This window comes from Oreochromis aureus, linkage group 5, assembly GCF_013358895.1.
Source record: "Oreochromis aureus strain Israel breed Guangdong linkage group 5, ZZ_aureus, whole genome shotgun sequence".
Taxonomy (NCBI): Eukaryota; Metazoa; Chordata; class Actinopteri; order Cichliformes; family Cichlidae; genus Oreochromis; species Oreochromis aureus.
This window is the reverse complement of record NC_052946.1, coordinates 254,975-385,581: the sequence shown is the minus strand read 5'-3', so window position 1 is coordinate 385,581 and position 130,607 is coordinate 254,975. Positions and strand designations below refer to the sequence as shown.

Sequence of the window (130,607 nt, the reverse complement as noted above, 5' to 3'; positions counted from 1 at the left end):
CAAGATGTTTCTGTGTGTGTGTGTGTGTGTGTGTGTGCGTGTGTGTCTGTGTGTGTGTACAAAGGTAACAACGCCATTCAGAGCAGTGGGTTTTTCCCCTTCTCTACATTTGCATGTTCTTGTAAAAGAGCTGAGGTTTTCACTTCTCTATATCTAAATGTTCTCTCTGAAGACAGGAAGCGGTTAGTAGCTGCATAGGTTCATCACACAAGTTACTAGGTGAAAAGTCACATAGACATGTGCTTAAATGATAAAATAAAAGATACATTTCATATAGCTGATCACATTGTACAATATTCTCTTTTGACATACACCCAGCTCTATCTGTCCATGAAGCCAGATAACACACACCAATTAGTTAAACTGCAGGAATGTCTTAAAGACATAAAGACCTGAATGGCTGCTAACTTTCTGCTTCTTAATTCAGATCAAACTGAGGTTATTGTAGTCGGCCCTTTTAGAAATATGGTATCTAACCAGATACTTGGCTGGATGGCATCCAGAGATTAATAATTATTAATGATTCAATGCAGAGAAGTGTATAAACACATCGTGAGTAAGAAACGTGGCTGATCTTACTGACATTTATATATTAACTTTATTCAATTCAATTCAGTTCGGTTTTATTTATATAGCACCAAATCACAACAGAAGTCTCCTCAAAGGCGCTTTATATTGGACAGTAGATCGTACAACAATACATACAGAAAAACCCAACAATCATATGACCCCTATGAGCAAGCACTTTGGTGACAGCGGAAGGAAAACTCCCTTTTAACAGGAAGAAACCTCCGGCAGAACCAGGCTCAGGGAGGGGCAGGGCCAGAGGAAAGAAGACAGGATAAAGACATGCTGTGGAAGAGAGACAGAGATTAATAACAGGTACATTTAATGCAGAGGTCTATTAACACATAGTGAGTGAGAAAGGTGACTGGAAAGGAAAAACTCAATGCATCATGGGAATCCCCAGCAGCCTACGTCTATTGCAGCATAACTAAGGGAGGATTCAGGGTCACCTGGTCCAGCCCTAACTATAAGCTTTAGGAAAAAGGAAAGTTTGAAGCCTAATCTTAAAAGTAGAGATAGTGTCTGTCTCCTGAATCCAAACTGGAAGCTGGTTCCACAGAAGAGGGGCCTGAAAACTAAAAGCTTGCCTCCCATTCTACTTTTAAATACTTTAGAGCAGGGGTTCGTTTTTATCTTGGGGCCCAATGTTTCCACTACAAAGTGGTCTGGGGCCCCCTTCAGATATTAACACTCTATTGAATAAAATGATGTTGCTTTTGGTTTGATTTATATTTAAAAGTGCTAAAATGAAGATGTTAACTCACATTAAGCCGTCATCACTATTAACGCACTAAAAATTTTTAATGCAATTACGCATCTGGAGTGCAGCATGACTCAAAATCCTGAAATGTCTCTGTCAGCGCATTTCCGACAGTTTGTCTAAGTAGCATTACCTTCACACATGCGTAAGCGGGCAGTAGATCTGGTAGTGACGGGCAGCTGAACCAATCAACTCAATATGGAAGATGATAAAGCATATTGGCCTTCTCGATGGGAAATTTGATTATTAAAAAAAATAACAAAGACGGAGCAGTCGACTGACATAAAGTATTATGCACATTGTGCAAGAAGGAATTTTCTTTTCAATGAAGCACTTCCAGCTTAAAATATCACATTGACACGAAGCAAGCGTTAGCGGGGATGCTGCTAGCACTTTGGCTAACGCGTCACCCAACTGCGAAAAACTACTCGCGGAGCATCAGGGACACAGTAAGTCTACCTCAGACATATTGACTGACACAATTGTCAAGTGGATGGCAACAAACTGCAGACCTATTAATATTGTTGAGAACTCGCACTTTACATAGCTTTGGTTCCTTGTTTCAAGGACTTGAAGTGCCTCGCCAAGAGTGACAGAGAGAGTTTTTTGTTAACGTGAATGTTCAAGATGTTCAATAAACATGTTAAGTGCGTATATATTCCCTTTTTTCTCGAGTCTGTTTGCTCATGCAAACTGAAATGTGATTAATATAGAATAAAAATGAATATTTAATTGTGATTAATCAAAATTAATCCACAGTAATCCTGTGATGAATCTGATTAAACAGCTTAATTGACAGCACTAATATATATTTTATTAGTTGTTCATACGGTCCCCTCTCTGCCCCCCGCCTAAGAAGCGCTACAGGAAGCGGGGCAAGCGGAGTGGGTTTGGGTTAAGCAAGGCTTACCTTAAAGTATCAGCTGCTGCTAATTCCCTCACTACCGCGGGATTATCGACTTCCATCCGCTCGGGATCCAACACCCTTCAGGCTGCTCAACCATCGCTGGATCTGTCCGGTCGGTAAACAAGCCTGTCTGGTTTCTCCGGTAGTCTCTTTGCCTGTTCGTGTTTGGATTGGGTCCCCTAGTGATGGTGTACGGCACAGGCATCTAAGCCAGCTAAGGCGTATTTCCAGCAGAGATAAGATGCCGATCTCTCGGATGGCTTTATTAAGCGTAAGATCGCTGGTGAATAAAACCTTCATCTTAAATGACCTCTTCCTCACCTCTCGACTTGATGCTCTGCTATTGCCTGAAACTTGGATTCGTCCTGGTGAGTCCTTTTCCTTTGCAGAGCTACTACCTCCGGACTGTGTATTCTTCAGTTCACGAGGCCCTCGGGAAGAGGTGGAGGCGTGGCCTCTGTTTTAAAATAAACTTAAAGTTCGGCAGCTGCCCTCTCCTACCTACTCTAGTTTCGAGGTCCAACTATTGGAGCTTGCCCGGACCGCCAGCGACTTTATGTGCTGTGATTTATCGACCACCTAAATATAATAGGTCTTTTATTTGTGAATTTGCTGACTTCTTAGGTTCATTTTATTAAGTTATGACCAAGCTCTTATCACTGGTGATTTTTTTTTTTTTTTTTTTTTTTTAATTTGTTCATTTCAGGCACAACAATAAAGTTGAACATAAAGTGCACAAAAACAAAACAAACAACAAAATGTACCTGAAAAGGAGTGGGATGAAGAAAACTTATTAAATCCCACCCCTATATTCACTTATCAACAAAAACAATAAACTTCCCGCAGCTACGCCCAAGCAAAACAAATAGAACCTTCATAACTGAATACAGAATATATTAATTATAAATTGCGTTACCACAGGTAACAGGCAATAATAATTACAAGTAACAAACACACATACATATACATACATACATATATATCTACACACACATGTACATATATATACATACATACACTTTTTTTTTTTTTTTTTTTTTTTTTTTCCCCTTGGAATCCATGCCAGCAATGGTAAGAGAACAGACATTTCAGAGCACACTAACACCATCATTGATTATACTGTGACCAGACCAACTGTTTGTAGAGAAATTTAAATCTATGAATATTTTTGCATTGTTTCAGTTGTAAACTCAGACTGTTCCAGATTTTCACACCACATACAGACACACAAAAACCTTTACGGGTTGTTCGAGTTCTGGGTAATTTGAATTGTCCAAAGCCTCTCACATTATAAGCCCTTTCTCGAATTTCAAATATAGATTGTAAATTTGCATACATATTTGTTGTGCTGATGACCCCCTAGCCAAGGATTTTCTTGCCCTAATTGATTCTTTTAATCTTACACAGTGGGTCAGGGAACCAACTCATCTTAAAGGCCATACTTTGGATTTGGTCCTTTCATATGCGCTGGATATTTCTACTATGGACATTGATAATGCTGGTATTTCTGACCATTTTTGGTCATGTTTGATGTTGAGCTACGTGCAATTGATTTAAATTCTAAAGGCTGTCATCGCCCTGTACGTATCATTAAGTCTGAGACTGTGGCTAACTTCATTACGACCTTCTTAAACTTTGCCTTTTCTGATCCAGACTTCACTGACATAAACTGTTACACACCTCCATTGGTTGATGATTTTGCCAACGCTATGCTATCCACCAGTTGTTCCATCTTAGATACTGTGGCCCCTATAAAGATGAAACGTCCCAGAACTTCTCATCAACCATGGCTAAATGACACTATCACGAGCCTTACGTCGTGTCTGCCGTCAATCCGAAAGGAGGTGGAAAAAGATAGGCTTCAAATATCCTATGACATTCTTTGTAGGAGCCGCTTTCTCTACCAGAACTCCGTAAAGGCAGCTAAAGCAGCCTTTCTATCAGACATTATTGAGACTAATAGCCACAACCCCCGAATGTTATTCAAAATTTTTAATTCAGTGATAAATCCCTGTCCGGACTCTTTGAGTTCGGCCTCTCAAACTCTCTGTGAACAATTTCTTAATCATTTTAGTGGGAAAGTTTTATTACTGAAGGCTTCACACTCTCACTCTCTTGTGCTGAATCCGCTTGGTTTTAGGATGCATGTCCACCTTTTCTCACTTTGAGCTGTTATCACTCCCCACTCTTAAGGGAATAATTGAACAACTGAGAAACTCAAACTCTGTGCATGATATCCTTCCATCCCGAATTATCAAGGAAGGTTTTGAGGAAATTGGGCCTTGCATTTTATTCTTAATGAATTTATCATTGTTTGTGGGCTGTATCCCGACTGCTTTTAAACATGCGGTAGTGCACCCGTTCTTAAAAAAAGTAATCTTGATCAGAAAGACCCTGCAAATTATAGGCCAATCTCGAAGCTTCCGTTTTATCAAAAATTTTAGAAAGCCGTCTTTCTCCAAATACAGGCTTATTTAGTTGCAAATAATATCACTGACAAATACCAGTCTGGCTTTAAGCCTCACCATAGCACTGAAACAGCCCTGCTAAGAGTCTATAATGATCTTCTTGTATTTGCTGACTCTGGTCGCCCTGCCGTTTTAGTTTTACTGGATCTGTCTTCAGCCTTTGACATGGTTGATCATAATATACTCTTGATGAGGCTAGAGCATGTTGTAGGCATCAAGGGTTCTGCCCTTAATTGGTTTAATTCTTACCTCACTGACAGATCCTACTCTGTTGTGATGGGAGGATACTCTTCCTCTGTTGCCCCTCTCTGCTGTGGTGTGCCCCAGGGGTCTGTCTTGGGCCCTTTATTATTCTCTTTGTATATGCTACCCCTGGGCTCCATATTTGAAAAATACAATATTTCCTATCACTTTTACGCTGATGACATCCAAATCTACTGTCAACTGACTGATGATTTGTCAGCATCACTGAACTCCCTGTATGATTGCCTGAGTGAGGTTAAAGATTGGCTGTCAGAAAATTCTCTCGTTTTAAATGAGAAAAAAAAACTGAAGTTATGTTGTTCGACAGCCATATTCCTCGACACCAGCTTGTTGCCCTGCTGGGGCCCCTAGCTAACTCTCTCTCTGACTCTATGCGTAACCTGGGTGTTTATTTGGATAGCTCCTTTAAGCTCGATAAGCAAGTATCATCTGTGGTTAAATCTGGTTTTTTTCAACTGCGCCAGATTTCTAAAGCTAAGCATTATATACCACATAGGGACCTGGAAAAACTTATCCACGCTTTCGTGACCTCCAGGTTAGATTATTGTAATTCCCTCTACTGTGGTCTCCAAGCCTTCTCTCTTGAAGGCTGCAACTCGTTCAGAATGCTGCGGCTCGTCTTCTTACTGGAGCTAGAAAATTTGACCCTATTACTCCGGCTCTTGTTGATCTACACTGGTTACCAATCAAATATCGTATTGAGTTTAAAATCTTGTTACTCACTTTTAAAATCCTGAACAACATTGCACCCAGCTACCTCACTGATCTCCTTAATTTGTACTAGAGATGGCACGATACCACTTTTTATGTCCGATACCGATACCGATATCATAAATTTGGATATCTGCCGATACCGATATGAATCCGATATTGTGTTTTTAATCAATAAAACTGTTTTTTTATATCTTGCTGCATTTTGTATAAGTTCATACTCAAGTTTAAATAAACAACAACACTAAAAATACACTGCACCCAAAATATTTCATAGTTCAGCAACACTGATCAATCTAATAAACTTAAACCTACTCCATCCTTCCTATTCTGGTATTTTAAAGAGTACTTAGCAGAAATATTAACCAACCTAACTAATAGGGTTGCAAACTCCCAAAAAAAAAAAAAAAAATAGAGGAACCACCCACCCTCCACCTCATGATGCTTAATCGATGTAATCAACTTTAATTTGATGCAGGGTGGAAAAAATGCACAGAAACAAATTATTTTCAAGAATAATTAAATAGATTCAACTTCTTTCTTCAACAGAATTGCAGAATTCACAGAGCGGTACCTTCCCAAAGGAAAAAGTACTATAGCTTACTAGGGTATATAGACTTAAGAGTTACTATATATAGTAATGTACTTCTATACATTTTACATCAGATTAAAACTTTGGGTGTAAGATTCAGATAATTATTTATTAAAAGCTACATATTTTAAATGAGAATAAGAAAGAAAAGTATGTCTTTGTGCCCCTTTTCCCTGTTCATTCCCTATCGGCCCCCTAGCTGCACTTTGCTAGATCCGCCCCTGCACAGTTACCAGCCGTCAGCTACGTAGAAAAGGATCCTGGTCTACAAAGTAATATTAAATAAATTCTAACAACAGCTTATCAAGCTTAAAGGTGCTGCTGTTGTTCGCCGCTGGTTTCCTCTTTCTGGTGCAAAGTGGGCCAAAAACAAAGAAGAGAGACGGACTTGCAACAGAAAAGCCGATCAGCTGATCGTTAAGCAGTTTCACGATTGAAGTAGCAGCAGGAAGGTGAGGGAGAGGCAGTCGCTCCATATATCGGTTGTTAAGCTTAACATGGGGCGCTTTACAAACATTCAGAGATGAACTTACACACTTGCTTTACTTCTCTCTGGGATAACTTCCTCGGAGATGAAATGCTGGTTTGGTAGCGAGGCTACAAATACACACAGCGTCTCTATCACATGAGGCATACTGCTCCAACGTGCTACGGTTATGAGCGAGTTCGCCGTGTTGCAAGTTTTGTGAGATGCTTTTTGATACTTAATGGATCGGATTACATTTTTATTTTTCGCCGATATCCGATCCAGTAATTTAGGTCAATATCGGACCGATACCGATATGTAATATCGGATCGGTGTGCTTTAAGATCATCAGATCAATTACTTTTGGCCCAACCTAAGTTTAGACTGAAGACCAGAGGCGATCGTGCCTTTGCTTCAGCTGCACCCAACCTTTGGAATAGCCTCCTGCTTCTATTCGAGCCTTGGATTCTGTCCAATCCTTTAAATCAAGATTAAAAGCATATCTATTTGACTTGGCTTTCCCGACCAGTTAACACCCTTTTAAATCTTTTAAATTTTAAACTTTTAAGTCTTTTATTAGATTTTATTAAATTTATTATTATTTCTTATTAATTTTACTGCTGTTTTGTCTTAGCAGATTTTGTATTTACCTAACTCTCCTGGTCTGTTAGTGCCTCTATCCTGTCTGTGCTAGTGCCTGATTTGATTTGTACTCTGTTATTGATTTATGTTGACTCTCTATATTACTGTGAAGCACTTTGGTGTGCCTTCGGGTTTTAAATGTGCTATATAAATAAAATTGTATTGTATTGTATTGTATATATTATATATTAGTGTATACTTACTTACTTAGACTTAATTCCTCCCATGCTTTATGTGGCATATCAGGCGGCAAACAAGCGCCACCAGGCTCGATTTTGTGCCCAGGCTTCAGCTTCTTCAAGTAGAATTCCAGCCACGTTGTCCAAAACTTCTGCTTTCGTTTGTCGTTTCTGTAGCGGTAGGGTTTTTACAGGGACAGGTTGCTATTAGCGCCCAACCCTCCTCCTTTCTCATCCGGGCTTGGGACCCGGCCATGGCGGAGTTAGTGTATACTTACCTATTAGTATATAATTTTTTTTTAAAAGTTGTATTTCACAGGAGAGAACCTGTGCTAAAGGTTGAAGAAAACTATTCAAATTCTCTTTGAATTTAAGCATTTAACATTCTTTGTGCTTATTCTGCATTTACTTTATTATATTGCATAAATGTCAGTTACAAGCGTAAATACAAAGTTGAAAAAAATGTAATTGCAGCCAGGCTATTGATCAAGTAGTTCCGATTAATCACGATTAATTAAAGAAAATTGTGCGACTAATTATTTGATTTTTTTAATCTATTGACAGCACTAATATGTAATAACTAAATCAAATCTACTTCATTTTAACAGCTAAAACCTTGTCAAATAAACATGATGATGACATGATGCAATTGTAACACTTCTGGAGTCGTTACAGTACCCTAGGACCAGTTAGGTTCGACTACTAGAGTAGTAATGAGTGTAGTGTGTAATAAAGACCACAGACCAGAAAATAAGTTTAAATTGCTGGCTTATCATTTTGTAAAAACAGAGAATAGACAGTTGACACACATTACATAAAACATTCAACACCACATATGAGGAAACAAGATATTTTCTTTCCCTTTGTAGTTCAGTAATTTCTGTTAATTTATCCTATTTATCTCAAAACCTTTTATTTGGCTTTAAAAGGATGTTATATGTTATTTTCAACCTAGGTTATTGTTTCATTTATTTCAAGTTCTAAGTTTGAGTTTATCCTTTAATGTATTTGAGTTAACACTGTTATTTTAAATCAAGTTTAGTTCTTTAGGCCCAAGATTTAATTTAATCTGGGTCTTCTTCACCTTTACATTTCAACCATTTCTTATTTTGTTTTAACCCAACAAAATTATTTACATTTCCATTAACACCATTACAGCATTAAAATGTAAGGATGACCAAAAAATAAATTACAAAAAACAAAAATTGTAAAAACTGAAAACAATTCAGCAAAAGGCTGAATAACCCCTTAAACAAGCAAACAAACAAAAGAAAGTTGTCTCTGTGTCCTTTAACTATTAATCTCGGAATTACTCTGAATTGTTATCCACTGCTTTGAAAGTCCACTGTTCTTTTGCAGATGTGTATGGATAAATCCTACCAGTTTTTTTTTCAGCGAAAGAGCGCAACGTCCAGCAGGGGGCGTTTTTTTCCTTTTCCTGCTCGGCACAGTTCAATGGGTCCGTTGGTGGCTCGCCATCTTGTTTCTTGCTCAGAGAATCAAACTCCGATTCTAGCTCGGCATTTCCCGATCCAAACCTTAATAGCCTACCATAACAACAAAACAATATGCATAAACATTTGAAAATAACACACGGGTAGCCCTTAGATAACAGTAAAAGTCCGTTTTCAGCTTATTTAGTCCTAAATGAGGTGCGCCAATATGGTGGCGCCGAAAACAATGTCAAAGGCCTTTGAACTACAGCCTGTGTGTCGGTTAAGCACCAATCCACCGTTTAAATCCACCCTTTTTAACATAAAACAACATAAATCTGCTACCTTGGCTTTCCATTTGCATGAAATGAAGGCTTTTGAACACCATAGGTCTTAGGCTTTCAGGAAGAACCAGCTGGTACTGGGTCTCTTCACCTACCTACTTGCCTTTTTCTGTAGAAAACCCTGTTCTGCAACTCAAGTTTGTTTAGCTCACGAAGAAGGATGCTAAGTTGTGGGATTTCGTTGCATACAGTAGGAGGAGATGTTTCACCTGTTTCAAGCTGGTGTATGATCTCACTGATAGCAGGATCGTTGGTTTGACTTTGTCTTAACTCTTCTTCTGACAAGCTTGGAATGACAGGAAAAACATCACACTGGTCGAAACTGTCGGGAACAGCATCAACGGACATAGACAGGGATGTTACGAGTGGGCAGGCGAGCATGGTCTGTGTCAAGAGACTGGAGGACTAGGTGGCTTTCACAGATTGCACTGACAGCTTGAGTGGGAGCGTGAGTGAAAGGATCGGTGCCAGGCAAGTGGTGTTGCACAAACTGACGGATCCGCTCCTGTTCCTTCAGGGAGACAAGGTCATTTAATGGCTCGAGATGCGGACGACGAGATAGGCCATCTGCATCCATGTTTTGCCTGCTCTGTACCTAAGATGGAACTCGAAAGAGGACAGGGCGGACAACCAGCGATAGCTTGTCGCGTCTAACTTAGCGGTAGTCAAAATGTAAGTTAGAGGGTTACTGTCAGTTATTACTGCGAAAGGACTGCCATATAAGTAATCATAAAACTTTTCCATTACAGCCCATTTGAGGGCAAGAAACTTAAGCTTAGGAGCAGGATAACGGCTTTTCGCTCTTTGATAGTCCTCTACTTGCATATGCAATCACTGCAACTCTCCTCCTGCTCTTGATAAAGAGCTGCCCCTAACACGGTTGTGCTTGCATGTGTGTGTGTGTCGTAAAGGCAACTTGGGGTCGGCAAAGCCTAAAATTGTGGCAGAAGTCAGTTTGTCTATAATTGCCTCAAACGCTTTCTGACAACTCTCTGTCCATCTCTCCCTGAAAGGAGCTTTTGGCTGAAAGTATTGGATGTAGTTGGACTTAGAGCTATTGCTTTTCCGCAGTGGGGGTATCTGGCAGTTAGGTTGGTAAGGGTTTTACAATTTTAGAAAAGTCCTTAAAAAACCGCCTATAATACCCTGCAAACCCTAAGAAGGAGCGGAGTTCTTTCAAGTTTTGGGACTTGGCCATGTTTTTAACGCTGCTACTTTTTGGGGTCTGTTTCTCCACCATTTAGGGAGACAATGTGCCCTAAATACTGAACTGACGTCTGAAAAAACATACATTTTTCAGGCAATAGCTTCAGACCGTATTCTTTGAGACGATTAAGCACGTGGAGAAGGTGGGTCTCGTGTTGTTCGAGGGTTTCGGAGTAAACTATAAGGTCGTCTAGATAGACCAGGACTTCCTTAAGGTTGATGTCGCCCATACATTTCTCCATCAGCCTTTGAAATGTGCTGGGGCGTTTGTTATGCCTTGGGGCATCCGGTTGAACTCAAAGAACCCCATCGGACATACGAAGGCTGTTTTGTGCTTATCTGCCTCATCAACCTCGATCTGGTAGTACCGAGAACCACTTTGATTCTGTTAAGGCGAGAGCGCGCTTCTTCCAAATTAGGAAGCGCATAGGCGTCTTTGATGGTGTTCAGATTCAACTTACGGTAATCTACACAGAGTCTTACGTCTCCGTTTTCTTCCTTACCACTACTATCGGTGAGGAAAATGGCGACTCGAGTCATGAATAACACCTACATCACTTAGTTCCTGCAAATGCCTCCGTACAGCGTCAAGATCTTGTGGTCATACGGGACAGGGTCTGTGTTTAAAGGGGTTTCATCGCTCAGTTTGATTTGGTGTTTTACTTTGTTAGTGCAACCAAAGTCCGTATCATGTAGTGCGAAAACCTCCGACATAGCACTTAACTTTTGTGTGATTTGTTCTTTCCATTCAGCAGGGACTGGAGAATCAGCAAAGTTAAGATTAAGCTCAGCAGGGTTCGAGCTGGGAGTCTGTTTGGACTGCTCTGTGATCTGACTGTTTGGTATGATCTCTTGGATAGCATGCATTTCAGCAATGACACTTTTGCAGGGATAACTTTGTCATGCTTACTTTCATTTCATGGGACCACTGGAAGCTTTTGTGAGGGTTCAGTTTTTGCGTGGACTAAACCCTCTAAGACAAGACTTTGGCCTGCAGGAATGACTTCAGGCTCTTTCCCTGACAGAGTGACAAGACCAAGGCTGCTGTCCTCTTTTTGCTTGTCTTTGTTGTAACACGCTCAGCACTACTCTATAACCATAAGGCAGGATACTGAGGTCTGTATCAGACAAGGAGAGGCTTTCAAAGACAAGGTCAAGAGTGTTAGTGCCAATTAAGAGAAGACTGAACACTAGGCGTGTGTCAGGAACAATTAATGCAAGAGAAGACACGGCAAGTTCAGTACCAAAACAGTTCTTTGGAAAAGGTAATGTCGACACCAATATAGTCTGAATATGGAACATTCTGACCATTTGCAGCTTCGACTTCTAGCAGGTCCTGTATTGGATTTCAAGGTCTGCAAGATTGTTTTCATAGAACGACCGGGACACTGTGGTCACTTGCAATCTGGTATCAAGAAGGCAGTTGCAAGCTTGATCATTGATTTTTACTTGAGCAGTGTACTTAGCTGCTCAAGTAAAAACCACTACCACTACCACTGTGGAACTTTGGGTAGTTCCACAGTGGCTGATATATTGTTTGAGAATCGTTTTTGGGTTTATGCGAAGGTTCGGTGGGACTGGTTTTATCCGTAGCACCCATTTGTCCCGCAATGAGGGCTTCCTTTAGTTTAAAGGCTGTGTTTGATTGTTTTGTCTATCCCACAGTAACTGTTTTTCTTTCAACTGTTTCCTTTTGTCAGTGACTAAAGACGGGTTTGGGTCATTTGGGCACACAGAGGCAATATGGCCGTCTTCGCCGCATTGAAACAGTATCCAGGCTTGGGCCTACCCTTCGCAGCTTGGGGTGTCAAGGGGTTCGTTCTGGTACTTAAGAGTTGGTCTTAGCATTAGCTTTTGGAGGGTTAGACTTTTTCCTAGGAGGGTTCGGGGTTAATGTTGCAAGATGGCTTTGAAGCTGACTGATTTGTGCTTTTAGATCTGTGACCAGATCCGTTTGAGCATCTACTGGTGGGTCTACTTTCTGGGGTTTCAATCTTGTCACTTGACTTTGCAGCGCTGTTATTTGTGTTTGCATTTCAGTGAGATCGTTTTGCATGGTGAGCGCAGGGAAGTCAGCATTTGCAGCAATAGAGTGAGAGGCTACTTTTGGTCTGGTGGCAGCAAAATGTTTTTTCATTCGGCTTTCTTTTGCAGTATGCTTGTCCTCTTCTACTCTCAACTGTAGCAGCAGCTCGATGAATGAGGGGGGGTTTATCTTTTTTCCTTTCGAGCTGAAGATCTGTTAACAAGGCATTATCCCAACCCTCCCGACAGAATTGACGCAAAAGGTGTCGGTCTGCTTCACCAGCTACGACACCACCTCTTTTCAGAGCTTGTGAGAGAGCTGTTTGCAAGCGATGGAGGTAGTGTGAAGGCTTTTCACCTGCATCTTTGGCGAAAGGCTTGTCGCCATCCTCCACAGTGCCAAAAAGCTGAATGGAGCAGTTCAAGATAAGCTGAAGGGAAGGCTTCAGGGCCCAGAGGTTTCACTACGTTGGCAGCAGGCGATACAAGACTGTCTAAGATTTTCCGCGAGCGTTGCAAGTCACACAGATTGGGATCTTGAAGTATGAGCTCTACACTGTGGCGCCATGTATCAAAGTCTACCTCATGACTAGGACAGGGTAGTTTGCCTGAAAAATTTCTGAGGCGGAATGAGGCACTCACTGGTGAGACAAGGGCTTCACTTCGCACAATGTGCTCTACTACAACCTTTTGCACTTCAGGGTGTGTTATAAAGCTCTGCGGAATGGTAGTTTGTAGATCTGGTTGTGTTTGGTTGACTGACTCAGAATCGCTGATGCGTATGTTAGCTTTGATCGGTTCTGCAGTTTCACTTTGGATAGGTTGATCATTTGCTCGTGCACTTGGGTTGTTGGTTCACTTTGTGCGTCTGGGGTAGGAGTTTCTATGCTGTGTGTGACTGACTGAGCACATTGGGAAAGGTGTTCATGCAGAACAGCTTCAAAGGATTTGCCACTAAGTCTAGCAATGTTTTGCAGTTCACTGAAAAAACTGTTGGTGGCGATGTTAGTAACAGCTGCGATGTACTCAGGTGACAGGGCTCTTATCTGATAAGTGACTTCATTCGGAGATTCAAGTGTGTAGGGTAGTAAGGGTTCAAGTGTTGACAGAGCAGCTCCACTCTCATACTCCACAATAGCATTTTTGTGGTAAGAAGACTTGGGATCATCTATTTTAAGGGTTCTCGCTGTTCGACCATATCTGTTTAAAAAGTCTTTTAAAGCTTCATCAGCATCAGTGCCTGTAATCCCACTAACAATAACCGAGTTTGGGATTTTAACATTCTCTCTGTCAACTATTTCCATTTTGCTGGACTTGGCCTATTTTTGAGGTCTGGGTCAGGAAAACAAGCTTGGGGGATCAATTACTACTCCTGGCTGGCTCGCCAGAGTTTTTTTTTAACCATTTTGATCTATTTATTGACTATTTATTGACTACTTATCACCTGTAACATATTTCTTATGACTATTTTTACTAACAAGCTTTTGTTTATTGACAGCTATGTTAACCAGGGTTACACAATGTCATAGACATTTATTAATTATGTGTATGTGAACCTGCACATAAGAGAAAATGCCAAAAAATCATGGAACAAATCAAACTGCAAGTAGAAATTGAAAGGCTTGAGTCAGGCTTCACAATAATAATAATAATACCGTATTTTCACGACCATAAGGCGGACATAAAAGTCTTAGATTTTCTTCAAAAAGTGCGGCGTGCCCTATAGTGCAGTGCGCCCTGTGTGTGTTGTAAGGAGGACGTAGTAGAGAACACCATGAGAACACTAAAGGGTGAAGTGTGGGCGTTGACTGTACCGGTATATACAATCGCACATACCTGTATAAAAGAACAGGTATGTGCGTTATGCAGAACATCGTTGTTTTAACAACCCTGAAAATGGCAAAGAGACACGCTTATGAAGCACAGTTTAAACTGAAGGCCATCAGCTACGCGGAGGAACATGGAAATCGAGCAGCCGCGAGAGAATTTAAGATTAATGAATCGATGGTTCGCAAGTGGAGGAAGCTGGAAAACAAGCTCCGGCAGGTCAAGAAAACGCAGCTGAGTTTCCGCGGACATAAGGCGAGGTGGCCCAAGTTGGAGGAAAGACTCAAGCGGTGGATCATCGAGCAAAGAACGAGTGGGAGAAGCGTTTCGATGGTCACCATTCGGCTAAAAGCAGTTTCGCTAGCAGAAGAAATGAAAATTGAACATTTCCAAGGAGGTCCGTCTTGGTGCTTTCGTTTCATGAAACGGTGCCATTTTTTCATCTGGACCAGGACTACGATAGCGCAGCAACTTCCAGCGGATTATAATGAAAAGCTGGCCATCTTCCGCTCCTACTGCAGCAAACACATCGCCGACAAACACATCCAGCCCAGCCACGCGTCACAAACATGGACGAGGTGCCGCTCACTTCGACATCCCGGTGAGTCACACTGTGGAGAAGAAGGGGACCAGCACGGTAGCGATCGCACAACAGGGCACGAAAAGTCTTCTTTTACTGTTGTGCTTGGCTGTCATGCTAATGGACAGAAACTGCCGCCTATGGTGATTTTTAAGAGAAAGACTTTGCCTAAAGAGAAGTTTCCAGCAGGAGTCATCATTAAGGCAAATGAAAAGGGCTGGATGGATGAGGAAATGATGAAAGAGTGGCTGAGGGAGGTGTATGTAAGGAGACCAGGTGGTTTTTTCCACGCATCACCATCGCTGTTGATCTGTGACTCTATGCGTGCCCATCTCACAGCCGATGTGAAAAAACAAGTGAAGCAAATGAACTGTGAGCTTGCTGTCATTCCAGGAGGCCTGACAAAGGAACTCCAACCGCTGGACATCGGTGTGAACCGCCGTTCAAAGTAAGGCTGCGGCGGCGTGGGGCGATGGATGACCGATGGAGACCACAGTTTCACTAAGAGTGGAAGGCAGCGCTGGGCGAGTTACGCCACAATTTGCGAATGGATTGTAGATGCTTGGGCTAACATGTCTGCTGGCACTGTTGTTCGAGCTTTCGCAAAAGCCGGCATCATTTCCGAGGAGCCGCATGGCACGGAAAGTGACTCTGACAGTGAAGAAAGTGAACCTGGCATGTTTGATGGAGATTTAGCGCAGCTGTTCAATTCAGAAACAGAGGATGAGGACTTCGATGGGTTTGATTGATGATGATTACCGGTAATAAAAATGTGAATACCAAACTCAGTTTTGCTCCTGTTTTATTTTTAAATACGCACACTTGTATGCTTGTGTGTTGTTGATGATGATGATTACCGGTAATAAAAATGTGAGTACCAAACTCAGTTTTGCTCCTGCTTTATTTTTAAATACGCACACTTGTATGCTTGTGTGTTGTTGATGATGATGATTACCGGTAATAAAAATGTGAGTACCAAACTCAGTTTTGCTCCCGCTTTATTTTTAAATACGCATACTTGTATGCGCCCTATAATCAGGTGCACCTTATGTGTGTGTGTTAAATACAGTAATCGCACACATAACTGAGACTGCGCCTTTTAGTACGGTGCGTCTTATGGTCGTGAAAATACGGTAATAATAATAATACATTTTATTCATAGGCGGCTTTAACCCTCTGGGGTCGACGGATGTGCCGGCGCGTCAAAATCACATGACCAATTTAAGACGACAGAGCATCAAGATGCAGTGACCCAGAGTGTTCATTTCAACTTGGGTCGAAAGACAGCAAGTTCTCATATGTGAGACATTAGTGACGTTTAGTGTGTTTGGAGACTATAGTTAGTGTGTACTGTAGTCATTGTTTTATTTTGTGTGAGAGTTCTACTAGTGAATGTCACAGTTGCTCCAAAAAAAAAGCCACCAAAGGCAGATTCCAGTGTAACGCAGTCTCCACATGTAAAACAGGGTTGATACACCTCTGTTGTCAGACCTGCAGGGTTTAGGCCTGTGGTATTCTCCTCTGTTTTAAAGTGGAAGAAAGAAACTGTTTTTTGGAGTGGCACAAATAATTTGTGTGCCTTCTTATTTGATGCAGAACACCTGATTATTCTGTAAATAGTTTTAAAGGGTTATATAAAAAACGCCCGAGGCCTTGGCTGCATTTTTAGGTAAATAGTACCATATAACTTTGCTGTTTGTAAAACTTGGCCCGGCTGGGCCCCTTTGGGGGGGTGGGGAGCCCTCAGGCCTCTGGCCTCTGGGCCTGGGGCTCGGTCCTCTCTGGCACAGCAGAACAGCTAAAGGCTCTGAGACCTAGGGTAGTCAGGTGAGCTAGTGGAACAAGCAGATGGCAAGCTGAAGAAGCGAGAAGTGTACGAGGGAGTGAGTATGTATGGAGGAGCGAGGTTATGAAGCGCTTTGAAAGTAAGAAGCAGGATCTTGAAATTGACATGGAGGTGAACTGGAAGCCAATGGAGCTGTTTACGAACGTTATTTGTTCAGTGGATCTAATTCTGGGTAATAACACAGAAATAATTAATAACTCAATTTTACTACAGCAAAAGAGAAGAAAAAAAGGGAAAAATAGAAATTGGAGGAATAATGAGGTGATAAAATAAATGCATTCAAAAAAATCTTCTAATTAAATGAATGAATGAATAAATAAATAAACTGTTATAAAATGTAAATAAAGGGCAAATGAACATATAGCCTTATAATCTGTGAGTGAATCTGAAATTTGCTTCAGCAATAAACCTTTTTTCATTGGCAGAACCAGAAGTTACTTTTTATATTTGAGACAACAAACTGTCACAACAGGTAACTCCCTTAGTCTGGGTAGAAATGTGTCTAAATTTAGAGATGTTGCACAAATGGAAGAAAGCAGTCCAATAATCTCAGTCTGATCTGAAATAAGAAGCAGAAAGTTAGAGGCCATCCAGGTCTTTATGTCTTCAAGACATTCCTGCTATTTTAAAGATTAGACTTAAGCTTTCCTTTTTGATAAAGCATATAGTTAGGGCTGAGCATCTGTCACCCCTTTTCAATCACCATGTGTCCGTATACTACTATCCACTTAGTTATTATTAATCTCTGGGACAGCATGTCCTGTCTCCGTCCCCTCAACCCCAACCGGTCGCAGCAGATGGCCCCGCCCCTCCCTGATTCTGCCGGAGGTTTCTTCCTGTTAAAAGGGAGTTTTTCCTTCCCACTTCCCACTCCCAAGGTTCTTCTCTGTTTCTCTGTATTATTTTAGGGTAATTACTTTACAATAATAAGTGACTGATTTTTTGATTTGGTGCTATATAAATGAAATTGAATTGAACTGAATTCATTATGGAAAAACGGTTATTTTTACAAAAGTTTAATAACAGAACAACACTCTAGTTCAGCTCAGGCAGGTAGTTCCTCCCAATCATGCCCCTCCACGTTTTGCTGCCATTGTCCATGTGAGCAATGAAGTCTCCCAGCAGGACAACAGAACTACCATATGGAGCACCCTCGAGCACACCACCCAGTGACTCCAAGCTGTGCACTCTGTAGTGTAATTTGGCACATAAACACAAACAATAGTTCGGACCAAATCCTCAACCCAAAGGCACGGGAAAATAACTTGTCCGTCTACTACCAAAACCCCCAGTGTATAGGCAGCGAACTGAGAGGATACTATGATACCTACCCCTGCTTGCTGCCTCTCACCGAGGGGAACTCCAGACAGAAACAGAGTCCAACCCCTCTCCATGATACTGGCTCTAGAGCCTGAGCTGTGCTTTCAGGTCAGCCCAACTAAATTTAATCAGTATTTCTTAACTCACGCGCTGGGTCAAGCTCCTTCCCCACCAAAAAGGTGAGACTAAACATGGCACTCTGCACTATTACCATTTTGGCAATTTGGGCTCATCTGTTCAAAGGGCATTGTGCCAGTATAGTAGTTTGTTCAAATGCAACTTTTCAAACCTGTGCCATGCTGCCATCTTACTTTTGGAGATAAGCTGCTCCCTCCTGCAAACCTTTCCAAACAAGCTATACTTGTTTAGTATTTTTTTATTGTGACAAAGTTTAAAATTTAACATGGAAACTGAGACTTGTAGAGTCTTAGTTGGCCAAGATGTAGTTGTTTGGATTTTGTAGTGTTTCTGAGCACACAGCATGACCCTGGGATACATTTGCTGGGACATCCACTCCTGGGAAGATGGACTGCTGATGGGAAGCTGTCTTGAATTTTTGACACTGATGAATAATCCTGCTGACTATAGAATGATGGACTTCAAATTGTTTGGTCATTGACGTCACATCATTTGTTGCCTTAACCACATTGATGGGCAGCAACAGTTCATCACTCTGATGTGCAGCTGCAGCACTTGTTTCTTCCTCACTGATAAAACTGAGAAAAAAAAACACACTATGCCAGATTGTCCAGAAAATGCAAAGGTTTAATGGACACCATAACGAGACAATATCCTAAGACAGCTCTAAGAAAGATCTTAATCCTTAATTGTGAAATCAGCTGCATGTTACAAGCAGAGGACAGGTCTCTTAATACTCACTGAAAACAGCTTTCCTTTAGACCTTTGGGTTGTTTTTCTAGGAAGTCTAAAATATCAAAAGAAATTAATAAAAAATGAGCTTTTGGTTCTGGTTGTGATGTGCCATTCCCAAAGCAAAGGGATACACACACTGCACTTTTAGTCCAGCAGAGACGTGAGGCAGTAATTTCATAGTGTGGGCTCTTGTGAAGGTCAACCTCAGAATAAATCCATACACATGCATAAGACATGATGTGAGGACAAAGACGGTTAAACTCACAGAAATTTGAGCTGACTGCAAAAGAATCCTCACATAGTTTGTCAAAGGGCAACTTTAAACCAAAGTCCTTAACATGATGATCAGTGGAATTGGCCATGTACTGTAATAACTTGAACGAGAATCTCCTTCCTTCACCCAGAAAACTGAAAATTACTCAAATATCAATCAAAAATGTATCAAGTGAGTATCAGTCAAGCCCTCCTAATGAGTTCTCCTTATTGAAGTGAATGTTGTTTTAGTGTTGGATGAAGGGCTCAAACATAGGGCTGTTACCTGGGAGACTGGAGTTTCTGTTCTTTGCCAAACCAAGTTAAACAAGCTACCTGGTTAGAAGAAGCAGCATTTTCTCATCTGCCTTCACACGTGTATTCAATTCAGTTTTATTTATATATCACCAGCCCACAACAACAGTTGTGTCAAGCTGCTTTGTATTGTGAGGTTAAGACCCTACATTATCAACTCGAGTAGTGTCCCATTTCCATTCCATAGGCTTTAATATGATGTTGGCCGACCCATTGCAGCTATAACATCTTCAACCCTTCTAGAAAGGCGGTACACAATGTTTGGAGTATATTTATGGGAATTTCTGACCATTCTTTCACAACTGCATTTGTGTGGTCAGACACTAATGTTGGACAAGGAGGCCAAAGTTTCACTATCAGGTTGTGGTCAGGTCAGGGTTCTTTAACACCAAACTCACACATCCATGTCTTTATGGACCTTGCTTTGTGCACTGATGCCCAGTCATGTTGGAAGAGGAAAGGGCCATTCCCAAACTGTTCCCACAAAGTTGGGAGCATAACATTGTACAAAATGTATTGATATGCTGAAGCATGAACTGCACTGGAACTAAGGGTTCAAACCCAACTCCTGTAAAAATTATCCAACACAACAGGTCCCCATCCACTAAACTTTACACTTGGTACAGAGCCGTCACACAAGCACGGTTCTTCATCACTCCATAGAACAGGTCCAGGTAAGGCCTGGATAAAGCTGCATGGCCATGAAAACAGTGTTGGTCTTTCAGTGTGCTGGGTTTATATGAATGGAGTGTATGGTCTAGTTTCATCTGATCTATGTTTGAACCTTAAGGTCAGACTTCAAGTTTTACCTAGTCACTTAGGATTTTGAAATGGATGCCATTGGTGTATCTACTGGGAGGCTAACAGGTAGAATTGGCAACCACAGGTATTATTTTATGTCTTTTATCTGTGTCAGTTTTAAATTTCTCTGTGTGCCTGCATTGGATCTCCTCAAGATATTAAGAGACCTTTGACGGTCCAAAGGTGAACTTGTGAGGTTAATTTGTGACCGTAAAGAGACCTGAATGGTTTTCCGTCTCTATATCTTGGCCCTGTGATGGACTGGTGACCTGTCCAGAGCGTACCCTGCTTTTCGCCTCGTAACAGCTGGGATATCCCCCCACCTGACTGTCAAGAAAATGGATGGAATTTCCTGTTGGTGCTTTCATTAAAGCAGTGTTGTTATCTTTTGAGCATAAATTTTATACCTACATGTCCTGTCTGAATGGTTTTCCTTCTGCTTCAGATCTGTTTTAGGGTCCAAATGTGGCTCTTGGTTTGTCTCCTGACCCTCAGCTCAGTGGCCCTGGTGACTGCTGTTGGTAAGTTCCACTTTTCAAGATTTTAAATATTTTATCTAGTCTATGTAACAGAAACGTCTTTTGGGGGTTCCATTTACTATTTCCTAATTAAATACACACACAAAAATAATCTTTTATTAGCGATTTTGTCATTTGTGAGCACAGAAAAAAAGTAAAGCTACCTTTAATTTGTACAATGAATAGGACTGAAGGCCAACTGATATATTGGCAGATTATCAGCCAATGTTAGCTATTTGCTGATATGTTTGTTTCAACATTTATAATGGGCAACATCAGCTGCATCTCTGTTTGATAAAGGCTGAACAGGGGTTCATGGCAATGCAAGTTAGAGGGTACACCATTCCTTCCTGAGTTTATATCTGTTCTGTGTTCCTCATGCAAAGCTATTAACTCTTCAGCCTTTGTACACACTTAGCTAGCTAACATTGGAGGGGTGGCCACCTAGCTATGAATGTGGCACCATTTCCCACTTGTTGGCATACGTGGAGGGCCTGTTGCATAACCAAGTGGCCAGCATAGTATGTAGGAACATCTGTGCCGGGTATGACCTGGAAGTCCCGAGGGAAACGCCCCCTAGGGTGGTGGACAATGACTGGGCTAAAGTCCTGTGCGACTTCCAGATACAGATGGACAAAATGGTGATGGCTAACCAACCGGACATAGTGGTGGTAGACAAACAGAAGAAGACGGCTGTAGTGATCGATGTAGTGACACCAAATGACAACAACATCAGGAAGAGAAGCAGGAGAATTTTTTAGATGTGATATATATATATATAGATAGATAGATAGATAGATAGATAGATAGCTGGATAGCGTAGTGGTTAAACTACACGCCTTTGGAGCAGAAGATCGCAAGTTCGATTCCTGCCTGGGGCGTCTGTATCCAGTAAGGGTCCTAAGGCTAGACCCCCTATGCTAAGCGAGCCTACCGCAGACATGAGCGAGACAGATAAATATGAAGGCATGCCGGCTCGGACGTCGCCCGGATCAACAAGGTCCGCGTCAGGTGTTGAGGAACCAGGGCACCCTGATGACAAGTGGGCTACTGGAACAAGAAGGCATCGGTGGGCAAGAGGCGAAAACAGGCGTTGTTGGAATGCTACTACGCAAGTAACCCTGGCGGAAGGGGTTACATGAATAGGATGAGGGACCTATGGATTCTTCGATACCCAACATCCACAATGACGGCGAAACAACTAGTAGCTCAGTGTTCCAACATTCGAAAGAAGGACTGCTATCACAGCTAGAGATTGACGAGGTACAACATAAATGCTCTTACGGCAAGGAGGAGTCAGGGGCGCCAGGTCAGGGGAGATATCATCACCCCACCCGAGATTGGGTACATAGCCCCAAGTGCGATAAGAGAAGGATCGTTGAGTGCCAGAGGAACTGACCTGAAGGATAGGATCATGGCCAAGCTTGAAACCTGGATCCCCGTGGCGGTTACCAAGATTACGTGAAGTACCCTCAGAAGGTCTGCTAGATGATGTTAACGCAGCACTACGGATGATACCTACAACCACGATTACCGACACTAACAAGCTGATCTGATCAGTGAGATGCTTGGCTACAAGTTGAACAGCCACAAGGGGCAATACCCTCCATGGAGAAGGAGGCTAGAGGGCAAGATCAAAGTAGCACGGAGGAGGTTAGCCAACTAACGGAGTTGCAGAAAGGTGCGACAAAGAAGGTGCATAAGAAATACAGCAAGCAAAGACTCACAGCCTTGGCCACCCGCTTGAGGAGGTACACCAGAGAGAGAAGGCAGGAGAATAAACCAGCTGTTCTTCACAGAACCAGCAAAGGTGTACTCTCAGTGGCAAGGGAACAATAAGAGAACAGCACCACCAAGGCTGGAGACGGAGCAATACTGGAAGAGCATATGGGAGAAGGACGCAACCCATAACGGCAATGCTCAGTGGCTAGTGGATCTGAGGGCAGACCATAGCGACAGTAACCATCACAGTGGCAGATATCCAAGAAAGGGTCTCCAGTATGAAGAGTTGGACAGCACCAGGGCCCGACATGGTTCACGCCTACTGGCTGAAGAAGCTGACTGCACTCCACGAGCGTCTGGCAGCACAAATGAACCAGCTGCTAGTTAACGAGAGACACCCGGAATGGCTAACCGAAGGTCGGACGGTCCTGATCCCCAAGGACCCCAAGAAGGGACCGGTCCCATCCAACTACCGACCAATAACCTGCCTCAGTACTACATGGAAGCTCCTGTCAGGTATCATATCGGCTAAGATGAACAGGCACATGGGTCAATACATGAGCGGGCAGAAAGGATTGGCAAGAATACCAGAGGCACAAAACACCAGCTACTGGTAGACAGAACGGTCAGCCGAGACTGCAAGACCAGACTGACCAACCTGTGCACTGCCTGGATTGATTACAAGAAGGCCTATGACTCAATGCCCCACAGCTGGATACTGGAATGCCTAGAATTGTACAAGATCAACAGGACCCTAAGAGCCTTCATCAGGAACTCAATGGGGATGTGGCGTACAACACTAGAGGCCAACTCCAAGCCCATAGCACAAGTCACCATCAAGTGCGGGATCTACCAAGGAGATGCTCTGTCCCCACTGCTGTTCTGCATAGGCCTGAACCCCCTCAGTGAGATCATTAACAAGACTGGCTACGGATACCGACTACGAAACATGAAGAGGCCGCTAGGAAAGCTGCAACCACCAAGTACCTGCAGAGGGTCAGGCAAGTCCTGAGGAGTCAGCTGAACGGTAAGAACAAGATCCGGGCCATCAACACCTACGCCCTGCCCGTGATCAGGTACCCTGCTGGGGTAATAGGCTGGCCAAGGAGGAGATAGAAGCCACTGACATAAAGACAAGAAAGCTCCTTACCATGCATGGAGGGTTTTACCCCAAGTCCAGCACCCTGAGGCTGTATGCTAAGCGGAAGGAAGGGGGCCGGGGACTGGTGAGTGTCAGCACCACAGTCCAGGATGAGACAAGAAACATCCACGAATACATCACGAAGATGGCCCCAACTGACAGCGTGCTCAGTGAATACCTCAGGCAGCAGAAACCCAAGAAAGAGGAGGAAGGCGAGGAACCATCATGGAAGGACAGGCCCCTGCACGGTATGTACCACCGGCAGATAGAGGAGGTGGCTGATATCCAGAAATCCTACCTGTGGCTGGACAAAGCTGGACTGAAAGACAGCACAGAGGCACTAATCATGGCAGCACAAGAACAAGCTCTGAGTACAAGATCCATAGAGGCTGGGGTCTATCACACCAGGCAAGACCCCAGGTGCAGGCTGTGTAAAGATGCCCCAGAGACAATCCAGCACATAACAGCAGGGTGCAAGATGCTAGCAGGCAAGGAATACATGGAACGCCATAACCAAGTGGCGGCATAGTGTACAGGAACATCTGTGCCGAGTATAACCTGGAAGTCCCGAGGTCAAAATGGGAGATGCCCCCAAGGGTGATGGAGAATGACCGAGCTAAGATCCTGTGGGACTTCCAGATGCAGACGGACAAAATGGTGGTGGCTAACCAACCGGACATAGTGGTGGTAGACAAACAGAAGAAGACGGCTGTAGTGATCGATGTAGCGGTTCGAATGACAGCAATATCAGGAAGAAGGAACACGAGAAGCTGGAGAAATACCAAGGGCTCAGAGAAGAGCTCGAGAGGATGTGGAGGGTGAAGGTAACGGTGGTCCCCATGGTAATCGGAGCACTAGGTGCGGTGACTCCCAAGCTAGGCGAGTGGCTCCAGCAGATCCCGGGAACAACATCGGAGATCTCTGTCCAGAAGAGCGCAGTCCTGGGAACAGCTAAGATACTGCAAGGGACCCTCAAGCTCCCAGGCCTCTGGTAGAGGACCCGAGCTTGAAGGATAAACCGCCCATGAGGGGCGCTGGAGTTATATATATATATATATATATATATATATATACACACACACACACATATATATATACACACACACAGAACAAACAAAAATGTTTACCTAAAAATATTTCTGCTATGTTATATTATGTTATCATTGTTAATTTGGTTCCAGGTGGAGATGTGTGTGTGGCAGGTCATGACAGCGGGCCAGTGTTTGAAGAACAGCCGAGCAGTTTAATTTACCCTGAAGGCCTGACTGAAGGCAAAGTGACCCTGAGCTGTCAGGCCAGAGCAAATCCAGCTGCTGCTTATAGGTGAGTCTTACACACTTATTTGCTGTGGAGCCCACATTTTATAAAATGAGTTGGTCTTCAAAGTTTATTTTAGGGTACTTACTTTGATTCCTATATCAAGTTGCTGTCTTATTTTGGTTTAGACTGGGGCAAATAATCTTTTGATCCCCTGGTGAATTTGTACAGTGGGGAAAATAAGTATTGAACACGTCAACAATCTTCTAAGTAAATATATTTCTAAAAGTGCTTTTGACATGAAATTCTCACCAGATATCAGTAACAACACATCCAGTCCACACGTGTAAAGAAATCAATGCAGTGCCTTGTGATCTCCAAACATGGTGCATATTATTGCATTCAAAAACTTGATCTTGAAGTTTTGGTGTCATCTAACCTCTCATCTAATCAACTCTAGTCTCCTGATATTTCACAGGCTTGTCTAAATGTTGTTCAGCAAACTTTAAATGCACTTCAACATGCTTTTTCTTTCAGCAATGTAGTCTGGAGTGGTGAGTGTGCATATGGCAGTTAAGTGCATTAGTTATTGTTTTCCTTGAAACAGTTGTACCGGCTGATTCCTGCAGCTCTCCACAGGTTGTCTTTGGCTCTGGGACAACCCTTGTAAAAATTCTTTTCACTCCTCTTTTTGCAGGGAGCACCTGATCATGGCCAGTTTATGTCAAAATGATGTATGTTTTAGAATTGCATTTTGTTAACTTTGGACTGCTTCTGTTTTATACCTTGTGAAGCACTTTGTGATCTTTTATCTAGAAATGTGCTATATAAATAAAATTTTACTTACTTACTTCTTTCCACTTGTGGACTAACCACTGCCATCAGTATGTTTTGCAACAATAAGGTTGCAAAGACCTTGTGAGAGCTCATTGGTTTTACCCATCACAAGCTGTTTATTGTGTGCATTGGTAATGAGACACCTTTTTATATCCCTTCAGTTTGGACTGAACGAGCTGATATTAACTTGTACCAGTTGTAACACTAATGTGTCTCTAAACTCTTAGATCAAAATGTACTTCACCCAAATTTGATGCAAAAGACCTCACTGCTTTGGACCAGTAGGTTCGGCTATATATAGGAGAGGCAAACTGAATGAGACTCAGGCAACTGAGTTTTGAAAACGCCGGCTTGTGTATTTTTACTCATTCAGAAAACAAAAGAAAGAAAATTAATATAAAACATACAAAAACTTTTCAAATTAATGTATCCCTTTCTGGTAGCACTATTTTTCCTTCAGTGACAACCCTGTGGTACAATCACAGTAATTACTTTAAAAAAAATAAAAATAAAAAAAACCTTACCTGGGTCCGCCCTTCTAAATGTACAATCAGAGTTCAAGTTAAAGATAAACCACAATTTCAGTTACCAGAATCCAAATGGCAACATTCATGTGCAACTCCGTAGACTTTGTTAGCTGATTGCAACAACCATTGAGTTGGAAAAATAGATCCAACCGCCCACACCCACTTCCCTTCCTGTTCGGGGGGATGTATAGAGTCTGTGAAAAGTCCTTAAAATAAACCGTCTGTAAGTCCAGGGGGATGTGTGTGAAGAAGGGGAACAGTAAGTTCAAAGTGGCATGGTGTGTTTTTTGTTGCAGCTGGCTTACCACACTGCTGTGCAGCACAGAACAAAGTCAATTGGTCCATCAACGGGATTGGCTCGCCATCAATTACAGGATCTGTTGCAATGCATCGATAGGAAGGACAAAGGAAAAAAATCTGACCTGTCAACGACAGTGTCATAGGCCATTAAGTTCCCATATAATCACAGATCACAATTTGCTGTCACCTAAGTTGTACTATTTGTAACATTACCCATGTTACAAATTGAAAATAAACAGTAAAACACATAATAATCTGTGCAACAGTTTCAGTTTCAATAAGTAAAATAAAGTTTTCCACAAAACACTGCTTACAATGAACTCATGAAAAAGGCAGATAAAAAATGAACAATTAAAACACTTTGCTCACCGATCTAAAAAAGAATGGCACAGGAGCGCGAGATGGTGCAGGAACGGTGAAATGACGCCGTCTCTATTTCCCGACCTTCCTCGACCAAACAATGTAAAAGGAACCAAACTAGTTACTCGTCTTAGCAGTACACATGCAATAAAACAATTTTTCATAAGCAGCGAGTGCTAACTCTTCTGTTTATATCGCTTTTTTCCCCTACCTCATTTCAGTGAATTTCCATCTCTTTTTCCTCGCTAGCATACTCATGGGGGATTTGCGAGAGAGGAGGAAAAGCCTGTGCTCTCTCAGACGGAGATGGTGGGCGGGGCACTGCACCACGTTACAGCACCTTATTGGCTAAGAGCAACCCACTTTTACGTCAGAACTCTTAACTCTTTCACTGCTGAACCTATGGCTTATTCACTATAAATCGAGTATAACTGCTAAAATTAATAGTCTTTTTTTTACATTTTGGTACAATTAATCCAAGCCATACTTAAATATGGGTTACACAAGTGTCAGGATTCACTGATCTGGCTGAATCTGTGATTTAAAATGTGATCATCATTGGATTCGTCCTACCATGTAAATGGGCTTGGACACAGTAGCTGATCTCTTACAGAGCCTATGATATCGTTGGGTGGATTGGCCCACTGAGGCCAGACTCAGACTCTGAATTTCAGTTATTAGTTTTAATACATTTAATACGTTTTTGAGTGTTAAGTCATTTCAGCCTCATTTTGACTCAGATACTTAAATTTTCTCCAAGATCCAATCGTTAGACACATTTTTGTGCTTCTGTCCTTTTATATTGATAACTGAGCGACTGGAAAATCGCAAAATAGCAAACTAATGTAAAGCTGCCTGTGACAAAGTGGGTGAGAACACCACTTGTCTATATTCTTAGTTAACATTTATGTTTCGATTTGGCCATATTTCATATGTATTCTGTAATAGACAAACATGTACTATCCCGGGTTTGTTTATGTTTTGCACATTTACAGGTTATATAATATAACATCTTGGTTTAAACCGTTTCTGACAAGTTTGTTAAATTAACATGTTTTTTATTTCAACTGTTAATTGGTTTAGTTTGAACTTACCTTACCTACCTGTGTTGCAGGAACAAAAGGAGGAAATGTAGTTTTACTTCCTGTATTTATAGCTTCCTGGTTAATCTGAGGTCACAGGAAGAGACCAGGAGAAGAACGGGGAGAATCCTTGTAATTTAATAAAGCTAATTTTAGAGTGTGTTTATAGAGGAATGGATTTGTTGTAATATTTATCGACTATACACCGCAGAGTTTTATTGCTAGGAATGAGTAGAAGTACAGGTTTGAGTATAGATATGTTTGCCTTACCTACCCTAATGGAATAGTCCAGGGTGAGATTGTTTGGTTAAGTGGACTATTTCAGCAGATGAACGCAGGTGTTTCTTCATCTAGGCTGTGTCCCAATTCAGGGTATGCACGCTTGAAGTACGCACACTACGCGTACTACGTACGGTGCGTACTACAAGTACGGGAAGTGCGGAAGTGAGAGGCTTGTGAAATGGGACGGTCTAGCCTTCGTTGCGCTGTTCAGGTTGCCTAGCAACCATGATACTAACCGCGAGAAATGTTTCATACAGCTTTGTGTGACAGAAATGAAGGAGAAAAAATGTTTTGTTGGTCATTCATTTTTGTCATGACATCACTTTGATTAGTTGAGTATCTGAGGCTGAGACCACAGGACTGTAAAACATGATAGTTGGGCTTCATTTCTGTACTGAACAGTCATTTCAAGATTAGTTAGTAAATAACAATTAGCTAATGTTGTTCATGAGACTAAAGTCATCTCACTGTGGTAATGTTAATATAATATGGACAATATTATATGTATTGTCAGATATATATATATATATATATATATATATATATATATATATATATATATATATATATATATATATATATGAGCTTGAACTCTGGGTCGAAGATGCAAGTAGCAGTTATTTATATTTCCTATCACCTTAAATCTTCACTCAAAGACAAGTATCTCTGACAGTGTATATACAGATGTATTATATATAAGAGACAAACATTGTTCTTTCAATATGCTGGCATTACTAAATTTGGCTCAATGCTTATATATATGTGTAAAAAGAAAATGTACGAGCTGTGATAACTGTTTCTGATAGAATGAAGAGTAGACTGATATATGAAATATTCCTTTATTGGGTGAGAAAATCAGACCATGTCATAACTGCTTTAAGTCATACAGAATAGATATCAGAGCCTTAAACAGGCTGACTTCTGCTAAATGGGTCAAACTGGGCAGAAAGTCTACAAACACATAACATCCTTATAGAATATGATGTAACACTATAGATCAACTTACCTCAGAATATATAAAGCATATAAACAATTACAGCAATATGATGCAACAAACACAGCAGTGCCACTAATCCAAAATACTCAAAGCTTCATAGAACTGAAACAAACATTTATTGTTAGCTCCATTCTGCTGCTGATACATACTTTAGGTTTCTGAATATTAAACTTGTTGCTGCCTTTCATAGTGTGTAACTTGAAGGGCCTGAGTACTTTCTCCCACACTGAAAACACTGGGATGATAACATTATTTGAACATTACCTAATAAGACTGATTCAGGACAGACAATTAGTTATTCTAAACTTTCCTAGCAGTCCTTCACAAACAGGGAACAGTCTGTCTATTCTCTCCATCTGTCAGCTGCTGCTGGCTCTTCCTCCTCCTCTTCCTCACACACTGCTGAGTTTGTCCTGGTGGATCATCAGGGTGCAAAGCCTCACAGATGATGTGCAGCAGTGGGTCCCTCAGTCTGTCCTCACTCTGGACACTTGCAGTTGTCACACATGGAAATCAAATGTGTGATAAGCTGCAGGATTCAAACACAAGCGTAACTTATAAATACATGTTCATACTTTTATTCCACAATCAGAGAGAAAGAAACAGAGAGAGAGTGCAGGACAGACAGACAGGTGACAGTCTCAGGTGTACACACTGCTACAAAACAGCACAAGAGAAGGAGGATTTAGTGTTTGTGTTATTACGAGTGCTAAACAAGAAGAGTTCCCAGATGGTCCAGTGGACACATGTGTGACTCCTGTGATTAAAGCATCTTTCTTTCAGCTTAACGAGTGAACCGTCAGCTCGTTCAAACACACGTTAAAGTCCGTTTGGCTCGACACCACCGAACAGAGGCAGCAATATAACATAGCTAACATTAACAGTGCAGTGAATCCTGCTTGTGCCGTCATATTCAGGACTGCAAACCGAGCAGCATCACTGACTTTCAGCTTGTTGTGTTTGTGGATATATGACTGACTTTAATTATCCATAAAATCATCACATTCTCTGTAAGATTAAGGTCAACTATATATATATTTAGAAGTAGAGGCTTTAAAACCAAATTACCGCTTAAAGTACAAACATCGCTAATGTCACATAACTTTCCCGACATGTGGCCAACAGTAATGTTTTAATGTTCACATAAATAAGTGACATAATACTCAGTACTTACTTTTGACAGTTCACTCTTTGCCGCTCCCTTCTGCCGTATTTTTGCGGCAAAATTATCACACCCACCCACCGCCGCTATGGATTGTGGGATATATGGGGCCCACGAGGCGTGCACGGACCACGCTTGATATTTGGGGAAATCGACGGCGCATTTGGAGTATGCATTTGAAGTACACTTTGAATTGGGACAGCCGTCGTCGCGTGGCGGTGACGTAATCGCACTTGAAATGCGTACTTCAAGCGTGCATACCCTGAATTGGGACACAGCCCTAGTGGGGGACGAGTCAGGCCATGGACAGGTTGTAGATGATTTTGTGGATTGGTGTGATGAGTCCTTCCTTTCACTAAATGTGTCAAAAACTAAAGACATGATTATTGATTTTAGGAAGTCCTCTTATAGCTCATCACCTACTATCATTAAACTACTAAAAAAGTTCAACAAAGACTGTTCTTTTTAAGGAAAATGAGATCTTTTAATGTCTCATCTGAGATGTTGTCTTTGTTTTATAGAAGTTTTATCGAATCTGTGATGTCCTTTTGTATCGCTGCCTGGTTTGGTAACCTGACGGTTAAGAATAAGAATCGGTTGGGACTTCTGGTAAAAACTGCTAGCAAAATTTCAGGGCGCTGGCAAGATGGACTTTTGGCCATGTACAATAAAAATGTGCTTAGAAAGGCTCATTCTATTATTAATTGTTTGAACCATCCACTTCACAGTGAGTTTGAGTTGTTGCCTTCCGGCCGCCCTTTTAGACTTCCTGTGAGGAAGACTAAAAGACTCCAGTATTCTTTTATCCCTACTGCATCTTGTCTCCTTAATGGCAAATAACTGTCCTTGGACTTTCTATCACTATTATTGTCATTATTATTTTATATTATTGTTCTGTTTATTTTTATCCTGCTGCTAAACTAATTTCCCCTTGTGGGAAAATAAAGAAATTGAATTGAATTGAATTGAATTGAAAAGGACCAGCTCAGTGTAGCTGTGTACAGTTTGACCTTAATTTCTGTTGATTTAAGTTCAGGTATGTTTATTTGAACCGAGTTAACTATGGAGTTGAGTTTCTTATTTGTTTTTGTAAATATTGTTTGGTCACAAAATGGTGAATAAATCACTCGCTATACTGGACAGCATCTGTCTCCTGCCAGTCTTTAGCCGCTTAGGTCAAGTCCTACCACACTGCCATTTCAGTCTTTGTTAAAATGTAAACTTCTGGAAATACAGCCACTCCTTTATGAATGAGGACATCAATCGCAGAGTCAGTCAGCTGATTTAGTTGCAGCAGGACAGGAGTCAGAGAGAAACTTAGGGTTTGTTTGAGAAAACCTGGACGTGAGTATGTTAGTGTCACAGAGTCTATTACCCCAGTGACTGACTCAGAGTTGAACTGTTTTTTTCTGCAACAGGAAGCCATAGTTCCACCATCTCAGGTTTAACAAACTCAGTTGTTAGCTAGACCTGCCCAGCCATACCTGTGACTGACTGTGCCACATGGGCACACAGCTAATCTGTGAGAGCTAGTATTGCTGATTTGTAGGGGATCAAGTAGTTTTTTTTTAACTCAGTGACATCCAAATCAGTTTGGATCTTTAAAGTAAAATGTTTCTTTCTCACTCCATTAAAATGAAACTACCATAAAAATGTGAAAGACTGTTGATTTTTTTATACTACAGGAATAAAAAAAGATCAGGAAGCAGGAATCAAATGATTATTTCCCTGCCATTTATCATGCAGGTGGCTTGTGAACGGGACTGCGGTTCCACTGAATTTGGACCGATACACCCTGGTGGCTGGTACCCTGGTGATCAGCAGCCCCGACCCCATCCGGGATACAGGCTCTTACCAGTGTCTAGCTATCAACCGTTGTGGCACCATCATTAGCAGAGCAGCCAACCTCAAGTTTGGTTGTAAGTAATAAAGACCTTTCAGTCATTTTACTTGTTTGAGCTGTCTGCTTTTTAACCCTTGTATGGTGTTCGTATTTTTGTTACTCAGCCAGTGTTCATGGGTCTGGTGGACCCGCTAGAGTTTTGGCTTTCCAATTAACACTATCAAACAATTTTATGTTAAATTACTCAACAGATGTTTACTTTATCCCAATTACGAGCCATGTGAACAGCAAACATGGTTAATTTTTTACTTTTACCTTTGTTCGATCGCATTTATGAATTAATGTGCTTCTCGTTTTTTGTCAATAAAATGTTATAAAAAAAATAAAATAAGTTCTAATCAAGTGTACATATCCTTATACCATATTTTGCAGGTTTTGATGGTATATACTGCCTAAAGGGGCAACGGCCTCTAAATGGCATGGGTCTCACAGACCCGAACACCATACAAGGGTTAAAACATGGCAGAACAGGCACCAAACAAAAACACAACTTTACATTCTTTCTCTGCTTCTGGATCAGAGCCCACTGGTTTTATGACTTTTCTATGGTTTTTTTCAGCATTTATTACTTATTTGTCTGCATTTGCTTGTTCTTCAGACCTCCATGACTTCCCTCCAGATGGCAGAAGTCCTCAAACAATAAATGAAGGTCAAGGAATGTTCTTGGCCTGCCAACCTCCTCCACATTACCCAGGTACCTCCTCTGTTTCATTGTTCTTGGAAATGATATTTTGTATATATATTCTTAGAGAGCCACAGAATAGTCCTGTGTGTGGCTGGAACATTAGTTTTTACTTTTGCATAATTTTCCTTCACTAAGAAAAAAAAGAGTCCTGCTGCAGCTAGCCACTTCACCACTAGTGCCCAGGGCCAAAAGGTGATTAACAGGTCAGAGGGGCAGAATATGAAAGTGAATATGAAATGAAATCTCTCACTGATACATTGTGACTGTTATGATTGTGACATTTTAAAGTGAAAGCTGAGCGCTGACAGAATGAAATGACTAAAGTGATTGACGCCGATTCTTTTCTTCTCTAGCGCTGTCTTACCGCTGGTTTCTCAACGAGTTTCCCAACTTCATCAGGAAGGATGATGGGCGCTGGTTTGTGTCACAGGTCACTGGGAATCTGTACCTGGCCAAAGCTGAACCTAATGACACAGCAAACTACTTCTGCTTCACAACAATCAACATGGAAGTTAGCACAAAGAGCACATTTAGCAAGGCCAACCAGCTCACTGTAGTCCCCGATGGTATGAAAGACCTACAGCTGCATCACTTGTCTCTTAGCATCCACATGTATGTTGGTTGTTCTGCTGTCTGTAGTTGAGCCTAAATTATTACAAAAACATAGGATAACAGGGTGTTATTGTTCACTGATAGCCCAGTGCAACGTCCACTTTTATATTAAAGTTGTGGCATTAGCTTGCCTGCTATCAGTTTGCTAAAGGCTGAAGCAAAGTTGATTTAGAGACAACTGCTGACTTTCTCCTTCCCATAAGTAACCCTACTGGTCAGCCCGTTGAATACTGGCCAAAGCCTTCTACTAAAGATCTAATTTAGACTGAAAGAATTTGGAATTTGACAACACTAAAAACAGGTTATGGCACAGAAAGCAAATTAAGTGATAAGCTAATCTAAGAAGATTTGCTTTTTCATTCCAGCCAATCCCAGGAAGTCAGCTCCAACCATTAAAGTGCGCTTCCTAGCAGATACCTATGCCTTGGCTGGACACACTGCCCAGTTAGAGTGCTTTGCTTATGGAAAGTAAGTGTCCATCACAGAAATTGCTATGTAATGCTTCTTTACTTTTTGCATAATGTGTCTTATATTATAGAATGACGCTGTTCAGCTGTAGTAATACATATCCAGGGATTTATATATCCTCATACATCAAATTTGTAATTATCACTCTCTGATCTTTGCACTCTGATTTTATTGACCTCTTACTTCCATCTCTCAACTCTTGCTTTGCTTTTCATCTTAAAGTCCAGTTCCAAAAGTGCGGTGGAGGAAGGTGGATGGTTTAATGCCATCCAAGGCAGGCCCCACTGTGGAGGGTCCCACCCTGACCCTTCCTGAACTCTCCTTTGACGATGAGGGCATTTATGAGTGTGAAGCCTACAACTCAGAAGGAAGGGACACGTACCAGGGACGCATTAATGTGCAAGGTGACTAAAGGTTCTTCATTGTGCAGCAAAGCATGTGTAATTTCATTTTTAATGCACTTGTGTTCATTTTATAGCTCATGTATATTTGTTTTTTATTGCCTTTCTTCTTGTCCAGCTCAACCAGAGTGGTTGCAGGTGATGACCGACTCAGAGGTGGAGATTAGCTCAGATCTTCAGTGGAGTTGTGTGGCTGCCGGAAAACCTAGACCCTCTGTACGCTGGCTACGCAATGGACAGCCACTTAGTACACAGGTAACACACACACACACACACACACACACACCTGACCATAAAACTTCTCCAGAAGGCATTTGGCATGTCCATGTGGGCAGCTACAATTATCCTTTGGACTTGAAAGTGTTGATTTTGAAGCAGAGAGATATTTCTTTGATGACTCTCAGCCCATCGTGATGATACTGTGGGCATTCCAGTAGATCCAGCTGGTGGCGGCCTCAACCCTCGGTGTTTCCTGTGTTTTTCCTTAACATCCTAACAAATTTCCTCCCATGTGTGGGTGACAGATTGGATTTTCAATCAGATCAATTTTAATTTTTAGTTTTTATTTATATAGCACAACATCACAACAACAGTTAACTCACCTACAGTACCCTACAATAGGGTAATGTCAGTAATGTTGTGGGGATGGAGCTGGACTCCCTTAAGGTGGTGTCTGAGAGACGGATGTTGTCCAAGATAAAGACAATGCAGGACAATATCTCCCACCCACTCCACGAGATGCTGGCCAGTCACAGGAGCACGCTCGGTGGGAGACTGAGATTACCCATGATGCACCACTGAACGACACAGGATATCATTCCTGCCCGTGCATATCTCTGTACAACTCCTCAATCTAATACACAGTAAACACTGCAATAGTTAAAACCTTTTTGCACACGCGCTTTTCTTACTTGGTGATGTTGCTGTCAATATTCTTGATATTTATTTATAATCACCTCTGTCATTTGTTGTGTTAGGGTTCAATGTTGAGAGAAGGAATCCATAAATAACCACAGATCCAGGCGTGTGCAATTTAGACGGCATTTTAATGAACACATGTGTGAGTTCAACAACCCAATCAGTATTGAACTGTCTTTACCATATTCAGACAACGGTTTTATAGGGTTAAGCTAGTACAGCCCCCTTTTCTGTTGCTAGGCAGATTTAAACAAAGCATACGTCACTCCAAAACCACAATGACTCTTAACATAGTCTAAAACAGAACATCTTCTTCGGGTCAACGGCAGGTGCTTCCTGTCAGCCCGCCTTCGCTGTCGCTTATCTCCTGGGACATCTGGTGCACTTCCTGTAACAGACTACCACGTACGCCTCGACTTTGCAGTTATAAACTCTTACCTACTAAATGAGTCTATCTGTGTGTGCGTACACGTGCGAGGGCGCGTGCATGCTGTGTACTGCGTACGTGTCATGACCTCTCGTACTATATGTGTCTGTATGTGTGTCTCGCCCTTAAATGCTCTCTTTGCTTTCAGTTTCACTTCTGCAAAAGCCTGCAACTTCAAAAGCCTATAACTTCCTGTCTCTGCCCTCTACACAGAAACACTGAGATCATAGAAGCATTAAAAACATTTAAATTATAGATTCAACTCAACCGTTTAAAGTGGTTCTTCTTGGACCTGTAATAAAGACTATAACCATATATTTGAACATCTGAATGCATCTAAATGCAACATCACTATTAATACTGAAATGTTAATGATGATTATAAAAATAGCAGCAAATAATAGCAGTAAAATATTTCTATTCTCAATAGTTGATATTTATTATTGAGTGATTTGTATATCGTGCTATTTCTTAAATTTATAAATCTGTAACATTGTATTGTTAAATAGTTTGTTGTCTGTTTCTGTTACTGTACTGGAGCAACTGTAACCCACATAATTTCCTTATGGAATAAATAAAGTATGCTCATTCTGAGTCTGAATACAACAGCAAATCAGAATAACTTGTATTTATGTCCAGATTCTAGAGCTGATCTCAGAATCTGCAGTTGTTTGGAAATGGCTTCATTAACCTTCTGGAATGGTATTCTGAAATTCCAAGACTTTAGAGCTATTGTAAATTTGAAAACAACTTAAAAGCCTATTTCGTATACCTTTAGATATACTCTGTGAATGGTACTCATGGCCACTGATCAGTGGTCTTTGATCAAAGTGGTTGTTGATCTGTGGTCATGCAAATTTGCTTATTAATGATCATAAACTGATCTCACAGCCCAGTTTTCATTCAGTGGTGCTAGTTTCAGTCATTATGCAAATGTACATAAGGTTGGAAACCTGCAGTCAGCTGAGACTGAAGGAGTCACCTGGATGATGATGAAATGTTTCTCCTGCTGAAAACGTCCAGATGAACAGAATCAACCTTTTTGGGGGTTTATTAAATGGTATTATGGTATTAGGAACTGTGCCGAAGTGCTTCATATGTGATAGATTCTACTTTGTGGATGTAAGTGGACAAATTGTGTGATAGGCTCCAACTCCCATCACTACCCTGGGTTGGATAGGTGGAAGGGAATGGATGAATGAACACAAGGAGTTGCTACGTATACATTACTGGAGTAAAACTGAACAGTGAGGTCTCATAGGACATCGTACTTCATGTGAGGCAGAACTTGTCTTTGTTGTTAGTCCTGTGGAACTTTATCTCATGTTTTGCTACTGTAAGATAGAAGCAAAACATAACAGAGGTTATTTTACTACTATTTCTTTGTCTTTTGCATGGTGTTTATGGAGAGGGCTATGAGCACATTGTGGCATAACTTTCAAATTTCCTTATTTATTAGGGACTTCATCTTGATCCCAACCATGGATACTGCCTCTTAAAAGCAGTGAAAAAAGGAACCAAAGCATAATTAGACAAATAAGGAAAACTGTGCTTCAGTTAATGATTCGACCTAAGAACACCTGGGTGTATGAATATGGCTTTTGTCCTTTAATAGTTTAAGTGTTACTTTAGTTATTTCTGCAAACAATGAACTTTATAATGCAGTATTGTACAGCATGCTTTGTTACACATGTCACAGATCTGTTTGTGCTTTCTGTAACTTTATCTCTTCTTTACCTTCTTCGAACCTCAAGGATCGTGTGGAGGTGAATGGAGTTCATCTTAGAATCATCAACCTGGCTCTGGAGGATTCTGGCATGTACCAATGTGTGGCTGAAAACAAGCATGGCACCATCTATTCGACTGCTGAGCTCAGGGTCCAAGGTAGATAGAGACTTTTCATTCTCAAGTCAAGCCAAGTAGTCAAGTTGTTATTGTCAACCCAACAATATACACTCAAGTATATAGTTGGATGAAATATCATCCTCCTATATCAAAGGTGCAAACTGTAAAATTAAAGAAATTCAAATACATACGTACAACTATACAGAAACAAGATAAACTACAAATGAGTACAGTGTTGTACTTGAATAGAAATAGAGTAAGAATAGAAAAGAATGAGAATAAATAAAAACAATAACAGACAAAGTCGAACACAACAATACAGAATTGTCAAGTAATGGAAGTGAGAGGACAGTGTTATGTACAGTGTTATTTAATCCAAAGAAGTGTGTGGAGAAGAGAGTCCAGTGTGGAGGGGGGCAATATGGAGCTGGACTGCTTGGGGGAAAAGCTTTTGCACAATCTCGCCGACCTGCTCCTGATGCTGCAGAGTCATCTTCTGGATGGAGGAGTAAAAAGTTGGAGGGAGTGGTGATGTGGGTCAGCCATGATGGTAGTGGCTTTATGAATGCAGCATGAGGTGTAAATATCCAGTAGACTGGGTAGAAAGCTGCCAACGATGTGCTCAGTGTTCCACACAATCCTCTGGAGGGCTCTGCAATCGAACACAGTACCTGTGCTCAGTGTGATGGATCTTGTATTTCCAGCCTGTACTGTCTGGAATCTATCAGTGAGAAAGACGAGGATCCAGGTGAAGGTTTTGAGTCTGAGCAGGTTCAGTTTGCTGATCAGCTGTTGGGGGATGATGGTGTTGAATACTGAGCTGAAATCAATGAAAAGCATTCTTACGTAGGTGTACGTTGATCCAGGTGTGTGAGGGCCAGGTTGAGTGCCAGTGAGATTGCATCGTCCATTGATCGGTTTGTGTGGTATGCGAACTGTAGTGGGTCCAGTTTGGTCTGATGGTGGTGTTTTTAAAGCACTGTGGCACAACAACTTGACTCAGGGAGATGTTGAAGATGTCTGCTAGGACATCAGTCCGCTGGTCAGCACAGGCTCTGAGCACATGTCCAGGTATGCTGTCTGGTCCAGCAACTTTTTGTGGGTCGACCCTAGCGAGAGTCTTCTCTTTCGGGGTGGCTGTGGCTCACGAAGAGCAGATCAGCTACTGATCAGAAGGTTGGTGGTTCGATTCCTGGCTCCCCCAGTCTGCATGCCAAATATCCTTGGGCAAGATACTAACCCCAAATTGCCCTCCGATGCGTTCATCGGAGTGTGAATGTGTGTGAATGTTTATTAGTTGTACTTGAGTTTAGAAGTGCTTGTATGAGTGGGTGTGAATGGGTGAATGAGGCATGTTGTATCGAGCGCTTTGAGTACTCCGAGAGAGTAGAAAAGTGCTATATAAGAATCAGTCCATTTACCATTTACCATTACTGACTTTCACTGTCTCAGCATTCTCATTTATGTCTATGTGATAGACATAGATACTGGTTTCTTTAGTTACTGGCCTCGGAATAGGACTCTTGTTACTTGATCATTCCTAAAGACAACACAATAAAAGCATGCCATTACGTGGGGGGGAAACAAAACAAATTTCTTTGGATTAAAACAAACTGGAGATAAAATTTACAGCGATGCACCACTCTCTTTTGTTTCCCTATCCTTGTGTGTTTCTTCCGTTTAGTTCAGGCTCCAGATTTCCGGTTGAATCCAGTAAGGAAGCTTATTCCAGCAGCTAGAGGGGGACAGGTGATGATTGATTGTCGCCCTCGAGCTGCCCCAAAGCCCAGTCTGTTCTGGAGTCGTGGAACAGAGTTGCTCACCAACAGCAGCAGGTATTCCCCTAACTAAGCCTGTGTTACAGTTCATACTACAGTGTAAACAGCATGTATGGTCAACTATCATGGTCAGTAAAGTCGATCCTAGCACTGATTTTTTTTTTTGTGCACCCTCATGTGGTATCTCAGGCCAAAGTGGGATGCACACAGATGGCTGCAAAAGAACATTGTTGCTTAGTCTTTCATTTTTTTAAGCTTATATTCCTGTGAATTCCATGAATAGCACAAGAACTACTCAAAACAGTTTCACAGTTAGCTGAGGCCTGCTCCCATGTTATTCTATGATAAATGACAGATATAATATCTGTTGTTCCAAGCACTGAACTGATTGATTTGTATATTATTATTTTTATTGGGACTTTCAACACAAGGTCCAGAGAGATGTTGTTGCAAGTAAAGGAGTCTATCATACCAGTCAGAGGAGCCAAGTATATCTAACCTATACTTAAAAAACAATATATAGACAGAGACAGTTTCGTTAATTTTAAGTTTTCGGAGATTGTAGACAATATACAAAATTGGCTGTAATTCCATATCAGTTAATATAGTACATTTGTTAAACACCTTGAATTAAAGTTTAAAGTGTGCACTTACCGTATTTTCCGTACTATAAGGCGCACTTAAAATCCTTTCATTTTCTCAAAAATCAACAGTACGTCTTATAATCTGTGCACCTTATGTATGAATTCTGGTCGTGCTTACCAACCTCAAACCGATTTTATGTGCTACACGGCGCTCAAAAATCTGTCAAAAATGTTTTAGTACGACTTTGGTGAGCTACGAAGCCGCACCACTTGATGGATTGTCGGAGCATTACGGCTGCCGTAGTCAGCAGCCTCGTGGAGTAATCTGGGTCCTAAACTCCGTCCTCTTCAGGTCCCAAAGTCAAAAGAACACTGCGGCATCACTGAGATTTAAAAACTGTCTGAATTCTTTCATCTTTAATAAAATGATCAGCGTTGCTGCTTTACCAGGTGTGACAATTAAGTTTAACATCCAGGCATCCATGAAAACAGGATTTATTACATTTAACGGAGTTAGAAGTTAGCAGGAAGTTAGCTCGCTAGTTTCCACCTAAACATGATATAGCATGTTCTGACTGAGAGATTTCTGAAAAATTCAAACGTACAGCTCTGCTATCACTTCCAACATAAATGAAGACAGAAAACTAAACAGCAGTGACGTTTGTAGGGTTACTGAAGTTGGACTAGCTGGTATATAATGATGTGCTACGTGATCGCTAGCGACACAGCTATGTTAGCATAACAAACACAGTGAAGCTGGAGGATGTACGCTGACTTTTTTCCACTCGATAAAAGTTAACGTGAGGGTTCCCGATGGTTAGGGACAAATGCAATCGCATGGCAGGATGCTGTAAACGGACCAAACTTCAGTCAGGAGAACAACTGAGATAATCCATCCACAATATGAGGTTAGTCATTAATATACTGCAACAACATGGGAATAGAGCAGCTGTGAGAGAATTCAGCATTAATGAATCAATGGTACGGAAGTGGAGGAAGCAAGAGAGTGAGTTGAGTAAAGTTTGACTTATCTAACTGTTTTGTTTGCTTAATGTGCGGTGCGCCTTATAGTACAAAAAATACGGTAGATTACATATTGATTGTTTGATTTAAAATTCACTTTAGTGGTTTACAATTATACACCTAAGGGTATATGTAAGTTTGTCATTCTTTCAAAAACTCATCTGCAAATGGTGTGAATTCAAAGTTGTTTGGCTACAAAAATAGCAGACAAACGTTAAATTGTGCGATCTACTGTACAATATAAAGCGCCTTGAGGCGACTTTTGTTGTGATTTGGCGCTATATAAATAAAATTGAATTGAATTAAACCTTAGAAGCGCAAGCTTTGGAATAAGTCTGTGTAGATTCTCAGTCATCCAGGTCGTAGTAGTTTAAGGAGCTTGGAAAGAAACAGACTGGATTCATCCAAGAGGCTTCTTTAGATCTAAAACCAGTCCCAGGTATTGAAGCCCTAGTGGGGGTTGTCCCTTAAGAGTGTCGTTGACCTGTTTTAATCATGTGCCTCATTACATGAGCCAAGGTGTGGGGAAAAAAGGCGTGGGTCATAACCACCAGGGGTTTGGATGTTCCTGGTGACCAATTTCTTAGTCGACTAAATGAGGAAAAACATTTGAGTCTGAAACTAAGAAACACTAAGAAAGATTTAATGGACAATGTCAAAATCTAATAACAAAGGCATTTAAAAAAAACGAATAATCACGTTTCTCTATAATGAATCGTGCCGCTTAACTGTGCAGCACCTCGCATCGTGCATTATGAACATTGCATGTTATACAATAGAATAGAATAGAATAGATTTTTATTGTCACTGTTACAGGAACAATGAAAGGCAGTTTGGCATCTCTCTATGTGTGTGAAGTACAGAATAGCGTAAGTATTTACACAATAACAGACAAATTTACATTTACACAAGAAAGATATGTACAAGTTACACATACACCTGCAAACATACACACACATACATACATATATGTATATTTACATATATGCATGAGTACATACATAGACACATATTTCCACATACACGCTTACATCTATATGCATACACATACATGCCATTTAACTAGCAGGTGCATTGAGAGGTGCAGTGTGATCAGTGATATTGCACATTGAGTTGGGGGGTGCTGTTGGAACTACACTAAATACGGTTATAATTAAAGCTGCAAGCAGCGTTATGAGGGCCCTCGCACCCCAAAGCGTCGAGCCACGCCCAACACCTAAAACCAGCACGTCCAATCTGATGTCAAATGGATGGAATTCATGCATTTAACCACCAGCTAACATTTCATCTCATTCAATCATGATTATAGTCGTCCCACTAGGTGGCACTCTAACCATTACTGACAAATGGCATAATAAACATTTCCGAGATCGAGTCTCATCACAACTGCAACCTTTGGGAGAGATTGAACATTGTGTTTTTGAGTGACAGCAGATTTATGCTTTTTGGCGAGTGATTGAAACTCCACATGCCACCATGACCACCCCGTTTCCCTGAACGTAAAAAGCTTCGCAATTTAACATCACAAAGGTCTTTAGACGCCACGCACTGCAGATCGGTCCAATCTGATGAAATCCCTTGGAGGAGTTCGTCAAAGTACGGTGCCTGAAAAGAGGGGAAAATGTCGCCAAATTTACACATTAATTTTAAAATGGCTGACTTCCTGTTGGATTTGGGATATTGCTCCAAGAGACTTTTTTGTACATCTTGGTATCTCCTATAAGCTTACCAGGTTTCAGGCTCATACATAAAACACAGAACAGGGGCTGTTGTTTTGAAATTTTGTAGGGGGCGCTGTGGAGCCATTTTGCACTATTCAAGGAAAATGGTCACATAACAACAAAGCGCTCATCACATTGGAGGTTTGGGCCAAATTCGAAGACTTTTTTAAATTTCCAAGCCCCTCAAAAGCCACTTCATCTTTCATGGTGAACCGCGTTGCCACCAGGGTGCGCCGTTCAGTTTAAAGTCACAATTTTCTCACTGAAGCATCAAGAGGGACTGATGGTGATATTCACCGCTTTTGAGGTGGCCACGATGAACCTGTGAAAATCAGTACAACAAAATGAAAGACATGACATTTCCTGGTGCCACTAGGTGGCGCTCTACGTATTCCTGACAATGGGCATATCAATCTGTTCAGGGCGGGTCTGACATCATCCCTGTAAAATCTGGTACTGATCACATTGGATTTCATTGAGTTACACTAATTTGTTTCTTCATGGCGAGACCTCAATGTTCGCCATGCTGCTGGGGTCACACCCTTCAGCGAAAACTCACAGTTTTCTCTGTAACCCAAGACCAACTCCTTAAGGCTTTCCTGGAGAAATTTGAGGCTGCAGATGTCACCCATTACAATACTGTACCCCAAAGTGTAAAACATGACATTTCCTGTTACCACTAGGTGGCGCTGTCCCTGATGTCAAATATGGCAGTTGAAATATGTTCAGGGGTGGAGCCTTATCATATGTGTCCACTTTGGTCAAGGTCGGACAATGTATGACAGAGCGAGAGGCAATAAGATTTTCATGGCGAGTCATCGAAATTCGCCGTGGCGCCACGGCCTCACCGTATCCCGAAAACTCAAAAGCTCCGCAATTTAACATGGCCCAGGTGTGTAGTTGACAGTGACCAAATATGAAGCTTGTACAATGAAATTCCAATGAGGAGTTCGAAAAAGTTCGAGGCATGGAAATGGCAAAATTAGAGCCAAAATGTCACCTTCACTTCCAAATGGCGGACTTCCTGTTGGGTTTAGGACATGGCCATAATAGACTTTTTGTGCGTCTCCGAACGATAGATATGTGTTCCAAGTTTTATACATGTAGGTCATACCCATCTCGGGGGGCTCGCGTTTCTCATTTTTCTAGGTGGCGCTACTGAGCCAATTTTCCCTGGACATGTCTCACGGACATTAAAATACGTAAATTTTCACCAGACCTGACGCGTGTGCAAAATTTCATGAGTTTTTGAGCATGTTTAGGCCCTCAAAAGGCCGATTCATTTGCCGAAATAATAATAATAATAATAATAATAATAATAATAATAATAATAATAATAATAATAATAATAATAATAAGAAACAGAGCAGATACAATAGGGCCTTCGCACTTTTGTGCTCGGGCCCTAATAATAATAATAATAAGAAACAGAGCAGATACAATAGGGCCTTCGCACTTTGTGCTCGGGCCCTAATAATAATAATAATAATAATAATAATAATAATAATAATAATAATAAGAAACAGAGCAGATACAATAGGGCCTTCAAGACTTTTGTGCTCGGGCCCTAATTAAAGCTGCAAGCAGCGTTATGAGGGCCCTCGCACTCGGCACGTCGGGCCACGCCCAACACCTAAAACCAGCACGTGCGATTTGATGTCACATTGATGGAATTCATGCCTAGAACCACCAGCTAACGATTCATCTCATTCAATCATTATTATAGTCGTCCCACTAGGTGGCGCTCTAACCATTACTGACAAATGGGATAACAAACATTTCCGACCTTGAGTCTCATCACGCCTGCGAACTTTGGGAGAGATTGGACATTGTGTTTTTGAGTGACAGCAGATTACTGCTTTTGGCGAGGGATTGAAACTCCACGTGCCACCATGGCCACCCGTTTCCCTGAACGTAAAAGCTTCGCAATTTAACATCACAAAGGTCTTTAGATTCCACACACAGGAGATCGTGTAAATCTGATGAAATCCCTTGGAGGAGTTCGTCAAAGTATGAGGCCTGAAAAGAGGCGAAAAAGTGGCTAAAATTACACCTTAATTTTAAAATGGCTGACTTCCTGTTGGATTTGGGATATTGCTCCAAGAGACTTTTTGTACATCTTGATATCCTCCATAAGCTTACCAGGTTTCAGACTTATAAATAAAACACAGAGCAGGGGCTGATGTTTTGAAATTTTGTAGGGGGCGCTGTGGAGCCATTTTGCACTATTCAAGGAAAATGATCACATAACAACAAAGCCCTCATCACATTGGAGGTTTGGGCCAAATTCCAAGACTTTTTAAAATTTCCAAGCCCCTCAAAAGCCACTTCGTCTTTCATGGTGAACCGCGTTGCCACCAGGGTGCGCCGTTCAGTTTAAAGTCACAATTTTCGCACAGAAGCATCATGAGGGACTGATGGTGATAATCACCGCTTTTGAGGTGGCCACGATGAACCTGTGATAATCAGTACAACAAAATGAAAGACATGACATTTCCTGTTGCCACTAGGTGGCGCTCTACGTATTCCTGACAATGGGCATATCAATCTGTTCAGGGCGGGTCTGACATCATGCCTGTAAAGTCTGGTACTGATCAGATTGGATTTCATTGAGTTACACTAATTTGTTTCTTCATGGCGAGACCTCAATGTTCGCCATGCTGCTGGGGTCACACCCTTCAGCGAAAACTCACAGTTTTCTCTGTAACCCAAGACCAACTCCTTAAGGCTTTCCTGAAGAAATTTGAGGCTGCAGATGTCACCCATTACAATACTGTACCCCAAAGTGTAAAACATGACATTTCCTGTTCCCACTAGGTGGCGCTGTACCTGATGTCAAATATGGCAGTTGAAATATGTTCAGGGGTGGAGCCTTATCATATGTGTCCACTTTGGTCAAGGTCGGACAATGTATGACAGAATGAGAGGCAACATACGATTTTCATGGCGAGTCATCAAAAACCGCCGTGGCGCCACGGCCTCACCGTATCCCGAAAACTCAAAAGCTCCGCAATTTAACATGGCCCAGGTGTGTAGTTGACACTGACCAAATATGAAGCTTGTACGATGAAATTCCAATGAGGAGTTCGCAAAAGTTCGAGGCATGGAAATGGCAAAATTAGAGCCAAAATGTCACCTTCACTTCCAAATGGCGGACTTCCTGTTGGGTTTGCGTCAATGTTCCCACTGACTTTTTTGTTCGTCTTGGCATGATACACATGTCTGCCAAATTTCATACATGTAGCTCCAACGATGTGTTCGTAGGGCTGCATTTAACAAGGCATAGGTGGCGCTACAGAGCCATTTCCCAATGCTCATATGCAAAACCATTAAAATACAAAATTTTTCACCAGACCTGGCATCTGTGCAAAATTCCAAGAGTTTTTGAGCATGTTTAAGCCCTGAAAAAGGCCCTTGTTTTGCCTGAATAATAATAATAATAATTAAAGCTGCAAGCAGCGATATGAGGGCCCTCGCACCCCGGCACGTCGGGCCACGCCCAACACCTACAACCAGCACGTCCGATCTGATGTCACATTGATGGAATTCATGCCTAGAACCACCAGCTAACGATTCATCTCATTCAATCATTATTATACTCGTCCCACTAGGTGGCGCTCTAACCATTACTGACAAATGGGATAACAAACATTTCCGACCTTGAGTCTCATCACGCCTGCGAACTTTGGGAGAGATTGGACATTGTATTTTTGAGTGACAGCAGATTACTGCTTTTTGGCGAGTGATTGAAACTCCACGTGCCGCCATGGCCACCCCGTTTCCCTGAACGTAAAAAGCTTCGCAATTTAACATCACAAAGGTCTTTAGATTCCACACACAGGAGATCGGGTTAATCTGATGAAATCCCTTGGAGGAGTTCGTCAAAGTATGAGGCCTGAAAAGAGGCGGAAAAGTGGCTAAAATTACACCTTAATTTTAAAATGGCTGACTTCCTGTTGGATTTGGGATATTGCTCCAAGAGACTTTTTTGTACATCTTGATATCCTCCATAAGCTTACCAGGTTTCAGACTTATAAATAAAACATAGAGCAGGGGCTGATGTTTTGAAATTTTGTAGGGGGCGCTGTGGAGCCATTTTGCACTATTCAAGGAAAATGATCACATAACAACAAAGCCCTCATCACATTGGAGGTTTGGGCCAAATTCCAAGACTTTCTAAACTTTCCAAGCCCCTCAAAAGCCACTTCGTCTTTCATGGTGAACCGCGTTGCCACCAGGGTGCGCCGTTCAGTTTAAAGTCACAATTTTCGCACAGAAGCATCATGAAGGACTGATGGTGATACTCACCACTTTTGAGGTGGCCACAATGAACCTGTGAAAATCAGTACAACAAAATGAAAGACATGACATTTCCTGGTGCCACTAGGTGGCGCTCTACGTATTCCTGACAATGGGCATATCAATCTGTTCAGGGCGGGTCTGACATCATCCCTGTAAAATATGGTACTGATCAGATTGGATTTCATTGAGTTACACTAATTTGTTTCTTCATGGCGAGACCTCAATGTTCGCCATGCTGCTGGGGTCACACCCTCTCGCGAAAACTCACAGTTTTCTCTGTAACCCAAGACCAACTCCTTAAGGCTTTCCTGGAGAAATTTGAGGCTGCAGATGTCACCCATTACAATACTGTACCCCAAAGTGTAAAACATGACATTTCCTGTTCCCACTAGGTGGCGCTGTACCTGATGTCAAATATGGCAGTTGAAATATGTTCAGGGGTGGAGCCTTATCATATGTGTCCACTTTGGTCAAGGTCGGACAATGTATGACAGAACGAGAGGCAATAAGATTTTCATGGCGAGTCATCGAAATTCGCCGTGGCGCCACGGCCTCACCGTATCGCGAAAACTCAAAAGCTCCGCAATTTAACATGGCCCAGGTGTGTAGTTGACACTGACCAAATATGAAGCTTGTACGATGAAATTCCAATGAGGAGTTCGCAAAAGTTCGAGGCATGGAAATGGCAAAATTAGAGCCAAAATGTCACCTTCACTTCCAAATGGCGGACTTCCTGTTGGGTTTGCGTCAATGGTCCCACTGACTTTTTTATGCGTCTTGGCATGATACACATGTGTGCCAAATTTCATACATGTAGCTCAAACGATGTGTTCGTAGGGCTGCATTTAACAAGGCATAGGTGGCGCTACCGAGCCATTTCCCAGTGCTCATACGTAAAACCATTAAAATACAAAATTTTTCACCAGACCTGGCATGTGTGCAAAATTCCAAGAGTTTTCGAGCATGTTAAAGCCCTCAAAAAGGCCCTTCTTTTGCCTGAATAATAATAATAATAATAATAATAATAAGAAACGGAGCAGATACAATAGGGCCTTCGCACTCGAAGTGCTCGGGCCCTAATAATTAAAGCTGCAAGCAGCGATATGAGGGCCCTCGCACCCCCGGCGCATCGAGCCAAGCCCAACACCTAAAACCAGCGCTTCCGATCTGATGTCACATTGATGGAATTCATGCATTTAACCACCAGCTAAAATTTCATCTCATTCAACCATTATTATAGTCGTCCCACTAGGTGGCGCTCTAACCATTACTGACAAATGGCATAACAAACATTTCCGAGCTCGAGTCTCATCACGCCTGCGACCTTTGGGAGAGATTGGACATTGTGTTTTTGAGCGACAGCAGGTTACTGCTTTTTGGCGAGGATTGAAACTCCACGTGCCGCCATGACCACCCCGCTTCCCTGAACGTAAAAGCTTCGCAATTTAACATCACAAAGGTCTTTAGATTCCACACACTGGAGATCGCGTAAATCTAATGAAATCCTTGGAGGAGTTCGTCAAAGTATGAGGCCTGAAAAGAGGGGAAAATGTCACCAAATTTACACATTAATTTTAAAATGGCTGACTTCCTGTTGGATTTGGGATATTGCTCCAAGAGACTTTTTGTACATCTTGATATCTCCAATAAGCTTGCCAGGTTTCAAACTCATACATAAAACACAGAGCAGGGGCTGTTGTTTTGAAATTTTGTAGGGGCGCTGTGGAGCCTTTTTGCGCTGTTCAAGGAAAATGAACATATAAAAGAAATCCCTCATCACATTAGAGGTGTGCGCCAAATTTCAAGACTTTTAAACTTTTCAAGCCCCTCAAAAGCCACTTCATCTTTCATGGTGAACTGCGTTGCCACCAGGGTGCGCCGTTCAGTTTATAGTCACAATTTTCTCACTGAAGCATCAAGAGGGACTGATGGTGATATTCACCGCTTTTGAGGTGGCCACGATGAACCTGTGAAAATCAGTACAACAAAATGAAAGACATGACATTTCCTGGTGCCACTAGGTGGCGCTCTACGTATTCCTGACAATGGGCATATCAATCTGTTCAGGGCGGGTCTGACATCATCCCTGTAAAATCTGGTACTGATCATACTGGATTTCATTGAGTTATACTAATTTGTTTCTTTATGGCGAGACATCAAAGTTCGCCATGCTGCAGGGCTCACACCTCTCGCGAAAACTCACAGTTTTCACTGTAACCCAAGACCAACTCCTTAAGGCTTTCCTGGAGAAATTTGAGGCTGCAGATGTCACCGATCACAATACTGTACCCCAAAGTGTAAAACATGACATTTCCTGCTTCCACTAGGTGGCGCTCTCCCTGATGTCAAATATGGCAGTTGAAATATGTTCAGGGGTGGAGCCTTATCATATGTGTGCTCTTTGGTCCATGTCGGACAATGTATGAGGGAATGAGAGACAATAAGATTTTCATGGCGAGTCATCGAATTCGCCGTGGCGCCACGTCCTCACCGTATCGCGAAAACTCAAAAGCTCCGCAATTTAACATGGCCCAGGTGTGTAGTTGGCACTGTCCAAATATGAAGTTTCTATGACAAAATCCCAAGGAGGAGTTCGAAAAAGTTCGAGGCATGGAAATGGCAAAATTGGAGCCAAAATGTCACCTTCACTTGAAATGGCGGACTTCCTGTTGGGTCTGCGTCAATGGTCCCATTGACTTTTTGTTCGTCTTGGCATGACACACATGTGTGCCAAATTTCATACATGTAGCTCAAAAGATGTGTTCGTAGGGCTGCATTTAACAACGCATAGGTGGCGCTACAGAGCCATTTCCCAGTGCTCATATATAAAACCATTAAAATACAAAATTTTTCACCAGACCTGGCATGTGTGCAAAATTTCATGAGTTTTGAGCATGTTAAAGCCCTCAAAAGGCAATTCATTTCAATGAAAAATAATAATAATAATAATAATAATAATAATAATAATAATAATAATAATAAACAGAGCAGATACAATAGGGCCTTCGCACTCTCGGTGCTCGGGCCCTAATAATAATAATAATAAGAAACGGAGCAGATACAATAGGGCCTTCGCACTCTCAGTGCTCGGGCCCTAATAATAATAAGAAACGGAGCAGATACAATAGGGCCTTCGCACTCTCGGTGCTCGGGCCCTAATAAGAAACGGAGCAGATACAATAGGGCCTTCGCACTATCAGTGCTCGGGCCCTAATTAAAGCTGCAAGCAGCGTTATGAGGGCCCTCGCACCCCCAGCGCGTCGAGCCACGCCCAACACACAAAACCAGCACGTCCAATCTGATGTCACATTGATGGAATTCATGCGTTTCACCACCAGCTAATATTTTATCTCATTCAATCATGATTATAGTCGTCCCACTAGGTGGCGCTCTAACCATTACTGACAAATGGCATAACAAACATTACCGAGCTCGAGTCTTATCATGCCTGTGAAGTTTCGGAGAGATTGGACATTGTGTTTTTGAGTGACAGCAGATTACTGCTTCTTGGCGAGTAATTGAAACTCCACATGCCGCCATGACCACCCTGTTTCCTTAAATGTAAACGCTTCGCAATTTAACATCACAAAGGTCTTTAGATTCCACACACTGGAGAATGGTTCAATCTGATGAAATCCCTTGGAGGAGTTCGTCAAACCACGGTGCCTGCAAAGAGGGAAAATGTCGCCAAAATTACACTTTAAATTTAAAAATGGCTGACTTCCTGTTGGATTTGGGATATTGCTCCAAGAGACTTTTTTGTACATCTTCAAACCTCCTATAAGGTTACCAGGTTTCAGACTCATAGATAAAACACAGAGCAGGGGCTGATGTTTTGAAATATTGTAGGGGCGCTGTTGAGCCATTTTGCACTATTCAATGAAAATGGTAAAACAACAAGAAAGGGCTCATCACATTGGAGGTGTGCGCCAAATTTCAAGACATTTTAAACTTCCCAAGCCGCTCAAACTCCACTTCATTGTTCATGGTGAACCGCGTTGCCACCAGGGTGCGCCGTTCAGTTTAAAGTCACAATTATCTCACTGAAGCATCATGAGGGACTGATGGTGATATTCACCACTTTTGAAGTGGCCACGATGAACCTGTGAAAATCAGTACAACAAAATGTAAGACATGACATTTCCTCTTCCCACTAGGTGGCGCTCTACGTATTCCTGACAATGGGCACATCAATCGTTTCAGGGCAGGTCTGACATCATGCCTTTAAAGTCTGGTACTGATCAGACTGGATTTCATTGAGTTATACTAAATTGTTTCTTCATGGCGAGACATCAATGTTCGCCATGCTGCTGGGGTCACACCCTTTCACGAAAAGTCACAGTTTTCACTGTAACCCAAGACCAACTGGTTATGGCTTTCCTGGACAAATTTGAGGCTGCAGATGTCAACCATAACAATACTGTACCCCAAAGTGTAAAACATGACACTTCCTGTTCCCACTAGGTGGCGCTGTCCCTGGTGTCAAATATGGCAGTTGAAATATGTTCAGGGGTGGAGCCTTATCGTATGTGTTCTCTTTGGTCCACGTCGGACCATGTATGAGGGAATGAGAGGCAATAATATTTTCATGGCGAGTCATCGAAATTCGCCATGGCGCCACGTCCTCACCGTATCACGAAAACTCAAAAGCTCCGCAATTTAACATGGCCCAGGTGTGTAGTTGGCACTGTCCCAATATGAAGTTTCCATGACAAAATCCCAAGGAGGAGTTCGAAAAAGTTCGAGGCATGGAAATGGCAAAATTGGAGCCAAAATGTCACCTTCACTTCGAAATGGCGGACTTCTTGTTGGGTCTGCGTCAATGGTCCCATTGACTTTTTTGTTCGTCTTGGCATGATACACCTGTGTGCCAAATTTCATACATGTAGCTCAAAAGATGTGTTCGTAGGGCTGCATTTAACAACGCATAGGTGGCACTACAGAGCCATTTCCCAGTGCTCATATATAAAACCATTAAAATACAAAATTTTTCACCAGACCTGGCATGTGTGCAAAATTTCATGAGTTTTTGAGCATGTTAAAGCCCTCAAAAAGGCAATTCATTTCAATGAAAAATAATGATAATAATAATAATAATAATAATAATTAAAGCTGCAAGCAGCGTTATGAGGGCCCTCGCACCCCGGCACGTCGGGCCACACCCAACTCCTACAACCAGCACGTCCGATCTGATGTCACATTGATGGAATTCATGCCTAGAACCACCAGCTAACGATTCATCTGATTCAATCATTATTATAGTCGTCCCACTAGGTGGCGCTCTAACCATTACTGACAAATGGGATAACAAACATTTCCGACCTTGAGTCTCATCACGCCTGCGAACTTTGGGAGAGATTGGACATTGTGTTTTTGAGTGACAGCAGATTACTGCTTTTTGGCGAGGGATTGAAACTCCACGTGCCGCCATGGCCACCCGTTTCCCTGAACGTAAAAGCTTCGCAATTTAACATCACAAAGGTCTTTAGATTCCACACACAGGAGATCGGGTTAATCTGATGAAATCCCTTGGAGGAGTTCGTCAAAGTATGAGGCCTGAAAAGAGGCGAAAAAGTGGCAAAATTACACCTTAATTTAAAAATGGCTGACTTCCTGTTGGATTTGGGATATTGCTCCAAGAGACTTTTTGTACATCTTGATATCCTCCATAAGCTTACCAGGTTTCAGACTTATAAATAAAACACAGAGCAGGGGCTGATGTTTTGAAATTTTGTAGGGGGCGCTGTGGAGCCATTTTGCACTATTCAAGGAAAATGATCACATAACAACAAAGCCCTCATCACATTGGAGGTTTGGGCCAAATTCCAAGACTTTTAAAATTTCCAAGCCCCTCAAAAGCCACTTCGTCTTTCATGGTGAACTGCGTTGCCACCAGGGTGCGCCGTTCAGTTTAAAGTAACAATTTTCGCACAGAAGCATCATGAAGGACTGATGGTGATACTCACCGCTTTTCAGGTGGCCACGATGAACCTGTGAAAATCAGTACAACAAAATGAAAGACATGACATTTCCTGGTGCCACTAGGTGGCGCTCTACGTATTCCTGACAATGGGCACATCAATCTGTTCAGGGCGGGTCTGACATCATGTCTGTAAAATCTGGTACTGATCAGATTGGATTTCATTGACTTACACTAATTTGTTTCTTCATGGCGAGACCTCAATGTTCGCCATGCTGCTGGGGTCACACCCTTCAGCGAAAACTCACAGTTTTCTCTGTAACCCAAGACCAACTCCTTAAGGCTTTCCTGGAGAAATTTGAGGCTGCAGATGTCACCCATTACAATACTGTACCCCAAAGTGTAAAACATGACATTTCCTGTTCCCACTAGGTGGCGCTCTCCTGATGTCAAATATGGCAGTTGAAATATGTTCAGGGTGGAGCCTTATCATATGTGTCCACTTTGGTCAAGGTCGGACAATGTATGACAGAAAGAGAGGCAATAAGATTTTCATGGCGAGTCATCGAAATTCGCGTGGCGCCACGGCCTCACCGTATCCCGAAAACTCAAAAGCTCCGCAATTTAACATGGCCCAGGTGTGTAGTTGACACTGACCAAATATGAAGCTTGTACGATGAAATTCCAATGAGGAGTTCGCAAAAGTTCGAGGCATGGAAATGGCAAAATTAGAGCCAAAATGTCACGTTCACTTCCAAATGGCGGACTTCCTGTTGGGTTTGCGTCAATGGTCCCACAGACTTTTTTGTTCGTCTTGGCATGATACACATGTGTGCCAAATTTCATACATGTAGCTAAAACGATGTGTTTGTAGGGCTGCATTTAACAAGGCATAGGTGGCGCTACAGAGCCATTTCCCAGTGCTCATATGTAAAACCATTAAAATACAAAATTTTTCACCAGACCTGGCATGTGTGCAAAATTCCAAGAGTTTTCGAGCATGTTAAAGCCCTCAAAAAGGCCCTTCTTTTGCCTGAATAATAATAATAATTAAAGCTGCAAGCAGCGATATGAGGGCCCTCGCACCCCGGCGCGTCGAGCCAAGCCCAACACCTAAAACCAGCGCTTCCGATCTGATGTCACATTGATGGAATTCATGCATTTAACCACCAGCTAAAATTTCATCTCATTCAACCATTATTATAGTCGTCCCACTAGGTGGCGCTCTAACCATTGCTGACAAATGGCATAACAAACATTTCCGAGCTCGAGTCTCATCACGCCTGCGACCTTTGGGAGAGATTGGACATTGTGTTTTTGAGCGACAGCAGGTTACTGCTTTTTGGCGAGTGATTGAAACTCCACGTGCCGCCATGACCACCCCGTTTCCCTGAACGTAAAAAGCTTCGCAATTTAACATCACAACGGTCTTTAGATTCCACACACAGGAGATCACGTAAATCTAATGAAATCCCTTGGAGGAGTTCGTCAAAGTATGAGGCCTGAAAAGAGGGGAAAATGTCGCCAAATTTACACATTAATTTTAAAATGGCTGACTTCCTGTTGGATTTGGGATACTGCTCCAAGAGACTTTTTTGTACATCTTGATATCTCCAATAAGCTTGCCAGGTTTCAAACTCATACATAAAACACAGAGCAGGGGCTGTTGTTTTGAAATTTTGTAGGGGGCGCTGTGGAGCCATTTTGCGCTGTTCAAGGAAAATGAACATATAAAACAAATCCCTCATCACATTAGAGGTGTGCGCCAAATTTCAAGACTTTTAAACTTTTCAAGCCCCTCAAAAGCCACTTCATCTTTCATGGTGAACTGCGTTGCCACCAGGGTGCGCCGTTCAGTTTATAGTCACAATTTTCTCACTGAAGCATCAAGAGGGACTGATGGTGATATTCACCGCTTTTGAGGTGGCCACGATGAACCTGTGAAAATCAGTACAACAAAATGAAAGACATGACATTTCCTGGTGCCACTAGGTGGCGCTCTACGTATTCCTGACAATGGGCATATCAATCTGTTCAGGGCGGGTCTGACATCATCCCTGTAAAATCTGGTACTGATCAGATTGGATTTCATTGAGTTACACTAATTTGTTTCTTCATGGCGAGACCTCAATGTTCGCCATGCTGCTGGGGTCACACCCTTCAGCGAAAACTCACAGTTTTCTCTGTAACCCAAGACCAACTCCTTAAGGCTTTCCTGGAGAAATTTGAGGCTGCAGATGTCACCCATTACAATACTGTACCCCAAAGTGTAAAACATGACATTTCCTGTTCCCACTAGGTGGCGCTGTCCCTGATGTCAAATATGGCAGTTGAAATATGTTCAGGGTGGAGCCTTATCATATGTGTCCACTTTGGTCAAGGTCGGACAATGTATGACAGAACGAGAGGCAATAAGATTTTCATGGCGAGTCATCGAAATTCGCCGTGGCGCCACGGCCTCACAGTAACCCGAAAACTCAAAAGCTCCGCAATTTAACATGGCCCAGGTGTGTAGTTGAGACTGACCAAATATGAAGCTTGTACGATGAAATTCCAATGAGGAGTTCGCAAAAGTTCGAGGCATGGAAATGGCAAAATTAGAGCCAAATGTCACCTTCACTTCCAAATGGCGGACTTCCTGTTGGGTTTAGGACATGGCCATAATAGACTTTTATGTGCGTCTCCGAACGTTAGATATGTGTTCCGAGTTTTATACATGTAGGTCATACCCATCTCGGGGCTCGCGTTTCTCATTTTTCTAGGTGGCGCTACTGAGCCAATTTTCCCTGGACATGTCTCACGGACATTAAAATACGTAAATTTTCACCAGACCTGACGAGTCTGCAAAATTTCATGAGTTTTCGAGCATGTTTAGGCCCTCAAAAGGCCGATTCATTTGCCGAAATAATAATAATAATAATAATAATAATAATAATAATAATAATAATAATAATAATAATAATAAGAAACAGAGCAGATACAATAGGGCCTTCGCACTTTTGTGCTCGGGCCCTAATAATAATAATTAAAGCTGCAAGCAGCGATATGAGGGCCCTCGCACCCCGCGGCGTCGAGCCAAGCCCAACACCTAAAACCAGCGCTTCCGATCTGATGTCACATTGATGGAATTCATGCATTTAACCACCAGCTAAAATTTCATCTCATTCAACCATTATTATAGTCGTCCCACTAGGTGGCGCTCTAACCATTACTGACAAATGGCATAACAAACATTTCCGAGCTCAAGTCTCATCACGCCTGCGACCTTTGGGAGAGATTGGACATTGTGTTTTTGAGCGACAGCAGGTTACTGCTTTTGGCGAGTGATTGAAACTCCACGTGCCGCCATGACCACCCCGTTTCCCTGAACGTAAAAGCTTCGCAATTTAACATCACAAAGGTCTTTAGATTCCACACACAGGAGATCGCGTAAATCTAATGAAATCCCTTGGAGGAGTTCGTCAAAGTATGAGGCCTGAAAAGAGGGGAAAATGTCGCCAAATTTACACATTAATTTTAAAATGGCTGACTTCCTGTTGGATTTGGGATATTGCTCCAAGAGACTTTTTTGTACATCTTGATATCTCCAATAAGCTTGCCAGGTTTCAAACTCATACATAAAACACAGAGCAGGGGCTGTTGTTTTGAAATTTTGTAGGGGCGCTGTGGAGCCATTTTGCGCTGTTCAAGGAAAAGGAACATATAAAAAGAAATCCCTCATCACATTAGAGGTGTGCGCCAAATTTCAAGACTTTTAAACTTTTCAAGCCCCTCAAAAGCCACTTCATCTTTCATAGTGAACTGCGTTGCCACCAGGGTGCGCCGTTCAGTTTATAGTCACAATTTTCTCACTGAAGCATCAAGAGGGACTGATGGTGATATTCACCGCTTTTGAGGTGGCCACGATGAACCTGTGAAAATCAGTACAACAAAATGAAAGACATGACATTTCCTGGTGCCACTAGGTGGCGCTCTACGTATTCCTGACAATGGGCATATCAATCTGTTCAGGGCGGGTCTGACATCATCCCTGTAAAATCTGGTACTGATCAGATTGGATTTCATTGAGTTACACTAATTTGTTTCTTCATGGCGAGACCTCAATGTTCGCCATGCTGCTGGGGTCACACCCTTCAGCGAAAACTCACAGTTTTCTCTGTAACCCAAGACCAACTCCTTAAGGCTTTCCTGGAGAAATTTCAGGCTGCTGATGTCACCCATTACAATACTGTACCCCAAAGTGTAAAACATGACATTTCCTGTTCCCACTAGGTGGCGCTGTCCCTGATGTCAAATATGGCAGTTGAAATATGTTCAGGGGTGGAGCCTTATCATATGTGTCCACTTTGGTCAAGGTCGGACAATGTATGACAGAACGAGAGGCAATAAGATTTTCATGGCGAGTCATCGAAATTCGCCGTGGCGCCACGGCCTCACAGTAACCCGAAAACTCAAAAGCTCCGCAATTTAACATGGCCCAGGTGTGTAGTTGACACTGACCAAATATGAAGCTTGTACGATGAAATTCCAATGAGGAGTTCGCAAAAGTTCGAGGCATGGAAATGGCAAAATTAGAGCCAAAATGTCACCTTCACTTCCAAATGGCGGACTTCCTGTTGGGTTTAGGACATGGCCATAATAGACTTTTTGTGCGTCTCCGAACGTTAGATATGTGTTCGAGTTTTATTCATGTAGGTCATACCCATCTCGGGGCTCGCGTTTCTCATTTTTCTAGGTGGCGCTACTGAGCCAATTTTCCCTGGACATGTCTACGGACATTAAAATACGTAAATTTTCACCAGACCTGACGCGTCTGCAAAATTTCATGAGTTTTCGAGCATGTTTAGGCCCTCAAAAGGCCGATTCATTTGCGAAATAATAATAATAATAATAATAATAATAATAATAATAATAATAATAATAATAATAATAATAATAATAATAAGAAACAGAGCAGATACAATAGGGCCTTCGCACTTTTGTGCTCGGGCCCTAATAATAATAATAAGAAACGGAGCAGATACAATAGGGCCTTCGCACTCTCAGTGCTCGGGCCCTAATTAAAGCTGCAAGCAGCGTTATGAGGGCCCTCGCACCCCAGCATGTCGAGCCAAGCCCAACACCTAAAACCAGCACGTCCGATCTGATGTCACATTGATGGAATTCATGCATTTAACCACCAGCTAACATTTCATCTCATTCAATCATGATTATAGTCGTCCCACTAGGTGGAGCTCTAACCATTACTGACAAATGGCATAAGAAACATTTCCGGATCGAGTCTCATCACGCCTGCGACCTTTGGGAGAGATTGGACATTGTGTTTTTGAGTGACAGCAGATTACTGCTTTTTGGCGAGTGATTGAAACTCCACGTGGCTCAATGACCACGTTGTTTCTATGAACGTAAAAAGCTTCGCAATTTAAAATAACAAAGGTCTTTATATTCCACACACTGGAGATTGGTTCAGTATGATGAAATCCCTTGGAGGAGTTTGTCAAAGTATAAGGGCCTGAAAGGAGGGGAAAATGTCGCCAAAATTACCCAATAATTTTAAAATGGCTGACTTCCTGTTGGATTTGGGATATTGCTCCAAGAGACTTTTTTGTACATCTTGATATCTTCCATAAGCTTACCAGGTTTCAGACTCATAGATAAAACACAGAGCAGGGGCTGATGTTTTGAAATTTTGTAGGGGGCGCTGTGGAGCCATTTTGCGCTGTTCAAGGAAAATGAACATATAAAAAGAAATCCCTCATCACATTAGAGGTGTGCGCCAAATTTCAAGACTTTTTAAACTTTTCAAGCCCCTCAAAAGCCACTTCATCTTTCATGGTGAACTGCGTTGCCACCAGGGTGCGCCGTTCGGTTTAAAGTCACAATTTTCACACTGAAGCATCACGAGGGACTCATGTTAATATTCACCACTTTTGAGGTGGTCACGATGAACCTGTGAAAATCAGTACAACAAAGTGAAAGACATGACCTTTCCTGTTCCCACTAGGTGGCGCTCTGCGTACTCCTGACAATGGGCACATTAATCTGTTCAGGGCGGGTCTGGCATCATGCCTGTAAAGTCTGGTTCTGATCAGACTGGATTTCATTGAGTTATACTAATTTGTTTCTTCATGGCGAGACATCAATGTTCGCCATGCTGCTGGGGTCACACCCTTTCGCGAAAAGTCACAGTTTTCACTGTAACCCAAGACCAACTCCTTAAGGCTTTCCTGGAGAAATTTGAGGCTGCAGTTGTCACCCATCACAATACTGTACACCAAAGTGTAAAACATGACATTTCCTGTTCCCACTAGGTGGCGCTGTCCCTGATGTCAACTGTGGCAGTTGAAATTTGTTCAGGGGTGGAGCCTTATCATATGTGTGCTCTTTGGTCCAGATCGGACAATGTATGACGGAATGAGAGGCAATAAGATTTTCATGGCGAGTCATCGAAATTCGCCGTGGCGCCACGGCCACACAGTATCGCGAAAACTCAAAAGCTCCGCAATTTAACATGGCCCCGGTGTGTAGTTGACACTGACCAAAAATGAAGCTTATATAACCAAATCCCAAGGAGGAGTTCGAAAAAGTTCGAGGCATGGAAAGGGCAAAATTAGAGCCAAAATGTCACCTTCACTTCTAAATTGCGGACTTCCTGTTGGGTTTGCGTCATATGTTCCTGCTGACTTTTTTGTTTGTCTCGGCATGATACACATGTGTGCCAGATTTCAGACATGTAGCTCAAACGATGTGGTCGTAGGGCTGCATTTAACAACGCATAGGTGGCGCTCTAGAGCCATTTCCCAGTGCTCATAAGTAAAACCAATAAAATACAAAATTTTTCACCAGACCTGGCATGTGTGCAAAATTTCAAGAGTTTTTGAGCATGTTAAAGCCCTCAAAAAGGCCCTTGTTTTGCCTGAATAATAATAATAATAAGAATTAAAGCTGCAAGCAGCGATATGAGGGCCCTCGCACCCCCGGCGCGTCGAGCCAAGCCCAACACCTAAAACCAGCGCTTCCGATCTGATGTCACATTGATGGAATTCATGCATTTAACCACCAGCTAAAATTTCATCTCATTCAACCATTATTATAGTCGTCCCACTAGGTGGCGCTCTAACCATTACTGACAAATGGCATAACAAACATTTCCGAGCTCGAGTCTCATCACGCCTGCGACCTTTGGGAGAGATTGGACATTGTGTTTTTGAGCGACAGCAGGTTACTGCTTTTTGGCGAGTGATTGAAACTCCACGTGCCGCCATGACCACCCCGTTTCCCTGAACGTAAAAGCTTCGCAATTTAACATCACAAAGGTCTTTAGATTCCACACACAGGAGATCGTGTAAATCTAATGAAATCCCTTGGAGGAGTTCGTCAAAGTATGAGGCCTGAAAAGAGGGAAAATGTCGCCAAATTTACACATTAATTTTAAAATGGCTGACTTCCTGTTGGATTTGGGATATTGCTCCAAGAGACTTTTTGTACATCTTGATATCTCCAATAAGCTTGCCAGGTTTCAAACTCATACATAAAACACAGAGCAGGGGCTGTTGTTTTGAAATTTTGTAGGGGGCGCTGTGGAGCCATTTTGCGCTCTTCAAGGAAAATGAACATATAAAAGAAATCCCTCATCACATTAGAGGTGTGCGCCAAATTTCAAGACTTTTTAAACTTTTCAAGCCCCTCAAAAGCCACTTCATCTTTCATGGTGAACTGCGTTGCCACCAGGGTGCGCCGTTCAGTTTATAGTCACAATTTTCTCACTGAAGCATCAAGAGGGACTGATGGTGATATTCACCGCTTTTGAGGTGGCCACGATGAACCTGTGAAAATCAGTACAACAAAATGAAAGACATGACATTTCCTGGTGCCACTAGGTGGCGCTCTACGTATTCCTGACAATGGGCATATCAATCTGTTCAGGGCGGGTCTGACACCATCCCTGTAAAATCTGGTACTGATCAGATTGGATTTCATTGAGTTACACTAATTTGTTTCTTCATGGCGAGACCTCAATGTTCGCCATGCTGCTGGGGTCACACCCTTCAGCGAAAACTCACAGTTTTCTCTGTAACCCAAGACCAACTCCTTAAGGCTTTCCTGGAGAAATTTGAGGCTGCAGATGTCACCCATTACAATACTGTACCCCAAAGTGTAAAACATGACATTTCCTGTTCCCACTAGGTGGCGCTGTCCCTGGTGTCAAATATGGCAGTTGAAATATGTTCAGGGGTGGAGCCTTATCATATGTGTCCACTTTGGTCAAGGTCGGACAATGTATGACAGAACGAGAGGCAATAAGATTTTCATGGCGAGTCATCGAAATTCGCCGTGGCGCCACGGCCTCACCGTATCCCGAAAACTCAAAAGCTCCGCAATTTAACATGGCCCAGGTGTGTAGTTGACACTGACCAAATATGAAGCTTGTACGATGAAATTCCAATGAGGAGTTCGAAAAAGTTCGAGGCATGGAAATGGCAAAATTAGAGCCAAAATGTCACCTTCACTTCCAAATGGCGGACTTCCTGTTGGGTTTAGGACATGGCCATAATAGACTTTTTGTGTGTCTCCGAACGTTAGATATGTGTTCGAGTTTTATACATGTAGGTCATACCCATCTCAGGGGCTCGCGTTTCTCATTTTTCTAGGTGGCGCTACTGAGCCAATTTTCCCTGGACATGTCTCACGGACATTAAAATACGTGAATTTTCACCAGACCTGACGCGTCTGCAAAATTTCATGAGTTTTCGAGCATGTTTAGGCCCTCAAAAGGCCGATTCATTTGCCGAAATAATAATAATAATAATAATTAAAGCTGCAAGCAGCGATATGAGGGCCCGAGCACCCCCGGCGCGTCGAGCCAAGCCCAACACCTAAAACCAGCGCTTCCGATCTGATGTCACATTGATGGAATTCATGCATTTAACCACCAGCTAAAATTTCATCTCATTCAACCATTATTATAGTCGTCCCACTAGGTGGCGCTCTAACCATTACTGACAAATGGCATAACAAACATTTCCGAGCTCGAGTCTCATCACGCCTGCGACCTTTGGGAGAGATTGGACATTGTGTTTTTGAGCGACAGCAGGTTACTGCTTTTTTTGGCGAGTGATTGAAACTCCACGTGCCGCCATGACCACCCCGCTTCCCTGAACGTAAAACGCTTCGCAATTTAACATCACAAAGGTCTTTAGATTCCACACACAGGAGATCGCGTAAATCTAATGAAATCCCTTGGAGGAGTTCGTCAAAGTATGAGGCCTGAAAAGAGGGAAAATGTCGCCAAATTTACACATTAATTTTAAAATGGCTGACTTCCTGTTGGATTTGGGATATTGCTCCAAGAGACTTTTTGTACATCTTGATATCTCCAATAAGCTTGCCAGGTTTCAAACTCATACATAAAACACAGAGCAGGGGCTGTTGTTTTGAAATTTTGTAGGGGGCGCTGTGGAGCCATTTTGCGCTCTTCAAGGAAAATGAACATATAAAAAGAAATCCTCATCACATTAGAGGTGTGCGCCAAATTTCAAGACTTTTTAAACTTTTCAAGCCCCTCAAAAGCCACTTCATCTTTCATGGTGAACTGCGCTGCCACCAGGGTGCGCCGTTCAGTTTATAGTCACAATTTTCTCACTGAAGCATCAAGAGGGACTGATGGTGATATTCACCGCTTTTGAGGTGGCCACGATGAACCTGTGAAAATCAGTACAACAAAATGAAAGACATGACATTTCCTGGTGCCACTAGGTGGCGCTCTACGTATTCCTGACAATGGGCATATCAATCTGTTCAGGGCGGGTCTGACATCATCCCTGTAAAATCTGGTACTGATCAGATTGGATTTCATTGAGTTACACTAATTTGTTTCTTCATGGCGAGACCTCAATGTTCGCCATGCTGCTGGGGTCACACCCTTCAGCGAAAACTCACAGTTTTCTCTGTAACCCAAGACCAACTCCTTAAGGCTTTCCTGGAGAAATTTGAGGCTGCAGATGTCACCCATTACAATACTGTACCCCAAAGTGTAAAACATGACATTTCCTGTTCCCACTAGGTGGCGCTGTCCCTGGTGTCAAATATGGCAGTTGAAATATGTTCAGGGGTGGAGCCTTATCATATGTGTCCACTTTGGTCAAGGTCGGACAATGTATGACAGAACGAGAGGCAATAAGATTTTCATGGCGAGTCATCGAAATTCGCCGTGGCGCCACGGCCTCACAGTAACCCGAAAACTCAAAGCTCCGCAATTTAACATGGCCCAGGTGTGTAGTTGACACTGACCAAATATGAAGCTTGTACGATGAAATTCCAATGAGGAGTTCGCAAAAGTTCGAGGCATGGAAATGGCAAAATTAGAGCCAAAATGTCACCTTCACTTCCAAATGGCGGACTTCCTGTTGGGTTTAGGACATGGCCATAATAGACTTTTATGTGCGTCTCCAAACGTTAGATATGTGTTCGAGTTTTATACATGTAGGTCATACCCATCTCGGGGCTCGCGTTTCTCATTTTTCTAGGTGGCGCTACTGAGCCAATTTTTCCCGACATGTCTCACGGACATTAAAATACGTAAATTTTCACCAGACCTGACGCTGTGCAAAATTTCATGAGTTTTCGAGCATGTTTAGGCCCTCAAAAGGCCGATTCATTTGCCGAAATAATAATAATAATAATAATAATAATAATAATTAAAGCTGCAAGCAGCGATATGAGGGCCCGAGCACCCCAGCACGTCGAGCCAAGCCCAACACCTAAAACCAGCGCTTCCGATCTGATGTCACATTGATGGAATTCATGCCTAGAACCACCAGCTAACGATTCATCTCATTCAATCATTATTATAGTCGTCCCACTAGGTGGCGCTCTAACCATTACTGACAAATGGGATAACAAACATTTCCGACCTTGAGTCTCATCACGCCTGCGAACTTTGGGAGAGATTGGACATTGTGTTTTTGAGTGACAGCAGATTACTGCTTTTTGGCGAGGGATTGAAACTCCACGTGCCGCCATGGCCACCCTGTTTCCCTGAACGTAAAAAGCTTCGCAATTTAACATCACAAAGGTCTTTAGATTCCACACACAGGAGATCGGGTTAATCTGATGAAATCCCTTGGAGGAGTTCGTCAAAGTATGAGGTCTGAAAAGAGGCGAAAAAGTGGCTAAAATTACACCTTAATTTTAAAATGGCTGACTTCCTGTTCGATTTGGGATATTGCTCCAAGAGACTTTTTTGTACATCTTGATATCCTCCATAAGCTTACCAGGTTTCAGACTTATAAATAAAACACAGAGCAGGGGCTGATCTTTTGAAATATTGTAGGGGGCGCTGTGGAGCCATTTTGCACTATTCAAGGAAAATGATCACATAACAACAAACCCCTCATCACATTGGAGGTTTGGGCCAAATTCCAAGACTTTTTAAAATTTCCAAGCCCCTCAAAAGCCACTTCGTCTTTCATGGTGAACAGCGTTGCCACCAGGGTGCGCCTGTTCAGTTTAAAGTCACAATTTTCGCACAGAAGCATCATGAAGGACTGATGGTGATACTCACTGCTTTTGAGGTGGCCACGATGAACCTGTGAAAATCAGTACAACAAAATGAAAGACATGACATTTCCTGGTGCCACTAGGTGGCGCTCTACGTATTCCTGACAATGGGCATATCAATCTGTTCAGGGCGGGTCTGACATCATCCCTGTAAAATCTGGTACTGATCAGATTGGATTTCATTGAGTTACACTAATTTGTTTCTTCATGGCGAAACCTCAATGTTCGCCATGCTGCTGGGGTCACACCCTTCAGCGAAAACTCACAGTTTTCTCTGTAACCCAAGACCAACTCCTTAAGGCTTTCCTGGAGAAATTTGAGGCTGCAGATGTCACCCATTACAATACTGTACCCCAAAGTGTAAAACATGACATTTCCTGTTCCCACTAGGTGGCGCTGTACCTGATGTCAAATATGGCAGTTGAAATATGTTCAGGGGTGGAGCCTTATCATATGTGTCCACTTTGGTCAAGGTCGGATAATGTATGACAGAACGAGAGGCAATAAGATTTTCATGGCGAGTCATCGAAATTCGCCGTGGCGCCACGGCCTCACCGTATCCCGAAAACTCAAAAGCTCCGCAATTTAACATGGCCCAGGTGTGTAGTTGACACTGACCAAATATGAAGCTTTGTACGATGAAATTCCAATGAGGAGTTCGCAAAAGTTCGAGGCATGGAAATGGCAAAATTAGAGCCAAAATGTCACCTTCACTTCCAAATGGCGGACTTCCTGTTGGGTTTGCGACAATGGGCCCACAGACTTTTTTGTTCGTCTTGGCATGATACACATGTGTGCCAGATTTCATACATGTAGCTCAAACGATGTGTTCGTAGGGCTGCATTTAACAAGGCATAGGTGGCGCTCTAGAGCCATTTCCCAGTGCTCATATTTAAAACCATTAAAATACAAAATTTTTCACCAGACCTGGCATGTGCAAAATTTCAAGAGTTTTTGAGCATGTTTAGGCCCTCAAAAGGCTCTTGTTTTGCCTGAATAATAATAATAATAATAATTAAAGCTGCAAGCAGCGATATGAGGGCCCTCGCACCCCGCGTAGCGTCGAGCCAAGCCCAACACCTAAAACCAGCGCTCCGATCTGATGTCACATTGATGGAATTCATGCATTTAACCACCAGCTAAAATTTCATCTCATTCAACCATTATTATAGTCGTCCCACTAGGTGGCGCTCTAACCATTGCTGACAAATGGCATAACAAACATTTCCGAGCTCGAGTCTCATCACGCCCTGCGAACTTTGGGAGAGATTGGACATTGTGTTTTTGAGCGACAGCAGGTTACTGCTTTTTGGCGAGTGAGTGAAACTCCACGTGCCGCCATGACCACCCCGCTTCCCTGAACGTAAAAGCTTCGCAATTTAACATCACAAAGGTCTTTAGATTCCACACACAGGAGATCGCGTAAATCTAATGAAATCCCTTGGAGGAGTTCGTCAAAGTATGAGGCCTGAAAAGAGGGGAAAATGTCGCCAAATTTACACATTAATTTTAAAATGGCTGACTTCCTGTTGGATTTGGGATATTGCTCCAAGAGACTTTTTGTACATCTTGATATCTCCAATAAGCTTGCCAGGTTTCAAACTCATACATAAAACACAGAGCAGGGGCTGTTGTTTTGAAATTTTGTAGGGGCGCTGTGGAGCCATTTTGCGCTGTTCAAGGAAAATGAACATATAAAAGAAATCCCTCATCACATTAGAGGTGTGCGCCAAATTTCAAGACTTTTAAACTTTTCAAGTCCCTCAAAAGCCACTTCATCTTTCATGGTGAACTGCGCTGCCACCAGGGTGCGCCTGTTCAGTTTATAGTCACAATTTTCTCACTGAAGCATCAAGAGGGACTGATGGTGATATTCACCGCTTTTGAGGTGGCCACGATGAACCTGTGAAAATCAGTACAACAAAATGAAAGACATGACATTTCCTGGTGCCACTAGGTGGCGCTCTACGTATTCCTGACAATGGGCATATCAATCTGTTCAGGGCGGGTCTGACATCATCCCTGTAAAATCTGGTACTGATCAGATTGGATTTCATTGAGTTACACTAATTTGTTTCTTCATGGCGAGATATCAATGTTCGCCATGCTGCTGGGGTCACACCCTTCAGCGAAAACTCACAGTTTTCTCTGTAACCCAAGACCAACTCCTTAAGGCTTTCCTGGAGAAATTTGAGGCTGCAGATGTCACCCATTACAATACTGTACCCCAAAGTGTAAAACATGACATTTCCTGTTCCCACTAGGTGGCGCTGTCCCTGGTGTCAAATATGGCAGTTGAAATATGTTCAGGGGTGGAGCCTTATCATATGTGTCCACTTTGGTCAAGGTCGGACAATGTATGACAGAACGAGAGGCAATAAGATTTTCATGGCGAGTCATCGAAATTCGCCGTGGCGCCACGGCCTCACAGTAACCCGAAAACTCAAAAGCTCCGCAATTTAACATGGCCCAGGTGTGTAGTTGACACTGACCAAATATGAAGCTTGGACGATGAAATTCCAATGAGGAGTTCGCAAAAGTTCGAGGCATGGAAATGGCAAAATTAGAGCCAAAATGTCAACTTCACTTCCAAATGGCGGACTTCCTGTTGGGTTTAGGACATGGCCATAATAGACTTTTTTTGTGCGTCTCCGAACGTTAGATATGTGTTCGAGTTTTATACATGTAGGTCATACCCATCTCGGGGCTCGCGTTTCTCATTTTTCTAGGTGGCGCTACTGAGCCAATTTTCCCTGGACATGTCTACGGACATTAAAATACGTAAATTTTCACCAGACCTGACGCGTCTGCAAAATTTCATGAGTTTTCGAGCATGTTTAGGCCCTCCAAAGGCCGATTCATTTGCCGAAATAATAATAATAATAATAATAATAATAATAATAATAATAATAATAATAATAATAATAATAATAAGAAACAGAGCAGATACAATAGGGCCTTCAGACTTTTGTGCTCGGGCCTAATTAAAGCTGCAAGCAGCGATATGAGGGCCCTCGCTTTTCGCGCGTCGAGCCAAGCCCAACACCTAAAACCAGCGCTTCCGATCTGATGTCACATTGATGGAATTCATGCATTTAACCACCAGCTAAAATTTCATCTCATTCAACCATTATTATAGTCGTCCCACTAGGTGGCACTCTAACCATTACTGACAAATGGCATAACAAACATTTCCGAGCTCGAGTCTCATCACGCCTGTGACCTTTGGGAGAGATTGGACATTGTGTTTTTGAGCGACAGCAGGTTACTGCTTTTTGGCGAGTGATTGAAACTCCACGTGCCGCCATGACCACCCCGCTTCCCTGAACGTAAAAGCTTCGCAATTTAACATCACAAAGGTCTTTAGATTCCACACACAGGAGATCGCGTAAATCTAATGAAATCCCTTGGAGGAGTTCGTCAAAGTATGAGGCCTGAAAAGAGGGAAAATGTCGCCAAATTTACACATTAATTTTAAAATGGCTGACTTCCTGTTGGATTTGGGATATTGCTCCAAGAGACTTTTTGTACATCTTGATATCTCCAATAAGCTTGCCAGGTTTCAAACTCATACATAAAACACAGAGCAGGGGCTGTTGTTTTGAAATTTTGTAGGGGCGCTGTGGAGCCATTTTGCGCTCTTCAAGGAAAATGAACATATAAAAAGAAATCCTCATCACATTAGAGGTGTGCGCCAAATTTCAAGACTTTTAAACTTTTCAAGCCCCTCAAAAGCCACTTCATCTTTCATGGTGAACTGCGCTGCCACCAGGGTGCGCCGTTCAGTTTATAGTCACAATTTTCTCACTGAAGCATCAAGAGGGACTGATGGTGATATTCACCGCTTTTGAGGTGGCCACGATGAACCTGTGAAAATCAGTACAACAAAATGAAAGACATGACATTTCCTGGTGCCACTAGGTGGCGCTCTACGTATTCCTGACAATGGGCATATCAATCTGTTCAGGGCGGGTCTGACATCATCCCTGTAAAATCTGGTACTGATCAGATTGGATTTCATTGAGTTACACTAATTTGTTTCTTCATGGCGAGACCTCAATGTTCGCCATGCTGCTGGGGTCACACCCTTCAGCGAAAACTCACAGTTTTCTCTGGAACCCAAGACCAACTCCTTAAGGCTTTCCTGGAGAAATTTGAGGCTGCAGATGTCACCCATTACAATACTGTACCCCAAAGTGTAAAACATGACATTTCCTGTTCCCACTAGGTGGCGCTGTCCCTGGTGTCAAATATGGCAGTTGAAATATGTTCAGGGTGGAGCCTTATCATATGTGTCCACTTTGGTCAAGGTCGGACAATGTATGACAGAACGAGAGGCAATAAGATTTTCATGGCGAGTCATCGAAATTCGCCGTGGCGCCACGGCCTCACCGTATCCCGAAAACTCAAAAGCTCCGCAATTTAACATGGCCCAGGTGTGTAGTTGACACTGACCAAATATGAAGCTTGTACAATGAAATTCCAATGAGGAGTTCGAAAAAGTTCGAGGCATGGAAATGGCAAAATTAGAGCCAAAATGTCACCTTCACTTCCAAATGGCGGACTTCCTGTTGGGTTTAGGACATGGCCATAATAGACTTTTTGTGCGTCTCCGAACGTTAGATATGTGTTCCGAGTTTTATACATGTAGGTCATACCCATCTCGGGGCTCGCGTTTCTCATTTTTCTAGGTGGCGCTACTGAGCCAATTTTCCCTGGACATGTCTCACGGACATTAAAATACGTAAATTTTCACCAGACCTGACGCGTCTGCAAAATTTCATGAGTTTTCGAGCATGTTTAGGCCCTCCAAAGGCCGATTCATTTGCCGAAATAATAATAATAATAATAATAATAATAATAATTAAAGCTGCAAGCAGCGATACGAGGGCCCTCGCACCCCGGCGTGTCGAGCCACGCCCAACACCTACAACCAGCACGTCCGATCTGATGTCACATTGATGGAATTCATGCCTAGAACCACCAGCTAACAATTCATCTCATTCAATCATTATTATAGTCGTCCCACTAGGTGGCGCTCTAACCATTACTGACAAATGGGATAACAAACATTTCCGACCTTGAGTCTCATCACGCCTGCGAACTTTGGGAGAGATTGGACATTGTGTTTTTGAGTGACAGCAGATTACTGCTTTTGGCGAGGGATTGAAACTCCACGTGCCGCCATGGCCACCCCGTTTCCCTGAACGTAAAAGCTTCGCAATTTAACATCACAAAGGTCTTTAGATTCCACACACAGGAGATCGGGTTAATCTGATGAAATCCCTTGGAGGAGTTCGTCAAAGTATGAGGCCTGAAAAGAGGCGAAAAAGTGGCTAAAATTACACCTTAATTTTAAAATGGCTGACTTCCTGTTGGATTTGGGATATTGCTCCAAGAGACTTTTTTGTACATCTTGATATCCTCCATAAGCTTTCCAGGTTTCAGACTTATAAATAAAACACAGAGCAGGGGCTGATGTTTTGAAATTTTGTAGGGGCGCTGTGGAGCCATTTTGCACTACTCAAGGAAAATGATCACATAACAACAAAGCCCTCATCACATTGGAGGTTTGGGCCAAATTCCAAGACTTTTTAAAATTTCCAAGCCCCTCAAAAGCCACTTCATCTTTCATGGTGAACTGCGTTGCCACCATGGTGCGCCTGCTCAGTTTAAAGTCACAATTTTCTCACAGAAGCATCATGAAGGGACTGATGGTGATATTCACCGCTTTTGAGGTGGCCACGATGAACCTGTGAAAATCAGTAGAAGAAAATGAAAGAGATGACATTTCCTGTTGCCACTAGGTGGCGCTCTGCGTATTCCTGACAATGGGCACATCAATCTGTTAAGGGCGGGTCTGACATTATCCCTGTAAAGTCTGGTACTGATCAGACTGGATTTCATTGAGTTATACTAATTTGTTTCTTAATGGCGAGACATCAAAGTTCGCCATGCTGCAGGGCTCACACCCTCTCGCGAAAACTCACAGTTTTCACTGTAACCCAAGACCAACTCCTTAAGGCTTTCCTGGAGAAATTTGAGGCTGCAGATGTCACCGATCACAATACTGTACCCCAAAGTGTAAAACATGACATTTCCTGCTCCCACTAGGTGGCGCTCTCCCTGATGTCAAATATGGCAGTTGAAATATGTTCAGGGATAGAGCCTTATCATATGTGTGCTCTTTGGTCCACGTCGGACCATGTATGAGGGAATGAGAGGCAATACGATTTTCATGGCGAGTCATCGAAATTCGCCGTGGCGCCACAGGCTCACCGTATCCCGAAAACTCAAAAGCTCCGCAATTTAACATGGCCCAGGTGTGTAGTTGACACTGACCAAATATGAAGCTTATATAATCAAACCCCAAGGAGGAGTTCGCAAAAGTTCGAGGCATGGAAATGGCAAAATTAGAGCCAAAATGTCACCTTCACTTCCAAATGGCGGACTTCCTGTTGGGTTTGCGTCAATGGGCCCGCAGACTTTTTTGTTCGTCTTGGCATGATACACATGTGTGCCAGATTCCAGACATGTAGCTCAAACGATGTGTTCGTAGGGCTGCATTTAACAAGGCATAGGTGGCGCTCTAGAGCCATTTCCCAATGCTCATATGTAAAACCAATAAAATACAAAATTTTTCACCAGACCTGGCATGTGTGCAAAATTTCAAGAGTTTTTGAGCATGTTAAAGCCCTCAAAAAGGCCCTTGTTTTGCCTGAATAATAATAATAATAAGAAACGGAGCAGATACAATAGGGCCTTCGCACTCTCGGTGCTCGGGCCCTAATAATAATAATAATAATAATAATAATAAGAAACAGAGCAGATACAATAGGGCCTTCGCACTTTTGTGCTCGGGCCCTAATTAAAGCTGCAAGCAGCGATATGAGGGCCCTCGCACCCCGCGGCGTCGAGCCAAGCCCAACACCTAAAACCAGCGCTCCGATCTGATGTCACATTGATGGAATTCATGCATTTAACCACCAGCTAAAATTTCATCTCATTCAACCATTATTATAGTCGTCCCACTAGGTGGCACTCTAACCATTACTGACAAATGGCATAACAAACATTTCCGAGCTCGAGTCTCATCACGCCTGTGACCTTTGGGAGAGATTGGACATTGTGTTTTTGAGCGACAGCAGGTTACTGCTTTTGGCGAGTGATTGAAACTCCACGTGCCGCCATGACCACCCCGCTTCCCTGAACGTAAAAGCTTCGCAATTTAACATCACAAAGGTCTTTAGATTCCACACACAGGAGATCGCGTAAATCTAATGAAATCCCTTGGAGGAGTTCGTCAAAGTATGAGGCCTGAAAAGAGGGAAAATGTCGCCAAATTTACACATTAATTTTAAAATGGCTGACTTCCTGTTGGATTTGGGATATTGCTCCAAGAGACTTTTTGTACATCTTGATATCTCCAATAAGCTTGCCAGGTTTCAAACTCATACATAAAACACAGAGCAGGGGCTGTTGTTTTGAAATTTTGTAGGGGGCGCTGTGGAGCCATTTTGCGCTCTTCAAGGAAAATGAACATATAAAAGAAATCCTCATCACATTAGAGGTGTGCGCCAAATTTCAAGACTTTTAAACTTTTCAAGCCCCTCAAAAGCCACTTCATCTTTCATGGTGAACTGCGCTGCCACCAGGGTGCGCCTGTTCAGTTTATAGTCACAATTTTCTCACTGAAGCATCAAGAGGGACTGATGGTGATATTCACCGCTTTTGAGGTGGCCACGATGAACCTGTGAAAATCAGTACAACAAAATGAAAGACATGACATTTCCTGGTGCCACTAGGTGGCGCTCTACGTATTCCTGACAATGGGCATATCAATCTGTTCAGGGCGGGTCTGACATCATCCCTGTAAAATCTGGTACTGATCAGATTGGATTTCATTGAGTTACACTAATTTGTTTCTTCATGGCGAGACCTCAATGTTCGCCATGCTGCTGGGGTCACACCCTTCAGCGAAAACTCACAGTTTTCTCTGGAACCCAAGACCAACTCCTTAAGGCTTTCCTGGAGAAATTTGAGGCTGCAGATGTCACCCATTACAATACTGTACCCCAAAGTGTAAAACATGACATTTCCTGTTCCCACTAGGTGGCGCTGTCCCTGGTGTCAAATATGGCAGTTGAAATATGTTCAGGGTGGAGCCTTATCATATGTGTCCACTTTGGTCAAGGTCGGACAATGTATGACAGAACGAGAGGCAATAAGATTTTCATGGCGAGTCATCGAAATTCGCCGTGGCGCCACGGCCTCACCGTATCCCGAAAACTCAAAGCTCCGCAATTTAACATGGCCCAGGTGTGTAGTTGACACTGACCAAATATGAAGCTTGTACAATGAAATTCCAATGAGGAGTTCGAAAAAGTTCGAGGCATGGAAATGGCAAAATTAGAGCCAAAATGTCACCTTCACTTCCAAATGGCGGACTTCCTGTTGGGTTTAGGACATGGCCATAATAGACTTTTTTGTGTGTCTCCGAACGTTAGATATGTGTTCGAGTTTTATACATGTAGGTCATACCCATCTCGGGGCTCGCGTTTCTCATTTTTCTAGGTGGCGCTACTGAGCCAATTTTCCCTGGACATGTCTCACGGACATTAAAATACGTAAATTTTCACCAGACCTGATGCGTGTGCAAAATTTCATGAGTTTTTGAGCATGTTTAGGCCCTCAAAAGGCCGATTCATTTGCCGAAATAATAATAATAATAATAATAATAATAATAATTAAAGCTGCAAGCAGCGATATGAGGGCCCTCGCACCCCGGTAGCGTCGAGCCAAGCCCAACACCTAAAACCAGCGCTTCCGATCTGATGTCACATTGATGGAATTCATGCATTTAACCACCAGCTAAAATTTCATCTCATTCAACCATTATTATAGTCGTCCCACTAGGTGGCGCTCTAACCATTACTGACAAATGGCATAACAAACATTTCGAGCTCGAGTCTCATCACGCCTGCGACCTTTGGGAGAGATTGGACATTGTGTTTTTGAGCGACAGCAGGTTACTGCTTTTTGGCGAGTGATTGAAACTCCACGTGCCGCCATGACCACCCCGCTTCCCTGAACGTAAAAGCTTCGCAATTTAACATCACAAAGGTCTTTAGATTCCACACACAGGAGATCGTGTAAATCTAATGAAATCCCTTGGAGGAGTTCGTCAAAGTATGAGGCCTGAAAAGAGGGGAAAATGTCGCCAAATTTACACATTAATTTTAAAATGGCTGACTTCCTGTTGGATTTGGGATATTGCTCCAAGAGACTTTTTTGTACATCTTGATATCTCCAATAAGCTTGCCAGGTTTCAAACTCATACATAAAACACAGAGCAGGGGCTGTTGTTTTGAAATTTTGTAGGGGCGCTGTGGAGCCATTTTGCGCTCTTCAAGGAAAATGAACATATAAAAGAAATCCTCATCACATTAGAGGTGTGCGCCAAATTTCAAGACTTTAAACTTTTCAAGCCCCTCAAAAGCCACTTCATCTTTCATGGTGAACTGCGTTGCCACCAGGGTGCGCCGTTCAGTTTATAGTCACAATTTTCTCACTGAAGCATCAAGAGGGACTGATGGTGATATTCACCGCTTTTGAGGTGGCCACGATGAACCTGTGAAAATCAGTACAACAAAATGAAAGACATGACATTTCCTGGTGCCACTAGGTGGCGCTCTACGTATTCCTGACAATGGGCATATCAATCTGTTCAGGGCGGGTCTGACATCATCCCTGTAAAATCTGGTACTGATCAGATTGGATTTCATTGAGTTACACTAATTTGTTTCTTCATGGCGAGACCTCAATGTTCGCCATGCTGCTGGGGTCACACCCTTCAGCGAAAACTCACAGTTTTCTCTGTAACCCAAGACCAACTCCTTAAGGCTTTCCTGGAGAAATTTGAGGCTGCAGATGTCACCCATTACAATACTGTACCCCAAAGTGTAAAACATGACATTTCCTGTTCCCACTAGGTGGCGCTGTCCCTGGTGTCAAATATGGCAGTTGAAATATGTTCAGGGTGGAGCCTTATCATATGTGTCCACTTTGGTCAAGGTCGGACAATGTATGACAGAACGAGAGGCAATAAGATTTTCATGGCGAGTCATCGAAATTCGCCGTGGCGCCACGGCCTCACAGTAACCCGAAAACTCAAAAGCTCCGCAATTTAACATGGCCCAGGTGTGTAGTTGAGACTGACCAAATATGAAGCTTGTACGATGAAATTCCAATGAGGAGTTCGCAAAAGTTCGAGGCATGGAAATGGCAAAATTAGAGCCAAAATGTCACCTTCACTTCCAAATGGCGGACTTCCTGTTGGGTTTAGGACATGGCCATAATAGACTTTTATGTGCGTCTCGAACGTTAGATATGTGTTCCGAGTTTTATACATGTAGGTCATACCCATCTCGGGGCTCGCGTTTCTCATTTTTCTAGGTGGCGCTACTGAGCCAATTTTCCCTGGACATGTCTCACGGACATTAAAATACGTAAATTTTCACCAGACCTGACGAGTCTGCAAAATTTCATGAGTTTTCGAGCATGTTTAGGCCCTCAAAAGGCCGATTCATTTGCCGAAATAATAATAATAATAATAATAATAATAATTAAAGCTGCAAGCAGCGATATGAGGGCCCTCTCGCACCTCGCGCGCCGAGCCAAGCCCAACACCTAAAACCAGCGCTTCCGATCTGATGTCACATTGATGGAATTCATGCATTTAACCACCAGCTAAAATTTCATCTCATTCAACCATTATTATAGTCGTCCCACTAGGTGGCGCTCTAACCATTACTGACAAATGGCATAACAAACATTTCCGAGCTCGAGTCTCATCACGCCTGCGACCTTTGGGAGAGATTGGACATTGTGTTTTTGAGCGACAGCAGGTTACTGCTTTTTGGCGAGTGATTGAAACTCCACGTGCCGCCATGACCACCCCGTTTCCCTGAACGTAAAAGCTTCGCAATTTAACATCACAAAGGTCTTTAGATTCCACACACAGGAGATCGCGTAAATCTAATGAAATCCCTTGGAGGAGTTCGTCAAAGTATGAGGCCTGAAAAGAGGGGAAAATGTCGCCAAATTTACACATTAATTTTAAAATGGCTGACTTCCTGTTGGATTTGGGATATTGCTCCAAGAGACTTTTTGTACATCTTGATATCTCCAATAAGCTTGCCAGGTTTCAAACTCATACATAAAACACAGAGCAGGGGCTGTTGTTTTGAAATTTTGTAGGGGGCGCTGTGGAGCCATTTTGCGCTGTTCAAGGAAAATGAACATATAAAAGAAATCCTCATCACATTAGAGCTGTGCGCCAAATTTCAAGACTTTTTAAACTTTTCAAGCCCCTCAAAAGCCACTTCATCTTTCATGGTGAACTGCGTTGCCACCAGGGTGCGCCTGTTCAGTTTATAGTCACAATTTTCTCACTGAAGCATCAACAGGGACTGATGGTGATATTCACCGCTTTTGAGGTGGCCACGATGAACCTGTGAAAATCAGTACAACAAAATGAAAGACATGACATTTCCTGGTGCCACTAGGTGGCGCTCTACGTATTCCTGACAATGGGCATATCAATCTGTTCAGGGCGGGTCTGACATCATCCCTGTAAAATCTGGTACTGATCACATTGGATTTCATTGAGTTACACTAATTTGTTTCTTCATGGCGAGACCTCAATGTTCGCCATGCTGCTGGGGTCACACCCTTCAGCGAAAACTCACAGTTTTCTCTGTAACCCAAGACCAACTCCTTAAGGCTTTCCTGGAGAAATTTGAGGCTGCAGATGTCACCCATTACAATACTGTACCCCAAAGTGTAAAACATGACATTTCCTGTTACCACTAGGTGGCGCTGTCCCTGATGTCAAATATGGCAGTTGAAATATGTTCAGGGGGAGCCTTATCATATGTGTCCACTTTGGTCAAGGTCGGACAATGTATGACAGAACGAGAGGGAATAAGATTTTCATGGCGAGTCATCGAAATTCGCCGTGGCGCCACGGCCTCACCGTATCCCCGAAAACTCAAAAGCTCCGCAATTTAACATGGCCCAGGTGTGTAGTTGACAGTGACCAAATATGAAGCTTGTACAATGAAATTCCAATGAGGAGTTCGAAAAAGTTCGAGGCATGGAAATGGCAAAATTAGAGCCAAAATGTCACCTTCACTTCCAAATGGCGGACTTCCTGTTGGGTTTAGGACATGGCCATAATAGACTTTTTTGTGCGTCTCCGAACGATAGATATGTGTTCCAAGTTTTATACATGTAGGTCATACCCATCTCGGGGGCTCGCGTTTCTCATTTTTCTAGGTGGCGCTACTGAGCCAATTTTCCCTGGACATGTCTCACGGACATTAAAATACGTAAATTTTCACCAGACCTGACGCTGTGCAAAATTTCATGAGTTTTTGAGCATGTTTAGGCCCTCAAAAGGCCGATTCATTTGCCCGAAATAATAATAATAATAATAATAATAATAATAATAATAATAATAATAATAATAATAATAAGAAACAGAGCAGATACAATAGGGCCTTCGCACTTTTGTGCTCGGGCCCTAATAATAATAATAATTAAAGCTGCAAGCAGCGATATGAGGGCCCTCGCACCCCCGGCGCGTCGAGCCAAGCCCAACACCTAAAACCAGCGCTTCCGATCTGATGTCACATTGATGGAATTCATGCATTTAACCACCAGCTAAAATTTCATCTCATTCAACCATTATTATAGTCGTCCCACTAGGTGGCGCTCTAACCATTACTGACAAATGGCATAACAAACATTTCCGAGCTCGAGTCTCATCACGCCTGCGACCTTTGGGAGAGATTGGACATTGTGTTTTTGAGCGACAGCAGGTTACTGCTTTTGGCGAGGGATTGAAACTCCACGTGCCGCCATGACCACCCCGCTTCCCTGAACGTAAAAGCTTCGCAATTTAACATCACAAGGTCTTTAGATTCCACACACAGGAGATCGCGTAAATCTAATGAAATCCCTTGGAGGAGTTCGTCAAAGTATGAGGCCTGAAAAGAGGGGAAAATGTCGCCAAATTTACACATTGATTTTAAAATGGCTGACTTCCTGTTGGATTTGGGATATTGCTCCAAGAGACTTTTTGTACATCTTGATATCTCCAATAAGCTTGCCAGGTTTCAAACTCATACATAAAACACAGAGCAGGGGCTGTTGTTTTGAAATTTTGTAGGGGCGCTGTGGAGCCATTTTGCGCTGTTCAAGGAAAATGAACATATAAAAGAAATCCCTCATCACATTAGAGGTGTGCGCCAAATTTCAAGACTTTTTAAACTTTTCAAGCCCCTCAAAAGCCACTTCATCTTTCATGGTGAACTGCGCTGCCACCAGGGTGCGCCGTTCAGTTTATAGTCACAATTTTCTCACTGAAGCATCAAGAGGGACTGATGGTGATATTCACCGCTTTTGAGGTGGCCACGATGAACCTGTGAAAATCAGTACAACAAAATGAAAGACATGACATTTCCTGGTGCCACTAGGTGGCGCTCTACGTATTCCTGACAATGGGCATATCAATCTGTTCAGGGCGGGTCTGACATCATCCCTGTAAAATCTGGTACTGATCACATTGGATTTCATTGAGTTACACTAATTTGTTTCTTCATGGCGAGACCTCAATGTTCGCCATGCTGCTGGGGTCACACCCTTCAGCGAAAACTCACAGTTTTCTCTGTAACCCAAGACCAACTCCTTAAGGCTTTCCTGGAGAAATTTGAGGCTGCAGATGTCACCCATTACAATACTGTACCCCAAAGTGTAAAACATGACATTTCCTGTTCCCACTAGGTGGCGCTGTCCCTGGTGTCAAATATGGCAGTTGAAATATGTTCAGGGTGGAGCCTTATCATATGTGTCCACTTTGGTCAAGGTCGGACAATGTATGACAGAACGAGAGGCAATAAGATTTTCATGGCGAGTCATTGAAATTCGCCGTGGCGCCACGGCCTCACAGTAACCCGAAAACTCAAAAGCTCCGCAATTTAACATGGCCCAGGTGTGTAGTTGACACTGACCAAATATGAAGCTTGTACGATGAAATTCCAATGAGGAGTTCGCAAAAGTTCGAGGCATGGAAATGGCAAAATTAGAGCCAAAATGTCACCTTCACTTCCAAATGGCGGACTTCCTGTTGGGTTTAGGACATGGCCATAATAGACTTTTATGTGCGTCTCCGAATGTTAGATATGTGTTCCGAGTTTTATACATGTAGGTCATACCCATCTCGGGGCTCGCGTTTCTCATTTTTCTAGGTGGCGCTACTGAGCCAATTTTCCCTGGACATGTCTCACGGACATTAAAATACGTAAATTTTCACCAGACCTGACGCGTCTGCAAAATTTCATGAGTTTTCGAGCATGTTTAGGCCCTCAAAAGGCCGATTCATTTGCCGAAATAATAATAATAATAATAATAATAATAATAATAATAATAATAATAATAAGAAACAGAGCAGATACAATAGGGCCTTCGCACTTTTGTGCTCGGGCCCTAATAATAATAATAATAATAATAATAATAAGAAACAGAGCAGATACAATAGGGCCTTCGCACTCTCGGTGCTCGGGCCCTAATAAGAAACGGAGCAGATACAATAGGGCCTTCGCACAGTCAGTGCTCGGGCCCTAATAATAATAATAATAATAATAATAATAATAATAAGAAACAGAGCAGATACAATAGGGCCTTCGCACTTTTGTGCTCGGGCCTAATAATAATAATAATAATAATAATAATAATAATAATAAGAAACAGAGCAGATACAATAGGGCCTTTCGCACTTTTGTGCTCGGGCCCTAATTAAAGCTGCAAGCAGCGATAGGAGGCCCTCGCACCCCGGCACGTCGAGCCAAGCCCAACACCTAAAACCAGCGCTTCCGATCTGATGTCACATTGATGGAATTCATGCATTTAACCACCAGCTAAAATTTCATCTCATTCAACCATTATTATAGTCGTCCCACTAGGTGGCGCTCTAACCATTACTGACAAATGGCATAACAAACATTTCGAACTCGAGTCTCATCACGCCTGCGACCTTTGGGAGAGATTGGACATTGTGTTTTTGAGCGACAGCAGGTTACTGCTTTGTGGCGAGTGATTGAAACTCCACGTGCCGCCATGACCACCCCGTTTCCCTGAACGTAAAAGCTTCGCAATTTAACATCACAAAGGTCTTTAGATTCCACACACAGGAGATCGCGTAAATCTAATGAAATCCCTTGGAGGAGTTCGTCAAAGTATGAGGCCTGAAAAGAGGGGAAAATGTCGCCAAATTTACACATTAATTTTAAAATGGCTGACTTCCTGTTGGATTTGGGATATTGCTCCAAGAGACTTTTTGTACATCTTGATATCTCCAATAAGCTTGCCAGGTTTCAAACTCATACATAAAACACAGAGCAGGGGCTGTTGTTTTGAAATTTTGTAGGGGGCGCTGTGGAGCCATTTTGCGCTCTTCAAGGAAAATGAACATATAAAAGAAATCCTCATCACATTAGAGGTGTGCGCCAAATTTCAAGACTTTTAAACTTTTCAAGCCCCTCAAAAGCCACTTCATCTTTCATGGTGAACTGCGCTGCCACCAGGGTGCGCCGTTCAGTTTATAGTCACAATTTTCTCACTGAAGCATCAAGAGGGACTGATGGTGATATTCACCACTTTTGAGGTGGCCACGATGAACCTGTGAAAATCAGTACAACAAAATGAAAGACATGACATTTCCTGGTGCCACTAGGTGGCGCTCTACGTATTCCTGACAATGGGCATACCAATCTGTTCAGGGCGGGTCTGACATCATCCCTGTAAAATCTGGTACTGATCACATTGGATTTCATTGAGTTACACTAATTTGTTTCTTCATGGCGAGACCTCAATGTTCGCCATGCTGCTGGGGTCACACCCTTCAGCGAAAACTCACAGTTTTCTCTGTTACCCAAGACCAACTCCTTAAGGCTTTCCTGGAGAAATTTGAGGCTGCAGATGTCACCCATTACAATACTGTACCCCAAAGTGTAAAACATGACATTTCCTGTTCCCACTAGGTGGCGCTGTCCCTGGTGTCAAATATGGCAGTTGAAATATGTTCAGGGTGGAGCCTTATCATATGTGTCCACTTTGGTCAAGGTCGGACAATGTATGACAGAACGAGAGGCAATAAGATTTTCATGGCGAGTCATCGAAATTCGCCGTGGCGCCACGGCCTCACAGTAACCCGAAAACTCAAAAGCTCTGCAATTTAACATGGCCCAGGTGTGTAGTTGACACTGACCAAATATGAAGCTTGTACGATGAAATTCCAATGAGGAGTTCGCAAAAGTTCGAGGCATGGAAATGGCAAAATTAGAGCCAAAATGTCACCTTCACTTCCAAATGGCGGACTTCCTGTTGGGTTTAGGACATGGCCATAATAGACTTTTATGTGCGTCTCCGAACGTTAGATATGTGTTCGAGTTTTATACATGTAGGTCATACCCATCTCGGGGCTCGCGTTTCTCATTTTTCTAGGTGGCGCTACTGAGCCAATTTTCCCTGGACATGTCTACGGACATTAAAATACGTAAATTTTCACCAGACCTGACGCGTCTGCAAAATTTCATGAGTTTTCGAGCATGTTTAGGCCCTCAAAAGGCCGATTCATTTGCCGAAATAATAATAATAATAATAATAAGAAACAGAGCAGATACAATAGGGCCTTCGCACTTTTGTGCTCGGGCCCTAATAAGAAACGGAGCAGATACAATAGGGCCTTCGCACTCTCGGTGCTCGGGCCCTAATAATAATAATAAACAGAGCAGATACAATAGGGCCTTCGCACTCTCAGTGCTCGGGCCCTAATAATAAGAAACGGAGCAGATACAATAGGGCCTTCGCACTCTCGGTGCTCGGGCCCTAATAATAATAATAATAATAATAATAATAATAAACAGAGCAGATACAATAGGGCCTTCGCACTCTCGGTGCTCGGGCCCTAATAATAATAACAATAATAATAATAATAATAATAAACAGAGCAGATACAATAGGGCCTTCGCACTCTCAGTGCTCGGGCCCTAATAATAATAAACGGAGCAGATACAATAGGGCCTTCGCACTCTCGGTGCTCGGGCCCTAATAATAATAAACGGAGCAGATACAATAGGGCCCGCACTCTCGGTGCTCGGGCCCCATAATAATAATAATACACAGAGCAGATACAATAGGGCCTTCGCACTCTCAGTGCTCGGGCCCTAATAATAAGAAACGGAGCAGATACAATAGGGCCGCACACTCGGTGCTCGGGCCTAATAATAATAATAATAATAATAATAATAATAAACAGAGCAGATACAATAGGGCCTTCGCACTCTCGGTGCTCGGGCCCTAATAATAATAAACGGAGCAGATACAATAGGGCCTTCGCACTCTCAGTGCGAGGGCCCTAATAAATACAGTTTAAAGAGGTAGGAATGTTGGTTGCATTGAAGTATAAACAGAAATACGATTTATAAATAAGGTGTGATGAGTGTTGGCAGTGCAGTTATCCTCCGATCAGGATGGAGGTAGGGCATGTTTGACAGCCTGTGGGTGAAAACTTCTGTTGAGTCTGTTTGTCTTTGACCTGATGGACCTGTAGCGTTTACCAGAGGGAAGGGGGGAAAAAAGTGAGTGTCCAGGGTGTGAGGGGTCTTTAATGATGATGCTGGCTTTCTGCTGAAGTCTGCCAGTATAGATGTCTCTGAGGGGGATTAGTGAAGTGCCGATTGCCCGCTCTGCAATTAGAAATATCCTGTCTCAGAGTGATGCTGAAAAACTAGTTCATGCATTTATTACTTCCAGGCTGGACTACTGTAATTCACTATTATCAGTAAAATGGAGAGAATGTTATCTCCAGGAGTTTAGCTGATTTAGAGCGGCAAGGTATGGTGGGTGTGTTCCCGTTAAAGAACACGGAGGCAGCTTCCAAGTTTAGGAGATTTATTCAGCTGTGGTCTGTAGCAACGATACATAAAGCAACTATCAGTACAGCACACATAAAACATTAAACATGCCCAGACATAATTCTAGCACATAGATAGCACAAGGAACTGTATTCAACACTCACGTCTATAACAACTTCAACAATTACACAAGATTTATAATTAGCATTAACTAGCTTAGTAGCTTATTAGCGTATTAGCATATTAGCATAGGATAACATTAGCATAGTCCCGAGGGAACAATTACACACAATAGCATCTGACATACAGAACATGTAAACAGAACCCACCTTCTGGCATTCACACACAGCAATAAACCAAAACCCACGAGATGCTGATGAGAGGACACAAGGAACAATGCTGGCTATCAGCAGCTACAAAGGCAGACTAGCAGCACACGGCACAAAGTGGTGCATTCAAGGAGCGTAAGCATAGATATGGTGAGTTCAATGACGTAGGACATATCAATTTCCACAGCACAAGCACTATCTATAAACAAACCACAACACTTCAACCAAGCAAATAACGTATAAACAGTGGGCTTTCTAACAATCAGGATGTCCTAAAAACTCCCTGAAAAGCCTTCAGTTAATCCAAAATGCTGCAGCAAGAGTCCTGACAGGGACTAGAAAGAGAGAGCATATTTCTCCTGTATTGGCTTCCTGTTAAATCCAGAATTGAATTCAAAATCCTGCTCCTCACATACAAGGTCTTAAATAATCAGGCCCCATCTTATCTTAATGACCTTGTAGTACCATATCACCCTATTAGAGCACTTCGCTCTCACACTGCAGGCCTACTTGTTGTTCCTAGAGTATTTAAAAGTAGAATGGGAGGCAGAGCCTTCAGTTTTCAGGCCCCTCTTCTGTGGAACCAGCTTCCAGTTTGGATTCGGGAGACAGACACTATCTCTACTTTCAAGATTAGGCTTAAAACTTTCCTTTTTGCTAAAGCATATAGTTAGGGCTGAACCAGGTGACCCTGAATCCTCCCTTAGTTATGCTGCAATAGACGTAGGCTGCCGGGGATTCCCATGATGCATTGAGTTTTTCCTTTCCAGTCACCTTTCTGACTCAGTATGTTAATAGACCTCTCTGCATCGAATCATATCTGTTATTAATCTCTGTCTCTCTTCCACAGCATGTCTTTATCCTGTCTTCCTTCTCTCACCCCAACCGGTCGCAGCAGATGGCCCCGCCCCTCCCTGAGCCTGGTTCTGCCGGAGGTTTCTTCCTGTTAAAAGGGAGTTTTTCCTTCCCACTGTCGCCAAAGTGCTTGCTCATAGGGGTCATATGATTGTTGGGTTTTCTCTGTATTTATTATTGTGCGATCTACTGTACAATATAAAGCGCCTTGAGGCGACTTTTGTTGTGATTTGGCGCTATATAAATAAAATTGAATTGAATTGAATTGAATTGCTGCCCTCACCACCCACTGCAGTTTCCTTTTGTCCTCCGCGGTGCAGCAGTTGAACCAGAGTGTGCAGCAGTGAGTCAGAAGGCTCTCGATGGTGGAGCGGTAGAAGTTTACTAGCAGTCTTTGGGGTAATTGGGCCTGACGTAGTTTCCTGAGGAAGTACAGCCTTTGTTGTGCTTTCCCTACCTGGTGGGAGATGTTTGTGGATCAGGTAAGGTCGGCCGAGATGTGGACTCCGAGGAACTTAACCCTTGTATGGTGTTCGTATTTTTGTTACTCAGCCAGTGTTCATGGGTCTGGTGGACCCGCTAGAGTTTTGGCTTTCCAATTAACACTATCAAACAATTTTATGTTAAATTACTCAACAGATGTTTACTTTATCCCAATTACGAGCCATGTGAACAGCAAACATGGTTAATTTTTTCCTTTTACCTTTGTTCGATCACATTTATGAATTAATGTGCTTCTCGTTTTTTGTCAATAAAATGTTATAAAAAAAATAAAATCAGTTCTAATCAAGTGTACATATCTTTATACCATATTTTGCAGGTTTTGATGGTATATACTGCCTAAAGGGGCAACGGCCTCTAAATGGCATGGGTCTCACAGACCCGAACACCATACAAGGGTTAAAGCTTTCTACCCTTTCTACCTCCTCCCCATCAATGTAGAGGGTACAGTGCTCAGATCGCTTTGTTCTTCTGAAGTCGATTACCATCTCCTTGGTCTTGGCTGTGTTCAGATGCAGGTTGTTGTCGTCACACCATCGCTTCAGATGCTGAACCTCCTCTCTGTAGGCTGAATCATCGTTGTTGTCGATCAGTCCTATGACGGTGGTGTCATCAGCAAATTTTATAATGGTGTTACTGGTGTGGATTGGTGAACAGTCATGGGTGAAAAGTGAGTATAAGAGGGGACTGAGGACACACCCCTGTAGGACACCCACATTCAGAATGAGGGTGGAGGAGGTGTGCTCTCCCATTCTTACGTTCTGGGGTCTGTTGCTCAGGAAGTCCAGTATCCAGCTGCACAGTGAGCTGCTGAGTCCTAAGTTGCTTAGTTTATTAACCAGTTTGTGGGGTTGAACTGTATTGAAGGCAGAGCTGAAGTCCACAAATAGCATTCTCACATAGGTGTTACTACTGTCCAGGTGTGTGAGGGCTGTGTGAAGAGCTGTTATTATGGCATCCTCTGTCGACCTGTTTGCCCTGTATGCAAACTGGTATGGATCGAGGTTTGCAGGGATGGCAGGTTTAATGTGTGACATGATGAGCTGTTCAAAACATTGAAGAGACAATGAAGAAAAACACTCAAAATAAACCAATGTTAACATATAAACCAATGTTTACATATTATTATATGGTGTTATTTTTGTGCTTCTATTCTGAGCACACAGAAATAATTATAGCAAATACAAACGTTGCATTTTGAGGATAAAATTAATTTGAGCAAAGAAAAGTTTAATTTGAGCGAATAAAACTGACTTATTCAGTCTGAATTTAAGAAATGTATTTCAGTGTTTGCTATTATCCATATACACACAATAACAGTCCATCTCGCTCAGCTGCGAGCATTTGCTCTTGCTCAGATCTCTGCTCTGTGTGCTCACAGACATCTGCAGACCTGCTCTCAGTGTGTCGCTCTCACCATCTCTGCTCCGTGCACGCTCAACTCTCTGTGCACCGTTAAAAATGTGCCACAAAACCAAGCAATCACAGACTTGGATGCAAAAATTCTGATTAGCTGTTTTGGCCTCCAATCAACTCTGTAGCTACTAGCTAAATTCAGTGGAGTGGTTTGGGTTAAACTACATTAAAACCAACAATGTTCCATAAAAATTATATATTTTAAAATAAAATAATTAAAGATAATAACCAAAAATTGGTTTTAATCTAGTTTAAACCAAACCACTCCACTGGATTTAGCTACATTTGGGACAGTGTGCTAACTTTTTTCTACAATCTCATTCTATTAGTGTTAAAAAGATCATGCCTATATAAACACACATATGGTGTTCTCAACAACAGTGCTCCATCTGGTGGAAGATTGTTGCATAACATTTAGGACACAGTCATTTACATCAATTTTAACAATCAGATTAAAAGACTGGTAAGTCTCGTACCGACTGTTGCATGAGGTGACTTAAGTAGGTCACATGGTACGGTGGGGGAAGGGCTCACAGTGGTTTCAACTGAAACCTCTGGTGGAAATGACACCTTGGCTCATGTGATGAGGTAAATGATAAATAGTGTCCACTAAAGGGTCAACCCCGCTAGAGTTTAAATACCTGGGACTCTTAAACATTTGGTTTTCGAACTGAAGACACCTCTTAGACGAGAAAAGAAACGTCTTCACGAACCTTTAAGAAGTCCAGTCGCTTTCTTTCTAAGCTCCTTAGACAACTTGGAATAAGTTAAGTATATCTTAAGTTTTTCATGTACAAACACAAACACTACTTGTGTGAGCCATGCAATGTTCAGGTTCTGTCAATAATGTATGAGCAATCATTATGTTTAAATTTTACAATGTATTCGATTACATTAAGGATTATATTGTATTGTGTCTATTCTCAGAATCACAGTAACTCCAGATGGCATCTTGTGGATTTATAACATCAGTAGAGCAGATGAAGGAAAGTACACCTGCTTTGCTGAAAACTACCTCGGCAAAGCCAACAGCACTGGACACCTGTCTGTGAGAGGTACACAACTCAAACAACTCAGCCATAACTAACAAACAACCTCATGCCACATGTCAGTGAGTTGAAGCCTTTGTTCCTATTGCTAGTCGCTATAATCATCTCATGGTGCTGAACTTTCGACACTGTAATGAAAGTATATGAGTGCTCTAGTCCCACAGTGGTTGATTATCTTGTGTTCACTACTGCAGCTCCTCCAAAAAAGAAAGCCTCCAATCAGAATTATTTGACCTGGTGACCTCAAATGCACACCTTAAAGCAGATGACTGTTAACATGTTTGTTTATCCACCCTGAGGAATCACCAGCAAAAACACTTTTGATTACTATTTTATTAAAGCAAGTATCATGTACATGGAACTGGTCTGTTCAGAAAACCTCAGGCTGTAAAACAGTCAGTATTCCCAAAAGAGAGTAACCCCCTGGCAGTTCAGAGTTTAATATGAGAATGTGCATCTGTCTGTCTAAACGGTTAAATCTGGTGGGGAGAAGCTGCTTGTTTTGCTGGCACTGAGGTGAGTGATATCAGGTGCCAGTTATCGTGTCTACATCTGCCCCGCACATTCTTTTTTTTTTTACTGATATGTCTGCAGGTTTCTACGTAATTATTCAATCCGTAAAAGACTTTTAATTATATTAATCCCAAATAAAAACCAAACCCAACATTTCCCTCCAGATAAACTGGAGAGGAAATGGTGTCTCATTTATTTAGAAGTTCTTCATTTATCCTGGAAAGAATGAGTTTGCTTCTCTATTAAAAAAACACCAGGACATGTTGCACCACTGACTGAAGAAAACAAAAAGTCCAGGTTACTTTCAGCACTGTAGCCAGGCTAACATTCAGGTTTGGCCCAGCAGTGCTCTTTCTTTAACCTTAACTAGCAATGACTGTATGAATTTCTTCACAAATTAAATTGAAAGCATTAGAGAAAAAAGCACAGCTCACAGATGTCTTATTACCTACAGCTACTATTGATATTTATTCACTCTTTCTCTGTTTGATCTTACTGAAGGAAATCACTACCTCCAAACCGTCAACGAGTCTGCAACACTGCTCAACAAAGTTGTTAATTAATTAATGCATGTCTTAAATATGATCTATCTCTATTAATGGGCAACGTAACACAGGCCTTTAAGGTGGAAGTAATTAAACTATTACTTAAAAAGTCATCACTTGGCCCAGTGTCTTAGCTAATTATAGGCCAATCTGCATTCTTTTATTTATCTAAAAAATTGTTGAATGAGTAGTTGTCAAACAGCTAGCTAATCATCTGCTGAGGGATGTTTTATTTAAAGAGATTCAGTCAGGCTTCAGAGCCCATCACAGTACAGAAACAGTCTTAGTCTCCTTAATCTAATAGATCCAACTTGTTCATGTAAATGGAGAGTCCTCTTCACACACTGAGGTTAATTATGGTGTTCCACAGGGTTCAGTGCTAGGACCAATTCTGTTTACATTATACATGCTTCCCTTAGGCAGCATCATTAGAAGACATAGCATACATTTTCACTGCTATGCTGATGACACGCAGCTCTATCTATCCATGAAGCCAGGTAACACACACCAATTAGTTAAACTGCAGGAATGTCTCAAAGACATAAAGACCTGGATGGCCGCTAACTTTCTGCTTCTTAATTCAGATCAAACTGAGGTTATTGTACTTGTGTTAGTGTTTGGTGAGTGCTGAAGGAGAACCCAAATGCAGACACCGGAAGGGAGGCAGAGAAAAAGGCAAGGAAGAAAACTCACATACACAATAATTAGCAACGAGAGACAAACGAAGGTTTCTCAAAGAAGCTCAATAAATCTAAAATCCCAGAATCTAAAAAGAAATAACTAACACAAAACATTGGGTCCAAATCTCTAACAACCGCACCCTAAAAAGACACTTACTCTGGATTGCATTTCCTTGGCTTTTTCTCAGTTGGGATCTGACAGATAGCCAGCCCAAATAACACAGACATATCACAACATTTTAAAGCTACCCCCAAAAAGTGGGAGAAACGTTTCATCACTCATCCAAGTGACTTCCTGCATGAACAGAATCCACTCTTTGGGATTTCCTTACCTGGATCCTGAGTACCAGCATATTTTAAAGCCACATTTCTTTTGCTGTATGGATTTAGGAGAGCCATCATGTTGGATTACTTGCTCTAGAGGTTGGTAGGAGCTGTGCTTTGAACTGTATGTTTCCTCCATTTGTTTTTTGTACTTTGGTGTGATCGCTCCCATAAAGCTAGGTCCTGATTGGCCGTCCCTTGTGAGAATGTCTTGCATCCTTTTATCCTTAAGCATTTGAATAGTACACAAGAACATCTATAAATACATTTTCCAAACTGTCAGACTTGTTTATTTTTTGTTTTGGCATCTTCAGACATTTGGCCAACGTCTTGCTAATCAGAACCATTTACCCCCTCACAGATGCCACCAAGATCACGCTGGCCCCTTCTAATGCCGACATAAATCAGGGTGAGAATGTGACGCTCCAGTGCCATGCCTCCCATGATGCAGCTATGGATCTTACCTTCACATGGTCTCTCAATGGTGTCCTTTTGGACCTGGAGAACTCTGCTGGGCCTTACCATCGGGTGGAGGGGGTGAGTCCTATAAAGTTTTTGCTGAAAAGAAAGTTCTTGTGAAGATACTGCAGCTTGCCTACCAATCGGAAGGTTGGTCGATCGATCTCCAGCTCCTCCTGTCTCTGTGTCAAAGTATTCATGGGCAAAATATTGAAGCCTGAGTTGTCCCCAAAGCATCCATCGGGGTGTGAGTGTGTATGCTTGGATGTATGTGACTTGTAGTAGAAAGAACTCTGAGTACTTAAATGGAGTGCTATATTAGTACCAGTGCAGGTTTGAAAGCCTGCAGAAAATTCTAGTGGCTGATTTGATAACTTCTATCATTCACTCTTGAGACTATGATATTTAACTTTTAGCTCCATCAGGGTTTCAAGACACTGTCTCTACTTTTAAGATTAGGCTTCAAACTTTCCTTTTTGTTAAAGCATATAGTTAGGGCTGGACCAGGTGACCCTGAATCCTCCCTTAGTTATGCTGCAATAGCTGTGGGTTGCTGGGGGATTCCCATGATGCTCTGGGTGTTTCTTCTTCACTCACTATGTGTTAATAGACCTCTCTGCATCGAATCATATCTGTTATTAATCTCTGTCTCTCTACCACAGCATGTCTTTATCCTGTCTTCCTTCTCTCACCCCAACCGGTCGCAGCAGATGGCCCCGCCCCTCAAAGTCTCTTCCGTTTTAAGTCACATTTGTGCTCCTGTTAACAAGTGCTTCATCCTCTGAGCTGCATCAGCCTCCATCTCTTCTTTAGGCTGTCCATTCACCATCCCGGTCTCCAGAGGCCTTACAACCTTCTCGCAGGCCATCCTCTCTCTCTGGACCTCAGATGGCCTTCTAGCCTTTCTGCAGACTCTCATACTTGCCTCCCTCCTGATCTATGCCAGCCTTCCAGCCTGATCTCAGGCTCACACACTCGCCTCTCTGCTGGCCCACTTTGGCCTCCCACCTTGAATGCAGGATCTCGCACTCGCTTGCTTATCATGGAAACACAAAGACTTTAGATGAAACATAAAAACCTATTAAAGCTCCCTGCAGAGAGATTTTCCAGGTGACGCTATTTCTGAGAATTAATTGGTCAGTAGGCGGTGATTTCATGCCTAAACTGCTCATCTGAGTTTACACTGAAGTTACTGGGATAAGCCAAAATCCAGGCCTCTGGCCACACATGTTAGAGTAAATGAATTCAGATAAAAGAAAGAGATCCACGTTTTGGTAAACTTGTTTCTCCAATTAAATGTTAGCAAACATTGCATATAGCTTCAGTATTTGTATGTGGGATAAAGTCTAAATAAACACACACAGATCTATGCTTGTTAGAAGGATGCAGTGAATGTTAGTTTGAGCTTTGAAGTATTTGTGGATAACCATAATAAAAAAAGGAATATCACCAGAATTGCACCATAATCCTTTCATTTTTTTTAAACAGGGCTTTTATTGTGAAACATGTGCAGGTGTGCTGGAAGTTTAATTAACAAAGTCCACAGACATGGTCAGCTGTAACCGACACCTTTATTCTCGTGTGGATGAGAGAGAGTGGGCCTCCAGCAGGGCGCTGCTACGCTGGTCCCCCACAAGGGACCAAGAACAAAAGTCTCCACCATCTGTTTAACCCGCCACACGGTGCCTGGATGTCTCCAACTGTCTCACAATGCCTAACTCTGTGTGCAATAAGCACATATGTGATATGATCAATACATAGGTATTTCCATCACACAGATATGCAGTGACCCAGTCTGTTCAGAGTCTTTGGTTCACAGCTCGGCAGCTTGTCTGAAACAAGCGTGACAGAAAACTGCTGCTCGATGAAAATGTAGTTTCACCTGAATTTATTTTGTAAAGAAACCAAAATTCCTGTACATTGAAAGAAACTGACCTGCTATAGACAATCTACTTTATTTTAATTCATTAATGAATTTAAAGGTGGCATAATTCACAGTATCTGAGCACGGGCCAGGGAGGTATACGCTTTTAAATGAGATTAACGTCTATTTCACATTCCTGCTCCTTATATTTAACTGTTTCATGAACGTTGATGTAATAAGATGTTGCTATAAAGGTCTAGCTTAAAACTGGCTGCGGTGTCTTGGCTAGCTATTGTCAGGGCTAAGGATATGCTGCATACCTAGCTGTTGTTTAGCATGTTTAAGTTTCAGTTTCATCAAAGCTTTTGAATGCACATGACCTGAGCACTGAACAAATAGCATATTTTCTTCATAATAATTATGCTCTTTGTATTAAATTTCCAGTATCGATATGACTTATCCAGTCGATTCCTTATCGGGTCGCTTTCACTCAGCGTTCACTCTGAAGTTGTGTTAGCAGCATAATGTGGTTGTTTCGGTCCTGGATGCTTTTCATGTTTTTTTTTATCTCGTGCGTTTGCACAATAAAAATAAATGTCCATGTCCACGCTCTGGACTGCGTCACTGTTTTTCTCCTCTGACACCCGAACTGAAATCAGCTGACCAGAGTGAGAGCGCAAGAACTGATGAGTGGGAATTAGACTACTGGGAACCAGTTTTCTTCAAGAATCAGTTCTTGATTCCCATCCCCAATTATACTCAAAATGACTGAACTCCATTTTGACTCATTTCATTTGTTCTGTGTGTGTGTCTGTGTGTGTGTGTGTCCTTTCAGAAGGAAAACACTGGTGACCTGCTGATTGTGAGGGCTCAGCTGAGCCAGGCGGGGATATACGTGTGCACAGCTCAGACTGTGGTGGACAGCGCCTCAGCCTCAGCTAGGCTGGTGGTTCGAGGTAAAACAAGTCCCAGCTGTCCTCTGATGTCATACTCTCACTACTCTGCAAGTGTTTTTGTTTTGCTATATAAAGCACTTCGAGGTGACTGTTGTTGTGATTTTGCGTGGTATAAATAAAACTGAATTGAACTGAACATAGATTATAATGCTTGTGAGCATGTGTTTTAGATCACACTCAGAATATTGCCAAGCATTACCTGTGAGGGTCCCGTCTATGTACTGGTGTGATGTTTAGTTTGGGTTGTTTAGTGTTTAAGCTAACACTGCATGGGAAGACAGCTTCAGGGCAAAGAGACTCATATGATAGCTTTCTGTTTTATTGAAAGCAAATGTAATTAAACACACTTACATAGTACTTTTTAAAAAAGATAAAGTTGTAGTTGTCACACTCATGTTTTTCAAAGACAGCACTTTATTCTATGCACTTAAGTGTTTGATCTACCTTTCATCCACACGTGAATCCAATCAGAATCCTAAATAAATAAGTTTGTATTTATTAAAGGCAACTCAAAGGTTTGATGAAAACACAGCTTTGGAAGTGGAAAGCTGCTGGACAAGAATAATCCCAGAACAACGATAAGATAGGCAGTCACACAAAGGCAAGAACATAACAGGAGGTGGATTTGTAAAGGAGTGAAGGGATCACAGGTTTTACTGGGAGTGAGGAGTAGCCCAACCTATACAGCTGTAATAAGTCTGGAGTTAGCACAGTGACTTCTGGTGTTAAAGTAATGATTTGGCATCTATGTATGAGTAGGCGGAGATCTGACATTTTGTGACGTGTGTTATGGAAGGTAAACCAACCTTTACTACTTTACTTTGTCGATTTGGAGATTCTGTCATATGTTTAAACTTGTCTTGGTTTGAACAGGACCCCCGGGACCTCCTGGAGGTTTGTTGGTGAAGAATGTGGCTGAGACATCAGTGGAACTCAGGTGGAGCCGTGGTTACGATAACCACAGTCCTATCGGCAAATATGTCATCATGGGCCGCTCTCCTCTGTCGTCTGAGTGGAGGAAGATGAGGACAGGTGTGTCTGTGTGTGTTTAACCATACACCTGAACAAAAGGATATTCTGTACTTACGTTGTGCTTCTAGTAATAACAAAAACCACAGTAATAACACTACCAATAACACAATGATAACAAAAATGCAGCAAAATGATTTCATGGCTAAAACGAAGAAATCGAGTTGAATTGATATTCTCATTGAGTTTTTATCGACTGTTCTAAGAAGTCAGGGATAGACTGTGGTTGGTGGTCTCAGCGTTTTCATCACATTCCTGCTCAGAGACTCAGTCAGTCAGTAGTACACACACACCAGCCTCTCCAACATTATTATAAATAACTCTGTTTTCTCTTCTGTATTTATCACACACATCTTATCTTGTAGATAACACACTGAGATGTTTGCCAGGACACAGTTTTTACTGGAACTCAAAATTGTTGAAATTAAATGTATACAGCCCTGAATCACATGCATACAGTCACATACAGACACTTTATATTTTAAGGTAAAGACCCAGAGACAAACCCCAACAATCAGATGAGCCCCTGTTAGCAAGCCCTCTGTGACAACAGCAAGGAAACCTCCAGCAGAGCCTACGAGGGCAGACTCACACTGTGAAACAGGGAATAATGCTAAAGATGAAGCTCAGACTGATGTGTAAACATACAGGAGCGGTAAACAAGTGAAGATCTTGGTGATTCAAACATGTTGCTGTCCAAAGCCGCCTGCGTGTCAGATCCTTTCTCTCGACTTTTTTTAACACCTGCACGTTTCTGATTGAATAAAACCTACATCTGTATAGCATTAGTATCAGTATACTTACACACCCATCGGGTCTGGTCATTGGTTGTTATTAAAATGAACTGGGTGTGTCTATGTTTCATACATTAGCACAGTATTGGTCAGTAAAACTTTCCTATCAGTGTTTTTGATTTTTTTCATTTAAATAAACTCATGCTTCCTCACTGTGCACCAGATCCACTGAACATTGAAGGAAATGCAGAGTCAGCTCGTGTGATAGGACTGATTCCCTGGACGGATTATGAATTCCGGGTTATCGCCAGCAACATCTTGGGCAGTGGAGAGCCTAGCATGCCTTCCCACATCATTCGGACACTGCAAGCAGGTAAGGTACCCCAGGTGGCACATTTTAGGTAGTTTAGAGAGCTGTTCATGAACCAAATATTTACATCAGAACCAGTGAGGGTCATCTGCCACTTTATTAATGCTATTACTGGTTTGGACCCCCTTTTGCCTTCGGAGCTGCCTTAGTTCTTTCTGGCATAGATTCACCATGGTTCCTTCGGCCCATGCTGATATTGTAGGATCTTGCAGTTGATTTGTCAGCTCCACATCCGTGTTACAAATCTCCTGTTTCATCCCAGAGGAGCTCTGCTGGACTGAGATCTGGTGTTACATCATTTGTGTGAAATGAACACACCCCACGTACTTTTTCAGCTGCTTCTTCACTCCACACTCTGTGGTCCTCTCGAGCCCCAGCATCACTGAAAAAAGGGAGAATCTGATTACTGAGTGGCAGCAGCTGTCCTGCCAGCACCCTGGCACTGCCCTCGAGCCTGCTGCACCACCCCTCCACTGCAGCGGAGCCAGAGACCACACACCCCACAGTTTGATAGAAGCGAAGACAGAGAGCTAAATTCAAAGGCAGCCTGGAAGTCAAAGTGAAAAAATGACGTGGAATGCCAAAATTTCATCTAACTCAAAATGATCATAGTTTATATGGCTTGCATGTGCTGTATGTATGCCAACATCCGGGCATATCCGGGGTTTTCTGAGAGTATATAAATACAAGAAAAGATTTGGTGTGTGGGTGCACTGTCCCTTGAAAGCAGTATTTTCCAGTTTTCAAAGCTATTTATACTACTGTACATTGATCCACACTTGTGGTTCATATTGTGTAAGTCATCTTGTGTCTTTGTCCTTTTGGCCCTCAGCTCCCACTGTGGCCCCGAGTGGACTTGCAGGTGGAGGAGGAGACCGTGATGAGCTCATTGTTACATGGACGGTGAGTGGAAAGGTCAAATTGGGTTTCTCTATTTTCCAAACAGAGTTGAATTTAGGTTTGTATGTTTTCAAAGTTTTCCATTCATTCATTAACAAATTGTGATTTTCTTTTAGTTTCATTCAAGTAGAATTTAATGTAGTATCAGTTTAGTTGTTACTGTTGAAAATGTTTAGTGTCATTTTAGTTTTATGGGCCAGATTATTGTCAGGTATTCCAGTACAAACAGATACTGTGATTTTAGAGGCAGTGGGCTCACAGTTAAGTAACACCCCAGTCTCATTAACACTAACTGCTGGAAATTGTTCACTCTTGGGCCAGACCCAAAACAGTGGTGGTACAGAAAGTCAGAGCAGCTGATTAATCCCAGTGGATCTGCATCTGTTCAAAAAGCTGAGGATCATTTATTTGCACACTGATTTGTTTTGGTTTCATGTCGTTGGAATGAAGTGGAGGTGAGTAAAACCAGGAGTGGATTGATTTGTATTCCTCATGAATGAACTGAAGTACAAGTTAAATTAGAGATTTTAAATATATATAATTATAATATATTGTATTCTTTCCCACTTAATTTTGATAGTTATAATACATAACTACCAAAATAAAGTGGGAAAAAGCATAAGACACATACAGAGATGAAATAAGACAGAAAGACAGAAACATGAGGAGTTAACCATGAACAGTAATGGAGATACTGTGATATCACTGTGATCATGATGGTTCTACTGGGACAGCCGGGGTTCAGACTTGGTGTGTGAGAAAGTCTGAATTTGTCCTCCAGCCCATGGCCAGAGAATACCAGAACGGTGACGGCTTTGGGTACATCTTGGCGTTCAGAAAGAAGGACACATCATCATGGACAGAGGTGCGAGTTCCCCGTGTAGAGTCCTCTCGATATGTTTACTACAACAGCAGTCTGGTGGCGTACACTCCTTTTGAAGTGAAGATCAAAGCTTATAACCGCAAAGGAGAAGGCCCATTTAGCCAGGTTGCTGTGGTTCACTCTGCAGAAGAAGGTGAGTAACGGTGACGTTCAGCTGATTCCACTACAGTGTTATGATTGTGGCAGATGTCATTCCCAGTGTCCATCCTAACTGCTATTTTAAATGGCTGCTCTAATTGCATGATAATTTAGCATCACTGCTTTGTACAAGCCCAGAGTTAGTTTGTGGTGGATGAAATATTGTGCAGACAAAGATATCGACTGTGTTTTACTGTAAATGTTGAACTGACTCAGTGAAAAGCCTCTGAGTTCACCTGCACAGCATTCTGTTTAAATAACACGAAAGAACCAAGAAACTGTTTCTTAGGAGTTACTAAACACGTTTGTGGGGAACCACATGACAACCTCGCCACTTTTCCTGTTTCCAGTTTAATCTGCTTCTATCATGAAACCAGTCCACCAACCCACCACATCCCAGCTGTGGATAGGTTTGAACACTGTTCAGATACTGTGTCACATTCAGTCAACAGCACGTTGGTATTAAAAGGCCTGGTCAGTGGACTGGTGTCTACTCTACCAGAGCACTCTGAAGTGAACATCCAGTTTACCAGCAGCAGCATCTTGGCATGATGGAGTTAAAACACACATGAGGTAGTTAGGGAGATGAAATACACCAGGTGATTACCCAGATAGGTAAAATAACATGGAGACAAGACTGATTTCCACAGGAGACGCAGAGGACAAGAAACAGAAGGAACCTGATATCAAGAAACCATCCATCCATTCTCCTCCACTCATGTCTGAGTTTGTCAAGCAGAAATACAGAAACGCAGACACACTAAAGAATTAAACTCGAGTGTACACAGCTTGAACTTAAATCACCTTATTAATGCAAAGAAAAGAATCACTGGGTCCAGTATAATGACAGAGCCTTTGCTATCAGCCTCTGATAGCTGTTCATGGCTGACTGAAGTCTTGCCTAAAGAAGTCTTAAACTGTGGGAGTACACCCATGTCTCTTTAACTTAGGACAGCTGCAAAGAGTTTCTCATTAATACTGCAGTCTTGTTGCCAGTTGCAGCCAGCCGTGGTCCTCCACCTGCCTCTGTTTACAGAGCTGCCACTCACTCAGTGTTTCTGAATAAACTCTCGATACTATAAGTCCAACCTGAATGTTTAATGAGGACATTAGCTGAAGCTCCCACCCTGCATGATTAGAATTTTAATGCATTGCATAAAAATGTAATCACAACTGTATAAGCTCAATTGGTTCTATATGTCGTTAGCAAGTTTACACATCTGTGCACTTAATTAAGACAAGGCACAGTGGTGTGTACAGTCAGTTCCTATTTCACTTGCAGGTCCATACACCATTCTTATAGTTAGAGAAATGAGACAAACAACATTTCAGATCCAATGCAGAATAGAAGGCAGTAAAAGCACGGGGCGGGGATCTGTAGTATCAGTAGTTTCCAGTGTTTCTGAAGATCATAAGAAGATTTCTGATGTATCTCCACCTGCAGTCTTTACTCTAACCACTAGAGGGCAGCCATAGTTTTAGAAAGGTTCACAGTCAGTTCACCTACAACTTGACTGATGGTAGTAGTTCATGTAAATAAGATTAAAATAATGAAAACCCTGATATATACCCAATGGGCTGGTTAATCAAGCACAGTAAGAACACAGTCAGCAAAGCTGCAGCAGAAAAATGGACAACGCTGTAACATTATGTAATTATATGAGACAGTGGACATGCTGACCTCTGACTGACTCCTCACAGAGCCAACTGTGGGACCTTCGAGCATCAATGCCACGGCACTGTCCGCCTTTGAGATCCAGGTTTCCTGGGAGCCTGTGCAGCAGCTCAGCGCCAATGGCATCCTGAGAGGATACGAGGTGACCAGCTCAGTGACTTTATCCCTGTAAAGCAGCATAGCCTGTAACTATCAAAAATATGTGGACAATCTAGAAAACATATAGTGCAGTCAAAAAAAGCTAGTCTCTTAGGTGATAACTGTGTGTATGGGAGACGCACGGCCTAAATAACAAAAGTAAGGAATACATTTCAGTAAATAATGTTCTGAATATAACAGATGCAGGAAAATATCAAAGGAAACTTCAGGTTCAGTTTTGACTTGTATCATTTTAACCTTGTGTTATTCCAAACTTTGTCATGTGCTGTGGACAGCATGTGTTTCTGAAAGTGAAGGCTGTGGTGTCTTAATACTGTTCACATGGAGTTTATAAGATAACATTAATAATAATAATACCTTTGAAGAAACCCAAGGATGCTTTAAAAAAAAGAGTATAAATATATAAAGTATATAAGCTGAAGAAAGACATTTAGAGAGTGAAAGATCTGTAGCGATGTTTGTGTCATTGTGCGCGTTAACAGATCCGGTACTGGCGGCAGCACGAAAGAGAAGCAGCAGCGGACCGAGTGAGGACAGCAGGGCTGGAGCCGACAGCCAGGGTGTCCGGACTTCGACCCAGCACTCGATACCACGTCGCTGTTCTGGCGTACAACAGTGCCGGCACAGGACCGCCCTCGCCACGCACCACCGTCACCACCAGGAAACCACGTACGGGTGCAGCGCTCTCACACAGATCTGTGTTAAGAACATGAGCGTGCACAACACAGAGCACGTGACATGAAGCAAAGACAAAAGCCACTCAGAGAAAAGTCTGCTCTCACACCGCTGCACTCTTCTGCTTTGCAGTTTGAAAGGTCACACAAACCTTTCAGACAATGTATGACTGTGTGTAAATTCTACAGACTTTAAATGTAATATCCAACTGGCTGCTCTTTCATTGATATTTGCTCTTCATGATAATACATCTCAGATAATGAGAATTCATGAACACGTTTATTTCTTGTAATTTATTCATAAATGTAATATTTTATATCTTCCATATTCATTACATGTAAGTGACTCATTTCAGGACTATTTTTTAATGACAGCTCATTAAAATCTGAACTCTAGTCTATCAGATTAATACATATTTCTTTTTCTGTATTGGAGGCGAGCTGGCTGACCCCCCGAGCACAGTAATACCCCGACAGGAAACCATCCTGCTTTTCTTCTACTGACTGAGTGAGGCTGGAAAGTTGTGAACCACGTGTTTTTAAAGGAGAGTTTACTCTGCTTACACTAATAGGATTTGCATATGAGCAATATAAGCTAAAGTTAGAGCAAGCTGATTTGAAGCTTTAATCACTTCAAATACAAATGTTCCCTGTGGAAGCTACATTCATGAACCATCTGTAAAGCTGTGTCACTCAGATGCATCCTGTGTGTAGGCCTCTCAGCTGGAAGGACTCTAAGTGTGTTAAACAATGAGGTTCTTCTAATCACCACTCTGTCTGGTGTGACTTTGTTATATAGCGACTGGGTCAATACCCTCACAGTAATACATATGAAAACGGCTGCTGTTATTCAGGATGCATGATTTCTACCGAAAAGTATTATTTGGATTCTTTTGAAATGTGTTTTTTCCTTCTCAGCTCCCAATCGTCCTCCAGGCAGCGTGTCATGGAAGGCTCACGGCTCGCGGGTCACGGTGAGATGGGACCAAGTGACAGCCATGCACAATGAGTCAGCCATATTGGGCTACAAAGTGAGTACTGAATCTAAATAACACAGCGTAAGATTTATGTTATTTATCCCACATGTGGGAAATAATCCGAGTGTTTACTAGGCAAGCGCGTTGCATAGTCTTAATGCATAAGAGCTGAGCCAGGCTCTCACTGACGTAAGCTGCTGCCTGTCCAGTGAGTGATGCAGATGGTGGTCAAGATTAGCTGTGATACACTTTCACTACCCTGTACAATACCTGCAAGTGTTTCCAGTTTGCAGCCAATCACAGAGCCAGCCTTCCTGATCAGTTTATTTGGTCTTATTCAGTCCTAAGCACACTCTGTGCATGCAAGCTAAAGCAACATCAGTTTCTCACATTTTGGAGTTTGACCTGGAAAATCTTAAATGATTGTGACCCTGAGAACATTGATATGTTCTAGTAGAAAAACTGGGTGTCCTAATATGCATATGGAATACACTTTGATACCCACCTACATGTTTGGGAATTTAACAATAATAAAAGAATTGTAGTGGGATTGGAATATCAGTCAGCAGGATGCTATCGTTTACAGTGGCTGCCTGACTAAGTGCAGAAAAGACCCTTAGTCTGAGCATGTGATGGCCAAAGTGGCCAAAGAACATTTGATCTATGCTTATTTGAGGACTTAAACTACAGCTTTGGTTCATTTTTAATGGTCCAAAGTGTTCTGTCACTCCACTGTATGGGCAGGAGGTGGCAGGTTAATATGTTTTATACATTTTAATCTGTATTTATGGTCATAACTTAAAGCCACTTGCATGTAGCATAGTTTACAGTGACAAAAATGAGTACTTGTGACATAAAAGAGAGTTTTAAGACTTTACTTTGTAACACTCGATCATAAGAAAAGAGCAAGCCTGCGATAAGAGCTTACCTCAGCTGGACAGTTAGCAGTGCTGTGATTTGGACTTGGCTTTGGGAATATATAAAAGTGTTATCCTGGGAAAAAAATCCTTCTTTTTCATCCAGCATTCAGTGACTCGAGGATTTTCATGTATATGGTTCTGAGCACATAAAGGTGTCTTGGATTAACTGCTTTCTTTTTGATGAAGCACTAATGCTCGGTAAGGTTCATCGTGAAACAGGTCACCTCGTCTTGGAATTATGTGAACTAATAAACTGGCTGTAAAACAAAGTCAAAGATCATGTTTATAAGCCTTGTATCATGTTATAATTACCCAAAGATAACTTTTATACCGGCAGTTCAAGCTGATTTTATCAAATCAACAGATAAACACTGTAAAAGTGGAGACCCTGTAAAAAGACTTTGTTCTGTTTGCCAGGTTCTGTACAAGCACGAGGACCAGGCAGCTTTGAAGTTTCTGGACAAGACAAAGACATCAGTGAGCCTGCCGCTGCCAAAAGACAACGGTTACATTGTGCTGGAGATTTGGTCATGGGGCGAGGGCGGGGACGGGCCAGCACACGAGATTATCGTGTCCCGGGATTCAGGTGACAAATCAGGAAACACAAACCAGATATTTCTCTGGTTTAATAGTTCATTAGTTAAAAAATAGTGCAAATAATGAAAGGAAAAACACTTTTTACTACCTGGCTGTGTTACATTAGGTCAGATTTGCTACTTCTGTCAGCAGCATTTCTATAAACACGAGTGACGTCGTTTCCCAACACATGCCTCTGCTGTAGCATCGTCTCCACCCAGTCTAAAGATTTGTTTCTAAACTGTACAGACTCTGTTAGCTATGACAAAGTCTGGTCTAGTCTTCTTGAGGGTAACCAGCCACATGGATTTTGTGCCCCTGTATTTCCATTTGTGAAGACATTTCTTAATTTCAGAGCCTCTCAGTGAAATACTTACCTCCTCAGTGGTCTTTCAGGCCTTTTCATGCTGCTCTGCTGGCCAGTGCCTTGCTTTTAAGGTTGAGTCTGATTTGGAAAGTTTTTGTAGCTTTTTCAGCCTCGTGATTGATTCCTTCGCTCATATTTAAAACTGTCATGAAAAATGAGCAGGCCTCACCTAACCATGAATCTGGTTATTGGTCAGCTGTCCAGTTCATTTGAAGCCTGTTAACTTTGGGGACTGTGTATAAAAATATGTTTACCATTACAGTGGACTGTCCACTCTCAGGGACCAGTGAAAACCCTTTATACAAACTATATTCACCTTTTTACACGTATATTTTTACTGCACTTTTATTCCATGCACGTACGCTCTTATCAATAAACAGTTATACAGACGAAAAGCGACCCCTGTTTAGAGACTGGAGCCTGTCATTTATCCAAGGCCATGTTATCTCAGAGATATGGTTTGATAAGATTAGGATATTTATAATGTTGATCATAAACATTTATGGCTTTAAATGTTCGCAGTTTAGTGCATGCTGGTTATACATGAAGGTCAGTTATAACTGTTTTTATTTTTTGTACGATTCTTATTGTTGTTTTCTAACCTTCCATAGCTGTGATAGTAAAGCTGTTTCAAGTCATACTATATTCACATGTAGAAAAACTGTACGCTGAGCTGTTCCACATGCTCTCTGTCTGTCTTGTAGGGACTGGTATGATGGTGCAGAAGGATGCCTCCTCCACTCTGCCCTGTCCCCATGCCCACCTCCTCTCAGGCTTGGCTCTGCTCATTTTTGTGGTGATGTCAGGCCTGTGATCTCAGCAAGTCGGAACTTTTTCTTATCGGTGGCTTGAAACTAATGCTCCCTTTTATGGATAGGTGGGTGTGGGTCCAGGGATGGGAAACACGGGGATTCACTTTTAATAATGACAAGGATCTTTTTAAAAATGTCTGAAGGAGGTATTATGTTTGTGTACTGGTCTCAGTATAAACCATGCCTTATTGGGACATCTGTGGCTGACATGCCACATTAATGTGTCCTTGAAACTGTAGCTGGCAGGACTTCAGGTGTAAATGTAGAGTCAACGTGTTGGAGGTCTGCGTGTTCACACCGAGGGCAGGTTGCTTACAGAGTCTTTTGAGTTACAGGTGATGTAAGAGCTGTAACTGCATTCATAGCATGCATTTTTCACTTTGCATTTACAAACTGAATTTGTGATCAAATACCAGAGAGGCTGACGGCTAAAGTCAAACGTTCTGCTGAAACTGCCACGTGGTTAATTAGAGACTCTTTCATCTGTGTCTTATGTTTGAAATCACAAAGCTGTTCTAACCAAAGTCTGATGTGCTTCTCTTGTTGCTCACAGTGTGAACACAGAATAAAAGGCCTTCACTGAGGCTCTGAAGAACTGCTAACTGTTGGTTCCAGCTTTTGCTACTGTCTCTGTGCTTGTTTCACATGTCTAGATGATTATTATACTGTTTGATGTCTTGTTTAATTTCAGGGAATTGAAATTTGATTGTATTTAATTTGATTGTATTTAATTGTATTTAATTCTTTGTTTGTTTGTTTGTTTTTGTGCCTGCTTATTTGAATCATTTTGTGAAAATACTTGTGTTTAGTGTTTCTTGGGTTTACTATCAGTGTCTCTTGTGCTGATAGGCTGAGATGAAAAGGCCAGAGCAGCAGGGATAGATGACTGAGAGAGATGAAAGTCCGATCACCAAAGTTATCAACACTGTTGTAAACTGTCCTCATTGTAACCCCGTTATCAGCTCTTATGTAACAATTCTGCTTCACCACATTTTACAGGAAACATGTGGCCGCTGTCATTCTTGCAGTACATTTTTATCTACAGCTCGAGAGTTAAGATCAAACATATACATCAAGTGCTAAAAAACTGCGTCTTTGTCAATGTTTTTTTATTATTTTGTTGTTGATATACTCAGAACTTTTGATTTGGTTTGAACGGCAGGTGATGCTTTTGTCTAAGATTTTGGAATGACAGGAATGCATGGTTTTGGTTTTCTTAAACTACCCACAAAACACTGCAATGCTTCAAACTCAGTTTTTACTGGACGAGGTTCTTTTGTTATTTTACATCTGTAACAAACGCTATTGCTAATGCATGCAGCGCTTAATATGCTGTTCATTGTTAATACAGTTTGTTTTTAAGCCAGTAAGTGAGAAGTCACGCTGGTGGATGTTTTAATGTCTTTTTATATTCCTGTGTTACATCAGTCACACTGTCCAATATTCAATTATCACATTTCCCTAATCCTAACCACATATTGTAGTATTGTAGGGTTAGGATAAGTGTTCTAATGTAATTTTCTTGTAATATCCCCAAATAATCTGTTAAAGACATAAAATTCCCCTTTTAGCCGCATCACAGTTTCCTAATAATCTGCTCAGAATAATCATGCACTTTAAAAACTGTGACTAGAGGTTACTTAAAAAACCTATGGCAACAAAGTGACACTTAGTTTACTTAAGTAGATTTTAATTTCAAGCAATTTATGTAAAATTTATATAAAATGTTAATTAAATTTCAACAAAAAACAAAAATAGATATTAATAACATTCACCTGTAAATATGTGTTGGATTTAGGGACAAAATCTCAAATTGAAGGTTAAAAATGCCTAATTGTAACAAAATAATTATTAATTTGAAATGAATCTCCGAGAAAAATTACTTTGAATTTACTAACAATCTGGCAAAGGTTTAGTAAAAACTGACTAAAATATCCATTACAAAGAAATGAAAACTTTTTGTTTTTAAGTAAAACTCTAATTGGATTCAATAATTTTCCAATTAAACTTTATAAATAATGACTGAATAGTAAGAGAAAATCAAATTAATTTAACTTCTTTTCTGAGTAAAATGAATCAATTTCACAAAGAGAACATTCAAACAGTAATTGTTTTTATTGTGGAATACAAAACGTATACAAAATTTATAATATAACATTTTTCTGATTGATTTAGATTGTATGCACTGAAATTCTTCACTAGTGCTTGCCCCAAAATAATAGGAAGAATAGGCCATAATTGAAAATACAGTTTCAGCCAACTTCTCGAGAATGTCAGTCTTTACTTTGGAGGTGGGCAGAAGATTTCCATTCTTTTTATACTCTCAGTGGCTCTTTCCAGTTACATTTCGGTTTCATATGAAGCCTGTGGAATGGGGAACAGCTTCGGCCAGGGCTCACGACGTTCTGTGAACTTCTGCCTTTTGAGAATAATTTTGTCCTGAGAAGATGTGGTTGCAGCAGAGTCTGCACTGGATACAACTGGATTGGATGATGAGTCATAGTCAGTTGACAGTTGATCAGAGGGGCTGCCGAAAACTGGCAGGATGACCAGAGTGATGCACAACTTTAGCTGATCCTGGTCACTTCTGCGAATAGTGAAGTAGTCCTGAAATTTGGTTTAAAATACTGAAAACTGAAGTTGTTTGAAATCCCAAAGGTATCCTTCACAACACTTTGCAGCTCCTCTACTGTTGGTGTGATCCCTGATGGAAGAACCAACTTCTCGATTTGGTCATCAGTGATTACATGGAGTTCTATCTCGTTCAACCTAGAATAAAATGTAAATGGGCAGAATTAACTTAGATTAAGTACGGTCAACTTGGTCATTTTCTGCTGCTTTCAAAACTACTAGTTTAATTTAATACAATCATCCATCACAACCTATTTAAAATGCATAGTCTACATACTGATCAGCTGAATTTAAGTTGAGGGATCTTCCAACAACTGAAAAGAACACAACATCAATAACAATCGCACTCTCCGAAGTAAAAATTTTACAAACACAAATTGGTAAAGACAAATTTGAATTAATACTTAAATTTTTAAAGGTGAGGTTCACATATAAAACAATGAAACTCTTTATTAGATTAAAAAGGGGATAGACCCTATTTTCTGTACCGATTTGGTGACAGATCATGACATGAAATAACACTATTTATATATTTATATACTGTATATATCTTCCCATATTTGAAAAGACGTCCTTTTAATATACACAATGTCATCTCTGTATCCAAACACCATTGGGTGTTAAACATAGAAATTATGAAAGACTTAAACATGTATTACTATATTATTTCCTGAATGTACCTTTGTCTTGAAGATCATTCTACAGAAACATAAAAATTGTGACTGAGCATGGGTCTCACTGATACACCGACCAAGTTTAACTGGAAACTCGCATCATCCCTCTATGTGAGCTGTGCCTGCACTAAAGTCACAGGGCTCCGACAGCATGAAAATGAAAACCGGCCTGGCCTGAGCCACTTCAGCTTAATTACCATAACTGAAAAACACTGCATGGAGACAAAAGCTTCAAAAACCTGTGACTGACAAAATCCCGCACAAATGATTTTAACTACATCACTCACCACTGAGTGCAAAACTTTTCCATAAAATTTTAAAAGTAAATGAGGGAGGTTACAGCCCATCGAAATATATCATTGATATATTTTTTTAATATGGTAAAGCGTGGTTAGTCAAAGCTCTGAAGTAACACAGCCACGAAGGCTTGGAAAGTGACCTTATGCTAACAGTCCACTTCATGCCATTTTGCGTAAAAATACAATACTGTCATTACAGTGGTCACTCTTAATCTAATTTTGACGTATCATACTGTTCAGAACTTTTACTCAAAACTGCTATACTTTATTGTTTAAAACATGTCGTATATTCGTACAAATTAAGATAATCTTACCTCAGACAAAATGGAGATCATCCACTGCTGAAGCGTGTGTGTCCTGCACGTGGCACAACTGACTACGGGCGGAAGTGTAGAATGATTGAAATGAAAATGCTTTCATTAGTTAAATCTATTAGATTTCTTAATTTTTCATGGTACTCATACATTTTTGTTAAATCTGCTCAACAAACTATTGCTTAATTTACCCCAAACAAAATTGTGTAAATTTAAATAACTGAACATCTCAAACATGTTTGATTTTGCTTAGATTTAATTAAAACAACACATACATGTTTTTACTGAGTAATAGTTACTATTACTTTCCTATTAGATACTAATTAACCCAAATCACAGTTTTTACAGTGTGGAAATAGTTCTGTTGTCCTTACATAGGATAACAATCAATACATAACTGATAGCTGTGCATGACAGACACTGAAGATATACAATATAAAAGGCATAATAAGAGAAACTGATGCTAATGAGAGGAGGCTGTGGAAGCTTCCAGACAGTAAGAGAAAAGAGCAAGCATAATGGAGAATGAGTATCAGTCAGTCACTAGCTTGCTTTTCTCTTTGCTGGTCTCTGATGGCACTAAGCTTAGTGGTCATCAAAAGGCTAGGAAGGAGGATTAATTAACTATGGAATAAAAAAGGATTTAAAAAAATAAAAGACTCAATATGGTGGACTGAATAGACTTCCATGCGAAATTCTGATGCAGATATGTGCAAGCCATGCTGAATGTACCACCTTGAAACACCGGGACACAGTAGTATGCCAGGTTGATGCAGGGATGTGAATGCTGCCAGTCGCTGAAGCAGTGTTGTGGGGTTATGGATGAGCCTCGCCATCCAGGCCCAGCCACTAAGTCACTGAGCCCCCTCAGCTGAAATCTGAAAATACATTTCTACTACAAGTTACACAGATTAATGTAGTTTGGAAATAAAAACCTAAACACCCTAATGCTGATAAGCTATTGCAGCGCAACTACAGATCAATATTTGATGGAGCAGCTTTGGAGCAGTCATGATACCCAACATGACTGAGGATGCTGAGCAGGAGGGCTGCAGGTCAGACTTTTGGGAAATGACGTCTCTTTGAACCTGAAGGTTATCAATCAGCTGTGCAGATAGTGTTAACCCTGACTGAAAAAACAAAACAAATGGTAAAGTGCTGAGGATATATGGGCTGCTCCCAGTTAACTAGTCCACTTCTGCAACCAGGGAGAAACGGCTGTCCTGGTGCTTTGCCTCTACAACCTAAGAAGATATTATCACTGCACTTTTAGATTTAGGCTAGATTTCTTCAAGAGTGAACTATGAGTGAATGGTTGCAAATATACATGGCGTTTTTGTTTTGGGGCTTTTTTGGTGAATAAAGTAACTTGAGACGACCCCCCCTTCCTTCCCCTCCATTTAGGTTGGTTGCTGGCACAGAACATATGGTCTACTGCCTAAGGTGAGAAATATCTCCTCACCTTCTGCATGCAGTGTTGAGATGCAGTTGATGGAAAATGAACTTGAATGAAAGTACTTATGCTGTGAGCACTTCTTGGCTTGCTTAAGGAAGCTGTGGAGGGGAAAATGCAATAATTTTCTCAAAATTCCTGCAGACTTGATCAGGAGTCACCAACCAGTGGATCGCCATCTCTGTGTCAATCAAAGAAGATCGCAAAGCATTTAAGGCTATTAATATTTTTTTTTAACCTATCAGAAGAAGGCCTCTTAAGCTTTTTTTCCCCATTCAGCCAAAGGGGAGAACGAGAGGTGCAGACATGTACAACAACTGGTGAGAATCAGAGGATTTCAGATTCATTTATGTTTTTGACATCCTGTTAGTTTCAGCTGACATTGAGGGACAACTGAATTTGTCTTTACCTTGTAGATTCTTGAATCCTTATGCACAAATTAAAAGATGCATTTGAATCCTTGGGAAGCAAGAGTGGCCCAGGGAGGGAGCGAGTTCATCTAGCATATACAGAGGACAACAGAGACAGCGCTCCCAGCTGAGCAAGAGATTTACATGCTCTTTGCACTCACCAGAACTTGCATACAAATGCTAAAGACTTGTATATGTGAAAAGTCTAAATCAAGCTCTTGCAATTGCGCAGCATTGAGCTAAAAGCTGGAGCGAGAATTGCCAGGAGAATAGGTTGTAGTCCTAACAGAATGGAATGCTGCTACTAGTGCTATTACACGGTAGAACTTCATGGATGATGATGATGATGGGATTGAAGAAAATGCTCCCCGAAATCAAAATGACTGAAAGACAACCAACATGTAAAACTACATGGACACAATTGCACGAAAGGCTCTGAAAAGACTTTTCTTTTGCAGCAGTCAGTGAAAACAGAGGCCAACTCAAGGAGACGGCGCTCCCAAGGTGGGAAGCTGACTGAAAGATTAAAATCTATAATTAAATCCAAGATTCCCCAAACAATTAATCAACTGCTTCCCTCCAGTTTAACTGAAGAGATAATGAAAATCACTCACCCCAGAAGAATAACCTCCAAACTATACAAAATAATTTCAAACACTGATGTATCTATCACACTACCAATACTCAAATGGGAAAATAACCTGGAGTGCTCCCAATAACATTTTCTCCGTGACCAAAAATACAAACTTATACAGTATAATACAATTCACAGGACACACCTCCCACAAAGGAAAATGTTTAAAATGGGTTTAGGTAGCAGAGACACTTGTTCACGGTGCACTTCAGGGAGCTCGGACGATTACGTTCACCCATGTGGCGTGTATATAATCATCAGTAGTTACTAGTGATTACTCCATTTTCCCTTTTTAATATAAATAACATGGTTAATGTCTGCAGGATGAAAATTTGATTTTTTTATCGGAAATTTTAATTCTACCTAACAATCAGGCTGGGTGTGATGCCCCAAAATATATTATTAGTAGTGCTATCAATAGATTAAAAAAAATTACTAATTAATCTCACAATTTTCTGTAATTAATCGGGAATAATCGCTATTACTTGATCAATAGCCTGGTTACAGTTACATTTTTTCAACTTTATATTTAAACTTGTAACTGACATTTGTGCAATATAATGAAGTAAATGCAGAATAAACACAAAGAATGTTAAATGCTTAAATTCAAAGATAATTTGAATAGTTTTCTTCAGTCTTTTAGCACAGGTTCTCTCTTGTGAAATACAACTTTTTAAAAACACTATATACTAATAGGTAAGTATACACTAATATATAATATATATTAGTGCTGTCAAACAATTACAATTTTTAATCAGATTCATCACAGCGTTACAGTGGATTAATTTTGATTAATCACGATTAACTATCATTGATTTATATTCTATATTAATCGCATTTCATTTTGCATGAGCAAACAGACTCGAGAAAAAAGGGAAAATATACGCACTTAACATATTTATTGAACACCTTGAACATTGATGTTAACAAAAAACTCTGTAAACATTTATCCACTCCCTCTCTGTCACTCTTGGGGAGGCACTTCAAGTCCTTGAAATTAGGAACCAAAGTTATGTAAAGCGTGTATTCTCAACGATATTAATAGGTCTGCAGTTTGTTGCCATCCACTTGGCAATTGTGTCAGTCAATATGTCCGAGGTAGACTTACTGTGTCCCTGATGCTCCGTGAGTGGTTTGTCGCAAGCTGGGTGACGCATTAGCCAAACTCCTAGCAGCATCCCCGGCTAACGTTTGCTTCGTGTCAATGTGATATTTTAAGCTGGAAGTGCTTCAGTGAAAAGAAAATTCCTTCTTGCACAATGTGCATAATATTTTATGTCAGTCGACTGCTCCTTCTTGTTGTTTTTTTAATACTCAAATTTCCCATCAAGAGGGTCAATGTGCATTTATCATCTTCCATATTGAGTTGATTGGTTCAGCTGCTCGTCACTACCAGATCTACTGCCCATTTGCTAGACTTGTAGTAAAGACCACCTAAACCAAGACCAAGACAATACCAAGACCAGAGGGTATCGAGACCAAAACAAGACCAAGACCAAGACAGACTGAGTCAAGACCAAGACAAAGTCGAGACGAGACCAAGGATTAGACCGAAACAAAAAAGTCTTTAAACTGCAGCCAGATGCTGCTTCGTTTACGGGTGTCAGTCATATTTATATGTTTTTGCGATGCACTCGCACAGCCCTCCTCACCGTGCTTTCTAACTACATTCATCCATATTCATACTCCAATGGTTGCATCGAAGAGCAACTTGGGGTAAGTATCTTGACATGCAAACTCTATATAAATAAAACTGAATTGAATGGAATTAATTTGGTCAAAAAGCATTTCCATTGGTGCAGACATAGTCTTGGCATGAGGCTTGATATAGCTGAAATCAAGACATGTAAACTTCCGTTAGATGTTTAACTCAAGCCGTAAATAATACTGGTGCTACTAATTAATTTTTCACTGGTGTTTATTGGCCCAAAATAACTGGACCAACATTTGAGCATGAATAATGATAAGAGCTAGCTACAGCTATCTACGTACAGACAGAAAATTATTTTTTCAAATGTTTGTGTATGTTAGCCACACTCAACTTGACATAAGTGACATGATGAAGCAAATATGAAAAAATGAATCATCACAGAGTCATCAGGTTTAAGTATAAAACAAAAACGTCACTAAATGTTTTGATTGTCCACACGAATCACATACTGAAACACACCAAAATAAAGTTTCAGAACCAAACAGTGTAAAAGAAATGTTTCCTGTCCTATGTTACTGACCATCTGCGAAGCCTTCGCTTTGGAAAAGAGGCTGAGAGCGACATGGGTGTGACACACAGACTGTTAAGCTATACCTCTGGTCTTTAAATATGAGGAACATCGCCCTCTAGTGGCTGTAGTAATTTTTGATGAGACCAAAGAACTAGATGTAAAGTATCGCAAGATGTTTAAGGTGGATGGATGGTCAGCAAAACACTGAATTTTGAACCTAAGTCTCCAATCTTAGGTCCAGTAAGAGCAATATCTTTTTTGTCCTGGTTGTGGAACACTGGACCAGGTCCTTATCCTCTTGAGAGTGTGTGAGAGTGCATGGGACCAACCTTTGACCAACATGTCTACATGTGTTCTGTATACTTTGATTCAGTTTTTTCAGTTTAGTTTTATTTATATGCCAATTGCAAAAAGAGTCACTTCAGAGGGTTTTATATTGCAAGATAAAGACCCTACAATAATACAGAGAAAACCCAAGTAATCAGGTGGCCCAGTGGGAAGGAAAAAACCTTCCCAGAACCTCAGGGAGGGGCGGCCATCTGCTGCAACTGTTTGGGGATTAGGGTAAGGGAGACAGGACAAAAGACATGCTGTGGAAAAGAGCCAGAGACTAATTATGACTAATGACAAATAGCAAGTAGGGGTGGCTGTAGCTCAAGAGGTAGAGCAGATCACCTACTGATCAGAAGGTTGGTGGTTCGATCCCTGGCTCCTCCAGTCTACTAATATTCAAATGTCCTTGGGCAAGATACTAACCCCAAGTTGCTCTCTAATGCATCCATCAGAGTGTGAATGTTGTTCGAAAGCACTGACATTAGAAAAAGTGAATGTTGTATAAAGTACTCTGGGAGAGTAGAAAAGCGCTGTATAAGAATCAGTACATTCCCTCTATAGAGGTAATTCAGTTTTATTTATATTCAATTTTATTTATATAGCGCCAAATCACAACAAAAGTCGCCTCAAGGCGCTTCATAGGTACAGAGAAAAACCCAACAATCATATGACCCCCTATGAGCAAGCACTTTGGCGACAGTGGGAAGAAAAACTCCCTTTAACAGGAAGAAACCTCCGCAGAACCAGGCTCAGGGAGGGGCGGGGCCATCTGCTGCGACCGGTTGGGGTGAAAGAAGGAAGACAGGATAAAGACATGCTGTGGAAGAGAGACAGAGATTAATAACAGATATGATTCGATGCAGAGAGGTCTATTAACACATAGTGAGTGAGAAAGGTGACTGGAAAGGAAAAACTCAATGCATCATGGGAATCCCCGGCAACCTAGGTCTATTGCAGCATAACTAAGGGAGGATTCAGGGTCACCTGGTCCAGCCCTAACTATATGCTTTAGCAAAAAGGAAAGTTTGAAGCCTAATCTTGAAAGTAGAGATAGTGTCTGTCTCCCGAATCCAAACTGGAAGCTGGTTCCACAGAAGAGGGGCCTGAAAACTGAAGGCTCTGCCTCCCATTCTACTTTTAAATACTCTAGGAACAACAAGTAGGCCTGCAGTGTGAGAGCGAAGTGCTCTAATAGGGTGATATGGTACTACAAGGTCATTAAGATAAGATGGGGCATGATTATTTAAGACCTTGTATGTGAGGAGCAGGATTTTGAATTCAATTCTGGGTTTAACAGGAAGCCAATGAAGGGAAGCCAAAACAGGAGAAATCTGCTCTCTCTTTCTAGTCCCTGTCAGGACTCTTGCTGCAGCATTTTGGATTAACTGAAGGCTTTTCAGTGAGTTTTTAGGACATCCTGATAATAATGAATTACAGTAGTCCAGCCTGGAAGTAATAAATGCATGAACTAATTTTTTAGCATCACTCTGAGACAGGATATTTCTAACTTTAGAGATGTTGCGCAAATGGAAGAAAGCAGTCTTATATTTGTTTAATATGTGCATTGAAGGACATGTCCTGGTCATAAATGACTCCAAGGTTCCTCACAGTGTTACTGGAGGCCAAGGTAATGTCATCCAGAGTAAGAATCTGGTTAGATACCATATTTCTAAGATTTTCAGGGCCGAGTACAATAACCTCAGTTTGATCTGAATTAAGAAGCAGAAAGTTAGCGGCCATCCAGGTCTTTATGTCTTTAAGACATTCCTGCAGTTTAACTAATTGGTGTGTGTTACCTGGCTTCATGGACAGACAGAGCTGGGTGTCATCTGCATAGCAGTGAAAATGTATGCTATGTCTTCTAATGATGCTGCCTAGGGGAAGCATGTATAATGTAAACAGAATTGGTCCTAGCACCGAACCCTGTGGAACTCCATAATTAACGACAGTGTATGAAGAAGACTCTCCATTTACATGCACAAATTGGAGTCTATTAGATAGATATGATACAAACCACTGCAGCACAGTACCTGTAATACCTACAGCATGTTCTAATCGCTCTAATAGGATATTATGATCAACAGTATCGAACGCTGCACTGAGGTCTAGCAGGACAAGCACAGAGATGAGTCCACTGTCAGAGGCCATAAGAAGATCATTTGTAACCTTCACTAAAGCTGTTTCTGTGCTGTGATGAGCTCTGAAACCTGAATGAAACTCTTCAAATAAGCCATTCCTCTGCAGATGATCTGTTAGCTGTTTGACAACTACTCTTTCAAGGATGTTTGATATGAAAGGAAGGTTGGAGATTGGCCTATAATTAGCTAAGACAGCTGGGTCTAGAGATGGCTTTTTGAGTAAAGGTTTAACTACAGCCACTTTGAAGGCCTGTGGTACATAGCCGATTATTAGAGATAGGTTGATCATATTTAAGTTTGAAGCATTAATTAATGGCAGGACTTCTTTGAGCAGTTTTGTAGGAATGGGGTCTAAAAGACACGTTGATGGTTTGAGGAAGTAATTATTGAAGTTAACTCAGAAAGATCAATTGGAAAAAGAGTCTAACTTAACATCAATGGTACTAAAAGTAGCTGTAGATAATATTAAATCTGTGGGATGATTATTGGTAATTTTTTCTCTAATGATAAAAATTTTATTTGTGAAGAAGTTCATGAAGTCATTACTAGTTAACGTTAAAGGGATTGTTGGCTCAGTAGAGCTCTGACTGTTTGTCAGCCTGGCTACAGTGCTGAAGAGAAACCTGGGGTTGTTCTTATTTTCTTCAATCAGTGACGAATAGTAAGATGTTCTGGCTTTATGGAGGGCTTTCTTATAAAGCAGCAAACTATTTCACCAGGCTAAATGATGATCCTCTAAATTTGTGACACGCCATTTCCTCTCCAGCTTACGAGTCATCTGCTTTAGGCTACGTGTTTGAGAATTATACCACGGAGTCAGGTACTTCTGAATTGAGGCCTTAGTTTTCACAGGAGCTACAGTATCCAGAGTCGCATGCGTAGTGAGGAGGTAAAATTATTAACAAGATAATCGACCTCTGTTGGAGTAGCGTTCAGATAGCTGCTCTGCTCTGTGTTGGTACAGGGCATTGAAGATGATAACAGTGGGTGGATTATATTCTTAAACTTAGTTACAGCACTTTCAGAAAGACATCTACTTTGATAAAGTCTACTCTCCACTGCTGTGTAATCAATTATTGTAAATGTAAATATTATCAGGAAATGATCAGACAGCAGAGGGTTTTCAGGAAACACTGTTAAATGTTCTGTTTCTATGCCATATGTTAAAACAAGATCTAGAGTGTGATTAAAGTGGTGGGTGGGTTCTTTTACATTTTGAGAGAAGCCAATTGAGTCTAATAACAGATTAAATGCGATGTTGAGGCTGTCACTTTTAGCATCTACATGGATGTTAAAATCACCCACAATAATTATTTTATCTGAGCTGAGCACTAAATCAGATAAAAAGTCTGAGAAATCAGAGAGAAACTCTGTGTAAGGCCCAGGTGGACGATAGATGATAACAAGTAAGACTGGTTTCTGAGTTTTACAGCTGGGGTGGACGAGGCTAAGCATCAGGCTTTCAAATGAATTAAAAGTCTGTCTTGGTCTTTCGTTAATTAATAGGCTGGTGTGAAAATTGCTGCCACACCGCCCCCTCGGCCTGTGCTTCGAGGTTTCTGGTAGTTAGAATGACTCGGGGTGTTGATTCATTTAAACTAACATAATCATCCTGCTGCAACCAGGTTTCTGTAAGGCAGAGTAAATCGATTTGTTGATCAATTATTAAGTCATGTACTAACAGAGACTTGGAGGAGAGAGACCTAATATTTAATAATCCAGATTTCACTGTTTTACTCTTTGGTTCAGATGTGGATTCTGTATTGTTCTTTCTTTGTTATTTTTTGTGTTTAAATTGTTTATTGCTGGTTTTTAGTTTGTTTTTTGTCTTTTTGGGAGCTGACACAGTCTCAGTGGAAATGGGTTTTTGGGGGGGTAGCAGGAGGAGAGAAGCTGCAGAGAGGCGTGTAAGACTGCAACTCTGCTTCCTGGTCCCAACTCTGGATAGTCATATTTTGGGGGGTTTAATAAATTGGTCCATATTTCTAGAAATGAGAGCTGCTCCATCCAAAGTGGGATGGATGCCGTCTCTCCTAACAAGGCCAGGTTTCCTCCAGAAGGTTTGCCAATTATCTATGAAGCCCACATCGTTTCTGGGACACCACTCAGACAGCCAGCAATTTAAGGAGAACATGCGGCTAAACATGTCACTCCTGGTCTGATTGGGGAGGGGACCAGAGGAAACTACAGAGTCCGACATTGTTTTGGCAAAGTTGCACACCGATTCAATATTGATTTTAGTGACCTCCGATTGGCGTAACCGGGTGTCATTACTGCCGACGTGAATTATGATCTTACTGTATTTACGTTTACCCTTAGCCAGCAGTTTTAAATTTCCTTCAATGTCGCCTGCTCTGGCCCCTGGAAGACAATTGACTATGGTTGCCGGTGTCTCTAGCTTCACATGTCTGAGAACAGAATCACCAATTACCAGAGTTTGACCCCCGGCGGGTGTGTCGCCGAGTGGGGAAAAACGGTTAGACACATGAACAGGTTGGTGGTGTACCTGGGGCTTCTGTTTAGGACTATGCTTCCTCCTCACCGTCACCCAGCCGCCCTCTTTCCTCAGCTGCTTGGGGTCTGCCGGGGAACAGCTAGCAGGGCCTATGCTATCTTTGGCTGCACCAGCTACAGGGGCCTGGCTAGCTACGGGTGAATGAAGGGTGCGAAGCCGAGTCTCCAATTCAGTAATCCTGGCCTCCAGAGCTGCAAATATGCTACATTTGTTACAAGTATCATTACTGCTAAAGGAGGCCGAGGAGTAGCTAAACATCTGACACAATGAGCAGGAAAGAGCAGGAGGGACAGGTGAAGTAGCCATGGTGCTAACGAGTCGGCTACGAGCTAAGCTAAGCTAGCGAAACAGTACAGAGACAGTGAGTGAATACTTTGGCAATAAATTAGGTAGTGAGTACACAGAAAGTGTGCTTCGGATGAAGCATGTGAAGATTATACTATGAAAAAAGAATGTATTTAAAAGTTTTTAATTAAACTGCTAAGCAGATAAGCTACTCAGAAACACCACTGTGTTTGAGCAGGAACAGGAAGTGATACTCTACCACAAAGCGAGCGAACACCAAGTATTTATATAGCACCAAATCACAATGACAGTTGCCTCAAGGTGCTTTATATTGTAAGGTAGACCCTACAATATATCTATGCTGTCCCCAGCACAGATATTGTCTGTCTCCCGAATCCAAACTGGAAGCTGGTTCCACAGAAGAGGGGCCTGAAAACTGAAGGCTCTGCCTCCCATTCCACTTTTAAATACTCTAGGAACAACAAGTAGGCCTGCAGTGTGAGAGCGAAGTGCTCTAATAGGGTGATATGGTACTACAAGGTCATTAAGATAAGATGGGGCCTGATTATTTAAGACCTTGTATGTGAGGAGCAGGAATTTGAATTCTGGATTTAACAGGGAGCCAATGAAGGGAAGCCAATACTGCAGAAATCTGCTCTCTCTTTCTAGTACCTGTCAGGACTCTTGCTGCAGCATTTTGGATTAACTGAAAGGACAACCTGAATATAATGAGTTACAATAGTCCAGCTTAAATATTAAGAAATGCAACCAGTGCAAATCAAGTCATTGTTTTAGTATCACTCTGAGTTTGTTTTTCTTTTAATTTTACATTTATATTTCACACATGCAAGAAGTCCTACATATTTGTTTAATATGCTCATTAAAGAAATTATACTGGTCAAAATTGACTCCAAGATTTCTTATAGTTTAGTTTCTGTTAGTCTGTGGAACCAGCACCCCAACACATGAAGTATGGATTGACTCTCTGTTTACAAAGTCCAGTTCCTGATGCTGTGAGTTTTACCAGTAGGCAGTGCAGAGCTTGGATGGAGCTGCTGGGTGAGGAGACTTGCCAAGTTCTAACTGCCTCTGATGTCTATCCCTCGTATGTCTGAGGAACCCTCGTCTTCACAAGATCTGGGCTGTTTGCCATGTTTGCACACATTCTCCACTGGTACAGATGGCACAGAACCACACACACACACATGTAACGCAAAGTTATTTAAGGGCTAGTGTTATTGCAATGGGTAAGTTTACTGACTGACGCGCAGAAGAAATAGTTCTTTATGGAGCCTAGATGGTGTGAATGATGAGACCAACGACTGCAGTATCTTGTACCAAAAATATATTGAATAAATGGGGGATAGGGGAAATGGACCAAAATAATCAATACAACACACAACATAAATAAATGCCCACGATCAAATAATTGTGTAATAAATAATAAATCAATTGCTGTGATTTCCTGTGCAAGAGTCCTTTTGTTAAGAGTCCTTTTCGGTCCTTTACGGAATTCCTCCTTAGGGTCCAGTTTCATACAATGGGGAAAAATATGTCCGTAATCCAAAGACGGCAAAGCGGGGGAAAAGAGGGGAAAAAACAAAGAATGGTCCTACCGGCTCGCCACTTCAATATGAAGAAGATCAATTTAAAGGGGGGGGGGAAACCTGACCGCTGAGGTGATACAATTTTATAGACGAGTTTAGGGGAGAAAACGCTTTGTTTTCCAATGCCGTTCTTAACGCCATAAGCATACAGCCACAGCAGGAGTCGAACCGAAGTATCCCTCCACAGCCGGTTTTCATAGTTGCCGCGACGTGGAAGGAGCCAATCAGGAGAGGGACCTCAAATCAGCTGGCGTGAATCATGTGACAGGGTGTAGTTGATATGGGTTACACACACACACACACACACACACACACACACCAAATCACTGTAAGTGATCGTAAGTTTGAGTACTTACGATTGTTTTATTGTACTTTTTATATTTTACATTTATATTTATTATTGAATTTTGCACCAAGGGAGTGGCACTCCAATTTCGTTGTACCCTGTACAATGACAATAAAGGCTATTCTATTCTAAAGGGTCAGAAGGTCAGGTATTAGAACCATTTCATTACTCAAACTGCAGTTCACATTCATCATATTAATTAAACTTCTTTGATTTTATCTTTGATTAATAATAAAGAGGATTTACTATTAGCAAAAGCACATACGGATAAACTTAGAAACGCCATGTTTCTAAGATTTTTAAGGCAGAGTACAGTAACCTCAGTATTGTCCCAAACAAAGCAGGAAATTAGAGGTCATCCAGATTTTTTTGTCTTTCGGACATTCCTGAAGTTTAACTAACTGGTGAGTAGTGTTGGTCAAGTTATTTGAAAATAGTAATTAGTTATTTATTACTGATTACTTGTCCAAGAAAGTAATCCCATTAAATTACTGATTACTTATTTTCAAAACTAATTGGTTACTTTATTACTTGGTTACTTTTTAAAAACGTGATGCACAACCTGAATACGTAATAAAGCAATAGACCTTTCAGCCCAATTCTAATTTTTTCTGCATAATCCATCATATAAATCTGAATCAAATAAAAAAGGCTCTTTTTAAAATGTGTTTTATTAGTTTTAATCTTTTAACTTTATAAGATAAGATAAGATGAGATAAGATAAACCTTTATTAGTCCCACACGTGGGAAATCTTTTGGTCACAGCAGAAAGTGCAAGAGCAGTGAAAAATTAAGATAGAATAACATGCTATACAAAAAAAAAATACTTTCCTCTATTGGGAAAATTGCACTTGGTACTATTGCACATCAGGGAGACAGGGTGAAAGTTATCATTGTGTTTTGGATGTGTGTGTTTGTCTGTCTGCTTGTGTGTGGTCATCTGCAGAGACCATGTTGTAGAGTCTGACAGCAGTGTGAAGGAAAGACCTGCAGAGTCTCTCCGTCCCACACCGTGGGTGCCGCAGCCACTGAAGGAGCTGCTCAGTGCTGTCAGAGTCTCCTGCATGGGGTGGGAGATGTTGTCCAACAGGGATGACAGCTTAGCCACCATTCTCCTGTCACTCACCACCTCCACTGGGTCCAGAGGGCATCCTAGAACAGAGCTGGCCCTTCGGATCAGCCTGTTCAGTCTCTTCCTGTCCCCAGCAGAGATGCTGCTGCCCCAGCAGACCACACCATAAAAGATGGCTGAGGCCACCACAGAGTCATAGAAGGTCTTCAGGAGTGGGCCCTCCACTCCAAACGACCTGAGTCTCCGCAGCAGGTACAGTCTGCTCTGCCCTTTCCTGTAGAGGGCGTCTGAATTATGAGTCCAGTCCAGTATATTGTTCAGATGAACACCAAGGTACCTGTAGCTGTCCACAGCCTCAATGTCCATACCTTGGATGTTTAGTGGTTGCAGTGGAGGATGTTTGTGCCTGCGGAAGTCTACCACCAGCTCCTTGGTTTTACTAGTGTTGATCTGGTGGTAGTTTTGCTGGCACCAGTCCACAAAACCATGGGTCAGTTCTCTGTACTCCCTGTTGTCCCCATCAGTGATGAGGCCGACTATTGCAGAGTACTCAGAGAATGCACATGCATCAAGCAAAAATTAAATTATATGCAACAGAAATTTGAAATTTAAGAAATTTATTTAACATTTAAACCTATTTTCTGCATATTCCAGCACATAAAAAATTCAATTTTTGTGTTTACTTTTTCAAAAAGATGCAAGTAAAACACAATAAATAAAATCAAAGATTCAGCAGCACTAAGTCCCGTCTATTGTCACCTGTTTAGCAGGAGTGGGGCGGGTGGAGGTTTGCCCGGTGCTGCAGCGGTCATGTCAGTGGGGGATCCAGGGGCCCGTGTGGTCCACCCAACCCCACCGCAGAGGAAACTACACCCACCCCATCATTCAATCATCTACCACACTACATAAGACAATCGACACCCAGGTTGAGTTCATTCTCCACCTCTCCTGTGCCGCTCCCCGACCTGCAGAGTGGACTCCTGTGGAGCAGACCCTGCAAGGATCTGAGAAATTCCCCGCTGGTTGAAAAGACCCCCATTTCCACCGGCGGATCAGAGGGACCCCACGCCAGGGCAGGGCCCCCGTGCACGCACCCACCCACAACCCCGGTGACACACCAGCCAGGGCCCGAGCCCCCAGGACCCAGCCAGAGCCCCAGCCCGGAGGCGGAGCACCCCCAGAACCCCAGAACCCCAAGCCCCCCACACCCGCCCCAGACCACCCAGGGGCAGCTAGGCCACCAGGCCAGTGACCCACATCCACCAACGCAAACCCACCCCAGCCCTGCTGCACGCAGCCACCAGCAAAACGCCACCCATGAGTTACCAGAGTCCCCATCAGAACATAACCACGGGCCCCAGGCGGTGCTCTCTAAGGGAAATGTCCCTAGGGATCGCCCAGATGCCTCAAGTCCGCATCTACCCCTACACCAGCGATACTAGCGAAGGCGTGACAAAACCACGACCCCCCCACCCCCACTAGATGATGGAGCCGATCAAAGCAGCCCAGAGGGATTGATCTAATGTGGTGGCAGAGGCTGTATCAAGACTAATGTGATCTATTAGATGGTTTCTATATTGGTTAGAATTAAGATTATTTTTATTTTTCCAGTTCATGAGGAACAGGTTCTTGGCAATGCATAGGGCCGTACAAACCATATGGACTGTATTCATTTTTGCAGTGACATAATCTAAGCTGCCCAACAAACACACTAAAGGAGAAGTTGGAATGTCACATTTCAGACACTTTGATAAGTCTTCACATATCTCGCACCAAAACTTCTGAACTGGTGGACAGAAACAAAGAGCGTGGATATAATTGTCCAGTGTATTGCATTGACAGTGTGAGCAGTTGGAAGATGTAAAGCTCATCTGGAACATCCGATGACCAGTATAGTGCACTCTATGTAGTATTTTGTATTTTACTAATTGCAGACTGGGATTTCTGATCCATTGAAAGGCTTTTAAGCATATCTGACACCAGAAGTTTTGGTCTAAGTTAACTGATAAATCTGCTTCCCATTTTTGCAATAGGAAGTGATATTGATTCATCTGTTTTAGAAAGTGTTCTGTATATTTAAGACAATAATTTTGGGGTTTTAAGAGTAAGAAATTGTACCACACTTGGTGGTGTTTGTAATTCAACTTGACTGGGTGTAAATTTCTTTGTTACAATGGATTTAATTTGTTGATATTCTAAAAATCTTTTCTTGTTGATCCCATATTGTGTAACTAGTCTGTCAAATGGAATAAAGTCTGTTCCTTCCAATATATGTGCCAAGTATTTAATTCCTTTACAACTCCAATCTGGCAAGTTATTCATGTTATTGTTTTGTAATATGTCCAGATTGTTCCAGATAGGTATACGTTTGCATGGGATTAATGAAGACTCTGTCTTCATTAATCCCAAACAGTGAAGGGGAGAGTGGGCATCCCTGCCTGGTGCCCCTCAGGAGACAGAAGCTGGAGGATGTTTGGTCATTTGTTCTGACACAAGCTGTTGGGAAATTATATAATATTTTTAACCAGTTTATGAAAGAGTTTCCAAAACCAAATTTGTGTCAAGTTGCAAATAAAAATTTCCAGTTAACTCTGTCAAACGCCTTTTCTGCATCTAGAGGTTATATTTTGGTTTCAGTGTTTTTTCTGTATGAGTAGTCTATTAAATTATGTAATCTACGTGTGTTTGTTGATGAGTGCCTTCCTTTTATGAAACCAGTTTGGTCAGGATGAATGAAGAGGGGGGTTATCTTCTCTAATCTCTTTCAGAGAGCTTTGCAGATTATTTTGAGGTCTACATTAATAGGGGATATTGGACAATAGCTTGAGGGGAATACAGTAAGTCTTTGTCAGGTTTAGCAGGAGACTAATGTTGGCAGAATTCATATTTGGTGGTAGGCTGCCATTTTCCTTGATTTCCTGCAACATTCTGTCGAATACTGGTGCCAGAATTGTCCAGAATTCAGAATTCTCCAGGAAAGCCGTCTGGACCTGGAGCCTTAATATTGGGCATACTTATCAGGGCTTCCTGGAGTTCACCTGGAGTCATTGGTGACTGCAGTGCCATTGTCTGGCTTTTTAGTAGTTTCGGAAGGGTTACATTGTCAAGAAACTGATCAATTTCATTTTTAGATGGGTTTATTTGTGGTGAATATAAAGTTTCATAGAGATCCCAAAAACGTTGTTTATTCTTTCAGGGTCATATATTGTGTCACTGTTGGTCACTGTTTTAAATTAAATCGGCTTTCAGCTTTAATTCAAATTTAAAATTCAGATTTAAAATGGTGCTGGATTAACTTACAGCCATTTTATACACAGTCCCACATTTTTAGAAATGTGCCCAGTACTTGATTAAACTAATATAATTATATAAGAATATAAGAGTTTTTAAGTACTTGGCTTCGCAGTCTGACTTTAATCTACAACCAATGAACATTCTGCACACACTACATCATTACAGTTTATCTCAACCTAAGAGCTGGGATAGGTTCTACCACCCAGACAAACCTGAAGTGGTTAACAAGAAGAAATTGTATGGCTGGATAATTTGCTGTTATTAATTAATAAATAAAGTACTGATTATGCTTATCATTGCAATGTCAGCTATTGATCTGACTGCTCATTTCCGAGTCAAATTATTGATTGGGTTTACCATGTCTTACCAGGAAGGGGGGTTATTAGGCACGTCACCTAGACTCCCACCACCCTGAATCTTTATCACTTGCACTTTGATACCTTCTATTAGTCATGAATGAGTAAGATATAAATCTGTCCAACTCTATCAAGCTCTGAAGTCTGCTCCAGTGTGCCTTGCAGGAAGGTAATGACATCGATGAGTTCAGTCAGGTTCTGATTTGTGTTGTACACAGCTAGTATTTTGCTGCAATTGGGAATATTGTTTGTACATTGTAGTGCACATACTAGTAGCTACACATAAGCCTCAAATTAAGGATTCAGTAAGTTTTTAGATTGTTTGTCATGTATGTTTTAACAATCTGTAAAATTTCACTCAGGTAATGTTCATCTGACTAATTGTATTAGCAATTGTAGTTGAAGCTCTGATTTTGTGACTCATGTAGGATATACTATCTAATGACACTGATTTATAATTACTCAGAAGCTCAGTTCTACAGAAGGACACCAGGGGAGTCTCCAGACAACAACATGGCAAAACTCCTTATAGGTAAATAACGTTCATTCATTCTTCCATTAATTTTTCCCTGATAATTTATTGAGCGGTAGAGCATCGGCATTATAATACTGAATTTATCATTATTATTATTGTAATTACTATGCATAATATTTTTTCTATCCTTCTATCTTGGATAGAGATTACATGTATTTAGTATTGATCAGGGCTCAGGCCAAGAGTGAAGGATTTTGGTGTTTCTCAACAACAATGCTCCATCTGGTGGCAGATGGCTGCATAGCATTTAAAACACATCAATTTACCAGCAAGGGCATCAATTAAAATGTTAACAATTATATCTAACAACTAGTACATCTGGTACCAGTAGTAACAATAGCGACGATTAGTCATCTTGTTGTCTATACATGCCTGGTATTCACCACCTGTTATTTTTCCACGTTTTCTTTTTTCCTTTTTTCAGCTCTGGGCATACTATGTGTTATACACATCGGTAAGTACCTGTGTTCACTGACCGAGTCTTGCCACCATGATCAAAGTTTCAGAACAAACCCAACGAGTCTTTGCTTCCTTTAGGTTCAGCCAATAAGCTGGTGTGCCAAATGACCAACTGGGCCCAGTACAGACCAAGTGCTGGCAAATTCACACCAGACAACATCGATCCCTTCCTGTGCACCCATGTCATCTATGCTCTGGCCACCATTAACAGCGTCAACCAGATCATCCCCGTTGAGCAGAATGATGAGGAGCTGTACAGCAGCCTCAACAGCCTCAAGAATGTGTGAGTTCAGTCGTGCTATGCACCAGTATTAAGCACAATTTAACATTAGCCTGCAACCACTTTTAAGCCAAAAATCATATTTCAGTGTTTCCATCACTGCTTTTTTCAAGTAAGAGTAGCTTTTAGAAGAATAAGAGCGACGAGTAACCTTGAATTCTGTCACAATATTTGTAATTATTTAGAAATAATTAAGATCACATTGATCACGGCAATCTGACTGGAAGTAAGGTGTTCCTTAATTATTTAAGGTTATGTCTGTGTGTTTCCTACTCTCTGCTAACAGCAACCCTGCACTGAAGACTCTGCTGACTGTTGGAGGAACAGTTAATGGAGTGAGCCCGTGAGTTTCACCTTCACCAGTTCTCAGATCTCATATCTACCTCTGTTACTTTCATGTAGACGAGATGTCATGTTTTGTTTTTCCCTGCATCCCACCAGATTCATTGCTATGGTTGCCACTTCTGAGAATCGTGCACTCTTTATCAAGTCTGCCATCAATTTCCTGCATGCCCATAACTTTGATGGGATAAACCTGGACTGGGAATATCCTGGACACAATGGTAGCCCAGAAGGGGACAAGGAGAAGTTCACTCTGTTGGTCACGGTAAACACGGCTCAAATTTTAAATACAATGTTGAAGCTAGACTACATTGTGGCATGATGGTTAGCGCTGTTAGCTGTGACAGTAGGTGTGAGTATGAGTGTGAATGGTCACCTGTGTCTCTGTGTTAGCCCTGTGAAAAACTGGCGACCTACGAAGAGTGTAACCACCTGCCTCTCACCCTGTGGCAGCAGGACCCTGAACTGAATAAGCAGAAGAAAACGAATGGATGCTGAATATTGTTTGAGAGTGTTTTCTCTACCATTGAATTCTTTTGGTTGGGTTAATTTCAAAAAGTTACTTTGTGTTGAACTTTTGTTGACCACTGCATTGCAAAATTTTGTTGATGAAATTAAATAATTCTTGTAAAACAGAAGAGCCAATATAGCTTTCAATCCATTCAGTGTCTCCATGGCCTCATAAGTCAAACCTCACAAATATTAAATTAAAATAAGGTCCTGTGTGTCTTCGACCTTGAAATAAGACTGCACTGGAAATCTGTCCCTGTGGAACAGAATGATGAACGGATGAATGTACCATACCCTGTTTTCTTTCATGTTACCTCTGTCACCATTCTTTTTCCTGACAGTTTAGAATATACATTTACTGTATTTATGTAACTACTGACACCTTTTCCTCACAAAAAACAAAAACCCTTTGTCATAACAGTGTATTGCTTTGAGAATAATCATTCTTCATTGTTGTAATCAGAATTTTCTCTGACTGGCTCTGCGATGCTTTTGCCCTTGCCCCTACAGGAGCTTGTAAAAGCATTCGAGGCTGATGCCATAGAAAACAAGAGAACTCAACTGCTGCTATCGGCCAATGTTGCTGCAATTCCTCAGACCGTTGATAGAGCATATGAGGTCGCCAAGATTGCACCGTAAGCTTGATTTCAGCATTTGTACATATTTTAAGGAAAGTAAGGTATCCAAAAAGTTTTCACCATTACTGAACTTGATAGTATTAGCATTACTTATTACTGATTGGTATTACTTATTAGTATTTCTTATTAGTATTTCTTATTTCAAATGACACAGAGCCCAATTTTACATGTACTGGGTGACCACAAAAGTCCCATATGTTCTGTGTCTTTCACCAGTGAACAAATGTATTGAACAAAAATTTCTAACCCAACAGACACTTTGACTTTATCAACATCATGACCTATGACTACCACGGTTCCTGGGATCCAGTAACTGGACACAACAGCCCACTGTATGAGAGCGCTGTGGACTCTGGCGTACAACTTCATTACAACATAGTAAGAACCACACCATCACATCTACAACTGTCTTCTAGGTTGTTGAAAAGAACACAATGAAAGAATGAACAGGGAAAAAAATAACAGGGTACAACTGTCCTGTAGATTATGAAGCCTGTTAGACCATATTATTGCTATAATCAAACATTTAGAGAACAACAATATGCTCAATGTTCTTTGTTTTCTTCTTCAGATAAAGGTTATCCAATCAAATGTAACACAACAAGAAGTTTAACACAAGCTTTATGCAATATTCTTCTCCCTTTTTTGTAGAACTCTTCTATAGCCTACTGGGTATCTCTGGGAGCACCATCTGAAAAGCTGCTGCTAGGTTTCCCTACTTATGGAAGGACCTTCCGTCTTAGCAGTGGGGCAAATGGCCTGGGAGCACCAGCCAATGGGCCCGCAGATGCTGGACCCTACACTCGCACTGAAGGTTTCTGGGCCTTCTATGAGGTACAACAATACATTCATAAAAAGCTCAAGTTTGTTTGTGCTATAAGTCACCTATTACTCCATGATTGGTGGCTGTAGCTCTGCAGGTAGAGCAGGTCATCTACTAACTGGAAGCTTAGTGGTTTGATCCCTGGCTGGTCCAGTATCCTTAGGCAAAGTATTGAAGCCCAGGTTGCTCTCCGATGTGTTCATCAAAGTGTGAATGTTGGACAGAAAGCATTTAGGTGTGGAAAAAGTGCTTGTATGAATGCATGTTTATAAATCCCTGTGAGTGCTCAAGTAGAGTAGAAAAGCCCTATGTAAGAACCTCTTCACCTACCATTAATCCACTTAACAAGGAAAATGTCAGTCCAAAAGCCTGTGTTGTTTCTGGATTACCAGATCTGTGACTTCACTAATACTGCTACTCTTGGATGGATCTCTGAGCAAGAGGTTCCATATGCCACCTATGGCAGTTCCTGGCTGGGCTATGATGACCAGCGCAGCTATTCTTCCAAGGTAAACAGTTTTGACATGCTGCAAATATGACAAGTTCTTGTATTTGTTCTGTTCTATTGAATTGTACCCGCTTTTATCATAATCATTTTTGTTGGCTGTCCCGCAGGTCCAGTGGCTGACTGCCCACAATTTGGGAGGTGCTCATGTGTGGACTATGGATATGGATGACTTCAGTGGATCTTTCTGCTCAGCTGGAGCTTATCCTCTCATCAACCACCTCAGGATTTCAATGGGTAAGTGGTGTAAATCAGCTAGCTCAGCGTTTATAAAATACAATACAATACAATACAACTTTATTTATATAGCACATTTAAAACCAAAGGTACACCAACGTGCTTCACAACAAGGTTAAAACATAATAGATAATAGGGTACAAGTAAACTAACAAGTGAGAAACCATGTTAAACAATCAATACAGATAAAATAGGAAATAAAACATCTGAGCGTAATTTAGAAGATAAAATAACTGAGAATTCGTAAATATAAGGTAGGGGTATTTGGCAGGGTGGCACTGTGGTTAGCTCTGTTGCCGCACAACAAGAAGGTCCTGACTTCAATTCCACCATCAGGCTGGGGTCTTTCTGTGTGGAGTTTGCATGTTCTCCCCGTGTTTGCGTGGGTTCCCTCCGGGTACTCCGGCTTCCTCCCACAGTCCAAAGACATGCAGTTTGTGGGGATAGATTAATTGATTAATCCAAATTGCCCATAGGTGAGAATGTGGGAGTGAATATGAGCGTGAATGGTTGTCTGTCTCTGTGTATTAGCCCTGTGACAGACTGGTGACCTGTCCAGGGTGTACGCTGCCTCTCGCCCTATGACAGCTGGGATAGGCCCCAGTGCCCCCCGCAACCCTGAAAAGGATAAGCGGAAGCAGATGGATGGTATTTATACAGCTATACATCAATAGAAGATAAATAACATAGGGATAAAATATAGGGACTGAGCACTAACTAACCAAAAATGCTCGGTCAAACAGTTAAGTTTTTAACCATGATTTAAATGAATGGATGGAATCAGAGGTGCGAATAGCAGCAGGAAGATTGTTGCAGAGGCTAGGGGCTGCCAGGGCAAAAACACGGTCACCTCTGGTCTTTAACCAGGATCTAGGCAGCACTAAGAGTAATTGTCATGATGATCTTAGGGCTCTCCTAGGGGTATACGGACTAAGGAGTTCAATGAGGTAGCACGGCGGAGTATTGTTTATGATTTTAAAGGTAAGCAACAGAATTTTAAACTCAATGCCGTGTTTGATAGGAAACCAATGCAGGTCAGCAAGGACTGGGGTAAGAGGCAAACCTTCCAGTTGCAGCCAAAAGGCGTGCTGCAGCATTGTGGACAAGCTGCAATCTATGAAGAAGGGCAGAGTGGAGACCAAAGTAAAGGGAAATACAGTAGTCTAATCTAGAGGTCACAAAGGAATGGATAAGTTTCTCAAGGTCCTTGCGTGCTGTGCAATGTTTGGCCTTGGAGATTTGACGCAGCTGGTAGAAACTAGATTTAACTACAGAGGATACTTGTTTATCAAACTTAAAGGAACTGTCAAAGAGGACGCCTAAGTTGTTAACAGTGCCAGAAGGAAAGGCGGCAAGGGGTCCAAAAGTATCAGCAAATTGGCCCCGGGGAATATGGTTATCAAGCAACACTATTTCTGTTTTCTTCTCGTTTAATATAAGAGAGTTATCAACAGTGTACTGACGACGAAACGTCATCAGTCAGCCGAAAGTAAATTTGAATATCGTCAGCATAAAAGTGAAAGGAGCTATTATACTTCTCGAACATAGAGACTAGGGGCAGCATATACAATGAAAACAACATAGGGCCCAACACAGATCCCTGGGGCACACCACAGTAGAGGGAAGCAACAGAGGAAGAGTAGCCACCCATGGTGACGGAGTATGACCTATCCGAAAGATACGATCTAAACCAGTTAAGGTCACTACCCCTTATGCCTACTGTATGTTCAAGCCTCGTTAGGAGGATATTATGGTCCGCCATATCAAAGGCAGAATTCAAGTCCAATAAAACTAAGACTGTAGAGCACCCTGAGTCGGCAAATAAAAGAGGGTCATTAAGGACTCTCAGCAGAAAAAAATAAAAGAATAAAAATAAAAGTTTCTACCTATTTTTCATTGTCCCATGATACAGGCTTCGGTCCAAAGCCTACCACTACTCCACGCCCTACAACAACTAAGGACCCTGCTGCTGACTTCTGCTTTGGCCGTCCTGATGGGTTGTATGAAAACCCAGCTGACAAAACCACCTACTTCCAGTGCTTCAAGGGAAACACCTACCTGCACCATTGCCAGCCTGGTCTCATCTACTGGGACTCCTGCAAGTGCTGCAACTGGCCCTGAGCCACAGAAGCATGAGTTAAAGAACAAAAGTTCAACAATACAGAACACAGTCAATTATGGTTGAGTAAAATCTTGTCACAACTTACATTGATAAACATCATTGTCCTGAGTTAGAACAGGAACAGAAAGTAAACCAACAAGATATTACTTTTTGCATTTGACTCAATGTTTTCTTGACAAAAATAAACTAAATCGATTAATAACGTGTTCCAGTGATTGGTATGCTTGAATATTTTTCTTTGATGTGCTTTAGAGAAAAAAAAGACAAAAACAAGAAAACTCATATACATGATTAAATATTTTTAAAACTGTGCCTTACTACATTATATCTAATTCAGCTGCTCTAATTTTAAGTGGGAATTATTGCTGTGTTTTCATTTTTTGAACCGATTACACTTTAGTTAAATGAATTGGGGCAGCATGCTTGTGTGGTTGTGTGGTAGTGAGCACCGATGCCTCACAGCAAGTAGCTCTTTGAATATATTATATATATATAAATATATTTCTAAAGGTGTTATTGACATGACATTCTCATCAGATGTTGCTACAACCCATCAAATCCACACATGCAAAGGAATCAAACCACAGATAAACAAATGTATGTGTAATAACGACAAATGACACAGGGAAAAAGTGTTGAACACAGGAACAAAAGGGAGGTGCAAAAAGGCATGGAAAGACATTACCACAGCTGAAATCTATCAATATTTAGAAAGCAATCCTGACACTTACTCCAAATTAATTTGAACTGGTTTAGTTTCAAATGATGGCCTATAAAAAGGTGTCTTATTATGGTGTCACACAAAAAACCCTGCACATAATGAGTAAACAATGAACTCATGCAAAACCTGCACAACGTACTGATGGCATTGGTTGCAGAAGAATTTAGGATATGTCTGTGAAATACTGGGATAATAATCTGGTCATATGCCATAATACCCACCATGTCTGGAGGTCAAAAGGCAATGCATATCACCGCAAAAATACCATACCAATAGTGAAGTTTGGAGGTGGGAATATCATGGTTTGGGGCTGTATTCCAGCATATGGCACTGGCACACTTCAATTAACTGAAAGAAAGATAAATGGAAAAATGTACAGAGACATTTTTGATAAAAATCCACTATCATCCATCAGGATGATGAAGATCTCTTGAGGATTTCATGTGAGTAGCACATCTAGA

The 130,607-nt window shown here is 41.8% G+C and overlaps 2 protein-coding genes across 3 annotated transcripts; both read left to right on the top strand.

Moving 5' to 3' along the window:
• The first annotated feature begins 20,819 nt into the window (after positions 1–20,819).
• cntn2 (contactin 2) lies at positions 20,820–103,692 on the top strand. Its single transcript, XM_039611949.1, has 22 exons — positions 20,820–20,899; positions 24,941–25,082; positions 32,310–32,482; positions 33,065–33,160; positions 33,505–33,717; positions 34,129–34,231; positions 34,454–34,635; positions 34,751–34,887; positions 37,731–37,860; positions 39,506–39,656; positions 86,715–86,842; positions 89,260–89,435; positions 92,057–92,177; positions 93,051–93,209; positions 94,164–94,313; positions 95,143–95,213; positions 95,992–96,226; positions 97,933–98,048; positions 98,548–98,734; positions 99,658–99,770; positions 101,054–101,222; positions 102,284–103,692. The coding sequence occupies exons 1-22, from the start codon at positions 20,842–20,844 to the stop codon at positions 102,391–102,393; spliced, it is 3,120 nt and encodes a 1,039-aa protein (XP_039467883.1). The 5' UTR covers positions 20,820–20,841; the 3' UTR covers positions 102,394–103,692.
• A 19,391-nt stretch (positions 103,693–123,083) lies between these two features.
• LOC116320500 (acidic mammalian chitinase-like) lies at positions 123,084–129,624 on the top strand. 2 transcript variants are annotated; one of them, XM_039612452.1, is made up of 12 exons: positions 123,084–123,143; positions 123,441–123,506; positions 123,934–123,963; positions 124,047–124,251; positions 124,535–124,591; positions 124,690–124,855; positions 125,611–125,735; positions 125,993–126,116; positions 126,390–126,572; positions 126,954–127,070; positions 127,177–127,303; positions 129,216–129,624. In XM_039612452.1, the coding sequence occupies exons 2-12, from the start codon at positions 123,488–123,490 to the stop codon at positions 129,422–129,424; spliced, it is 1,362 nt and encodes a 453-aa protein (XP_039468386.1). In that variant the 5' UTR covers positions 123,084–123,143; positions 123,441–123,487; the 3' UTR covers positions 129,425–129,624. The 2 variants fall into 2 exon arrangements, with proteins under 2 accessions (XP_039468386.1, XP_039468387.1); XM_039612453.1 differs by lacking the exon at positions 123,084–123,143 and adding an exon at positions 123,156–123,279.
• Positions 129,625–130,607: the final 983 nt, after the last annotated feature.

Excerpts from the sequence above, each read along its gene's own strand:
- cntn2 (XM_039611949.1), top strand. The coding sequence starts at position 20,842 with ATGTGGCTCTTGGTTTGTCTCCTGACCCTCAGCTCAGTGGCCCTGGTG. Across the intron at positions 25,083-32,309 it reads AATCCAGCTGCTGCTTATAG|GTGGCTTGTGAACGGGACTG; the intron begins GTGAGTCTTACA and ends TTTATCATGCAG. Across the intron at positions 96,227-97,932 it reads GGTTCACTCTGCAGAAGAAG|AGCCAACTGTGGGACCTTCG; the intron begins GTGAGTAACGGT and ends GACTCCTCACAG.
- LOC116320500 (XM_039612452.1), top strand. Across the intron at positions 124,592-124,689 it reads ACAGTTAATGGAGTGAGCCC|ATTCATTGCTATGGTTGCCA; the intron begins GTGAGTTTCACC and ends GCATCCCACCAG. Across the intron at positions 126,573-126,953 it reads GTTTCTGGGCCTTCTATGAG|ATCTGTGACTTCACTAATAC; the intron begins GTACAACAATAC and ends CTGGATTACCAG.